At 42.7% G+C, this 144,179-nt stretch overlaps 1 protein-coding gene and 1 non-coding gene across 3 annotated transcripts; both read left to right on the top strand.

The window, feature by feature from the left end:
• Positions 1 to 60,369: 60,369 nt before the first annotated feature.
• Positions 60,370 to 116,668, top strand: LOC126266815 (uncharacterized). 2 transcript variants are annotated; one of them, XM_049971371.1, is made up of 3 exons: positions 60,370 to 60,485; positions 102,425 to 102,594; positions 116,461 to 116,617. In XM_049971371.1, the coding sequence occupies exons 1-3, from the start codon at positions 60,396 to 60,398 to the stop codon at positions 116,573 to 116,575; spliced, it is 375 nt and encodes a 124-aa protein (XP_049827328.1). In that variant the 5' UTR covers positions 60,370 to 60,395; the 3' UTR covers positions 116,576 to 116,617. The 2 variants fall into 2 exon arrangements, with proteins under 2 accessions (XP_049827328.1, XP_049827327.1); XM_049971370.1 differs by having other exon boundaries at positions 60,371 to 60,485; positions 116,458 to 116,668.
• On the top strand, positions 69,456 to 69,530 carry Trnas-cga (transfer RNA serine (anticodon CGA)). The gene has a single exon. It is a non-coding gene; the product is annotated as a tRNA-Ser (tRNA).
• Positions 116,669 to 144,179: the final 27,511 nt, after the last annotated feature.

Below are 144,179 nucleotides of genomic sequence, written 5' to 3'. Positions count from 1 at the left end.
GCAGAGTATTCCTGAAGTTGCGTCTCTCAGGAGCCGCATCACCACTGTTACTATACGAGCAGCCAAAACCATGTGTTGGAGGACCGATTTCAGAACTGTATGGTCGAATGCCTGACTGAACTATACGAGCCGGAAAAGCGATGTGTTGGAGGACCGATTTCAGAAAGGTATGGCCGACACGGTCAAATGCCTGACTGAAGTCAAGCGGTGCTAACGCTCCAGGTAAATGTTGAGATCGCTATCATGTCCCTGTAACGGCAAAGGGCCTTATGGATGTTGTTGTCACCGCTCAGCGAAGTCTGATCAATGGAGGTGACGTATCTTGCTGTCTTCTTGAGTCGTGAGGCCAACAAACGGGTAAAAATTTTCGTCACTGTTGAGTAGAGTGATGGGAACTTGTTTGCTGCTCCCACCTAGGACTCCATTGGGGGTCCTTTGTCCTGAAATTCTTGAGCCACATCCTCTGGTACGGCGTTGACAGCTAGTGCTGCTGTCTCCTCAATTAAGGTCGGCAGGATGTGGGACGGTAGCGTGCAGCAGGCGGAAATGAGAATAGAAAGCGTGACCACTAGCGTATTGTGTAGTGTATCGTCGTCCTTCCCCATCGGTGAGGTCGTGGATGAGAACTCGACGACGATGTCGGCGTTCTGTGAGGAGGTGGCACGTCGATAGCGTTTCGTGAGGCATATGGTCACGTGTGCAGGATCTGACAAGGGTCACTTCCAAGTGTCACCGCATGAGTGAAGTGATATGCTCTTCAGCACGATGCACTATCGTCTGACGGACAGGAGAGAATACCATCGATGTGCAGTCACGAAGCACCGCATAATAGAAGTCCATGATGCTCACTTGTGAAGCTTTGAAGTCTTTGCCAAATCCCATCAGTGCCAAGCCTAGAGCTAGTTTCGTGCAGGGTAGCCACCAGGATACGGTAGATATGTTTGTGGGGCTACGTCGACGACACAGGGCCCATACTTCCCCAAAGATCCGTCGGCAATCAGGGACAGTCAAGTGGGAAACGTTCAATTTCCACGGGCTGCAACTGTGCCACACCTGTCGGTGTAGAGGACAACATCGCAGATGTAGCCGTCGTGGTCAGAGAAATCCAGAGCCCATACTTCGGCGAGTGTCGACAGCAAGGGAATGTGTGAGGTATTTATGGTCGAGGCGACTTGAGGAATCCGCCGAATAGTATGTGAAACCTGCGTGGGTGCATGAACCTTTGTTCAAAATGGTTCAGATCGCTCTGAGCATTATGGGACTTAACTTCCAAGGTCAACAGTCCCCTAGAACATAGAACTACTTAAACCTAAAAAACCTAAGGACATCACACACATCCATACCCGAGGCAGGATTCGAACCTGCAACCGTAGCAGCAGCGCGGTTCCAGACTGTAGCGCCTAGAACGGCTCGGCCACCCCGGCCGGCTATGAACCTTTGTCCATGTGTCAACAAGCTGAAGTCTGTCGATGATGACGGAGAGAGCCGCAGACGGGTAATGACGTGGAAGTCGGCCATAAGGGACTTGTGTGGAGTTGATATCACCGCCGATGATCATTTCATCCAGGGAACCCTTAAAAAGCGGCGTTACCTAGTCAACAAAGAAGGTGTTTCGGTCACGAAGACTGTGGCGGGAGGTGCATATACACTCCTGGAAATGGAAAAAAGAACACATTGACACCGGTGTGTCAGACCCACCGTACTTGCTCCGGACACTGCGAGAGGGCTGTACAAGCAATGATCACACGCACGGCACAGCGGACACACCAGGAACCGCGGTGTTGGCCGTCGAATGGCGCTAGCTGCGCAGCATTTGTGCACCGCCGCCGTTAGTGTCAGCCAGTTTGCCGTGGCATACGGAGCTCCATCGCAGTCTTTAACACTGGTAGCATGCCGCGACAGCGTGGACGTGAACCGTATGTGCAGTTGACGGACTGAGCGAGGGCGTATAGTGGAGGCCGGGTGGACGTACCGTCGAATTGCTCAACACGTGGGGCGTCAGGTCTCCACAGTACATCGATGTTGTCGCCAGTGGTCAGCGGAAGGTGCACGTGCCCGTCGATCTGGGACCGGACCGCAGCGACGCACGGATGCACGACAAGACCGTAGGATCCTACGCAGTGCCGTAGGGGACCGCACCGCCACTTCCCAGCAAATTAGGGACACTGTTGCTCCTGGGGTATCGGCGAGGACCATTCGCAACCGTCTCCATGAAGCTGGGCTACGGTCCCGCACACCTTTAGGCCGTCTTCCGCTCACGCCCCAACATCGTGCAGCCCGCCTCCAGTGGTGTCGCGACAGGCGTGAATGGAGGGACGAATGGAGACGTGTCGTCTTCAGCTATGAGGGTCGCTTCTGCCTTGGTGCCAATGATGGTCGTATGCGTGTTTGGCGCCGTGCAGGTGAGCGCCACAATCAGGACTGCATACGACCGAGGCACACACGGCCAACACCCGGCATAATGGTGTGGGGAGCGATCTCCCACACTGGCCGTACACCTCTGGTGATCGTCGAGGGGACACTGAATAGTGCACGGTACATCCAAACCGTCATCGAACCCATCGTTCTACCATGCCTAGACCGGCAAGGGAACTTGCTGTTCCAACAGGACAATGAACGTCCGCATGTATCCCGTGCCACCCAACGTGCTCTAGAAGGTGTAAGTCAACTACCCTGGCCAGCAAGATCTCTGGATCGGTCCCCCATTGAGCATGTTTGGGACTGGATGAAGCGTCGTCTCACGCGGTCTGCACGTCCAGCACGAACGCTGGTCCAACTGAGGCGCCAGGTGGAAATGGCATGGCAAGCCGTTCCACAGGACTACATCCAGCATCTCTACGATCGTCTCCATGGGAGAATAGCAGCCTTCATTGCTGCGAAAGGTCGATATACACTGTACTAGTGCCGACATTGTGCACGCTCTGTTGCCTGTGTCTATGTGCCTGTGGTTCTGTCAGTGTGATCATGTGATGTATCTGACCCCAGGAATGTGTCAATAAAGTTTCCCCTTCCTGGGACAATGTATTTACGGTGTTCTTATTTCAGTTTCCAGGAGTGTACATTGAGGATGCGGCCGCTGAACACCGTAAGAGCCACACCTTTAGCATGAGGAAGGAACACCACACCTTCAGTAGGGAGTCCAGAGCGGAGGAGGATGGCGACTCCACTACCGTTGTCAGAAGCAAGGGAGATGTGTGCCGTGTAGCTAATGGGGGGCATAGAAGTCAGCGATCATCACTTCTGGGAGGAGGGAAATGTCGACATCAGCAGTATAAATGGTCTCTCGGAACATTGCCAGTTTGTGTGAAGCCAGATTCATCGTCGCGATACGGTAGTGTTGTGGGCGTGCTCCCACCATTGCCACCAATGTTCTGGCGGAGGTGTCCGGCTGTCGTGTAACATGCGGCGCCGTCACTGTAGCCGCAGAAACTTGGTGTAAGGTGAGCCAGGCATCTACGAGGGGCAATGCCTGACGGTAGAGCCACCATCTCGATCTGCTCCATCGTCGACATCATCAGCCCAGAACACTGAAACAGGTGGCAAGCGACTGTCGCACTCATCGAGAGAGAGGTGTGGTGACGATGCTGTAGCAGGATGAAATCCCTGGGACAGAGCGAATGAGGTTATATTTGTTTAAATAGGCCATAATAAGTTACTGTCTCTTTCAGTCAACATATAAACTTTATTTCTTTAAACACAAAATCACACAAGCAGGAATCAAAAACTCTCAAGATTTTAACGAAAGACCTTTGATTTAATTTAGATCGGCTGAAGGCCACATCGAAAATCCAAGGGACAAGGCCTAAGCAAGGAATTGAGGTACAGGAGTTCTTCTGGAGGTTTCACTTCCTTAGAAATTTTTTTTATCTTCAATATAAACAGGCTGAAAGCCTTAGCTAAAATTTTTGCCCATAGAACTCGGCCAAAGGCCACACATTAATCAAGAACGGTGTTGTTGCTTAACGTCGAGACAAAGATTTTCAATGGTTAATCTAAATAGGCTGAAAATTCGGCTGAAGGCCGCATATCAACAAAACAATTTAACGGCTTAAGGTCTAGGAAGAAGAGCTTACAATTTGAAAAGGCTGAAGGCGTTATCTTAAAATATTTCGTGTAAAACTGGGCTGAAGGTGTCATACTAAAGAATAACAATCTTATGACTTAAGGGCAAGACACGGATTTTTAATTTTTAATTTCAGAGAGATTAAAATTCGGCTGAAGGCCACACAACATGCAGAGAACAATTTTATGGCTTAAGGCCTAAAGGGAAGAGCTTCTAAATTTCAACTAAAATAAGCTAAAGGCTTTATCCTAAATGCTTAACATAATACTCGGCTGAAGGCTACATACGAAACCCAAATAATCTCATGGCTTAAAGCCAAAGCAAAGATTTCCAATTTTTAATTTAAACTGGAAAACTCGGCTGAAGGCCACATACAAACAAGAAAATATTTCTTACAGCTTAAGGCCTAGACAAAATTTTTCAACTTTTGATTTGAAAGGCTGAAAACTGGGTTGAAGACCACATACCAAATTGAAACAAATTTACTGTTCAAGGCCTAGACACAAGGAATTTTCAAACTTAATTTTGAAAGGCTGAAACTTGGCTGAAGGCCACATACCAAACAAGAAACAATTTTTTCTTTATACGGCTTTAAGGCCTAAGAAGAAAGTCTTGGAATTTTAATAAGCTAAACCCAGCTGAAGGCCACACATAAGACTAAAAAGGAAATCACTATGTAAAACCCAAGGAGTGACACTCAGAAAGTTCCTAGGATCACTCTGAGAAGGTACCCTAACACACGTTTGAGACAGGCAGCCAGACCGACAACCTCTTAATCGGACGGCAACACAACCGAAGGCCAGCCGATGAACCAACCAACAAGATCAGTCCTGCTCCACCTTACCAGCAAAATAACAACAAGATGTCAATAGCACAACGTTCTGGATACTGATGCCCAATCCAGCCAAGTCAGAATAAATGCCCAAAACTACCAATAACACCTGAGCTATCGAACTACACGCCATGCTGGACAGCATCAACACGACAAGGAAAATACATTGCCAAGAACCGCGTCAACGACCAGGGCAGGTAACCGGAACGTCAACGGCCACAAGGCAGAAGATACCGCTGGAACACTTCATTAATGAAGGAATGAATTAAATAAAATTAAACACCACACAGGAAGACGGTTGCAATTCTAGCCGACTTCAATGCAGACACGTTGTTGCTCGCTGGAATCTCCCAGAAAGCAACAACCAGGATCAAACAAAGAGATGTGATAGCAGTTGATGCTTGGTAGTAGGTTAAGTGAGCACTCAACTTAAGTGTCCAGGATCGGTGGGCGACGAACTTCGTAACCCTTGCAAGAAGCGGTTCACAACTCCCAACGCGAGTGTTCGACGCCAGTGGCTCCGGCCTGACAATGCGCCATGGAGACTTCCTCGCTGCTCTGCCCCAACCGACCGACTGCCTAGGCCCGGATCGGTCAAAGGACCAAATACACGTCGGCCGGTGAGACGACCGACCGAACGACAAACCAAAGGTCGTTCCCTCTCCAGTCTCCTTCTGTCGGACAATTCAAGTGTGTTGCCAGTGGTCGGCGAGTACTGGCTGTCCGCGCCTCACTGTCGCTCCGTCCCCGACTTCACTGCCACTGCGTCCCAACTGAACCCCAGACACACGACCACCCATAAATACTGTTGGTCGCTCCAGAGACGGTACGACAGTGCATTTATCGATAAATGCTGCTGCTGCCACTCATGGCAGGTAAGGCAGGACGTTAGTGGCACCAGTAAATGGAATAAGAAAAAGAGGCGGCAGTATCGCACAAGAATATGACCAACAATAAACGGCAGGAACACGAGCACTGCACGGCTCAAGGGATTCAGGGAATCTCTCTCCATGGGATCCATCGTTGTCAGGTGGGATCGTTCCTCAGATGGGACTTCGGTAGCGGCACTCCTGCCGTCAGGGCGCTCGAAGAGACGTCACTGTCTTCTATCCGCTCCACTGCCTGTGATGCCACATGAAGAAGTGTGTCGTCGGATGGCGTTTGACTTCTGTTCTTCCGTTTCCGGGGCTGTCGCTGCTTTCGGACGATCAGAGTGTAGAAGTTCAATGTCCGAGGTCGCACCAGTCTGAAGAAAAGCAGAGGTAGACACCGCACTCGCATCAATGTCCATCGCAGCGGGCGGGCTGGTCATCGAGCTGTAGAGAGTTGGTCGTCTCGTAGTCGTCGCAGGAGATGGTGCCTGTGAGGATGCGGCCGCAGCGTCATTTCCAGTGGGGAGTCCAGGGGGAAGAACAGGCGCTTCCTGAGGTGACACATCGGGGCTGTGACGGCTGTGGCGTAGCTGTCTGGTAAAGAAGTGACAGTCGCTTTGGGAACTGAGTCACAGGTCGGGACCTGGAGCAAAAGTCTGAGGAGACAGTCTGACCGAACATGGCCCTCCTGTCCGCTACCGGCACACGTCCGCGGCTGGCCATCATACATATCGATGGGTCGCAGGCCACCTATCACCAGATATTCTTTTTTTTTTTTTTTGGTCATCAGCCTATGGACTGGTTTGATGCGGCCCCCCACGAATTCCTTTCCTGTGCTAACCTCTTCATCTCAGAGTAGCTCTTGCAACCTACGTCCTCAATTATTTGCTTGACGTATTCCAATCTCTGTCTTCCTCTACAGTTTTTGCCCTCTACAGCTCCCTCTAATACCATGGAAGTCATGCCCTCATGTCTTAGCAGATGTCCTATCATCCTGTCCCTTCTCCTTATCAGTGTTTTCTACATATTCCTTTCCTCTCCGATTCTGCGTAGAACCTCCTCATTTCTTATCTTATCAGTCCACTTAATTTTCAACATTCGTCTATAGCACCACATCTGAAATGCTCCTATTCTCTTCTGTTCCGGTTTTCCCACAGTCCTTGTTTCACTACCATACAATGCTGTACTCCAGACGTACATCCTCAAAAATTTCTTTCTCAAATTAAGGCCGGTATTTGATATTAGTAGACTTCTCTCGGCCAGAAATGCCTTTTTTGCCATAGCGAGTCTGCTTTTGATGTCCTCCTTGCTCCGTCCGTCATTGGTTATTTTACTGCCTAGGTAGCAGAATTCCTTAACTTCATTGACTTCGTGACCATCAATCGTGATGTTAAGTTTCTCGCTGTTCTCATTTCTACTACTTCTCATTACCTTCGTCTTTCTCCGATTTACTCTCAAACCATACTGTGTACTCATTAGACTGTTCATTCCGTTCAGCAGATCATTTAATTCTTCTTCACTTTCACTCAGGATAGCAATGTCATTAGCGAATCGTATCATTGATATCCTTTCACCTTGTATTTTAATTCCACTCATGAACCTTTCTTTTATTTCCATCATTGCTTTCTCGATGTACAGATTGAAGAGTAGGGGCGAAAGGCTACAGCCTTGTCTTACACCCTTCTTAATACGAGCACTTCGTTCTTGATCGTCCACTCTTATTATTCCCTCTTGGTTGTGGTACATATTGCATATGACCCGTCTCTCCCTATAGCTTACCCCTACTTTTCTCAGAATCTCGAACAGCTTGGACCAATTTATATTGTCGAACGCTTTTTCCAGGTCGACAAATCCTATGAACGTGTCTCGATTTTTCTTTAGCCTTGCTTCTATTATTAGCCGTAACGTCAGAATTGCCTCTCTCGTGCCTTTACTTTTCCTAAAGCCAAACTGATCGTCACCTAGCGCATTCTCAATTTTTTTTCCATTCTTCTGTATATTATTCTTGTAAGCAGCTTCGATGCATGAGCTAAAGCTGATTGTGCGATAATTTTCGCACTTGTCAGCTCTTGCCGTCTTCGGAATTGTGTGGATGATGCTTTTCCGAAAGTCAGATGGTATGTCGCCAGACTCATATATTCTACACACCAACGTGAATAGTCGTTTTGTTGCCACTCCCCCCAATGATTTTAGAAATTCTGATGGAATGTTATCTATCCCTTCTGCCTTATTAGACCGTAAGTCCTCCAAAGCTCTTTTAAATTCCGATTCTAATACTGGATCCCCTATCTCATCTACATCGACTCCTGTTTCTTCTTCTATCACGTCAGACAAATCTTCACCCTCATAGAGGCTTTCAATGTATTCTTTCCACCTATATGCTCTCTCCTCTGCATTTAACAGTGGAATCCCCGTTGCACTCTTAATGTTACCACCGTTGCTTTTAATGCCACCAAAGGTTGTGTTGACTTTCCTGTATACTGAGTCTGTCCTTCCGACAATCATATCTTTTTCGATGCCTTCACATTTTTCCTGCAGCCATTTCGTCTTAGCTTCCCTGCACTTCCTATTTATTTCATTCCTCAGCGACTTGTATTTCTGTACTCCTGAGTTTCCCGGAACATGTTTGTACTTCCTTATTTCATCAATGAACTGAAGTATTTCTTCTGTTACCCATGGTTTCTTCGCAGCTACCTTCTTTGTACCTACGTTTTCCTTCCCAACTTCTGTGATAACCCTTTTTAGAGATGTCCATTCCACTTCAACTGTAATGCCTACTGCGCTCTTCCTTATTGCTGTATCTGTAGCGGTAGATAACTTCAAACGTATCTCGTCATTCCTTAGTACTTCCGTATCCCACTTCTTTGCGTATTGATTCTTCCTGACTAATGTCTTGAACTTCAGTCTACTCTTCATCACTACTATATTGTGATCTGAGTCTATATCTGCTCCTGGGTACGCCTTACAATCCAGTATCTCATTTCGGAATCTCTGTCTGACCATGATGTAATCTAATTGAAATCTTCCCGTATCTCCCGGCCTTTTCCAAGTATACCTCCTCCTCTGGTGAATCTTGAACAGGGTATTCGCTATTACTAGCTGAAACTTGTTACAGAACTCAATTAGTCTTTCTCCTCTTTCATTCCTTGTCCCAAGCCCTTATTCTCCTGTAACCTTTTCTTCTACTTCTTCCCCTACAACTGCATTCCAGTCGCCCATGACTATTAGATTTTCGTCCCCCTTTACATACTGCATTACCCTTTCAATATCCTCATACACTTTCTCTATCTGTTTATCTTCAGCTTGCGACGTTGGCATGTATACCTGAACTATCGTTGTCGGTGTTGGTCTGCTGTCGATTCTGATTAGAACAACCCGGTCACTGAACTGTTCACAGTAACACACTCTCTGCCCTACCTTCCTGTTCGTAACGAATCCGACACCTGTTATACCATTTTCTGCTGCTGTTGATATTACCCGATACTCATCTGACCAGAAATCCTTGTCTTCCTTCCACTTCACTTCACTGACCCCTACTATATCTAGATTGAGCCTTTGCATTTCCCTTTTCAGATTTTCTAGTTTCCTTACCACGTTCAAGCTTCTGACATTCCACGCCCCGACTCGTAGAACGTTAGCCTTTCGTTGATTATTCAATCTTTTTCTTAGGGTAACCTCCCCCTTGGCAGTACCCTCCCGGAGATCCGAATGGGGGACTATTCCGGAATCTTTTGCCAATGGAGAGATCATCATGACACTTCTTCAATTACAGGCCACATGGCCTGTGGATACACGTTAGAGATAGGATGGTACATGTTTGGAGAGTTAGATTTGGATTTGGAGGACACCATTCAACACGTGGTATGTTGTGAACGTCAGAAGTTTTCCGCGATGTGGCCCACTACATTGCCGAAGGGTCGGAAAGCTTCGACGACCATGTCTTGCGGCACTTCGAAACGGATCTCAAAGACGCGAATTGTCCGAAGACCGAAACCATCGTGATCTACCGTTACTTTTCCAATATGCCCGTCAGAATGCTTAAATTTGACTCCCTGTCCGTGTTGTCGAATTACCTCAGCACATACTACCTACGTCGTCATTTTAATATAGACGGTACTGCCAGTGATAGAGAAGTGAATACGTATCACTTCCTGGAGGTCCAGACGTAGTGTAAGTAGGCTGTTTAGGTTTTTATGTTGGTAACGTCACGTAGCGTTCTGTATGAAAATCACTGACTGTGCTGTGTGCAGTCTGTGGCTGGTTTGTATTATTGGAATATTCGCTTTTGTAGTGCTGGACAGTTGGATGTGAACAGCGTTGCGCAGCAGTGTTGGATGTGGGGAGAGAGATGGCGCAGTTTTGAGAGCGGATGATCTGGACGTGTGTCCGTCAGAAAGAGTAAATTTGTAAGAATTGATGTCATGAACTGATATAAGGTAAATACATTGTTTGTTCTCTATCAAAATCTTTGATTTTCTAAGTATGCGTATCAGTAGTTAGTGCCTTCAGTAGTTTGAATCTTTTATTTAGCTGGCAGTATTGGCACTCGCTGTATTGCGGTAGTTCGAGTAACGAAGATTTTTGTGAGGTAAGTGATTCATGAAAGGTATAGGTTATTGTTAATCAGGGCCATTCTTTCGTAGGGAGTATTGAAACTCAATTTGCGTTGCGCTAAAAATATTGTGTGTCGGTTTAGTGAATGTCTGAGTACGTTCAGTTTTGCTCAGCTGTTTGAAAATCAACTAACGCAGAGGTTTTCCAGCACTGTCATTTATAAAAATTTTCTAAGGGGATGTTCCATGTGTCGACCCTTAGCCGAGGATACCTCAGTGGAATCTTCTGATTTTTTCTTGTAGTTTGTGTAATTAGTGTAGCTTTTATTTATTGCTAGACCGTAATTGTAGGGAGAATTTCTTTTGTAGTTGTAGTTTTTCATTGTTGTACAGTGAAACAGTTGTGGCATGCATGTAAATTTGCACCAAGTATTTCGAAGCTGCGCTTGCAATTAATCAGATGTTATTTTCACAGCTATGCTAATGTGTTTACTTATTTTTGCACTTCAAATTGTGCATTTCTTGTTACCGTGTGAAATACGTGATAATTATGGCGTGTGAAAAACGTAACACTAGGCTCCACAGTAAGTTGAGAAATGATAGTGACGACGATTGTAGCTTATCAGCACCACCGTGTAATGAATTAACAGACATTCAACGTAGTAATTTGGCAATTGTGCTTAGGGAAATGGAGCTGGCGGCAAATAATGGTGTAGGCAGTGAAACAATTAGTGTACAGGGAAATATTATCGATCGATCGGTCGGAAACAGTTCTCCTCAGGAATCCCAAGTGGCAGGACACCATCTTACAAGTCCTGTAGATTCAGGTTTTGGGTCCTCACCGTTTTCTCAGATAAGTCAAGACACATTTTCTGTTTGTCAAAATGTGAATGTTGCAGGTGCAAATCCACTGCCGAAAAGTATAGAGCAACAGATTCCAGACACAAATACATTATTCTTGCAATTAATGCAACAAATGAAACAAAATCAGAGACAAACACAGCAACAGTTAGACACAATGGAACAAAATCTTGAAAAGTTAGACACAATGGAACAAAATCTACAAAAGTTAGACACAATGGAACAACACCAGAGACAAACACAGCAACAGCTTCAAATGTTAGACACCACGCTTGAACAAACACGTGAAGATTTAACTACTGAGTTACATAACGTTGAATCGGAATGTCAAAAAGTCTTTAATGATGTAAAAACATCACATATCACATTTTCACCTATATTTTCGCGTCATGAAAATGCATTACAGAATCACGAAGCAGCCATAAAAGAACTGCAAACTATTGTTCATGAAAATTACGACACCTTGCAAGCTAAAATTGACTCAATTACATCTACCGATTCGGTTACGCAACTTGCAAAAACTCTAGGAAACTTAAAGGACATAGTAGATACGTTTTGAGCATAAATGGACACTCTGAAACTTAGTTCAGAAAAACACACTGAGGAAATCATTTCACTATCGGAGAAAGTAGCCGAACTTTCGGATCAGTTCACTAACATATCTACAAAGGTAGATGATGATCTGAATGACGCAAGACCCGTAGCCTTCACTGACACAGAAGAGTATGTACAAATCACAAAAATCAAACAAAATCAGAATCAAATCAATACCCAGTACAAAAGAGAAATCAGGGAAGTACAAGATCAGTTGACACTGGTAATACAAGAATTACATATTTCAGAGGGGACTCGCGCTTCAACACGGGAAGAGGGAGTGAGAAATACGCAAAAGCCACAAAATAATAACGCAGGGCATTTCGGAAATTATGAAAGAAATTGGCAAGGTGCACCGAATTTTGAGATGGAGCCGCAGACGCGACATAACAATGACCGATATGCGACTCGCCGACACGATGATTTTGACTATAAGCTGTTCATTACTACACGTAAATTCAAAACATTTAAGAATTCTGGCAACGACATTCATCCACAAGCGTGGTTTCATCAATTCTCTCATTGTTTTCCTCCAAACTGGGAATTAGAGCACAGATTAGAATTTATGTGTGGCTATTTAGAGAGTGAACCAACTGTAAGAATGCGATCGGTCATTCACGATTGTCACAGTGAAGTAGAATTTTATCATGCCTTCCTCTCAGCATATTGGTCTCAAGCTACACAAGACTGAGTAAAACATAGCAGCATAATGATGAAACATTTCGAAAAATCTGAATTTTCCAGTCTTCTGAAATATTTTGAAGACATGTTGCATAAGAATCAGTATCTGTCAAACCCATACAGCCCCTCAGAACTCATCCGCATTTGCTTAACCAAATTTCCTGAACATTTAAGACATTATTTTGGCAGGACGTTGCAAAAACGACATTGAAGCTTTTCAGGGACTTTTACAAAAATTAGAAATTGACACAGGCAGTTGGGGGGACGCGAAAACAGGAAAACAACCATTACAGGTCACATCCGTCACAATTCCGAGACGACGGAAACAATAATTGGACACGACAAGGCTATTCTTACAACGCTAATCATGACCAAAACAGAAACCACCCATATGACAACCACTGGCAGAGCAATAATAATCACAGGAAAAGATCACCTCTCCGTGATAATGACTATGAGAGAGACAATCAGAGAAACAGACAGTATGGGAACCAAAATAATTATTATCAAGGGAGACAGAATAACTTCAGACGCAACGGTCCACCGCACAGTTACGATTCCGGGAGAAATTCTCTACCACATGACCGACAAAAGAGAAACTATGGAAACTACAGACATAACGACAGACCTGAATGTCATCAGAACTGGCGGGATTCAAACAGGGCAGGGCCTTCTCGACAAGGTGAATTTGTAGAAGTTAGGTCTCCAAATCCCAAAAACGGTGCGCGCCAACAAAGAGACAATAGGCAAGGACTCACACCGCTGGCAGCCACAAAAAGGTATATACGAAGGTGACCACGTAGCTGCTGTGGCTAGTAATTAAGTAAAAATGAAAGACATTAGGGACATCTTACTCCAGGAACACGACGTAAAACATAACAACATTGCATATCCTGTAATTCACATTACAGTAAATGACGTAAAATTTCCGGCAGTATTTGACTCTGGCAATCCCATTTCAGTAATCATTGGTACAGCCTTTAGCAAATGCCACAAATCGAACGATTGTCCCACACTTCCGTTACGTAAGATTAAATTACAAGGTGCAATCGTTGGAAAAAGTGTAGGTGCACGCCAGCCGGTGTGGCGTAGCGGTTCTAGGCGCTACAGTCTGGAACCGCGCGACCGCTACGGTCGCAGGTTCGAATCCTGCCTTGGGCATGGATGTGTGTGATGTCCTTAGGTTAGTTAGTTCTAAGATCTAGGGGACTGATGACCTCAGCAGTTAAGTCCTATTGTGCTCAGAGTCATTTGAACCATTTGTAGATGTACGCCAACAAACCAACTTAGTTTCAGTGAATACAAAGTAATCTTAAACTTTCACAATGCTGAAATAAGTTTAGGCAAAGAAGGTAAGTCATTAGCTTTAAAAGTTGAAGATTGGGTCTCAAACCATGACGAGGAAATTAATCGGCTTTACCTCCTGTTAGACAACAGTTCAGAACTTTCGACGGAACTTGACACTAACAATCACTCTGCAAGTATTGAGAGAGATGATATCGACGGCGTATTTGATTGTAATGAGTTAATTCAGAATAAAATTCAAACAATTGAGAACTGTAATGATACTGATAGGCAGGATCTTGTTGAGATTTGACAAGCACATTCCACAGTTTTTAGTCACAAAACAGGAACAATCAAGGGATTTCAATACCAATTTTGTGTTCGTGTGCATACTACATTTTGTGTTAGACCATACGTAATTTCGGCACATTGTAGGGACCGTGTTAGAGCAGAAATACAATCTATGCTTGACGAGGGTATTATTGAGCCTGCAGTAAGCTCGTACAACAATCCATTACATGTTGTTGAGACGAAAAATGGATCGGTCAGGCTTGTCTTAGATTCGAGACAAATCAATACTATCATCATTCCTGAAACAGAGAGGCCGCAAACGTTGCAAGAACTTCTTCAAAATTTTAATGGTGTAAAAGTGTTGTCTTCCATTGATCTCAGATCCAGATTTTATCAGATCAAACTTCATCCAGAATTTAGAAAATACACAGCTTTCCTTTGTTTCGGCGTTTGTTATCAATTTCGGAAATTTCCTTTTGGTTTGAACATTTCTTCGGCAGCACTCATTCGTGGGCTAAATTCCATATTACCTGAGTTCTTAAAAAGTCACATCACCTTATATGTGGTCAATATTCTGATAGCAGAAGCCTCATGAGAACAACATAATCGCATCCTCAACAGTGTGTTACATATTTTTGCAGAATCTGGAATTACAGTTAACTTGGAAAAGTCTGAATTCGGTAGCAAAAAGGTGAAGTTTTTGGGACATATTATTTCTTCTGAAGGTATTCAGCCGGATCCTGAAAAGTTAGAAGCAATCAGAGCCATTCCAGTTCTATCCACAAAAAAAAAAAAGTCCGCAGTTTTCTAGGTCTCGTAAATTTTTACCGTCGTTTTCTGAATATGCAAATTCTAGTTACACCAAAACTTTGTTCTGTCACAGTTGGAATTCAATTCTTTGAAAGAATCGCTACTTAACGCGCCAATATTAGCTCATCCAGATCTGTCACAAGATTTCTGCCTTAGCACGGATTCTTCTGAAGTCGGTCTTGGTGCCCATTTATTTCAAGAAGCCATAGAGAATGACACTACTGTTCAGAAAACCATTGCTTTTGCTAGCCGAGTGCTAACAAAATCTGAAAAAAATTATTCTGTTACTGAATTAGAACCTTTAGCTATCGTTTGAGCATTTAACAAATTCCGTTTCTTTCTTTCTGGTAAGCATGTAAAAGTATACAGTGATCATCGTGCATTACAATTTCTTTTGTCTTCAAAATTAAATCATGATAGGTTAAAACGGGCATTGTTTCTGCAAGAATTCCACTTCACAATAGTCTACATTCCCAGCAAGGAGAATATTGTTGCGGACGCATTGTCACGCGCACCGGCTGGGCTTGAGAAAAGTAACACAGAAGGCAACCTCGAGAAAAATTTCAGTATTCTTTACATTCGGAAAGTTGCCTTTGAAAACTTCATCACAGCATTCTTAAAGGACATTGCTCATGAACAAGATAAAGATCCGATTTGGAAATACATCAAAAGTAAATGGCATGAAAAGACACACACACAGATTCGGCATTATTATCTGGTTAGAAACAACATACTCTTCAAATGCTGCTCTGTTGATGACAAGCTATGGATATTTTGCATTCCTGGCGATTTTGTTAATAAGCTCATTTGGTACATTCATTTGAGCTATGTACATTTTGGTCCACGAAAATGTTATCATATTCTTCAGACGACTTGTTATTTTAACAATATGGAAAAGAGAATTCGAAGAGTCTTGTCTGTTTGTAAACTTTGTCAAAAGGCTAAACCATCTACTATCTCACATCGTGCTCCGTTGTTTCCTATCATTCCTTCTAAATTAAAAGAATTTGTTGCTGTTGATCTCTTGGGACCCCTTGTCAGAACATTGAATGGATTTTCGTATGTTCTAGTAGCTGTTGGACTTACTCCAAAATTTGTTTCTTTCACTCCGTTACGTAAAGCCACTGGGCGGTCTGTATCCAACGCCTTTGTTAAAAATTTCTTACGTGAAGTTGGCCACGCTGCTAAAGCCATTTCAGGTAACGGACCGCAATTCATATCTGCTGTTTGGTCACACGCGCTGCGGAATCGTAAATTAAACCTGTTTTTATTTAATTGTACCCACCACATTGTAACCCGTCTGAACGGATTATGAAAGAAATCAATAAGCTTTGCAGCCTTTATTGTCACAGAAAGCATCAGTATTGGGGCAGATATTTACACTTTTTTCAAAACGTGCTAAATGAAATGCCTCATGACTCCACTGCTTTACCACATATTCTTGTGCTGAAGAATAAAGAACCACGGAACAGTGTAAGAGAGCTTGTACCTTTTCCGAATACACGTAAACTTCGAGACAAAGTCATAATTGATTTGGCTATTAAAAATATAAATTCTGCAGCAGACAAAAGGAGAAAACTACACGGTAAAGCAAATGCAAAGAAATTATATATTGGTCGGAAAGTTCTCAATAAAGCTCATTCATTGTCACATAAGACGAGACACTTCAGTCACAAATTCTTTCTGATTTACAGAATACGACGTATACCACATGACAATTGCTTTGAAGTTGAAACTCTGTGTACTAGGAAGAGTAAAGGATTGCACCACATTTCACATGTGAAACCCTTTATTGAGAGATAATCTGCTTTTTGACTTAGTCTCTGTCATAAAGTTTTTCACTTCATGTTACTAGTACGCTTTGTCACACTTAGAAACTGTCAACATGCAACAATGTTTTGAAGTTAACTATCCAGTATAGAACCTAGGGAACATATTTAGACAGTAATTACGAATGCATTGTTATAGTGAACAGACGACACAGTGTTATTGTGTGTGTACGTTCTTGCTTGTTAGTTGCACAATTACGTAATGACTATAAGGTTCACATACTTAGAACACATTCCGGTACAGCTAATGAGATTTTAATGCAACATTTTGGTTTACTTGAAAATACATTCTGCATTTAAAGTACTTTCTGAGAGATACCAGATGACACAGTGGTTAGTTTATTTGAGTGCTAGACGATTATATCACGACACTACTAATGAGTGACACAGTATATATTATTGCTTTTGGGCTGGATCTGTTTTATATCTGCACAGTTTTTCTGAATTCTTCTGGAAATTAAAACATGTTTTAGTAACAACTTTTGTGGTATAGCTACAATGAGACAGCCACTTTCGTAGCACAACAATACGTTACAGTATAGTACTTTCTAGTCGACTCGAGAAAAAGCCATTAGGTGGAGAAAAAAGAGGCCATTAACCTCGCTTCTGACATTTCTTTGTAGAAAGCATTTCAAATAAGACACGCTCATACTTGAAACATATGATTACAGTTTGGAGCTTGTACTTTGTGATATTTACTGAAATGACTAATTAAATGATGAGAAACATTTCACGTCTATTGTCTTGCCAATTGAGAGATTTTTTACTACATTATGAAATGTCATATGGCTAGTGAATGACGTTTCACGCCTTGCTTTATGTATATATTTACTCATTTTGTTTAATATCTAGTTTCTAGTTGCACTGCAGCATTGGTTAAAATAAAATTTAATAGATGTACTAATATCACTATTTTCTGTCTACAGACCCAGTAAAGAATAATTTTATTATATACTTTCTTAGAAAAGAGAGCACAAATAGACGTTTCTCTTCACAGGAATTGCATACAGAAATTTTTCAACAATTTGGTAACTTATTTGCAGAGTAACTTTTTGTGATACATCACTCTAGTGTTAAGATCTGACATAGGTATTAGACATTTCCTATCCCTAATGTAATATTTTTTCTGCTTGAGCTTTGTCATGTTTAAGTATAAGTTATAGCATTTGCTGCTGCTGTTTGCCAGGCATACTGCTACTGAATTTCACTTTGTATTACTCTGTTAAGCCAGTTTTACTACTGATTTATTTTTCTTATTGCTGCACATGGGCTCATACTAGTTGTAATGTTGCATTTGCTTTGCTAATTTAGATTTACTGCTGCTAGCTTTGCCAAATTGCATTTTTTGTCATTGCTGTTTGTGTTCACTGTTTTGTGCTGCTGCATTGCCTCGACCCTTAGTTTATGCATCTGAGCTCAGTAGATTTAAGTTAGCTTAAGAGGGGGTAGGCTATATAAGAAAATGAGTTGCGATGAATTGGAAGAATGCATTGAGACATTCTAAAAAAAAAGTTTGTAAAAGAAAAGGTACTGTACAAAGAAGAATAATTATTTTGAAAGAGAGTATAAATAGAACACAGAAAGCAGGTATAGATAGGACTTTTTGTGAATAATGATGAACGAAGGGAGATCTCCAAGAAATAAAGAAAGTTTTGTTTGCAAAAAACTTCAGTAAAACAAACCGTGTCCTTTCCTTTTGTGTTATTCCACTATGTGTTTGTGTACCCTTGTGAAATGGTGTTCTTCCTGCCTCTATGTGTTTATCTGATAAGAGTTATGTTGTAGAATTTTTCTAATACTATGTTATGCTCTGTGATGACCTACCTACCAATATTCTTCAAATCTTCGAGTGACTCTGCTGTGGGTTTGCTCTGTTGTGGCCCATTCCCTGTCTGCATGTCAAGAGTCAGCATTGTCTTTCCGTTGGAAGGACAACACTATTTCATCAAGACTGCATGGAAATTCACTACTTCCTTGTGTATTTCCTTTACTGCTCAGACTTTGAGAAGAAAAAAAACACTGCAATTTTACTGTGATGTATGATCAGAACTGTCTTTATGGACTGTGAGAAAATTTTAGCTTTTGACCAACATTGTATCAATATGTGCGTGCATTTGATTTCTTTGTTATTGTAATTATGAATTTTTTTTCAAATCTGTATTGGTGACTGCCCAAAACAATTTGTAAAATATTTTGATGGGGCATGGGGGCTATGTAAGAAGGCTGGTTAGGTTTCTATGTTGGTACATCTACATCTACATGACTACTCTGCAATTCACATTTAAGTGCTTGGCAGAGGGTTCATCGAACCACAATCATACTATCTCTCTACTATTCCACTCCCGAACAGCGAGCGGGAAAAACGAAAACCTAAACGTTTCTGTTCGAGCTCTGATTTCTCTTATTTTATTTTGATGATCATTCCTACCTATGTAGGTTGGGCTCAACAAAATATTTTCGCATTCGGAAGAGAATGTTGGTGACTGAAATTTCGTAAAAAGCTCTCGCCGCGACGAAAAACGTCTATGCTGTAATGACTTCCATCCCAACTCGTGTATCATATCTGCCACACTCTCTCCCCTATAACGCGATAATACAAAACGAGCTGCCCTTCTTTGCACCCTCTCGATGTCCTCCGTCAATCCCACCTGGTAAGGATCCCACACCGCGCAGCAATATTCTAACAGAGGACGAACGAGTGTAGTGTAAGCTGTCTCTTTAGTGGACTTGTTGCATCTTCTAAGTGTCCTGCCAATGAAACGCAACCTTTGGCTCGCCTTCCCGACAATATTATCTATGTGGTCCTTCCAACTGAAGTTGTTCGTAATTTTAACACCCAGGTACTTAGTTGAATTGACAGCCTTGAGAATTGTACTCTTTATCGAGTAATCGAATTCCAACGGATTTCTTTTGGAACTCATGTGGATCATCTCACACTTTTCGTTATTTAGCGTCAACTGCCACCTGACACACCATACAGCAATCTTTTCTAAATCGCTTTGCAGCTGATACTGGTCTTCGGATGACCTTACTAGACGGTAAATTACAGCATCATCTGCGAACAACCTAAGAGAACTGCTCAGATTGTCACCCAGGTCATTTATATAGATCAGGAACAGTAGAGGTCCCAGGACGCTTCCCTGGGGAACACCTGATATCACTTCAGTTTTACTCGATGATTTGCCGTCTATTACTACGAACTGCGACCTTCCTGACAGGAAATCACGAATCCAGTCGCACAACTGAGACGATACCCCATAGCTCCGCAGCTTGATTAGAAGTCGCTTGTGAGGAACGGTGTCAAAAGCTTTCCGGAAATCTAGAAATACGGAATCAACTTAAGATCCCCTGTCGATAGCGGCCATTACTTCGTGCGAATAAAGAGCTAGCTGCGTTGCACAAGAGCGATGTTTTCTGAAGCCATGCTGATTACGTGTCAATAGATCGTTCCCTTCGAGGTGATTCATAATGTTTGAATACAGTATATGCTCCAAAACCCTACTGCAAACCGACGTCAATGATATAGGTCTGTAGTTAAATGGATTACTCCGACTACCCTTCTTGAACACTGGTGCGACCTGCGCAATTTTCCAATCTGTAGGTACAGATCTATCGGTGAGCGAGCGGTTGTATATGAGTGCTAAGTAGGGAGCTATAGTATCAGCGTAATCTGAAAGGAACCTAATCGGTATACAATCTGGACCTGAAGACTTGCCCGTATCAAGCGATTTGAGTTGCTTCGCAACCCCTAAGGTATCTACTTCTAAGAAACTCATGCTAGCAGATGTTCGTGTTTCAAATTCTGGAATATTCCATTCGTCTTCCCTAGTGAAGGAATTTCGGAAAACTGCGTTCAATAACTCCGCTTTAGCGGCACAGTCGTCGATAACAGTACCATCGGCACTGCGCAGCGAAGGTATTGACTGCGTCTTGCCGCTTGTGTACTTTACATACGACTAGAATTTCTTCGGATTTTCTACCAAATTTCGAGACAATGTTTCGTTGTGGAACCTATTAAAGGCATCTCGCATCGAAGTACGTGCCAAATTTCGCGCGTCTGTAAATTTTAGCCCATTTTCGGGATTTCGCGTTCTTCTGAACTTCGCATGCTTTTTCCGTTGCCTCTGCAACAGCGTTCGGACCTTTTTTGTGTACCACGGGGGATCCGTTCCATCTCTTACCAATTTATGAGGTATGAATATCTCAATTGCTGTTGCTACTATATCTTTGAATTTGAGCCACATCTCGTCTACATTCGCATAGTCAGTTCGGAAGGAATGGAAATTGTCTTTTAGGAAGGCTTCTAGTGGCACTTTATCCGCTTTTTTAAATAAAATTATTTTGCGTTTGTTTCTGATGGATTTGGAAGAAATGGTATTGAGCCTAGCTACAATGACCTTGTGATCACTAATCCCTGTATCAGTCATGATGCTCTCTATCAGCTCTGGATTGTTTGTGGCCAAGAGGTCAAGTGTGTTTTCGCAACCATTTACAATTCGCGTGGGTTCGTGGACTAACTGCTCTAAATAATTTTCGGAGAATGCATTTAGGACAATCTCGGAAGACGTTTTCTGCCTACCACCGGTTTTGAACAAGTATTTTTGCCAACATACCGAGGGTAGGTTGAAGTCCCCACCAACTATAACCGTATGAGTGGGGTATTTATTTGTTACGAGACTCAAACTTTCTCTGAACTGTTCCGCAACTGTATCATCGGAGTCTGGGGGTCGGTAGAAGGAGCCAATTATTACCTTAATTCGGCTGTTAAGTATAACCTCCACCCACACCAATTCGCACGGAGTATCTACTTCGACTTCACTACAAGATAAACCACTACTGACAGACACCAACACTCCACCACCAATTCTGCCTAATCTATCTTTCCCGAACACGGTCTGAGACTTCGTAAAAATTTCTGCAGAACTTATTTCAGGCTTTAGCCAGCTTTCTGTACCTATAACGATATCAGCTTCTGTGCTTTCTATTAGCGCTTGAAGCTCAGGGACTTTTCCAGCGCAACTACAACAGTTCCTTGATCCAAGCACGTCCTGTAATTGCCAAGCACCCTTTGACATTGAAGCCCATCCCGCACTTTCCCGAGGCCTTCTAACCTAAAAAACCGCCCAGTCCATGCCACACAGCCTCCGCTACCCGTGTAGCCGCCAGATGAGTGTAGTGAACTCCTGACCTATTCAGCGGAACCCGAAACCCCACCACCCTATGGCGCAAGTCAAGGAATCTGCAGCCAATACGGTCGCAAAACCGTCTGAGCCTCTCATTCAGACCCTCCACCCGGCTCTGCACCAAAGGTCCGCAGTCGGTTCTGTCAACGATGCTGCAGATGGTGAGCTCTGCCTTCATCTCGTAAGCAAGACCGGCAGCCTTCACCAAATCAGATAGCCGCTGGAATCCAGAGAGAATTTCCTCAGATCCAAAGCGACACACGTCATTAGTGCCGACATGTGCCACCACCTGCAGCTGGCTGCACCCTGTGCTCTTCATGGCATCCGGAAGGACCCTTTCCACATCAGGAATGACTCCTCCCGGAATGCACACGGAGTGCACACTGGATTTCTTCCCCTCCTTAGCCGCCATATCCCTAAGGGGCCCCATTACGCGCCTAACATTGGAGCTCCCAACGTCATGTAGCGCTCTGTATGAAAATTACTGACTTTGCTGTGTGCAGTCTGTGGCTGGTTTGTATTGTTGGAATATTTGCTATTGTAGTGTTGGGCAGCTGGATGTGAACAGCGCTGCAGAGTTGGAGGTGAGCCGCCAGCAGTGTTGGGTGTTGGGAGAGAGATGGCGGAGTTTTGAGAGCGGATGATCTGGACGTGTGTCCGTCAGCAAGAGTACATTTGTAATATATATATTAACACTATTAAGGTAAATACATTGTTTATTATCTATCAAAATCTTTCATTTGCTAAGTATGCCTATCAGTAGTTAGTGCCTTGAGTAGTAAGAATGTTTTATTTAGCTGGCAGTGTTGGCGCTCGCTGTAATGCACTAGTTCGTGTAACGAAGATTTTTGTGAGGTAAGTGATTCATGAAAGGTATAGGTTATTGTTAATCAGGGCCATTCTTTTGTAGGGATTATTGAAAGACAGATTTCGTTGCGCTAAAAATATTGTGTGTCAGTTTAGTGAATGTCTGAGTACGTTCAGTTTTGCTCAGCTGTTTGAAAATCAAATAACGTAGAGGTTTTCCAGCACTGTCATTTATAAAAATTTTCGAAGGGAATGTTTCAGTAGCTCTTCGCGAATGAATTGATCAGTATCATAGCCACGTAGTCGTGTATGTTCGGTTTGGAATGTTACTTTATGTATCGCTTGGCGGTAAAATAGTGCCATGAGGTACAGCAGTAATGGACGCTACACAACACGTAGTACCGATTAGGTGCGCATGCCGTAACTGACGGTAAAAAATTTCAGTAGATCTGTGAACAGGAACACTCCTGTCATTTCAGGCAGCTGCGAATCAAAAATGCTTCGACGTGTACTGTTCGTGATCAGTAATTGACCCACCTTAAAGCTGTAGTCTAGCGTTCGTGAAGATCGTGGCGCTCTTAAGAAAACAGCAGTTTAATTCCTGTTGTTGCATTTACTTTAAAAAATAAGGATGTGTAAATATACAAAATTATGCTCCGAAGTGCTGAACAGGCTTCATTTCCTTGGTCGAAATACACTCCTGGAAATTGAAATAAGAACACCGTGAATTCATTGTCCCAGGAAGGGGAAACTTTATTGACACATTCCTGGGGTCAGATACATCACATGATCACACTGACAGAACCACAGGCACATAGACACAGGCAACAGAGCATGCACAATGTCGGCACTAGTACAGTGTATATCCACCTTTCGCAGCAATGCAGGCTGCTATTCTCCCATGGAGACGATCATAGAGATGCTGTATGTAGTCCTGTGGAACGGCTTGCCATGCCATTTTGACCTGGGGCCTCAGTTGGACCAGCGTTCGTGCTGGACGTGCAGACCGCGTGAGACGACGCTTCATCCAGTCCCAAACATGCTAAATGGGGAACAGATCCGGAGATCTTGCTGGCCAGGGTAGTTGACTTACACCTTCTAGAGCACGTTGGGTGGCACGGGATACATGTGGACGTGCATTGTCCTGTTGGAACAGCAAGTTCCCTTGCCGGTCTAGGAATGGTAGAACGATGGGTTCGATGACGGTTTGGATGTACCGTGCACTATTCAGTGTCCCCTCGACGATCACCAGAGGTGTACGGCCAGTGTAGGAGATCGCTTCCCACAACATGATGCAGGGTGTTGGCCCTGTGTGCCTCGGTCGTATGCAGTCCTGATTGTGGCGCTCACCTGCACGGCGCCAAACAAGCATACGACCATCATTGGCAACAAGGCAGAAGCGACTCTAATCGCTGAAGACGACACGTCTCCATTCGTCCCTCCATTCACGCCTGTCGCGACACCACTGGAGGCGGGCTGCACGATGTTGGGGCGTGAGCGGAAGACGGCCTAACGGTGTGCGGGACCGTAGCCCAGCTTCATGGAGACGGTTGCGAATGGTCCTCGCCGATACCCCAGGAGCAACAGTGTCCCTAATTTGCTGGGAAGTGGCGGTGCGGTCCCCTACGGCACTGCGTAGGATCCTACGGTCTTGGCGTGCATCCGTGCGTCGCTGCGGTCCGGTCCCAGGTCGACGGGCACGTGCACCTTCCACTGACCACTGGCGACAATATCGATGTACTGTGGAGACCTCACGCCCCACGTGTTGAGCAATTCGGCGGTACGTCCACCCGGCCTCCTCCACTATACGCCCTCGCTCAAAGTCCGTCAGCTGCACATACGGTTCACGTCCACGCTGTCGCGGCATGCTACCAGTGTTAAAGACTGCGATGGAGCTCCGTATGCCACGGCAAACTGGCTGACACTGACGGCGGCGGTGCACAAATGCTGCGCAGCTAGCGCCATTCGACGGCCAACACCGCGGTTCCTGGTGTGTCCGCTGTGCCGTGCGTGTGATCGTTGCTTGTACAGCCCTCTCGCAGTGTCCGGAGCAAGTATGGTGGGTCTGACACACCGATGTCAATGTGTTCTTTTTTCCATTTCCAGGAGTGTACTATAATATCAACATATTTATCTCATACTGATGTAACAGTCATAAACAAGGAAATTCAGATAACGTCTTTTCTCTGTAACTTATAAAACAGTAAGAGAGAGGAATATTTATTTAGATGTCTAACCGTAAGAAACGGTACTGTTTCTGCAGACTTATGAGTATAGTTTATTCTTTTTTGCCAGAGGGTTACAGTAACAAGAAATAATTATTTAAATAGAACATTGTTTTCTCCTATTATGTAGCCGTTCTATTTAAGCCGACTTGTACAACCGAATTTAAATCAAATTTCTATTAATTGTAGATAGGGGAATTCGAAAGTTCAAAATTTCAGGGGTGAATGCCACGTGCTGTACAAAATTGCTCTTTTCAGATGGATGTTCTGGCGGTGGAATGTTGATTTAAGCGAGATGTTGAAATGAGTGCTCATTTTTGTGAATACGCAACTTTTTGAGCCTTCTAAACGACATACAGACGAGATGTAAAGTCATGGAGAGTCAAGCTTCTCAAAGAATACATTGAATTCAGTGATAAAACAGTATTCATTCCATATCCCCGCAAAAAGAAATCACTGGTTTTAAATTGGGAGACCGTGAGGGCCACGGCGTTCCATCCATCTTCCAGGAAATCTGTTGCTCAAATTGTACAAATGGCTCTAAGCACTATAGGACTTAACATCTGAGGTCATCAGTCACCTACACTTACTACAATTACTTAAACGTAACTAACCTAAGGACATCGCACACATCCATGCCCGAGGCAGGATTCGAACGTGCGACTGTAGCAGCAGCGCGATTCCGGACTGAGGTGCCTAAAACCGTTCGACCACAGCAGCCGGCTTCCGTTGTTCAGTGCTTGCACGTCACACGCAGAATAGGCTTCGTAGCCATCGTGCTGCATAACCATCGTGCTGCATAACCATTGTGCTGCATAACCATCGTGCTGCATCCTCTTACAGCCTCTTTAGACTGACATTTTAAAGGAAAGAATCTAAATTGTCGATGAAAAAATGGAAACGTTTCGAATATCAGTGTATCTGCGAAATAGTGTAGACCGATAATATCTTCTCCAACGATTCGGCATCATGCGTTAATGGACCACAACCTCTGACGATCGATATGACATATCCATCGAGGATTTTCTAAGGTCAATGATGCTTATTTTAATGACTCAGTGTACCAGAATTTGTGAACATGAATTCATCAGACAGCATTGCAATTTGTGAGGCATCCAGAGTTGAATAATGCACGGTCCGTTATTGAGAAATAACTGCGCAATTGAAATCATTTCCATGCAGTTATTGTGCCAGTCACTGGTGGTGCAGGTGAAACTTGTAACAGTGTCACACCGATATATGGCTAATACAAGTGACTGCAGCTGCTTCTAGTATGTTATCGTGAGGACTGTGGTATGTTGCAGCTGTCACTTCCTCTCTTCATCCTCTCAATGTAAAGGGTTCTAGACACTTTCAGGTGTTTGTAAAGCATATTCTCATTGACGTAAGACGTTATATGGTTAAATGTATGGAAACAGCAACTCAAAAGTTTTGTGTCATGTTCACAAATGTTCCATGTATCAATCATTAGCCATACATGTCCAGGCTATAGTCCAATTCCGCCCACATTCGCCCCAAAGTGTCCGCATGGGTTCCTTGTCCCTAGTAAGTCAGCGATGTTTAAGGGGAAGTGCAGATCAGAATAAATGACTTTGATGTAACCCCACAGATCTCCGGTGACGTGAAGACCATGCCAACAACTCCAGATCTTCAGTTGGTGCACAACCGATCCGTCGTCGTGATTGCTCATGATTATCCGAGGATTGCCGAACATTGTTGTGGAAGTGGGTAGGACCGCAATTTCCAGTTGATGCACGATCGATTTCTCGTCGTGGTGGCTCAGTATCCCAGAACTCCCCGACCATCGTTGAGAAAGTGTAGAGGATCACAATTTCCAGCTGATGCAGACCTGATCCATCGTCGTGGTAGCTCAGTAAGCGAGAACTCCAGAGTACGGTTCTAGAAGTGTTGTGGAGCACGATTTCCAGCTGATGCGCATCAATGCTTCGTCGTGGTAGATCAGTATCCGAGAACTCTCTAACATCTTTGTGTGGTGGAGCATTATTCCTGCTAATGAACGGTCGATCCATCGCCGTGGTAGCTTAATATCTGAGAACACCAGAATATCGTTGCGGTGGTATAGAGGAGCACCAACCTGTTGAAAAATAAAACTATCATGCTCCTCTTGCAATTGCGTCTTGAGCCACAGCTGAAGAATGGCCAGGTAAAATGTCTATTGATCGTAGCCTCTACTAAGAAGACGCGTCCAAACTGTACACTTTTGGCCTTTACAAAGCACGAAACGCAGTTGCCTTTGCGGAATCACAGACATGCAGAGAATGTCTGCGCCCCTGGCTCGCTCGTTGTCATGTTCAACAGCGCTGTCCCGATGAAAGTTAATTTTATTGATGACGGTCAGTTGCGGATGAATTAGTCCTCTTTCATGTCAATGCAAAATTGTCGCCGCTAACATTTTTCACTGCAGTGGCTGGAGCAACTGAATCAGATACAATTTCGTTTGCAGATCTTTTCTCAGCTTTCTCCAAAACGTTGGTTGTGAAATCCCTAGCTCTCGACTGGCACGAGATATTGGTTTTCTTGGTCTTCTGAGGAATGTCTCCCTGATCCGTTCAAACTTTTCCTCAGATGCTGATGGCCGCCCACAGGTTTTTCTTTTACAAAGATATCCTGCTTTCCGGAATATCTGTACTCACTTGTAAAAGGATTGTCTGGTAGGTGGAGTCTTCTGAAATTGCGACCTGAATTTCCGACGCACTACGGTTGTGAGCTCTCTCTTGCAGAAATCCAGCTCGCAAAATGCCTTCTCCATTGGCCTGTCACCTGTTTCTGGAGATCCTAATTTTTCTTAATGCGGACTACCAGAAGCGCACATTTGTTGAAGAACATTTTGAAGTGCTCCAACTTGGCTGTTCTTGAGATGTTCAGTTTATTACATCTTGCTCTATTGGCCAATTTCCGCCTTAAAGGCAGTTTTCAAGAGCACCATGTGTCGATGTGTTCTACAATGATCCTGTTATTAGGCTGAAGCGATAAAAGTCACCGGATTCCTCCCAACATCGCGTCGGACCTTCTTTTCTCATCGTAGTGCAGTATCTTGACTTGGCATGGACTCAACAGGCCGTTGGAAGTCCACTACAGAAATGATGACCCATGCTACTTCTATAGATGGGAAAGTGTTACGGATGCAGAGCCTTGTGAGTAAACTTAACCCTCGACCGTGTCCCATAAATGTTTGCTGGGTGGCCAAATCATTCGCTCCAAATAGCCGAGCATAACCATTTCCAGTTAATGATCGGTTCAGTTGGATCAGAGGACCGAGTCCATTCCATGTATAAACAGCCCACACCATTACGAACCTACCACCAGCTTGTACAGTGTGTTGTTGACAGCTTGGGGCCATTGCTTCGCGGGGTCTGCGATACTCACGAACCCTACCATCATCTCTTACCAACAGAGATTGCAACTCGTCTGACCAGGTAACGGTTATCCAGGGTCCAACAGATACGGTCACGAGCCCAGGAGACGAGCTGCATGCGATGTCGTGCTGTTTGTTAGCAAAGGCACTTGCGTCGGTCGTCTGCCACCCTACCCCATTAATTCCAAATTTCGCCCTGTCCTAACGGATACGTTCGTCGCACTTCACACGTTAATTTCCGTGGTTATTTCAGCCAGTGTTGCTTGCCTGTTAGCACTGAGAACTCTACGCAAACTCCACTGCTCTCGGTCGTTAAGTGAATGCCGTCGGCAATTTCGTTACCCTCGGTGAGAGATAATGCCTGAAATTTGGTATCCTCGGCGCACTATTGACACTGTAGATCTCAAAATATTAAATACCGTATCGACTTTCGAAAGGAAAAGTCCCTTGCGCCTAGTTACAATTACCATCCCGCGGTAAAAGCCCGTTAATTTCCGCCATGTGGCAGTAATCAAGTCGGGAACCTTTCACATCAATCACCTGAGTAGAAATGACAGTTCTCCCAAAGCACTGCCTTCTTAAGCCTTTTGTACTCGACACTGCAGCCTTCTTTATATGTGCATATCTCTGTCCTATGACTTTTGTCACCTCAGTTTAGTGGATCTGAAAGATAGCACGTAAGGTGCAAACGCCAGAATTAAAACCAGAGAACTTACTACGTGCAGTAGTAGCCACCAGTGTGAATAACGCCTCTTTATAGGACACTATATGTGCTCACTTTCGTTATTGAACATCCAACTTGTTTTGGGCGATCATGTCAGATGGTCATTGAAGACGTCTGTAATGAAAAACACGAGAACGGCGGCTGCAAACTGACTGACACACTCGCGAATTCTCTTAGTATCAAAATACGAAGGAAGCACCGTCAGCTGGTAATTAGTTGGCGAGATGAATTCCAGACCCACGCATCAGTGCTGTAAATGCCTGCAATAGGAAAACATGGCTTCGGCACATAAAACATGGGCTATGGAGCAATGTAACAGTGTCGTTTTGTCGGATGAGCCTTGTTTCACATTGTTTACAGCTTCTGGCCGAGTTTACGTCTGGCGTTGATTTGGGTCCCATAGTTACCCTGCGAGATTGCATTAGAGCCAAGGAATCTATGACCATTCTTTACGATCAGGTCCATCCCGCTGTACAATATTTGTTCCCAAATGCTGATGCAGTGTTCTAAGACGTCAGAGGCCCTGTAAATACAGTTCGCGTCTTCAAGGAGTCCAGAACTGGGTTTGTGAGCACGAGGACCAGTTGTCGCTTCTTCCCTGGCCACAACTATCAACGGATCTCAATATTGTTGAGCCTTTGTGGTTTATTTTGGAGAGGAGAGTGCGTTGTCACTTCCCTTCTTCATTATCGTTACCTGAACTTGCCAATGTTTTGCAGGAAGAATGGAATAGGATCTAAACATTCATGGTGGTGTCTGTTTGTTCTATATCGTGTCTCCCTACCACTTTCGCGCAACGTTAGGGAATTGACTAGTTTGAACCTGGGACCTGTTGCTGGTAAGGAGACGCCAGACCACACATGACATGTAGAATTCAGAAGAGTTCAGTGAGACTAGCGATGATATAACCAAATACTTAATGATCTCAGCGTCAGCTCCACTGCACTCCCTGTAAAAGAATCGTAATACTAACTAAATTCAGTGGAAGGGGTTCAAGACTTTCCTATTTTTAGTTAGCTGGTAAAATAACGTCGAAAAAGCAGTTAAGTTTACCATTGGAAATTTTATTCTACTCACAAAACATTGTTTATAAATTGCACTATAGATAAAAGGAAGTGTTTTAATACAGGATGGTAAAAACCATCTGCGTTCAACAAAAATGTGAATGAATATTCCCTGAGTTGGTTTCCAAGTTCTACCATGGATCGAAGGATGACCTATGCCATATCACATATATAATCTAGGTTTAAATTAAGTTTCACAAAAGAGAAAACTATCAAAATGGTCTACAGTGACCCTCAATTATTTTTAATTACTTATTTAACTTGTCGTAAATTACAGTGGCTGATGTGGCTTCTCAATAACTATATAAAAGAAAAATCATCGCGTTTCAGATCTTTTCTTCAAGTGGCAAATGTGAACACCATGAGTTTTAATTAACGATCGACACTAGTATTACGCAAAAAGGGGGTGTAGCAGATGAGACTTCTGCAGTTCTGAGTGAAGCTTTATGCGCTGTTATGCGGCATTGCGTGGGTTCATTACCTTATCCGTGTTCGTTAGGGGCGGCGGGAAGCACAGCTCCGCTCACCTTGCCGTCTCGGAAGCAACTCTCTCCTAACTTCTCCTTACTACAATTTACCGAAGTTGGTTTAAAAAAAACTATCTAGCTGTGTTTTCATCTGACCAATCAGGGTCTCAATGTTAACCTTAAGCTCCGTCTACAAAAATTCTGTCTATCCAATGAGAAACATTATACTTTTAGTGATGGGGCAATGTTTTTAAAGTTTGCAACGTAACAGAGACGCGAAAAAGTCTCACGCTAAAACTGCAGCTGGTGTGGTCCTTTTAGCGTTATCGTAAGATTTTCTGGAGGGCTCTATCTTTTAACGTGGGCTGAGGGTGGTCCTAATGTAACAGACACGCGAAAAAGTCTCACGCTAAAACTTGCGGGTGGTAGTGGCCCTTTTTGTGTTATCGTAAGATGTACACTGTTTTTCTGGGGGGCTCTAGCTTTTAACATAGGCTGGGGGTGGTCACTGACGTAACAGAGACGCGAAACAGTCTCACGCTAAAGCGTGCGGGTGGTAAACTTAGAGGCAGGCTGGCGACGTGGGTGTCCAGTCCGTCCCTTATCGTGGAGCCTTCTAGCTTAACACGGTTCTGCTCTCGGCTTCTGTTCTCGTTTCTCCACTCGGAAGTGCGTCGGTCTCACGGTGGGAAGGTACGACATGCATTTAGGCATTCTTGTGTTAGTCTGTGGTATTCCATTTGCTCATTCGTTACTCGTATTACTTTGGTTAATTTAATGTCACGATTTATTCTGAGCTATGTGACATACTACTGGATTTGCTTAACATGTCAAGGTTTTCATGCAAGGTGTTGGATTTGCCTGACACCTTACATATCACCAACCTTCGAACTTAATTTTTGCACTGAATTTAGGCAATGATTGAATCGTTGTCTAAGTCAGTGAAAAATTTTCTAATTTATCTCAATTTTGTTGTGTACTGTTCAGCTACGTTATTCTGTTCTATGCTAGTTTGTATTACTAATTAAATTTTTATATTCTTCCACATTATAATTAAAAATGACAAGATAAGAATATTTTTATACTTTTATTAATTTTTAATTATTTTCTTTCTTTATTTAAGTGTAAAATTTGTTTTTTTAAGAAGTTTGTTATCCAATGTGAGGAGTCTTTCACATCGATTTTCTTAGAAATATTGTTTTTATAAATGTAGTAAATAAGTAAAATCTATTCCTAACACATTTTCTTAATATCATGTGCAAATAAAATGTTTTTGTTTCTAGACACTCATTTCAACATTGTTACACTAACAAATAAGAATTATTTCCAAGAATTGCTTTGACAAAGAAATATACATACACAAGGATTGAGATATTATCCTAACAAATGGTGCAAATATTTTAAAAAAGGGAAACTTCCAACAAGATAATTTCTGTTCTTTATATACTGTCCATTTCAGAACTAATGACTTATTTTTATCGACAGTCTATTTTTTACTTAAGTCCATAGTCAATGACTGTTATTTTGTAGTTTATTAGCTGTCTGGTGTGCTTAACTTATTTAGTTTTTCACACGTTTCTTTTGCACCATTCCTACATCGCATAATTTGATTTCACACGTTCACACAATCCTATGAATATTTAAGCATGGGGTTGGCGAATGTTTTTGCACGAAGGTGATGGACTTGAGCGAGATGGATGTGGGCAAGTATTTGATGTACAGCTTCGTTCGTCGTTCCTTGTTGGCTTTACAAGTGTGTGTCGCTGTTGTGGAGGTCCTATAATGGAATGGAGCTGTGAGTGCAGAATCTCGTGGTTTACTGGCTTTGTATGTGTGAGAGTCATCATTATGTGTCGCTGACAGCGGTCGTTTTTCGTTTTAATACTTTGCAGACGACTAGTTTACAATAGGATAGGGATTTGGGAAGGTATGTCGTCTATTCTTCACCCATCTTCTTTCTTGGTCTCAATCTTGCAAATCTTCAGCATCTGTTCTTCCTGCTTTTTCTCTGCTTCTTACTTGCTTCTTGGTTCTTCTCTGGCCAGGATACGGAAATATTTATTGATAACTAGTCGCTTTGAAGTTCTCCTCCTAGTAACAGTTTGATAAATTGTTTGGGCGTGTCAATTCCACTTTGTGGAAGTTTTCTTCAGTTTCGTGCATCAGCGTGCTGTTTAATAGCAGTGCGCTCTTCTCGTCGGGCCGTTTTTTGCTCGCTCCGCTGAGTCGGGGGTGCCCCGGGGTTTATGAATGGCGAAAGTCGGGTGTCTGCTTGTCTGTCCGTGCACCCTTGTGACGTTCGGCGTCCCGTCGTTCGGCGTCCCGTCGCTACAGGGCTCAGGCACTCTATGGTTCCGCTTGGCAGATATACAGCAGCCCATTTCAGCTACAAGGGCCTTCTGTTGGTCTCGCTGTCCTCGTGTCTTGCTAATTACGTCCTTTTCTTTCTTGATACTTCTCGCGTTGCAACTTGTGGGTCATTGCATCTGGTCTTTGTTGGAACTTTTACAATGGTTCTTACAAAAAGTTTTACTTATAATCATCTAACATATGTTTAGTAGGTACATTGTTTTGCGCCTGCTTAAAAAGCTTTACAAATTTCGGCGCCCTTTCCATGTTACAATTCTAAGATATTTGGAGTCTTAACATCTACTCAAGAATCCTCAAATTCGTTTTTTATTTTTGTGTAGTGTCGTGGTGTATAGCATTTTAGTATTTCATGCTGTTACACTATCTACACTTTATCCCTTCACCTTAATCTATGGTACTATTGGTGTTATTATTGAAACTACTTTCTTTTTCCCACCTTCCTCTCTCTTCTTTCTTCTTTCTCCTGACGATCTTATCTGCAACATAATCTTGAAATGTTGTGCTGATTATTTACCAGTAATAAAATTAATCTTCAAACTTTTTGATATGGCTCACATGGTGAAGTCCTAAGGTTTTGCCTGTTTTTGGGTTCATTAGTTCCACAGCATTATCATGAGCAATTCAGCTAATTATGACAGGTCCTTTGTATGCAGCGTAAAACTGATGTATTTAGTGTTTCTGTTTGCTGGAGTGATGGTGTGTTTTTACAAATACTTTCTGGCCTACTGAGAATGTTATTTTAATTGCTCTTCTATCTCCTCTTTCTTTTCTTTTAATGGCTGCCTTTCTGATGTTGGAGAGTGCTGTTGCTATGATTTGTTTGTGCTGTCTACGTGGTACAATAGGAAATCTAACATTTTCTCTGGTTATGTTTGGGGGTTCAATATTTTTAAATACAGTAACTGGAGGTAGTAGTGTAGTGCTAAGTGGCATTTCATTTATTACTTCTTGAAAATCTTAAGGGTATATATCCCAAGTGTTGTGTCTTTTGCCTGCATACAATCGGCATAAAGTGCCTATGTCCTTCATAGATCGTTCTGCTGGATTTACGCTAGGTTTGTACTTAGATATGTAGATGGGTTTTATTTTGTGTTGTTTTAACGTGTTCTGCCATTGCACTAATTTGTATTGTGGGCCATTATCAGAAATTATTCGTTCCACTCGACCTACTTGTCTGAGAAAGTCTTGTCTAAACGCTTTACTTATAGAAGTCCTGTTGCTCGTTTTAATGGTGTCAAGGTAACATATTTAGAAGTAAGTTCCAAAACGACAAACATGAAAATGTATCCATTTTTTGTGCGTGGGAGGGGCCCATCAAATCTGTTGCAGCTATTTGTTTTAATCTTTTAGGGATTATTGGAAACATAGGTGGTTTGGTTTGGAAAGTGATGTGTTTAGCCCTCATACATTTTTTGCATTTGACTAATGCTGTTCTGATTCGTCTTTCCATATTAGGAAAATGGCTTGTTTGTTTTATTTTTAAAAAGCATTTTTTGGTCCAAAGTGGCCATTACTTAAATGTGTATACCACATGTACTTATTAATTAGTTCATCTGGGATATAAATTAACCATTCATTCTTTGCAACATTTCATCTAAAAAATAAAACATTGTTTTTTACGAGATAGTGCCGTCAAATGTCTGGAAAATCCTTACTTCTCCACTTGTGTTTGATTCCTAGTATTTCGGGATCATTGTCCTGTTCTTTGCCTATGTTTTTCAATGCTGTCGTAATGTAGTTTTCGAAAGGTACTTGTTTCATATAGTACATTGTAAACTGGTCTTCTGCTGCTTCCAAACCTATGTTATCGGATGCACCCTGTGGACATCGTGATAAAGCATCTGCTAATACATTCGCTGGTCCTGGTATGTGTGTAATAGTGAAGTCAAATTCTTGTAGTATTAACATCCATCTGGCTAACCTCCCATGAGTTAGTTTGGCGGATAACAGAAATTCTAATGCTTTGTGGTCAGTATACACTTTTGTTTTTCTTCCGAATAGGAAGTATCGAAAACGTTGGAAGCCCCATACAATGGCCAATGCTTCCAGCTCCGTGACTGAATAGTTTTTCTCGCTTTTGATGAGTACTCGACTGGCAAAGGCAATTGTTCTATATGATCTTAGCCCTGCCTGTTCGTATTCTTGGAATAACACAACTCCTAAACCTGTTTTCGCGCTATCAGTGGCCATACAAAAATTTTGTGTTAGATCAGGATGTGCTAAAATCGGTGCTATTGTTAGTGCGTTTTTCACTTTTAAAAATTCTTCATTGGCTTGTTGATCCCATACCCATGGCGTTTTTTTCCCAGTCAGTGCACATAGGCGTGGTTTTGCGAGAGAGTCGATCCAAATAATTTTTTTATAGAATCCGGTGAGACCTAGAAATCCTCTGAGAGTTTTCTTATTATATGGAGTACAGAATTCTTTGATTGCCGTTGGTTTTTCTGGGTCGGGCATTACCCCTTTCTCGGAAATTATGTGTCCTAGAAATTTGACCTCTCGCCTTCCAGATTTGGATTTTGTTATATTTACTGTGACCCCTTGCTCTTTCATTATCTGTAAAAACTGATTTAATGTGTCGTTGTGATGTTCCCAAGAGGGTTCTGATATAATCACATCATCAACATAACATGTAATTTTTTGTAAAATTTCAGGACTGAGCATAGTATTAAATCCCCTAATAAACGCCGCTGATGATATGTTTAAACCAAATGGCAATCGTTTGAACTGGTAACATCTACCGAATACGATAAATGCTGTAAATTTTCTACATTCTGGGGCCAATTCTATCTGCCAGAAACTACTCCGTAAATCAATTGATGAAAATATCTTAGCACCATGGAAGTTTTGTATCAATTAATCTAATTTTTCTGGGCGATCTGTCTCAGTGATTATGATTGTGTTGATCTGTCTGGAATCAAGCACTAACCTGAAGCTCCCATCTCGTTTTTGTACAATATGGAGCGGGCTGTTGTATGTGGAGGTAGCTGGTTCAATAATATCGTCATCTAACATTTTTGATATCTCCTGGAATACTTTATTCCTGTAGCTTAATGGGATTGTATAGTGTGGCACTCTAAATGGTTTGTGCTGTTTTACTTCAATCTTGTACTGAAAGTGTTTTATACTGCCAGTTTTAGGTAAAAATACCTCTGCTTTATCTCGTAAAATAGCCTCTAATTCTCTTTTACTGTGTTCCGAAATACCTTGAACTTCTTGCAATTTTTCGTCGATTTCTTTATGGACTTCTAACATGAGTTGAGGCGATTCCCTCTTTTGTGCATACCATTCTAATTCTTCATCCTCTTTATCTCGCGTCATTCTTAATTGTTTGTTTATAACTGGTATTTCCTCTAATTTTAGCTTTTGCTCAAAGAGAAGTGTGACATTCCCGAATGTTACGCTACCTTTCCTCATATCTATTATCGCTCGTATCTCATTTAAAAAATCTCCACCTATAATCAAATATACAGTTAGTTTAGGTATAATCACGAAGTTCGCTTCGATCTTTTGACCTTGGCACGAAAGAGTTAACCTTGTTTGTCTCGTAACTTCCGCAGCATTGTTTCTAATAGGACCTCTTACTTTAATTTTACGTGTTTTCAGAACTGGCAATTCCTCATTGGCATTACACTGCATGAATAAATTTTCTGAGATCGCAGTCAGTTCACTTCCGCTATCAATTACAATATTGACTGGGATATGCTTTACCATGGCCTTCACAACTGGTTGAATTTGAAAGGGTTGGTTCTGTTCTTCTTCTTCTTGCGTCAACGAATCCTCCACTGAATCATACATGAGTCTTTTTAGGAATTTCCCTTGTGAATTCGAACTTTCTGTAGGATAAGCTTCGACTGCTAGTTCTCTTTCTTTTATTTCCTCTTCTCTATTTCTTCCTTCATTTACGCTTTCTTCTACATCCTCTACTTTTTCCTCATACTCGCTATCTTCTCCTTCTTCGTCACTCCTTCCACATAATCGCATGTAAATGCTCTAATTATCGCTTCATAGCTTCCTTCATTATATACGTTGGGTTGTGTGCCCACTCGTAACTTATTTTCAACTTCTGTCGACTGCGCATTATCCTCATTGAATTCGCTTTCCCTGGTTTCCATCTCAAATAGCTCTGCAATACTCATTACTTCGTCCTTTCCTCCTACATTCGTTGTGCATGCCTCTGGTAATTCATCTTCCTCGTCAGTATTCTCCCAATTGATTTCGTCCCAATACGAATTCTTATTTTCTTGTCTTGGTTTTCATCTGGTCCCTGCGGATTTGTTTCTTCCTTCTTCTCTTCTGGTGATAAGATTTTTACTTCTCTGTTCAAGGTGCTGCAATTGTCCTGGGTCGGTGCGTCATTCTCTTCGGCATGGGCGCTTAGCTGTCAATTCGAACGTTTATCGGGCTTTGGTGATCTTACCTCCACCTCTTCTATCTGTATTGGCTTTTCTTGTTCAGCTTGTTGATAGTGGTTTCTTTGTTGATAATTTGTCGGTCTATTGGTTCTCCAGTACCCGTTCCGGTTGTCGTTATTCCCTCTGTAATAGTTGTTGCCGTTCCTGGGTGAATTATAGTTATTGCCATATTCTCTTCTAAATCCATAACTGGTTCTTTGTTGAAATCTATTCCGGTTTCTTGGTGCGAAGTTATCACGTGGTTCGTAATTGTTTCTTCGTACTGTGTCTTGTGGATTCCACTGCTTTTTGCTTTCGTTTTCACGTGCGCTTCGTCTTTTTCTTGCGTCATCTTCCGAAAATATGAACTCTAGTTCCCTTAGAATACCTTTAAATGCTTCGACGTCATTGCCTCCGCGACCTACTAATGATTGCTGGTATTTCAATGATAGCTTCATCGCGCATAATTTAATCAACTCTCCGTCACTGTATGGTACATCTAAGCATTGATTTTTGTTTGCCATTACTTCGTAAAATTTCACGGGACTCTTCTCTCCTGAATTTTCAAAATATGGGTTCTGTAATAATTCGTACTTCACTCTGTTCTGTGCTTCGATGGACCAATATCGTGAGAGAAACTTCTCTCTGAAATCTTCGTACAATCGGCATGTCGCTGCAACATTCTGCATGGTTTCTGCGACTGTTCCTGACATGTGTGCACATATGAAGTCTAATTTGTGTGCTAGCGTCCAGTGTTCTGGTAATCGGAATTGATCAATAAAAGTTCGTGGATGTAATGAGTTTCCTTCTCGAAAGTGTTGAAATTTTCTGACTGTGAGGAAATGATCGTTGTCGTACTTCGTCATAGTTCCATATGAAATTCGCGATTCTTCGCCACTTTTGTTTCTGATCATTTCTCCCGTCGTTCTTTCCGGTTGTGGTAGATCCAAGGGATATTGTCCACTGTAACTTTCGCCTACCCTTGCGTAGTATCGTTGGAGTGGTACGCAATAATTTTCTTCTATTGGTTGTGAACGTGTACCTGAATGCATTGCACTGTACTCTTCGCGACCTGGCTTTCCATTGTCACGTATTGTTGGGTATCTTGTCTGGCTAACCTTGCCGCTTCATTGCACTATCCAAATTTCTTGAAACATACATTTGTGGTTCCGCATGTGTTTGTGATGACGTTTGTTCATCAAGAATTTCGAAACGTGTTTGTTGCTCTGCAGGCTGTCTGATTTCACGCATGTTACTTTCCGCCTGTGATTGGAATCGCAAATGCATAATATCTTCGTTAATTGCTTGTTTTTCCGGTGCTGTTACAGATACGGATGTGGTTGCAGACTCTGTGCTTGTTTGATCCTGTTCACTACGCTCTTCAATGGTTTGCAACGACTCTGTTCGCAATTTCTGAAATTGTCGCTTCGTTTGACTATGCGGTTATCATATCTTTTCAGCGCTGCTTTTGTGATACGTTTGTGTAACACTGTTTTCAACCATTTCATGCGCTCTACCTGCTGCTCGTCTAGTAATTTATCTAATTTCTTGACTTCTCCCTAGGTGTTGTTACGTAATGTTTTGATCTCGTCCTGAGTGTCATTACACAATGTTTGTACGTCCACTTGTACCTTGTCAATGTCTGTTCTCAATTGATTGTAACCTGTTATTAAGTTTCCTATCACTTCTCGAGATTCTTTTGCCTCGTCTTCAATATGACTTAGGTGTAACTGAATTTCTTTGTTTTGTTCTTTAATCGCACGCATTTGTCTCGTGGTTTCTGCATTTTGTTTCGTCATTTCTGCATTCTGAATTTTAATTTGCTTCGCAATTTCTTTATTTTGCCTTGTCATGGTTTCCGTAATTAATTGTAATAATTCTGCCAGATTGGTGGGTCCTATTGCGTTTTCTTCCAACGTCCTACGCTTTGTGTTTTCGCCCAAGTGTTGGTTCGCAACCGATTGCGTTGAACTTTGCTGTGACACGTTTCTGCTCGCATTCCTTGTACTCTGTGGTGAGGGAGCTCTGATTACTTGTACTATGGGTTCTACGTATTCAAGAAGCAAGTTAGAATCCTCATCGACTGTCTCACTACTTTCCTGCTCTTCTGTGGTATGCTGACCTAGGTTTTCTGTTCCTTGGCGTACATTATCCTCGTTATGGTGCGTTATCTGTCCTATTTCTCGCGATACTGCATCGTTTGTTGTACTGTCCTCTATTCTCTGTCCATTTTCATGCTTGGTCTCTACCTCAATTCTGTCAAGGTCTCGATCTGCCATTGCTAATCTTTCCGAATCCCTTATTTTCTGTCTTAAAAGCAATTCACACGCCTACTTCACGTCAACATGCGCTCATACGATCCCACGCGTTTCATAAACTTTTTGCACACAAGACTTGACAATCAATTCACTTACCTGTTGGATCAAAATCAACTTGTCAACGATGTATCCGCCACCTGCGCGCTTGCATTGGAGAGAAAACTTAATTCTAACAATTTTCCAAATTCATAACTTAATTATACTATTTTCTCTGCTAGAATGTCTCTATTTATTGAATACTTTCTTACTATCTATCGCTGCAGCTACTGTTTTCGACAATGTATAACTTCAAGAAAAAAATTTTTACTACGAAAATCTTTCAGCAGGTATTTTCCTGACCTAGTTAGGCATGTGGTCGACCTTCAATCATTTTATTTTACCATCCTGGCAGGGTCGCCATTTTCTAAACATTCATGGTGGTGTCTGTTTGTTCTATATCATCTCTCCCTACCACTTTCGCGCAACGACGCTCTGAGCGTTATCGTAAGATTTTCTGGAGGGCTCTATCTTTTAACATGGGCTGGAGGGTGGTCCTAATGTAACAGACACACGAAAAAGTCTCACACTAAAACGTGCGGGTGGTAGTGGCCCTTTTGTGTTATCGTAAGATCTATACTGTTTTTCTGGGGGGCTCTAGCGTTTAACATGGGCTGGGGGTGGTCCTTGACGTAATAGAGACGCGAAACAGTCTCACGCTAAAATATGCAGGTGGTAGTCTTAGAGGCAGGCTGGCGACGTGGGTGTCCAGTCCGTCCCTTATCGTAGGCACTTCTAGCTTAACACGGTTCTGCTCTCGGCTTCTGTTCTCGTTTCTCCACTCGGAAGTGCGTCGGTCTCACGGTGGGAAGGTAGGACATGCATTTAGGCATTCTTGTGTTAGTCTAGGGTATTCCATTTGCTCACTCGTTACTCGTATTACTTTGGTTAATTTAATGTCACGATTTATTCAGGGCTATGTGACATACTACTGGATTTGCTTATCATGTCAGGGTTTTCATGGAAGGTGTTGGATTTGCCTGACACCTTACAAGGATTCCCTTGAAAACCACACAGGACCTTCCTTTCTTCATTCTGAGATGACCGAAAGCTGTTTTCAATGCCAACGGTTTTCCTATACTGTATTAAGCTTGGCAGTGTGTTGTGTATTTGTTGTTCCCCACTTTTGTCTACCCTCTGACCCGGTAGGGCGGCCGAGAGCGCTAATGCACTGCTTCCTGTACTCGGGTAGGTATGCCTGGATAGAATCTGCCCGGCGGATTACCGACGAGGGCTGGTATGCCGGCCACCCTGGATGTGGTTTTTAGGCGGTTTTCCGCATCCCGCTAAGGTAAGTATCGGGCTGGTCCCCACGTTCCGCCTCAGTTACACGACTCGCAGACATTTGAAAACGTTTGCACCATTACATGGCTTACACTAGACAGCTGTGGTACATTAATTCCATCCCGGGAGATTCAGGGTGGCGGCAGAAAGGGCATTCGGCCACCCTCTGCAACTAACACTGCCAAATCAGTAGTAGCAAGGCCGACCCCGCGTAACGGAGGGACAAAGGCCCCGAGAAAGAAGAAAGAAGACTTTTGTCCACCCTCTGTGCATTCTACAATCTAGCCGAACATGACTTCAAATTGTGTCGAGCAGGTGGTTGTGTACGGGTATGGAGACAACCTCATGAATCCATTGAGACTGGATGTCAGCAAGGGACTGTTCAAGCTGGTGGCGGCTCTGTAATGGTGTGGGGTGCGTGCAGTTGGAGTGATATGGGACCCCTGATATGTCTAGATACGACCGTGGTGGTGACAGGCACATAAGCATCCTGTCTGATCACCTGCATCCATAAATGTCTATTGTGCATTCCGACGGAGTTGGGCAATTCCAGCAGGACAATGCGACATAACACACGTCCAGAAATGCTACATGAACACTCTTCTGAGTTTGAACACATCCGCTGGCTACCAAACTCCCCAGACATGAACATTATTCAACATATCTGAGACGCCTTACAACCTGCTGTTCAGAAGAAATCTGCAGCCCATCGTACTCTTACGGATAAGTGGACAGCCAAGCAGGATTCATGGTGTCAACTCCCTCCAGCAATACTTCAGACATTAGTCGATTCCATGCCAAGTCGTGCTGCGGTACTTCCACATGCTCGCGGGGGCCCTAAACGATATTAGGCAGGTGTACCAGTTTCTAGCCTCTTTAGAGTATTTTAAAAGTTTCAGAGAATACCCACACGTCTAAAACATCCTAAGTCGACTGCAACGGCTATAAATGAAGACTTTTTATGTATGTTAGAGTTTCAGTGAGTGGAAGCGGACGTGACATATTTATTACAATATTAAAAGCCAACAGAAAATTGGATAAGATATATTTAAAATCCCCACTAACAGCTTCTGTGTTAGAATTTTAAAATCTCAGTCTTACCTGCACGTTTTTTGTTACGATCCCTCACACAATAAAATTAATAGTGATAATAAAAACAATGAATTTGAAAGTATTTCAGATAATTTCTACGCACAATAATGTCAATAACAAAACTGAGTTTTAGAATGCTTAATTACAAATTATTTCTCACATAATTATAACACTTACTTCCAACCCAAACAGACCCTGATTTAATTTTATGATTTAAGTTTGCAGGCTAGCATACAACGTTAATGATCTTGAGAATGCACACATTTTACAAGAAAAAAGTTTTAACTGAACAGTACATAGACATAATACTCATTGTATGAAGAACATGCCTGAATAGCGATTACGCAAGGCACTCTGTCTAATTTACCAAATGAGAGAACATCAGAACTCAGCACCATTCACAGTTATGAAAATCTGTTCTTCCACAGTAGCTTCTAGCATCTACAACCTAGTCAATATTAATTGATTCATGATAACAGTTCCCCTTTAAGTGCCATAGCCAGCACAGCTGCCGCACAGACACATCAGTCACGTTGGTTAACGGCTCCTAACAAATTTAAACCTCAGCAACAAGCTTTCTTGACCACAGGCGCTAACTAGTAGACTAATGACAAGTGTGATGGTGACAGCCACTGTCACAGGTTCCGACCAAGTCGACGAGCTGCGTCGGCGTAGCGAACGGCGAGCTGCAGGGAAAGTGAGTCTAAATTGAACTATCCGCATTACAGGCTCCATCGAGACAGCAGGTACCGCGATGTGTCCGGTAAGCCATAGCTGCAACTATGCGGCGCCACAGTAGGTGCTGCTCGCGGCGATTTCAGGAGAGGCGGGCACGGGAGTCTGCAACTTGTGACGACTACAGCCGGTGACCTTAATGTGTACACATATCAGCGTGTTGGTTGTTTTTTCTCTGCATCGAACAGTCTTCCGACAAACACGTCACAAACTTTACAACCTGATGTCTACACACTTGTAACTGCAGCACTAAGTGGACTACGCCTGTCAGTATAGCATCCACGGATCCACATATCAATACCCGACCTTTGGTCTAGAAGAAATGAGCATTAATGGTTTACTTTGCCACTTGTACAGAAAGTAAGGTCCGACGCCATGCGAAATGGAAACCACAGTGAAAATCCAGTAAAGCTTTGCACAGATGTGTTGGGCAGCGTCTTCAGTGTGGCCTTAGATCGCGTCACGTCGCTCTTTTCAGTTCTGAGCGCACAGTGAGCACATAAAGATGCCTAGAAGAATACTGTCTACCGCCAGGTATAAGGGCCTAGTGAGACATTTCACCTGAAGCTATGCAGCCCCCATAACACAAGTGTCGTTCCTTCTTCATGGCAACACTCTGACGCACTCTGCAGGGGCAATGAAGATGCTCCTGCAGCGTTTTCGATGGAAAGTGTTTGAGCGCCCACAGTATAGCCCGTAACTGGATGACCCTGAGTTTCATCTCTGCTCACATGATCCGCAGGCTTTGAAGACTACTTTTTGGCACAAGCGTAGAGAATTGGCCGAAAGCACAGGCGGCTACCTTCTGTGGCGAAGGTACTGGAGACGTGTTACAACGCTAGGACAAATGTGTAAATCGTAACAGCGAATATGCAGAGAAGTAGCTGAAAGGTGTAGGCAACTGGATCAAATAAAGCATTTTTGATTCCAACAGTGGTTTCCATTTCGCAACCGATCAGAACTTACTTTCGGAACAGACCTCATACTTGGAAGTACTAACCAACTTAAAGACATACAACTTGTAATGGCCATAATTGTTAGTCTGCAAATGACGTAAATACTGATGTAATTTTGACAGTACACTGTCCTCAGTCACCAATTGAATATCTACACTTATACCCGTTACACCCTATTTATTACGATGATTCTCAAATTGCTAGCCTTTGTAAATCTACGTATTCCGCTATCTCAGGCAGTAATCATGACCCAACTTCATATCGCAGTATGCAATACTACATTCATAAGTGAACGTTTCCATGAACAACCTTCGGTAAAAACCTAATGCCTTCCCCTAGAATACAGCAGAAACTTTGATGGAGAATTCTGCTGAATAAGCAGTTGTCGAGTAAAGGTAACATTAGCTGGACTCTCTCTAGACATGATGTAAACGAAAACTTGTTACCTCATTAACATCGCCGAATATGTGTTGCAGAAGACTCTAACCAGCGATGAGTGCTGTAGTAAGAAACGTTGGCAGCTCTCATTTATGTGGCATATTTGTATCTTGTGCTGATGGTACCCACGACTCCAGAGAGTATCGCACCACAATCGATAACACGAGCTCGAAAGAGTCCTAGCGCAGCTGCTGTGTGGGTTGGGAGCACGAACTGTACAGTGGTCCGCCAGGGGTCTCAGCTGCCAGCCCATGGGCGTCATGGGTGTAGATAGCGATTGGCCGATGCCTCCGATATCAGAGCACTGGGCTAAGGCGGACCGTTCTCTTCAGTGCGCCAGGTCGTGTACAGTCTCCAGTTACAGCCGAGTCTACAAGCCGCAGCGTTCGTCCCTCGTCTCCGAAACTTAAGCCGTTGGCACACGGACCGTGTTGTCGAACGTCAACGTTGAGCGTGCGAAGTTCAACGTGCTGCTGATCGCCCAGGAACGATGCGACTTGTGCATACGATACGTGGGCCCCAACGTGGTATACGCGATCGCAGCGCACTCCATCGGCAGTTGAGGGATGTTTCTATTCGTAAATCACTGTTTACTCAACGGGCTCGCGTAAAATTCCCACGGTAGCCCTATTAAAAAGCACGTTTCACCCATTTTCCATATCCTAGTCACGTTGTTCTATATGCAATATGCACGAAAACTTCAAAATCGATGTACATGTTTTAAGACAAAAAGGAAAGTACCATGTCCAATGAACAAGGACACAGGCCTATACAAGCTCCATAACAAACAGTGCGACACAATTTTGCAATAGTTCTCCACATAAGATAAACGTTATTCTATCTTTCCCACATGTTGGTAAAACCCTAAGGTCATTCTTACTTGATCACTGTTCCTACCCAGTAGCACAATCTTTAAAAGACGTGAATAACGAAACTCAAAGGAAAAGGACCAAAATGTCTTCATACAAGTAGCGCAAGTTGGTCTGTAGATTAAGCCAATCGAACAAACTCACTTGTCAAAAAAAGGTGAACTTATATTTACTTAACATCAGATATGTAGTATATACTTACATTAATCTAATAATAAAGCAACAGAATCTACTAAATAAGTGAATGTTAGGAAAAAAAAATATTTAAGCTTCGCGAGACCCGAACCATCGTTTTACCACCCATCTGGTTGTGGATCATTGACGCTACTCACTACGCTTTTTTTCATTTTTTAAAATTTTGGCTAAGTGAATTTGATCCAATAAAGATTTCCCATGTGGTTATTTAGTTTCATATTATGCTAAAGTTACAACAATATAACTGTGGCCAATTCCAACATGTTACCACATGCTAAATGCTTTGATTGTAGCTATGTTACTACTTGAAATTTAATTATAAGAAGTTGTACCAAGAACAATGGATTTTTGGTGGATCCTCAGTGTGTCGCTACCTTCAAATGACATACTCTCATAATACGCAAGTTACAACAATTTTTTTGCCATGGATATGACGTTTCTCATTATTTTATTACAACGAATTACACAGTTAATCAAAGGGTTTTCAAGTGATTCTCAGTTTGCTGGTGCTCATAAAAAGTATATATATATATATATATATATATATACGCTTGAACTGATTGCTAATATGGCAGCTCTTTGCCGAAGGGAGTTGGCGTGCGTGTGACGTAAGTGGCGTTGTGTCATCTGATTGGTCAACCCTCAGACGCACGCTGAGAATATCTGACATGCCAGATATTGCTGTGCACGTTCGGAAAGACGTGCTTTTCCACGCTATGACGTCAGAAACTCGGCACGATCAACGCTCAACGTTCGGATGCACGGTCCGTGCGCCGACGGCTTTAGGCTCTGCAGGCATCGTAAGCCAGGTCTGTACTCTAAGTAGGCATCATTCAGAGGTACAGTGACAGGACATTAATATTTTAGAGGACTTGTAATAATTTCAAACATCTAATTGTGCAGGACATTCCACAAAGAAACATAGTTTAAGTTGGATATTCCTTCATATTTACTAAACACCATTTCATTACTAATTGTTGGGAATCTTTCTGATGAAGATAACCTACGCCGTCCTTCTGCATTCCCAACGTGTCTTATACTCAAAGAGAGCCAATGCGCTCACAGAAGTCATATAATTTTCAGACGTTGTCTTCCGCGTCTTTTCACGGCAACGTTTGTACGAAAACGTGTCAGGTGTCCACATGTATTTTAAATCCTTCGTCAGAATGAGAAACAGGCTAAGATCAATCTTGACTGTCTGGAAGTTTATAGGAGCTATTTGAGAGCTGTACTAGAAACCTCTGTTTCACGCCTATTACGTTAACACGAAGCATAAATTGTTACAGCGTAAAAGGTCCTACATTTAAGTAAAACCTCAGGTAAACCCTTTTTTACTTTCTTTTTATTCGGTTTCAAAGCTCTATTTTCCGTTCCGAGAAGACGAGCAGTAAATACAGACCCGTAATTGCAAGTCCTGAGGTTTCTGAGGAATCTAACCGACAGAAACAGGAAGAACAACGGAGAAACCCACCGCAATGCGGAAAATTTCACGTCACACAGCTGCTGAGATTATCTGGTAACAAAACAAAGTTGTACACCTGTCACTCTACGCTCATTAGATTCTGAGATGTCTCGAGCAGAATTTTCCGTGTTTCCAAGCTTCTGGACGCTAGCACAACAATGTCGTTCACTAAGTTTAGGAAAAACTGGAAATCCATACGTATTATAAAAATGGCTTTGTGTATGTGTTGGTTCATGTGTGTTCCACATCTCTTCCTAAATCACTGGAGCGATTTCATCTTGGTATACATATTTGTTATTGTTGCCTGACAGTAACAACCTACCTATCACAGTTCACAAGATACGACGTTTCGTACAAGGAGATGTGTGGAGAATTGACGCATCATGCATGAAGGGTTAATTTATTACTTCTGTGCCACTAACTAAAATGGGAATAAATTTCTCGGACTATATTCACATCTATCACAATATTACAATGAAATTGAACAAATTACCTCATTCATCATCTTGTTATAGCAACGTTGAACAACCTGCTCCTTCTCTCGTCATGTTAGAGTATAACTGTAATACCATATATTGCTCTAAATACCTACACTCTTACAGGAAATTGTAACAGATTGTCTGTATTGTAGAAATCATAAACAAATTGCCCTAATTACTGACATGTTTCAGCAAAATTTTAACGGTCTGTTCCAGGGCATCGCTAGTGGTTGTCAGCTACTGGATCTCAGACAGTTTTATAACACCAGAAGCTAACACTGTGTGCGTAGAATAGTCTGAGAGTGGGCGTCATCTAGTGGATCTGACACAGTCTTGCAAGCATCAAATAACACTGTAAAATAACGTTCCAAACATCAATACTGTTACATAAAATGGTAACAAAACAGCTCCCTACATCACCATTGTTGTACGAATTTATAATGAATTGTGTTGTACACCACTATTGTTACATGAAATTTTAACAACAAAGAAACGTCGTTTCGTGGATAGCTGGCCATACTGGAACATTTACATATGACGTAATTGTTTTATATTGTCGAGTTTGTGAGCAAAACGTTTCGTGAAAAAAAAAGGTTTCAAATAGACCAGAATGTCAAGACAAGTCTTCATATCGCAGGAATGCAGAAGAAAGGACAACAGCAAGTTGCAGTAGTAGCGATTTGTCCAATAGTAACCAGAAAAGTTGGTTTAACATGGATCAACAGGACGCATTCATTGCAACCACTATTCCTGTTTAGAAACTTACAAACCCCATCATCAAAGGTTTCCTGTACTAATATTGATTAAATCAAATATACCAGATGAATCAACATTAGGTAAAAATTACATGCCGACATTTTACGCAAATGTTCCGGGAGAACACGCAATGAATTCAAGGAGAGCATTATCTGGATTTCAGTTGACGAAACTACAGACGCTTGTGGCCGTTACATTGCAAATTTAATAGTTGGTACTTTAAAAAAATATGGCTCTGAGCACTATGGGACTCAACTGCTTAGGTCATCAGTCCCCTAGAACTTAGAACTACTTAAACCTAACTAACCTAAGGACATCACACACATCCATGCCAGAGGCAGGGTTCGAACCTGCGACCGTAGCAGTCGCACGGTTCCGGATGCGCGCCTAGAACCGCGAGACCACTGCGGCCGGCTGGTACTTTAAAAGAAGAGCCTTCTTCTTCCTATTCAGTGAACTGCAAAGAACATTAAAAGCCGGCCGCGGTGGCTGAGCGGTTCTAGGCGCTTCAGTCCGGAACCGCGCGACTGCTATGGTCGCAGTTTCGAATCCTGCCTCGGGCATGGATGCGTGTGATATCCTTAGGTTAGTTAGGTTTAAGTAGTTCTAAGTTCTAGGGGACTGATGACCTTAGAAGTTAAGTCCCATAGTGCTCAGAGCCATTTGAATTTGAACTTTAAAAAGTAAACTTTTATACCATCTCCAGACTTGTGAATGAGGGTGTTAGAAATGTATTTCCAGAATCTTCGGTAGATGAAAGTGTACTTGTGTTTATTTCAGATGCTGCTCCGTATATAATCAAAGCAGGAAAATCCCTCCGACTATTTTATCCCAATTTGAATCATGTGACGTGCTTTGCTCATGGAGTACATCGCCTTGCTGAAGAAGTACCTTCCATGTTTGTGAATGTAAATAAACTGATTTCATCCACAAAGAAAGGGTTTCGAAAACTTCCTGCTCGCATCAAGACCTACAGAGAAAAGCTACCAAATGTGACTGTACCTCCCGAACCCGTGGTAACTCATTGGCGTACGTGGGTCGAAGCTGTGTTGTTTTAGAAAGAACATTTTGAGGCTATTAGAGAGGTAGTAAACGACTTCGATAGTGCAGGGGCTTTGAAAGTTTGCCAGTACAAGGAAAGTTTACTGATTCCGGTATTAAAAACGACACTACTGTGATTAGCACACATTTTTCCCATATACCTGCAAGTATTAAAAAGCTTGAAGCTCAAGGTTATAAAAAATTATTGAGCAATTGTAGACACAATCTTACTACCGAACATTTGGAACAGTAGTCGGTTGTTTGTGTTTAAAATTGAAGTAAAATGGAAAATAAATCGTGAAGAATGCTGTGGTTCGATAATTCAAAAAAATTTATGATTGTATGTTGTTTTTTTCCATAAAACATTACAGAGCTTTTGAGCGGGTCCCTGTGTGTACGATATATCTAGAAGTTGGTACTGCACATATCGACTGTTTCGCTGTGACTCACTTGCATCGCATCCGCTTGATACCGACAACAATAGCAAAGGAGGAACAATTCTTGAAACACGGTATGTGTCCCCATTTTGCAAATTTTTAGACAATAAGGCCCCTTTTGTAACCTCCACCAGAAAGCATTCAGAAAAAGATATCAGCGTTCTATATGTACCGATTTTTCACGTGGCCGGTGCTCCATCCTGTAATTGATATGCACAGATACGACTTTGAGATATAATGCACGCAGTAACTACCATATTTTTTAATTATTTGATCTTGTATATTTCGACACTTTTCATGTATTTTTAAGCATTTTATGCACATTTACATGCATATTTTAAGGTTTTTATTATGCATATAATCCGGTTTCTAGTAATAAAAATAATTAGTGGCCAGACAGTAGCATGGATTATATTTTTCTACTGAAGAACATCCAATACATTCTTCTTTCCTTAAATGGTCTTGGTGATGTGAATTGTTACTGGGAAACTTCGAGAAACGTCAGGTGAAGAAAGTTCAGTCTTCATGCTACCCGTAACAAAGCCTCAAGTAAACCTAAGATTGATTGGTCAGTATCTTTACGTATTTTGACAAATATTACACTTGTGATATGACAATAGCACTGTGGCTCTTAATTTGTAAATCTAATTTACATGTTAATTGCATTCTTCCAGCAGCTGACAGTTATATAACAGTAATTCAAATTGCCTATTTGTCTCAACTTTTACTGCTTGCCTGCTCACCATAGTATTTTACTCAGCATTTGTTTTGTATAGTTATAGAACTGGTCATGTTCATTTTGTTACACAGTTTCGTTCAAGCCTAAAATGAGGAGTCAGCTGCCGGCATATGCATTTTTTATGCATGAAAATATATTGGGACACTTAATTTGAGAGCCACAGGCATATTTTAGGCATTAATTTTGAGAGATAATGTTTTCACGTGGGTATAAAGTACAGACAATTTACATAAGCATTTCACATGCATGTGTGTGTGTGTGTGTGTGTGTGTGTGTGTGTGTTTGTGTGTGTGTGTGTGTGTGTGAAGAGAGAGAGGGGGGGGGGGGTGCGGGGAGAGGGGAAGAGGGAGAGGGCTTACATATTATTTAAGATATCAAAATGTGGAAATAATAATGTGGTACTTGACAAATATTATGTGTCTTATAGAACAATAAAACAGAAAATTTGAATTACACATATTTAATTTGAGGTTCCATTGTGCCTTACGCGACTTATGGTACAATAAGCTAGCTGCATTCATTGGAATAAGCAGCCTAATCTGTAAGGTCAATAGTCAGTAACGTCCGACGTATTTTGATTAATAACAGACCAATTTTTGATGTGGACATACTTAATTTTAACATTCCATTGTGCCTTGCACAACTATGTTCATTGAAAACTACAGCTTAACTTGTAAGTTAGATTACTAGTGCCTAGTCACATCAGTAGTGTCCATACATTTACATATTTTCCATAATTTATTTAAGTTGTTCAGATACTTTTGAACGTGGCACCGTAATGGTAGCTAGAACTAGTGAACTAGCCATCTCAGATATTTTTGAAATTCTCTTCCCAGCAGGTGGGTTATTTCCACCATTTTGCTTTCTACCATTTCCTACTAATGCCATGTCGGATTTTGGCAACTGTCAAGCTACTGTACTGCCATCTTTAAATTTTTGATTTCTTGCCGCCTCCATCTTGGATATTTTCCATTTACAATACCAACAAATGATGGCCACTTGTGCTATGTGTAAACGCAGCATAGGCATTCACACACCAGTAATTGCAGTCCATAGATATAAGAGAGGAATTGTAAGTTAAAATAGAGATAAGTCTAACTAGCAAAGAGGAGTTAAATGTAAGCGGATACTGAAAGTAGGTAACTTAAGTAGATTTCCAGCGAGTGGTTGGCGCTTCTTGACAAGTCTTTTAAATCGTATTCTGTGCCATCTTCTCACGTTTCTTTCCCACTTCTGCTGCAGAGTTGGTTGCATTCCCTTCTCACGTACGTTTGGTGGAATGCAGATAATACGAACATATGGAATGGTATGCTATCTTCGTAATTGATATCATCGTTGAAACTTGTTGCTGGCCACAAAGATTACAACACATAAGCATTGGTACTATTGATGCAATAAATATAAATGTACCTAATCACACATTTCATTGTAGAAGTCACACTCCTGGCGACTTGGTCCTGATAGATGAATATTAGTGAAAATCAGGTATTTTCAGCCACATTCTTCTTGTTGCGCGCAGGGGCCAAGGATGTACACTCAGGCAGCAGGGTTTTCTCTCCATTGCCAAAGATATTTATAAGTTCTCGTCTGCTTTACTACGCGACTATACCAGAACACAGGTTGTCTGTCTAATGGGTTCCAGGGAAAACAAAAACTTCATTTTTAATATTTGACTGAATTATTGGCTGAATTTAAAAGCATACTCTTTAAGAGGTATGATATGACGTTCAAAATTTAACACAATAAGACAAGTATTACAGTTAGAGACTGTGTTTATATCTTGAGGCAGCGTAATTGTCGGCGCGGCCGGCCGGTGTGGCCGTGCGGTTCTAGGCGCTTCAGTCTGGAACCGAGTGACCGCTACGGTCGCAGGTTCGAATTCTGCCTCGGGCATGGATGTGTGTGATGTCCTTAGGTTAGTTAGGTTTAAGTAGTTCTAAGTTCTAGGGGACTGATGACCACAGATGTTAAGTCCCATAGTACTCAGAGCCATTTGAGCCATTTTGTCGGCGCGCAAACAAGTAAACACCCATACTTCATTCGTCCAATATTCGAGAATAATAGTACTTTAGGACTTCAAACTTCACTCATATTTCACACTGTTAAGAAGCTTTTCTCGGTAACATCCCCCTCTCCTCCCGCCCCCACAAAATGATGAACGGCAAAAACGTGTCACTTATTACATATTCGACGTTCATGGAGCAAAACTTTAGCATCAGCTAGGACGTTATAATGTATTGCAGCTTTACTCCTAACTATTCGTAACACACTTTTCAGACATAATCCATGTGTATCAATGAATATACCTGCAAAATTATATCACTGTACAACATATAGTTCAGGAGTTACGAGTTATAAACATAGAGAAGTGTGAAAAACTTGCTTTTGCTTAAAATGGAGGACAGAATATTTTCATCCAGAGTTTCATAATGAGAGCTCTTATCGACTTCCAAAAAACTGAAAAAATAATTTCAAACCTTTTCTAAATTTTTTCTCGGTTACGTGCTTAACGACTAACATTTAACACGTTAACTAATTTCTAAAGTAATCAGACGCTTGAAAGTGATTCACGTGCGATAGGTCGATTCTCATTGAATCAGGGGTTTATTGGAAATCACTAATTTATTGGCCACCATAGGTGAACGTCTTAATGAGTTAGAGTGGTCTGAAGATGCAATTAGAAGACCATAGTGAAGAAACTAGCATTAGAAGTAGTTTAGGGCTAGCCCTCATTTAAGTCCATCAACAAAATCACTGAAGAGTCACACGTAATGTTACGCGTAAAGCTGAGCAGTATTTTGTATTCAATGGATTTTCAAAAGCTGTATTTTCGCTTATTTTTCGTATTCACATATCTTAATACTAACTGTAAGTTTTTCACATTTTAAAATTGCACTTAAAATGGAGTTAAAAGATATCACTAATCCCCGAAAATTTTACAAATTCTCCTGACACATTCAGTGTGAGTTATGCATTAGTGTTTATCTTCTGTATCTCTCTTCCCCTGAAGTACCAATATCTTCATAACGAGCGCGTCCATTCTCCTCGAAGAATTCTGGCGTTCATGTGCAATATTATTATTCGTTACACCAGCATTTCGTCTTTAAATCACTCTAATATTTTCTTAGCAAGACGGAGACTGAATTTTTATTTTATTTTAATACTTATTTTGCTGGGCTAAGAAGTCGTGAGAGCCAGATTAAACAAAACAGACAACTAAGTACAGTTTTATTTACTACCTGAAACTCCGGTCTTTAGGCTTGCTTCCAAGGCGACTTACTGCGTCTCGATGGCGCTTCTGTCACACATGAAACAATGTGACTCAGCTGCGTTCGCGCAGCAAGATTAAATGCTAGAGCTTGACATTAAAGTACTACTTTTATTAACAGCACGATGCGAGCGTTGCGTGTAAAAAACCTTCTCGCCGCTTCCGTGGAAAGTTTCAAAGTTCCGTAATAACACTGAATTAGGAGGTGAGTCGCTCAAACTTGTGGCTGATGTGGTAGTTTCAAACGACGAAGGCCTCGTACAGGTCAGTTCAGCTTATTATTTTAAACGATGGGGATGTTGCCATGAAAGTCTTAAATAGGCCACAAGTTTTGCTATTTATCATTCATATTTTCTTCACTTTGCTTTGTACTGCTCTTAAAATTAAGTTATTTTTCTAATAAAACGATAACTATTAAACTCAAAGAAGAGAACTACAAATGCGTTGTATATTCCTCGTGTAAGTTGTGTAAGCAGTCACCAGTTGCATTAACACCGCCCTATTGACCACAGAATACCGACAGGATGAGAATGTGGGAAGCATCTTTATGTAGATGCCACAATTATAAATAGCCTGTACGAATTAGTTTCAGATAAAGCAATTTTATTTTGCTGAAGAAAATTGATGTACCGCTGATGCTCAGTTCATGATTCCTATACTGCAATCATGTGGTGATTTCTCGCGTGTAGCTTTGCCAAAATGACATGTAAGTTTAATACTTTATAGGTCGCAATAAGAGCAATAACTGAAGGGCAAAATGAGAAAGAAGCACTTGGACTAAAAGGAGTGTAAGGAGTACCATCTTCCATTCCTACCGCTCAGTCTGACCGTCGAAGAAGCTATAATGGGAATCAGAGAAAAGACCAGGTATAAGATTACAATTCAGGATGAAAAAGAATCGGTTATTACATTCGCTGATGACAAGACAATCCTCACTGCAAGTAAGAAAGAATTGTAGGACTTATTGTGCGGAATGAAGTCCAACAACAACTGAATATGGACTGAAAGCAAACTGAACAAGAAATTTTTGAGTAGTAACAGCAAAATTGGGGAAGAGGAAGAGCAAAAAGTGAAGGAAGTCTGCTATCTTGCATGGAAAATAACACATGACAGACGAACAAAGAAGGTTATAAAAGGGATCGTAGCACAGGAAAAGAAAGCACTCGCCTCCAAAAGGAATCTGTTAGAAGGGATACTCAAAACGATTCAGATAAAAAAAAGTAAGTAACCTATTTATTATTTCGTAGGTAATCGCCTTACCTGTAAATACATTTAGTCCTCTATGAGGCCAAATGGTCAATGCCCCCATGGCATGGACAAATGTTTGCGGTTGTCTAAGGAACACGAAGCAAGTCAACGGCTCCGAATGTCTTTTTTTCACGGCTCCAAAAATATGGAAAGATGGGAAAATATTGTCAAGGTTGATCGAAGAGTTCACGGGTGTGCTGTCGGTTCATAGTGTCCAACGGGGACAGGTGAACTCTTCGATGAACAAATACGCCGGGAGAAACTGAAGAATCACATTGTCAAGGTTGTTTCGACTACGCTGCAAAAGTTTCACCGGGAAGGCTTTACGTATCCTCTGTACAATGCCGACCTCTTCCTGTGTTATTTCCATATTTTCTGAGCCCTGAAGAAAGGGATTCGAAGCCGTCGATTTGATTCAGACGAAGAGGTGCACTCCTAGGTACAATAATGGTTCCGGAGGCAACTGCCAACATTTTTTCCGTGAAGGCAGTGATCGTTTTGTCTCACAGTAGGATAAATGTATTAATAGTTATGGGGATTATTTTTGAATGATAAACAGTTTTCTTACATTTTCCGTCTGTCTCGTTTTCATTTGATTGCCCCTTATACTCTCAAACATTGCCCCTAATTTGAGGTATAAATTTCAGTGAATGTACGTTTGGAGCACAGTTTTGTATGGTAGTGAATCATGGACTGTGGGGAAAATCGGAAAGCAAGAGAGTCGAATCAGATGAGACGTTGTGACATAAAAGAATGTTGAAAATTAGGTGGTCTGATAAAATAAGGAATAAGCTTCTTTGCAGAATCGGCGAGAAAAGAACATGTTGGAAACACTGACAAGGACTGGATCAGAGGACACGTTTCAAGGCATCGGGGAATAACTTCCGGGTTAGTAGAGGTACTAAATAGGGTAAAAAATATAGGGGAACACGGAGAGTGAAATATATTGAACAAATATACACGCGGCAAAGGTTGGATGTACGGATACTTTAAGATGACCTCGTGGCGGTTCGTGACAAGCCATTCAGAAGACTGACGAATAAAAATAAATGATGAAATTAAGAAAACTTTGTGAATAAAATAAGTGGCATGCCTTCTGACTTATCGAATATGTCCTTAATATTCAGCTTAATTCTAAAGAACCTAGTCACATACAGGATGTAACAAAAACGTATTCCTAAACTTTCAAGCGAAATTCCTCATGAAGACAGAAAGAAAATTCGTTATATGGACATGGGTCCGGAAAAGCTCCCTTTACGTGTTACGAGTCCAGTTTCTACTGCTCTTGAATGCTTTAATCATCTACTATGAAAAGAAGTCTCACCTATGAACAGCACATTTGCACCAATGGGAGGATTGCCACGTTGTTGAATGTACAATTCGCGTACGTGTACCGAGCTGGGAAATCAGTCGCACCGCTACGGTCGCAGGATCGAATCCTACCTCGGGCATGGATGTGTGTGGTGTCCTTATGTTAGTTAGATTTAATTAGTTCTACGTGACTGATGAACTCAGAAGTTAAGTCACATAGAGCTCAGAGCCATTTGAACCATTTTTGAAATCAGCCGCTGATACTCCCTGCACGCGGTGTGTATGGTACGGATACAACAGGTTCTCATGTAGCACTCTCCACACTGTCATGTAGTCAAAATTATTTGCTGCAGCAAATTTGTTTATGCTGGCAATGAGATTGTCAACTGTGCGAAGAGCTTCAGCCTCCAACTGAGGTGTCCTCGTCCTTCTAAGCCTCCCCCAGTGGCAAGTAGTAGCCTTAAAACGTCCCGAGCTCCCTAAGACGACGATCACTTGCTTCGTATGTCTAAAGTCAACCTCCTTTCGGAGCACAGTCGTTCCCGAAATTTCTGCCAATACAAACGTTGAGCGGCAAGACCATTTCTTCTGCTAACCCGTACAGTAAATTGGAACCTGCCAACTCAGCATTTGCGTACATTTCTCTTACACTGTTCTTGATAAGCAACGAAATGAAATGATCCTATGGCATTGATGGGCGGGACGCCTAATCCGCGGTAGTTAGGCCGCCGGTTTGTAAATCTGATTTCAGGAGACGCTGCCTTGGGCGACTTGCTTGTCGGTGATGTGACGAAGGCAGCACAATACTCAGTCTTCGAGGGGGAGAAAAATCTCCAACCCGGCCGGGAATCGAACCCAGGTTCGCTGGATCGTAGGCAAAGACGTTACCACATTTTTTAAAATCTCATTTTGTTTGACACAGTTCCTTGCATTTGTTCGGGGCGGATGTCCTATGACGCCCGTTCAAGTTCACCGATGATCCAATCACTCAGTTTTTTTATCCCAAAGGGCAGCTAATCCTCTGATCTAACATGCTGAGCTACGGTGCCCGCTACTCAGCTAAGCAGGAGGACTGCTTGATGAACATTAAACAACGGAGTCTACAAACTTGATTGTAGTAGGATAATGATGTGAGTTTCATGTCAGTATTAAATTCGTTTAACTGTAACAACAAGCACTGGTGGTGAACCAGAATATAACTTACTGTACGTTCTAACCAAACGTAACCAAGAGGATGTTTTGAATATTATGTAAGAAAATGTTTCAAGTAATGTTGGTACGTTTTGTGTCTCCGTGTTTCCCGTGATTAACGTGATTATGAAGAGAAGTAGAAATTTGGAAATTTGTGGCAAGGTCTTATGGGACCAAACTGCTGAGGTCATCGGTCCCTAAGCCTACACACTACTTAATCTAACTTAAAACTAATTTACGCTATGGACAATACACACACACACGCTCCTGCCCGAGGAAGGACTCGAACCTCCGACGGTGGGTGCCGCACGGACCGCACAAAGCGCCTTAGACAGCGCGGCTACCCCACGCGGCGAAGAGAAGTAGAAAATGAGCTCTAACATGGAAATAAAGTATCCCCAGAGCCATGTCCGTGTCACACATTTTATTAATCTATGTCTGAAGAATCTTTCCTGCAAGTTTGACCATACATTTGTGTCAGATTAGATTAGACTAGATTAATACTTGTTCCATAGATCATGAATACGACACTTCGTAATGATGTGGAACGTGTCAGGTTAATAAAAGATGTCTGTACAAGATATTACATTACACAAAATATTGCATGACACTAATGTTTAAGTTAGTTTTTTCCCCTCCCTTAATTTATATCTAAAAATTCAGTCAATGAATAGAAGGAGTTGTCATCTAGAAATTCTTGTAATTTGTTTTTAAATGTTGGTTCACTATCTGTCAGGCTTTTGATGCTGTTTGGTAGGTGACCAAAGACTTTTGTGGCAGCAGAATTTACCTCTTTCTGTGACAAAGTCAGATTTAACCCTGCATAATGAAGATCATCCTTTCTCCTGGTGTTATAGCTATGCACACTGCTATTATTTTGAACTGGGTTGGATTATTAAAAACAAATTTCATAAGTGAATATATATACCGTGAGGTTACTGCGAGGATCCCTGGATCCGTAAATAGATGTCTGCAGTATGACCGGGTGCGGGCTCCAGCAATTATTCTGATTACGCGTTTTTGAGCAATGAATACTTTTCTACTCAACCATGAATTACCCCAGAATATGATGCCATACGAAAGCAGTGAATGAAAGTAGGCACAGTAAGCTAATTTACTGAGATTCGTATCACCAAAATTTGCAATAACCCTAATAGAATACGTAGCTGAACTCAGACATTTCAGCAGACCATCAATGTGTTGCTTCCAGTTTAACCTCTCATCAATGGACACACCTAAAAATTTTGAAAATTCTACCTTAGCTATATTTATTACCGGAGTTGTGCCATTTACTGTACAGAACTGTATATACTGTGTTTTATCAAAATTTAAAGAGAGTCATTTTGCTGAGAACCACTTAATAATTTTGTGAAAAACATCATTTACAATTACATCACTTAGTTCTTGGTTTTTGGATGTTATTACCATACTTGTATCATCAGCAAAAAGAACTAACTTTGCATGTTCATCAATGTGGAATGGTAAGTCATTAATGTATATCAAGAACAGTAAAGGACCCAAGACCGAACCCTGTGGGACCCTGTACTTGACAGCCCCCCAGTTTGAGGAATCATCTGTTGTTTTAACACTACATGAGCCACTTATTTCAACTTTCTGCATTCTTCCAGTTAAGTATGAATTAAACCATTTGTGCACAGACCCCCTCAAACCATAATGATTTAGCTTATCTAAAAGAATTTCATGATTTACACAATCAAAGGCCTTTGACAGATCACAAAAAATACCAATGGGTATTGTCCGGTTATTCAGAGCATTTAATATTTGATAAGTGAAAGCGTATATAGCATTTTCTGTTGAAAAGCCTTTCTGAAAACCAAACTGACATTTTGTTAGTACTTTATTTTTACAAATATGGGAGGCTACTCTTAAATACATTACTTTCTCAAAAAATTTCGATAGAGATGTCAGAAGAGAGATTGGGCGATAGTTGTTGACATCCGACGTATCCCCCTTTTTATGCAGTGGTTTTACAATGGCATATTTCAGTCTATCGGGAAAAACACCCTGCTCCAAACAGCTATTACATAATTGGCTGAGAATCCTACTTATCTGTGGGGAACAAGCTTTAAGTATCTTGCTGGAAATGCCATCAATTCCGTAAGAGCTTTTACTTTTGAGCGAGTGTATTATTCTTTTACTGATTTCAGAGGGAGAGGTTGGTGTAAATACAGTTGTTTCAAACTGCACAGGTATGGCCTCTTCTATTAGAAGCCTTGCCTCTTCTAGTGAAGATCTAGATCCTATTTTCTCCACAACATTTAAAAAATGATTATTGGAAATATTTTCAATTTCTGATTGTTTGTTAGTACACTTGTCATTCAGTTTTATGGCACTAAAGTCTTCCTGTGCTCTTGGTTGCCCTGTACTCGAATAGTAGTATCAAAAATGTCTCAAATGGCTCTGAGCACTATGGGATTTAACATCTGAGGTCATCAGTCCCCTAGAACTTAGAAACCTAAGGACATCGCACACATCCATGCCTGAGGCAGGATTCGAACCTGCGACCGTAGCGATCGCGCGGTTCCAGCCTGAAGCGCTTAGAACCGCTCGGCCACTGCGGCCGGCCAGTATATTAGTATCCATGTGATTATCATTATTTATGGCTATAAGTATGGAAGTGTGGTAAGCCGTTTAAACTTTTGTCAGTGTCACCGAAGAGCACCTCTGTAGTGACGTTTCTTCAAAAACAAAAAGAAAAGGACAGTGATGTTATCTCTGAAATCCAGAGAAAACTATGAATGGAATATAGTGGTAAAGTAATAAAGGCAGAAGTGGAAGCCGTAGAATGTTTTCTTAAATGGAAGTTTTGTTTCTTACTGGAGCTGAGGTGGTTGTGTAAATACAGGAATATTTTGTTCTTGTTTTAAAGCACGAAACAGCGGTGTATAAAGTAACGTAATTAGCGTTTAGTCGTAATGCCTGTCCATGAAAATGTGCTGGCTTTGTCGCATTAGTACGTGACAAAACTTCCATTCGCATGCGAAAACTCCACGCCAGCATTGCTGGGTGGCGCTAAATTGCTGTCATTTTGTGTGCGTCTCGTCCACTGACGGTCCTCGCGTCCCTGACTGAGAGCTGGTGGTCACGCCGTGGTGGCTTCCAGGGCGGCCCTTTGTCGTCACTTGTAAGCGATTCTGCGATAACGGAGAACAAAGCTTTCGGGAGCGCTCCAGGGACGACGTGGAGGGGCTGGGGGGAATTTCCCATGGTTTTATCCCCAGCCCAGACCGCATGCATATATGGATGAGGCAGTGTCCGTCAAAGTTATTCACGCTACAGAAGATCTGACGAGACGCACCTCCGCAACCTGCGATATGAGAGCCTTAGTGGTGAGTAGACATGCGCTTCTGTGCTCAACACTAATCGCTCATCCGCTGCTGAACGCCTTAGACACATCTGTGAACCTCGAGTGTACTGCTGCTACCTATTTCAGGCCCGAATACCTAGAGTTCTTCCAGAACTGTCTGTGTGTGTTCGTCTGACTATTTTCTGTTATTTATCAGCATACATGAAGTATCAGTGTTATAACAGGCATATCTCATTACAAATATAGGAGGGCGGACTGAAAAGTTATGCGTCCGAATTTTTTACGTGAACATTCTTAAAGCTTTTTAAATAAAGCAAAAGGTAATAACATTCTACAACTTTATTTTTCATGTCTACGTATTTACAGCCCTCTACCGCTGGTGCGCTCCGAATTTTAGAGGGTAACATGGCGGTGTGTAACGTAACTATGTCGGTGCTTGAGTAACAGCGTGCTGGAATCGAGTTTCGAATTCGAGGAGTCCGTCCACACATGGAATACCCCCTCCATCAGCATCACATTGCCAGACCATTTGCAACAATCCGAAGCCTTGTGTTCGTCGTCTTCGATCATCATCCATCATACGTTCTCGACTTTGCCCTATTCGATTTTGATCTGTTTCCAAAACTTAATGAACACCTTCGAGGACTTTGCTTTGGTAGTGATGAAGTGGTGCAAATAGGGATGCGCCTGTGGCTCCGTCAACAAACGTTCTACAGTGACGTTACCAACAAACAGGTCTCTCGCTGAGACAATTCTCTTAGTCTTCAGGGAGACTATGTTGAGAATTAAGTATGTAGACACGAAGAACAAAGATATGGAATATTAACAACGTACATTTTATTTTAAAATCTTTAATAATTTTCACTTGAAAATTTCGCAGGCATCATTTTTCACCGTGTCCCCGTATTTGGCTCTCGTAAGGCTGATCTCGCCTTCGTTTGAGTTAAAAAAGAACTTAAACTTGACCGAATAGAAAACTTAAAATTCTTTATGGTATGCACCCAGAGGAGGAATTGACATTTATGTTGCAAGATGCAAGATAAATGGAACACAGTGAATTAATTGTCTTGATCTATACTTGACACTAAATGGCTCTCAGAGTTTTTGATAAAGATACAAACTTTTGAAGCAATATTCCCTGTTTAGACCACACAGCACAAATCTAAGTGTGGACAGACTGCGATGAGGACAAGTCATTTTTATTGCATTCTTTTACCAGTCGAAGAGAACGGGGCTTCAGTTATGATGTCAATTGTAACACATTTTTCCAGATAGTTTTATGTTAAAACCGAATAGGTAAAATCTGTAATTCCGAAGCGTTTTCTACTCCACGAACGACGATATTTGTCTGGATCAGTATGCCATATACATCAGAATATAATATGCTTCTAACACTGTGCTCTGCAACTTATTGCTCAATGGTGTAGAATAGATAATTTTTTTGCTACCGATTTCAGTTTGTAAGAACTTCGATTGCGGCGGAGGGCCCACGAAGCCACAGAGCCGGGTTGTCAAGAAAGGCATTGTGCAAAAGTTATTGGATAACGATATGCACAGACACAGATGGAGGTAGTATCGCGTACACAAAGTATAAAAGGGCAGTGTACTAGCGGAGCTGTCATTTGTACTTATGAGATTTATGCGGAAAGGTTTTCTGCGTGATTATAGCCGCACTGCGGAAATTAACATACTTTGAACGCGGATGACAGTTGGAGGTAGATGTATAGGACATTCCATTTCGGAAATTGTTAGGGAACTCAGTATTCCGAGATCCACAGTCCCGAGAAAGTGACCACAAGCAACAATGCGTCACGTAACCGCAGAAATCACTGTGTGACGTACGAGAAATGATCCGTTAGGACAACGCTACGAAATTTGCCGTTCATATGCTATGAAAGTAGACGGCCGACGCTAGAGCCTTTGTTTCAGAGCATATCTTGTGCAGCGCCTTTCCTGAGCTTGCGACCATATCAGTTTGATGCAGCTCTTGGTCTAGTGGCTAGTGTTGCTGCCGCTGGATCACGGGGTCCCGGGTTCGATTCCCGGCCGGGTTGAGGATTTTCTCTGCGTTGGGACTGGGTGTTTGTGTTGTCATCATCATCATTCGTGAAAGTGGCTAGATTGGACTGTTTTGAAAGTGAGACTTTGTACGGCCGCAGATGACCCCACAAACCGAACATCCTATCGGTTTGACCCTAGACGACTCGAAAACTGTCGCCGATTTCAGTTTGTGAGAACTTATGGTAAGATTCGATTGTGGAGGAAACCCCATGAAGCTATAGAGCCGGGTTGTCAACACGGTACTGTGCAAGCTAGTAGTAGCCTCCTAATAGAGGGGGGCTGCGTTTACATGGAATGGACTGGGTCCTCTGGTCCAACTGAACCAATCACTGACTGGAAAAGGTGATGTTTGGCTACTTGGAGCCAAATTTATGGATGACAATGCTCCACATCACCGGGCCACAGTTATTCGCGACTGGTTTGAAGAACATTCTAGACAACCGAGCGAATGATTTGGCCACCCAGGTGGCCCGACATGAATCCCATGGAACATTTATGGAACATAATCGAGAGGTCATAATCGGCAATACTTTCACAGTTATAGTCGGCTATAGAGGCGGCATGACTCAGTGTTTCTGTAGTGGACTTCTAACGCCTTATTGAGTTCATTCCACTTCGGGTTGCTGTACAACGCCCGGCAAAAGAAGGTCCGACAGATATTAGGGGATATCCCATGACGTTTGTCAACTCAGTTTATTTCCTCCCTCAGTTCACTGACTGCACTTAGAAGGAACGACCTGTTATACGGCCTTGTGTGAGCTCTCAGTAATTTGTTTTCTTCACGGCCGCTTTGCGTCGAGTATAAGAGATACACAGAACTAATCGTAGATTTTCTCCGGAGACTGAGTCTCATAATTTTCTACGTAATTATTCGAGAGATGCCGCACACTTTTTTTGTGGGTCTGGCAGTTTATACTTTTATTTCCGTCATATTCAAACGTCAGTGAAGCAAGTTGGCGAGGATTGGAGTTGCTTTCCATTCAAATGGCTCGATATTCTCACTGCACGCTGATTATCCGGGGTGGCATTGTTACTTATTTATCCCAGTCTTTAGTTGAACAGTAGACGGAAACAAATCCACGTATAGTTTAATTCTGCATCTTTTTTAAAAGTATATTTTACAATGTACAAGTAAAATATTGTAGAAATACACTGTGGGCCTATTACTGATTTAGCACAAGACTTGATAAAATACCAAATTTCTTTCTTTATTACCAGAAACAAGAATAAATAACAGTAACGTTTATTGCGACCAAATGGTCACTTAAAATTTTCAGTGACTGTGTGCGTTCCGAGTTACAATCCATTTTTAATAGCCGAAAGATAGTTCATAGCCTGGTGCTCCGTCAGAATACTAGATGTTACAAATACGACAGGGAACCACAAATGCACCTCCGACCAAAAAGTTGCGAGCCTGATTTTATTCCTTAAGCGACGTCAGCGCAGTAGCTGCGGCGGAGCTTGAACTAACAAGTGTAAACAACACACGTGCATTCAACCAGTCGGCTGTGAGCAGGCAGGGTTAAGTAGTGGATGTGAGGCCATAGTGTCCAATGGGTTGTTTCACAAATCGCAACAGAGCAACGAAATATCCCTAAACCAAGTGTTCGGGACATTCTCCAGAATGTTTTGGAAAAGAGAAAAGTTTGTGCAAAGTTTGTCCTGCACACGTCGACTCCTGAACAAAAAGAACGACGCGTTGAAGCTTGTCGTCTTTTGACTGAAACGCAAAACGCGAACGATTCTTTCCTGGAAATGATCATCACAGCTGAGGTGACTTCCTGTTATCAATACGTCCTACCAAAAACGAGAAAGTGCTCAAATTTACCCATCGCAACACAGCTGGTCGCAGTTCCAGGGAGTCAGTGAAATTATATCTGCTCAAAGGTTTGGTCATAGCCCCGAATAAGTATTAACCGGAAGAATCAAGCCAGGAGAATACAGCGAGTGTGGCAGTACATGAATGCCCATTTCAGCGACGGCAGTCGTAGTATTCCGTCTCCCATGGATATGAACGTTGTCGTGTTGGAAGGGCATTTCTTGTGGCAGCGTACTCTCTCCGCACAAAGCCGCCAACAGCCTGCGAAAGTCCGCAGTGTTCACACCCTCCTTCTACGAAACCACATTGTCCAGCTCTGTCCTTGGTTGTCACACTCCATGATGTCCGCTCACTTAAAGCTAGCAATTGGGAAAATTTTATTTATGTTATCTTCCGTTTATTCTGAATCTTAGGTGAGCGTTTGCATACTTTCTTAAGAATAACAACTATAATGTAGGCACACAGTATGTTTTAAAATGTCCTTTTCGGCATGGGTTTTGTAACTTTTCTAGCATTAGCAGAGCCATTAAAGCCTAGTCTCCACCATACTGTCTCAGTGGATAATATCGACAGACGAATATGGCTCAATGTCGACAGGGTTTCGATATTTCCGATGCTATAAAACTTTAAAAAAAGGTGTTTCTTCTTAAATAAGGTGTAATACCTAATTTCAGATGGCGAGGACAGGAAAAAGAAAACGACATAATGCTAAATGTAATGCATTTACTTTGCTGAAGTGAGGGCGAATAGTGTATAGAGTATCAAAGTAGTTGAACATACTAACAATATTCCAGTTTATGGTCTACTAAAATCAAATTCAGAGAAAAATCCCTAGAGAAAAGATTTGATTTTGCTCCTGAACTGCAGCAAGAATTACTCAACTGGGTAACAACGTTGGCACAACTGTTCTATGACATTTACTGGTTGAATTTCAGTGAATTTCTTATGACCTTGCGGAAAAACTGATCCGTAATCACAATTTCAATAAAATTACCAAAGTGACTGGGAAAGACTCTGTTTCTGATTTTGAAGAGGGGAATCCTAAAATAAGGTTAAGAAACCGTCAGCAACAAGTATCAACAGAGTTCTTCTTTCAGTTAGTATTTTTTTTAATTTGATCACCATACTGATTTGACCACCGTACTGATTTGATATATATTAAGATAAAATATGTTACTTTCTTAGAATAGGAATTTTATTATGTCTGTATTTCATACTGCTGGTATCACACTGTAAGCCCATCGATATTACCCAGGTACTTGGCTAAATACCAGTAGTTTGCAGACTTGAGACAATGTTCATATAGCTTTGAAAATATTAAACATTTTTCGATTTTTCTGGTACAGCTATAAGTCTAACATTCCTAGGTCACTGAGGGTGCCATGAATTTTTCCATAGGAGAGACAGATTCCAAAACAAAAAGTTTAATCTCTTAAGGTCTCACCTGTTGGATGCAATCAGTAATATTTGGTTTGGTTCGAAAGTTTGCCTCCTTGCTTGAAGCTGATACATGTGTGTTCTTCTGTTGCAGCCATCAGAAAACTTGCTCGTGAAGCTGTTGATTAACGTTGTATAAGGCAGAAAAAAGGGTGGGTGTGATTTTCGTTTATGACGGACGACACCAAACTGTTGGAGTAGAGGTGCGTTTCTGTGCTGAAATGTTTCCTGATCGTGCCAAGACCTCACCATCCGCATGTGTAAACACTATACAAAAAAAATAAATTTCAAGAGTGTTATTGTGAAAAATCCAATTCGCCAATGATGAATAACATGTACTGATCGGCAAGAAGTATAACTAACGCCGGCCGTGGTGGTCTCGCGGTTCTAGGCGCGCAGTCCGGAACCGTGCGACTGCTACGGTCGCAGGTTCGAATCTTGCCTCGGGCATGGATGTGTGTGATGTCCTTAGGTTAGTTAGGTTTAAGTAGTTCTAAGTTCTAGGGGACTGATGACCACAGCAGTTGAGTCCCCTTAGTGCTCAGAGCCATTTTTTTTTTTTTTTATAAATAACATTTTGTCAGCACTAGCGTACATCCAATATGTCGCTAAAGTCGGTTTCGCTACGCGAGTAGAAAAATTCAAAGGAATGACCTGTGAGCACTACATTCAAACTATTCGCTCCGACAACAGCTTGATGGCAATGACTTTCAAACTCCAAAACCATGAACAAATCAGTCTTCGCAGTATACTCGTGTAGTCAGTTGGTGATGCACACTGCCTGAGAGAAATTTGTTACCTTTTCAAAAATCCCATCATTGGTCTCGGATTTACTGATGGGAGCTGCAGGTAATCTACCTACGGTTCCGAATATATTTGCTGCCATAGTTATCCCATGGGAAAAGAGGCGGCCCATATGGCACCAACATGAAGGATATTCCACCCACCCTACACAGATGATTACATTATTAAAATAATTCATCGAGATCATTCGATCGGTTATCTGGGGTACCCAGAAAGACATAAATGTCGTACTCGTACATTTGGACTTCTATCTATTGAGAAAATTAAGAGAATAGACATAAGAGAGAAACCTGGCAATTCTCTTACTCATTCTGGTTGTACACTGGTGTGCAAAACTTAAGGACAAAAGTAACTTCTCAAGTTGTGTCACTGGCAAGCAACAAAGCTCGATGAAGACACATAAAAAGAACTGCTACAATATGGTACAAAATGTGACTGAAAGAAATACACAATGAGACGAACAGAACTGACGGTTTTGGTAAAGATAATTACACTGAAGTCGTCGCGATTCGTGATGGTACCCTCAACCCCTCAAAATGTGACACACGGTTTTTAACAGGTGTGTGATCACAACGGACGGCAGTGCATGTTCTAGAACCTTCTCCCGTGATGACCACAAAGTTGGTAACGCGTGTTTGTGGTAGAGTTTCTATTCCTCCAGCAGCGCTGTTGACAATTGCTGGATGGCCGTTAGTGCATGTGGGCATACTGCAACACTTCTCCCGAACACATCCCACAAGTGGTGGATGAAATTTCAGTCGGGGGATGAGCAGGCCAGTCCTATCATCGAATATCCTCTCCTTCTGAGAGCTCCTTCACCTCCACTGTTCGATGCGGTAGCCCATTGTCACCATAAAAACGAAATCAAGGCCGAATGCACCCCTGAAAACGCGCATGTGGGGAAAGAATACAGCTTCACAACAAATATTTACGGGCGAGTGTATCGTGTTGAAAGATTTGGAAGTCAGTAAACCCGCATAACATTACGCCTCGCCACACTATAACACCTGGACCACCAAAGCGACAATGATCGACAATGTTGCACTATCCTTATAAGTGGGGAGGGGACAACACGTAATGCATCCAGTGACATCTACATCTACATCTACCTACATGACTACTCTGAAATTCACATTTAAGTGCTTGGCAGAGGGTTCATCGAACCACAATCATACTACCTCTCTACCATTCCACTCCCGAACAGCGCGCGGGAAAAACGAACACCTAAACCTTTCTGTTCGAGCTCTGATTTCTCTTATTTTATTTTGATGATCATTCCTATCTATGTAGGTTGGGCTCAACAAAATATTTTCGCATTCAGAAGAGAAAGTAGGTGACCGAAATTTCGTAAATAGATCTCGCCGCGCAGAAAAAAAGTCTTTGCTTTAATGACTTCCATCCCAATTCGCGTATCATATCTGCCACACTCTCTCCCCTATTACGTGATAATACAAAACGAGCTGCTCTTTTTTGCACCCTCTCGATGTCCTCCGTCAGTCCCACCTGGTAAGGATCCCACACCGCGCAGCAATATTCTAACAGAGGACGAACGAGTGTAGTGTAACCTGTCTCTTTAGTGGACTTGTTGCATCTTCTAAGTCTCCTGCCAATGAAACGCAACCTTTGGCTCTCCTTCCCCACAATATTATCTATGTGATCTTTTCAAATGAAGTTGTTCGTAATTTTAACACTCAGGTACTTAGTTGAATTGACAGCCTTGAGAATTGTACTATTTATCGAGTATTCGAATTCCAAACGATTTCTTTTGGAACTCCTCAAACTTTTCGTTATTTAGCGTCAACTGCCACCTGCTACACCATACAGCAATCTTTTCTAAATCGCTTTGCAACTGATACTGGTCTTCGGATGACGTTACTAGACGGTAAATTACAGCATCATCTGCGAACAACCTAAGAGAACTGCTCAGATTGTCACCCAGGTCATTTATATAGACCAGGAACAGCAGAGGTCCCAGGACGCTTCCCTGGGGAACACCTGATATCACTTCAGTTTTATTTGATGATTTGCCGTCTATTACTACGAACTGCAATCTTCCTGACAGGAAATCACGAATCCAGTCGCACAATTGAGACGATACCCCATAGGCTCGCGGCTGGATTAGAAGTCGCTTGTGAGGAACGGTGTCAAAAGCATTCTGGAAATCTAGAAATACGGAATCAACTTGAGATCCCCTGTCGATAGCGGCCATTACTTCGTTCGAAGTGCACAAGAACGATGTTTTCTGAAACCATGCTGATTACGTATCAATAGATCGTTCCCTTCGAGGTGATTCATAATGTTTGAATACAGTATGTGCTCCAAAACTCTACTGCAGACCGACGTCAATGATACAGGTCTGTTGTTCGATGGATTACTCCTACTGCTCTTCTTAAACACTGGTGCGACCTGCGCAATTTTCCAATCTGTAGGTACAGATCTATCGGTGAGCGAGCGGTTGTATATGATTGCTAAGTAGGGAGATATTGTATCAGCGTAATCTGAAATGAACCTGAAACTTCCTGGCAGATTAAAACTGTGTTTCCGACCGAGACTCGAAATCGGGACCTTTGCCTTTCGCGGGCAAGTGCTCTACCAACTGAGCTACCGAAGCACGACTCACGCCCGGTACTCACAGCTTTACTTCTGCCAGTATCCGTCTCCTACCTTCCAAACTTTACAGAAGCTCTTCTGCGAAACATGCAGAACTAGCACTCCTGAAAGAAAGGATACTGTGGAGACATGGCTTAGCCACAGCCTGGGGGATGTTTCCAGAATGAGATTTTCACTCTGCAGCGGAGTGTGCGCTGATATGAAACTTCCTGGCAGATTAAAACTGTGTGCCCGACCGAGTCGAGTACCGGGCGTGAGTCGTGCTTCGGTAGCTCAGTTGGTAGAGCACTTGCCCGCGAAAGGCAAAGGTCCCGAGTTCGAGTCTCGGTCGGGCACACAGTTTTAATCTGCCAGGAAGTTTCATATCAGCGCACACTCCGCTGCAGAGTGAAAATCTCATTCTGGAAACATCCCCCAGGCTGTGGCTAAGCCATGTCTCCACAGTATCCTTTCTTTCAGGAGTGCTAGTTCTGCATGTTTCGCAGAAGAGCTTCTGTAAAGTTTGGAAGGTAGGAGACGGATACTGGCAGAAGTAAAGCTGTGAGTACCGGGCGTGAGTCGTGCTTCGGTAGCTCAGTTGGTAGAGCACTTGCCTGCGAAAGGCAAAGGTCCCGAGTTCGAGTCTCGGTCGGGCACACAGTTTTAATCTGCCAGGAAGTTTCATATCAGCGCACACTCCGCTGCAGAGTGAAAATCTCATTCTGGAAACATCCCCCAGGCTGTGGCTAAGCCATGTCTCCACAGTATCCTTTCTTTCAGGAGTGCTAGTTCTGCATGTTTCGCAGAAGAGCTTCTGTAAAGTTTGGAAGGTAGGAGACGGATACTGGCAGAAGTAAAGCTGTGAGTACCGGGCGTGAGTCGTGCTTCGGTAGCTCAGTTGGTAGAGCACTTGCCTGCGAAAGGCAAAGGTCCCGAGTTCGAGTCTCGGTCGGGCACACAGTTTTAATCTGCCAGGAAGTTTCATATCAGCGCACACTCCGCTGCAGAGTGAAAATCTCATTCTGAAATGAACTTAATCGGTATACAATCTGGTCCTGAAGACTTGCCCGTATCAAGCGATTTGAGTTGCTTCGCAACCCCTAAGGTATCTACTTCTAAGAAACTCATGCTAGCAACTGTTTGTGTTTCGAATTCTGGAATATTCCATTCGTCTTCCCTGGTGAAGGAATTTCGGAAAATTGCTTTCAATAACTCCGCTTTAGCGGCACAGTCATCGGTAACAGTACCATCGGCACTGCGCAGTGAAGGAATTGACTGCGTCTTGCCGCTTGTGTACTTTACATACGACCAGAATTTCTTCGGAGTTTCTACCAAATTTCGAGACAATGTTTCGCTGTGGAACCTATTAAAGGCATCTCGCGTTGAAGTCCGTGCCATATTTAGCGCGTCTGTAAATTTTAGCCAATCATTGGGATTTCGCGTTCTTTTGAACTTCGCATGCTTTTTCCGTTGCCTCTGCAAGAGAGTTCGGACCTGTTTTGTGTACCACGGGGGATCAGTTCCATCTCTTACCAATTTATGAGGTATGAATCTGTCAATTGCTGTTGCTACTATATCTTTGAATTTGAGCCACTTCTCGTCTACATTCGCATAGTCAGTTCGGAAGGAATGGAGACTGGCTCTTAGGAAGGCTTCTAGTGACACTTTATCCGCTTTTTTAAATAAAATTATTTTGCGTTTGTTTCTGGTGGATTTGGAGGTAACGGTATTGAGCCTAGCTACAACGACCTTGTGATCATTAACCCCTGTATCAGTCATGATGCTCTCTATCAGCTCTGGATTGTTTGTGGCTAAGAGGTCAAGTGTGTTTTCGCAACCATTTACAATTCGCGTGGGTTCGTGGACTAACTGCTCGAAATTCGGAGAAAGCATTTAGGACAATCTCGGAAGATGTTTTCTGCCTACCACCGGTTTTGACAAGTATTTTTGCCAACATATTGAGGGAATGTTGAAGTCCCCACCAACTATAACCTATGAGTGGAGTATTTATTTGTTACGAGATTCAAATTTCTCTGAACTGTTCAGCAAACATATCATCGGAGTCTGGGGGTCGGTAGAAGGAGCCAATTATTAACTTAGTGCGGTTGTTAAGTATAGCCTCCACCCATACCAATTCGCACGGAGTATCTACTTCGACTTCACTACAAGATAAACCACTACTGACAGACACAAACACTCCACCACCAATTCTGCCTAATCTATCTTTCCTGAACACCGTCTGAGACTTCGTAAAAATTTCCACAGAACTTATTTCAGGCTTTAGCCAGCTTTCTGTACCTATAACGATTTCAGCTTCTGTGCTTTCTATTATCGCTTGAAGCTCAGGGGCTTTCCCAGCACAACTATAACAATTTACAACTACAATTCCGACTGTTCCTTGATCCAAGCACGTCCTGTATTTGCCATGCACTCTTTGAGATTGCAGCCCAGCCCGTACTTTCCCGAGGCCTTCTAACCTAAAAAACCGCCCAGTCCACGCCACGCCACACATAGTCGAACATGATCGTTTAGCTGGTACATGTGTCAAGGTGTGAGGAGGAATAATACAGCATGGGCGTATTTACCCCCAAACATTTCCCCACAGTACTGTCTCCGTTCAACGTTATCACAGGTGGCTGTACATATCTATTTCTTGTTTTCAAAACAGTGTCACGAAAATAGTTTCCGAAAATAGATAAAAAATAATAAAAAAGTTAGACAAATGAAAGCAAGTTCATCATGGTGTGTTATTCCAAATTTTTGTAGCAGTTTATTTTTAGATATTTAATTTAGAGTCACTCTTTTTCATGTTGTTATTTTTGCTAACTCGATGAGGCTACATGAGTACTTTTCAAGTAACTCAGATGTACATTGAAGCTTATTAGCACATACAGCAACATTTGTGCTGTCGGATTTGATATCTGTGAGCGGCTTAAAAAATGAATGCCGTTCTTGCAATGCTGCAGTGTTCTCGCCAAGAAGCAGGGGAGCGAGACTGTAAGCGGTGACACACTTCTTGTGAGTGTCCCAAACACATTCTGGTTGGGCCACACAGGTGGACACTCCACTCCTCACCGTTAACTCTTCCCCAATGGAGATATTAGCACAGTGTATTGGGATGTAAATGCCGTACCGCACTGTTGCCGGAATATCAGAAGCGACCAAGTATAATCTCTTGGCCGAAAGTATGATGTCCCGTCGGGATTGTGCTCGTGTTCTGAGGCATAAATCAAAAAAATGACAGAATACAAGTTCTGAGAGAAAAATTGTGTTATACTCAACAATGACAAAGAGTGCCCTTGTCGCACTCCATACACAAGTCCTTGGCAAAGCCGGGCTAAGGTAAAAACCTTAACTGTTCACAATACAGAAATATACATATATACTGAAGGCACTTCTGATGTACGACTTTCGTAGAGAAAGTTGCGACTACAGTATGACCATTCTCTACCGCTGTTAATTGGAGCTACTAAACAACTGAGGATGAACTCTCAAGAACTGGCTAGAGCTGCACTCGGGCAGTCTCTGTATACCCCACGGATGGATTCAGCCTTATAGTGAAATTGCCTGCTTATGGTGTATCGTCTAAGTTATGCCACTGGATTCGTGATTTCCTATCAGATAGATCACAGTTCGTAGTAACTGACTGAAAATCATAGAGTAAAACAGGAGTGATTTCTGGCGATTCCCGAGGTAGTGTTATAGGCCCTGCAGTTCTTTATCTATATAAATGATTTAGGAGACAATCTGAGCAGCTGTAGTAGATGGTTTGCAGATTGTGCTACCGTTTATCGTCTAGTGAATTTATCGGAAGATCGAAACAAAGTGCAAAACTATTTAGAAAAGATATCTGCATGGTGCGAAAATTGGAAATTGACCCTAAATAACGACAAGTGTAAGGTCATCCGCATAAGAGTTCGTTAAACTTTGATTACACGATAAATTAGTCAGATCTAAAGGCACAAGTTGTGTCACAAACCCAAACAATGGAAGTATGAATCATTTCTGTGGTAGGATACATCGTGATTCGAGGGCACATATTCATAATTAAATGTGACACAATATCGCTTGTCACTGCCAACAGAGGACTAAATATTGGTGAAGTTAATAACAAATCCAAAGCTTTACACGTGTGAACTAATTTAGGTAATGGAAATATATTAACTAATTTTACGGCACAGTTCTTCCAATAAATGCTGAGGGTGTACCTAATGAATACTTCCATCTGAAAGACTCCCTAACTGAGAGCACATACATTGAGCTCAAAATGCCAGAAACAAAACGACCAACATCACTGAATCCAGTGACACTGCCTCGTTCAATAGAAGTTATTTCGTGAACAAATGAAGAGTGACTGGTTCCATAGTTTTGTCGAATACGGATAACTCTGCTGTAACACGACATATCAAAATTGTATTCCACATGCAGTACGCTTTACATGTTGGTGCTGTGCCCTCTATAGTTTATTCCTACTGTGAGAGGCATTTGCATGTCAGCCCCTTGAAACTGCTCTGTGTATTTTTAAAATGTGCAACAGAAAAATATCCTGAGAAGAAAGCTAGATAAAAGGTGTTCGGTTCATAAACGTTTTATTTCCTAATAGGATACATCTATCATACCTTCGTTCAAAATTTAATAGCTATCATGCACTTCACACACACACACACACACACACATATACACACATGCATATTGTAGTTCCTCAGTATTAATTTACTTATGAATCGTTCACACGTGCTTCTGAGCGCGCCTTCGTGATAACACAAACAACTGCATTCTGACAAATCACTACAATCAGCAACATGGACAATCGTAGTTTTGGTTAAAATATAGTGTAACAAAACATGACGAAACAGAAATACGTGTACACTAATTCTTACTTCGACCGATAATGACTGTAATCCAAACGACACCAATCTTATGGAATTTAGACACAACCGTTCATTCACAGAAAATTTTAAGATCAGTTACGCTTTGTAACCCACATAACTTCTTCGTGCATACAGCCCAATCTCAAAGTTATTTTTATGCACAACCGACCTAATACGAAGAGAACCAGCTTACAGTGCTCCTTCACTCGAAGTCTAAACATATAATTTTTACTTGAACCCAGCGAACTAAGGAAGACACACCTGTTTGCGTGCAACATTCTACCCAACTCTTCACATTCAGCTCCCACATCTATGTAATGTGAGTTTTATCTGATAATTTCAGTCAACCCCTTTGCAATTTTTCTATCGCAGTCCCACTATGATATCTAATTCACACCTCACTCATACATTCGAGACTAGCACTCCACAGAATGATTGATTCGCCATATCAACTTTATTTACACAGTCCACAAGACCAATGAGATCACACACCAAACCACATTTAAAATGGCACAACTTTCTGTCAAATATAGTGTAGCCTGATAACAATTCAAAAAGCTAGAGCAAGAATTGCCTGAGCAGTTAACAGTGGAATAATTAGAAAATATGCTTTAAGCAAATATGGTTGACATAGAAAATCCAGCTGCATTTGCCGTTTGACTTCCACACACTTATCTATAACCGCACCTTTGTGGAAGTATTGGCCATGCTCTGCACTGCAGCTTTTGTACGTATCTTCTCTGATGTATAATTGAATAATGAGACTACCTAAATTTACATGGATTATGGGACAGTTAATGGCTTTTGTTTGCTCTTTTTCCTCATGCAATATCTCCCTGAGATCATCATATTCTATGTCCAACAATCATGACTTTTCCATTTTCTCCATATTTTCACACTTATGACTTGTTAACCTTTCTGTTTAGTCACTGTAGTGATTCACAACCTCTTCTCTGTTACTACCATTGTTGTGAGGATCAGCTAATCGGATTTCCCCGATATGTGGAGGAGCCATTTTTTTGATCGCTGGCGCATTTTTATTAAAATGCCACCAGTAATAGTGATGTGGGCTCCCAGGCCCACATTCACAAATCCCATTCTCTCTCTTATTTCTGTCTTGTGAATAATACGGCAGCCAGTTTCTTCATTCAAGTTCTAATTACTTTGAGGATTAGCTCAGATTCATCTGAATCTCAGTCATATACCTACTCATGCAGTAAGTTCCAAAAATAACTTACATCTTCCTTATTCCTTCCTGTGATTACAAAGTTCCATCGCAATTGATGGGGTAATTTCTTTAGGCAAATTCTGATCAAGTCTGGCAGATCATATGGTGTCTCTCTGTATTAATTTACCATCTCCTTAAAATATGCGATGGACGTTGAGTCTCTCTCAGTAATTCTCCATAATGTGGAAGCTCAGTTTTATCCATTCTTGTACAATTTTTCGACCAAAACTCATTGACAAAATCTCTTCAACAGCTACCAGATAGGTATGAGATCCACCTTCACTTATGAAAGACATCTGCTCGGCAGTGACTGCAAGTACATTTAGTTTTCCATTACTTTGTTGACTTCACTTTCTTGTAAGAAGTTTTGCTATGTGCTTTGTAATGACAGACATTCTCGAGAATCTTCTATTGTTTGGCATGAATTTCAGATACTGTTTCTTTGAGCTGGTCACTATCAGTGATTCTCTCATAGACCGCAGCATGAAGTCATACTAGACTGTAGCCACACGGCTTTCAGGTCGCTCTGTTAATACCTGTTCAACTTCCTGCACTTCACTAATCCGTCATGCAACTTCATCTTCCCAGTGGTTTATTCCACTGATCTCCTATCTTATTTCAGCCAGTTCTTGTAGGATAGATTCCATAGTCATTCGTCTTTTTGCAACCGCCAAATCTAAACTGGTTCTCATTCCATCAGATCTTTTATTTTGGACATCTAACTTTTGATTTTGTTCATCAAACTTTCTTTTCAGTTTCTGTTGTCCCTTCTTTTGCCTGTCAAACCTTTTTATCTTTATCACTAAATCTTTTCGCAAGGTTATCTCTCTGTTCCTTCAGACTCTGCAAAATAAACGCGAATGTATCAGTCGGCTACTCGAGTTCCCTTCAATTCTTCCTCTCTAGTCAGCCTAATGCCTTCTATGCCTGAGGCCTGTCCCACTGGGCTAGTAAATATGCACACTTTCTTCAAACACAAAGTCCTGTGAACTATCCGTCACGACTTTACTTTACTTTACTCTTCAACAGGTAGTGACTGATTCCTCCTACCTATTCGTCATGATTCTAGTTTCTTAAGCACATCCTCTCTCATGCAAAACAACAAAATATAAAAAAAATATTCGATACTGCTACACAAAAACCTAGAAAATCCTTGAAAAACAAACAAATTTTCCCAAGCCTACAACTGAAATACACTGCTAACAGCTTGGTAACAATTCAGTCGGTCAAAGCTGAATCAACAGTTACGTGAACTCCGGAAAAAATAATGATTAATACACATCCTACAACCTGCTTGTTTCTCAGAAAAGTCTCACGCATGCGAAGATCCATAGTAAGGCTATACAGATACATGTCTTTGTTTAGTATGTCTTACCTCTAGCATGGTTATGAAAAGATCCTGCATAGGACCATCAGATAAAAGGTGTTTTTTTAAATAAAGTTACATCTATTGCACCTTCATTCTTCAATTAATGCCTATCATGCACCTCTGCCTAGATATGTTGATTGCTTATCATGCTTGTATTAAAAATGATATTACATATTTAGATACAACACAAAAAAACAAGATAATGATTTTGCACAACAGATAACATGGATTTAAGAAGGATGTGGTAGAAGGTAGTATAGCGGAGGTTGAATTAGATTTATTTCGCGGCACATCTCTTTACCAGAATTTGTCTTTCAAGACAAATCTAAATTCCATCTCCATTAATCTTTCACAGTAGGCATTTGTGAGAGGATGGAGACAAGAATTCGTGATATGAAATTATCTAAAGACAATAAAAGGTTCATCGCCCATGAATGATGACAATTTAATCAAACGTGCAGTTGTCACCAGCATACATTCAGTACCACATTCAAAATACATAATATTACAAACACAAACAGGATCACGCAATTTAGCATTCGTTTCCATTTTGTAACTGTTCATTAAATAAGGAGTTCTTTAACACACTTGAAAATGGAGTGTGTTGGGGACATTGATTCGGTCATACGTGGGATCAGCCTCACGTTCAAGACATTGAAGCTAGAAAACGGATGGAACAAGGACCATTTAAGCAAAAGCATTCACACAATGAGAAAATCAACGGTGTTTAGTTCTGTAATCTACTCCCATTAAAGCTAGCAGTGAATGGATATATGGGACAGTGAACACTACTATGTTTAGTTCTGCATTTTACTCCCATTAAGACAAGAAATGAATCGACATAGGGGGCAGTGAGCAGTATTTTATCGGAAACGTGTGGTCGCTAAATTTTTATTGAGAATAGAAAAAGTAGTTACAATCAGAAAATTTTCTGCGTATACAGCCGTTAATTGGGTGCGTAAGTTCGTGCTCCACAACGTATACAGTGACACTAACTGGAAATTATGAAATCAAGAACACGTGGGGACCTGATGGAGTAAAGTAGCAACATTGGACACAAATGTGCATCAGTTATAATAATAACGAATTTAATATGATATTCTCCACGGGGTTCCTAAGGTAACACATAATCAAATTAGCAACAGGCGAGCTCATTATGATTCGTTCTTCGGACAAAGCTCGCAAGTGGTGTTACTTCAAAAGAAACAAAAGACACACCACCAAGTTACTCTAAAGATGCAAAATTAAGTTACCCTAACATAAGGAAGCTGCAACAAATGAATTAAGCACTTCTATAAGCTAGAATATAACAGCAAGTACGTGGATCCCCACTCAGTCAGGACTGTTCAAAAAAGCATGTTCGGCCACTTACAAAACGGCGCAACAGTAGCGAAAAAATTTGCATGGGCGAAACGGTTCCTCTCTTGAACAGGTGGAAGGGAGAAATCCCGTTACATGTGCCTCATATTCCAGTGACATAAGGACGTAGCATATTGACACCGCTCATTTCTTTCCGTTCTCTGCTCTGCCTTTCCACCATGTTAAGTTTGCAACGCATATTCACTACTAGTACTAACTCTGGTTGCCCGCAGAAAGAATCGAATGTACTCAGATTCACTGGTTTCCCGCATAAACATTTCAAATGTGTTCATGTTCACATTCCCTCATTTATTGTCATTTACAGGATAAATGAGTAACGGAAGGTGCTTATACAAGTGAAATAAGAGGGCTGATTGACGTCCATTTTCTCGAGATAGCGGTTATAAGCTTTACAGTGTAATGTGCGATGCTAACTCAGCAGTGTAAGCACGCATAGATGTGCCAAATGTAGAGGTTTATGAAAAGAACCTAACTCACTCGTTTTACCTTCACATATTCTAACTGTTTTTGAAATGTATTCTACAGACTGGTCGATGATATCACCCTTCCGGAAACAAACTAACGTATGCCCGTTCTGTTGTCGACTGAACATTTTTGTTCATGAACCTCTGGTTGGAAATGGCTTGTACCGTGTTTTAACAACAGAAAGACCACACCTCACCATCTCTGATAACTTATCTCCCATCTGCAAAAGGCCCATAGTTGCATTTTGTGGATTAACGATGCTTAGACGCCATGCGACCGAGCTCTCTCGCTGTCATAGCGAGAACAGCAGATACGTTGGCACCAACTTGTTTGCTACATACATACGATGCCACTGGCTACCCATATGATCATTTTGTGGAGCAGAAGCAACGCACCAACATACCGCAACATTTACTTTCGGTTTTTCAAAGTTGAAATTCCCTGGCAGATTAAAATTGTGAGTCGATCTGCGACTCGAGCCTGGAACGTTTGCCTTTAGCGGGCAAGTGCTCTACCTGCCGAGCTCCCAGAGCACCCGCCCATAGAGCTTTACTTGCGCCAGTACCTTATCTCTTACCTTCCAAACTTCAAAAAAGTTCTCCTGCATACCTTGTGGGGCTAGCAACCCCGGAAGAGAGAATTTTATGGATACATGACTCAGTGACAGCCTAGGGGACTATTTGAAGAACAAATTTTCAGTGGAATGTGTGCTGATTCTAAACATCGTGGCAGATGAAAGCCGTGTGCCAAAGTTTTAATCTGCCAGCAGGTTTCTAATCAGCACACGCTCTGCTGCGGAGTAAAGTTTGATTCTGGATTTAGAGTTGTATTTTGGTGATATTCCCCCTCTCCTCTACTTTTAGCAAGGCAGTATACTTTCTCAATCCTTGGCCAAACAGGTGCTCTGATCGTTAGTAACAGCTAATGTACGGATTTCTTTAATCTCACCCTAACATGTCGTTTATCTACAATTTGTTTTATATGGTCATTCCACTTAAGGCCGCTTCAGATGGTTATTCTTATGTACTTTTCTGCAGTTGCTGTTTCCATTGGTTTGTCGCGGCCGTTGTGTAATCGAACAGTAGCGGATTTTTTACCTTATTTTGCGCAGTAAATTACATTTATTTACGTTCAGGGTCATCCACCACGCACTGCACAAGTCATCGATCCTCTGCAGGTCTTCCTGTAATTCACTACAGCCTTCTGGCTTGTTATGTTCTTTTTGACACTGCATCGTCCCAGAATGTCGTCATGGCGTCTCCGACGTTATCCACTACATTATTTATAAAGTGCTTGAAAATCAACGGACTTATCACACTTCATTGCGGCACCCCTGAAACTGGTTCTAGGCGCTTCAGTCTGGAACTCCAAGGCTGCTACAGTCGCAGGTTCGAATCCTGCCTCGGGCATGGATGTGTGTGATGTCCTTAGGTTAGTTAGAACTACTTAAGTAGTTCTAAGTCTAGGAGACTGATAATGTTAGATGTTAAGTCCCATAGTGCTTAGAGCCATGTGAACCACTCTTGAAACTACCTGAAGAGTTACAACTTTACATCTGTTGTAGGCTACATCCCATGTAAAAGACAGAAGAGATCAACAGCACGCGGCAGCTTCCGGTGACAAAACACGACGACAGGTATATACAATGAAGCGCCAAAGAAAGTGGTACAGGCATGCGTATTCAAATAAAGACATATGTAAACAGGCAGAATACCACGCTGCGCTCGGCAACGCCTATGTAAGGTAACCAGTATTTGACGCAGTTGTTATGTCGGTCCCTGCTACAAAAATTGCAGGTTATCAGGATTTAAGTGAGCTTAAACGTGTTGTTATTAGTCGGCGGCCGAGCGATGGGACACAGTATTTCCGAGGTAGCAATGAAGTAGGGATTTTCCCGTACGACCAAAATGGTTCAAATGGCTCTGAGCACTATGGGACTTAACAGCTGTGGTCATCAGTTCCCTAGAACTTAGAACTACGTAAACCTAACTAACCTAAGGACATCACACACATCCATGCCCGAGGCAGGATTCGAATCTGCGACCGTAGCGGTCACGCTGTTCCAGACTAAAGCGCCTGGAACCGCACGGCCACAGCGGCTGGCCCGTAAGACCACTTCATGAGAGTACCGTGAATATTAGGAATACGAAAAATAGCAAAACACATCAAAGGATCCTGCAAGAACCGGACCAGTGACGACTGAAGAGAATCGTTCAATGTGGCAGAAGTGGAACCCTTCGCCAATCGCTGCAGATTTCATTGCTGAGCCATCAACAAGTGTAAGCGTACGAACCATTCAACGAAACATCATCGATATGGGCTTTCGGAGCCGAAGATCCACTCGTGTACCCTTGATGACTGCATGACGGTAAGCTTTACCGGGTTCGATTCCCGGCAGGATTGGGGATTTTCTCTGCCCGTGGACTGGGTGTTTGTGTTGTCCTCATCATTTCATCATCTTCCTCATTATTCGTGACAGTGGCTAGAGTGGACTGTGAAAAAAATTGAACTGTGAAAAAATTGAGACTTTGTATGGGCGTTGATGACCGCGAATTTGAGAGCCTCTCAAACCAAACATCATCATCATCATCATCATCATCACGAAGTGTTACGGGTCGCCTGCTCCCGTCAGCACCAGCTTTGGACTGTTGATGACTGGAAACATGTTGTCTGGGCGGACGAGTCTCGTTTGAAATTGTGTCGCGCGGATGTACGTATACGGGTATAAAGACAACATCATGAAGCCATGTATCCTGGATGTCAGCAGGGGACTCTTCAAGCTGGTGGAGGCTGTATGATGGTGTGGGGCGTGTGCAGTTGGTGTGATGTGGGAACACTGATACGTCTAGATACGACTCCGAGAGGCGACACATGCCTGGGCATCCTGTCTGATCACCTGCATGCATTCAAGTTCATTGTGCACTGCCAAGGGCTTGGGCAATTTCAGCAGGACAATGCGACATCCGTCCAGAATTGCTACAGATTGGCTCCAGGTACACAATTCTGAGTTTAAACACTTTCGCTGGGCAGAAAACTTCCCAGACGTGAACATTATTCAGCATATCTGGGATGCCTTCCAATGTACTGTTCGGAAGAGACCGCCACCCCGTAGTACTTTCATAGATTTATAGACAGCCCTGCAGGACTCATGGTGTCAGTTCCTTCCAGCACTACGTCAGACATTAGTCGGGTCCATGCCAAGTCGTGTTATGGCACTTGTGCGTGCTCGTAGGAGTCCTACACAATATTACGCAGGCGTATCAGTTTCTTTGGGTCTTCAGTGTGCTTCCATTAAGACCAGCATGTTGAGTTATCTCTAGCATTGAGGTCCTGAAGCAAATCACAAATTTGGTCCGATAGTTGGTAAGCTCTTACTATGTTCACCAAAGGATAGTGTGGAATTGTGCCGTTGTCTACAGTGCTGTGGGTTTCACGGACGAGAAGAATGAGCTGCGTTCAGGAATAGCTCGGTTTCCACAAATCATGTTCGTTCAAATAGAAGGTTTTTGTTTCTGAAAAACCGTAAAAATACGTGAGCATAAAACATGATCCATAATTCTACAACAGTTTGACGTCAGCGATACAGACCTACAATTACGTGCATCGAATTTTTCTTGAAATCTGGAATGATTTATGCTCTTTTCCAATCGTTATATATCGTTCTTTGTTGCAGAGACGTACGACAACTTACTGCTAGAAGTGGAGCAAGTTCTTTCTCTTGATGTCTTTAGAATCTCACAGGTATCTCATCTGGTCCAGATGCCTATTTCTGTTGTCCTATCACTTATTTTAATATATCTAGAACTCATCTTCACTGGTCGCGAAGAGGAGAGATTCTTCTTAACACTGTGCCATTAGTAACGCCATGTCCATCGGAAATTTGGCAGATCTACCCAGCCCTCGCTTCGACTAACGCGTAAATCCTGATGGAGTAACTGCTTTATGCTAATATCGCCGCCCATTCTCCACGATATGCGTATGGATCGGAAAACGGTCATCTTCTGTGGTCAATAGGAGTGCGGTGAGTCACGTACCTGGCCTATTGTGTTGACCTTGAAGCGTCCTCTAGACATCGTCACGCTGCTTCGCCTCACGCATGACTGCATGTTGGCATCGCATGACCATTACTTGCACGCAACTGCAGTGCGAGTAGAACATTGCGACAGAGCTAGTCTTCTCAGCAGTGCTGCTCATGTACTGTACTGCCGAGGACAACAGTAGAGCAGAGAATGCTCACTTGAACAGCGGTTTTAATTGAGGTCATCTGCTTTCCAAAATTAGTATCTCTGTAATTACAGTTGGAGGCAACGGGTAATATGCCTTGATTTATGGAAGTAAATGCAACAGATGTAACAGTTACAAAAACAAAAAAGAAACATGTAAATAAGACCTAGGTAAAAACAATGTTAAAAAGTGACTGAAATGAAATATTTATGTCCGTCATATGCAGGGTAATTTTGCTACATGAGAGCAAACTGCAAGAGAAGTTTCCTGACAGGATACGCAGAAAAAAAAAAAACAGCACGTGGACGTACGGCCGGAAAAGGGTTCGAAGTGAGGTACACGCATTTAAGGGTGGGGTATCAGCGATTGAAAGCGAACAAATCAGTCAGGTATGAGACGTTCCGTCTGTACGAGAGCTTCAGCTCCACTCCCAGGATAGAAGTGAGATGGCGCAGCGCCATGTACGAGCAACAGTTACCCTTCGCACTATCAAAGTCTTGTCTTTCAGCTGGGAAGACAGACCCGCCCGGCAGAAATGCAGATATGCCTCGCCTGTGGTGTGATGTGGAAGCATGACTGCTCCCCTGAGCTGCTTACCAGTACTCGCCACCCACACTCTGAGGCTGAATCGTTGCTGATGATTCACTGCCATCGTACTATGGGGTTTCTTCGCAGCCCACAGCTCAAAACCATCCATCGTAAAGCTAGCGTCATCGGTGAACAGGATGGCTGACAGAAAGCTATGCAACACGGTGGCCTGCGCGACGAACGTGCGACAAATCAGCCACCGTAAAGGCAAGGTCCTACGTAATAAAGCCTGCACGTGTTCTAAGATATACGGATAGAATGTCCCACACGGTGCCGGCCACGGTGGTCTCGCGGTTCTAGGCGCTCAGTCCGGAACCGCGTGACTGCTACGGTCGCAGGTTCGAATCCTGCCTCGGGCATGGATGTGTGTGATGTCCTTAGGTTTGTTAGGTTTAAGTAGTTCTAAGTTCTAGGGGACTAATGACCTCAGAAGTTGAGTCCCATAGTGCTCAGAGCCATTTGAACCATTTTTTGTTCCACACGGTCGTTTGGTGGAGATAACAACACCGAACATAGAGCAACATGTGAAGTCATTTATGTCACTAACAATGACTAATTATTGTTTCGTGACATTTTGTAGTTCACGGAATTTTTGCAGGCCTAAAAATGGTTCAAATGGCTCTGAGCACTGTGGGACTTAACTGCTGAGATCAGCAGTCCCCTAGAACGTAGAACTACTTAACCCTAACTAACCTAAGGACAGCACACACATCCATGCCCGAGGCAAGATTCGAACCAGCGACCGTAGCGGTCGCGCGGTTCCAGGCTGTTTTGCAGGCCCATGTTGTGCATTTATGGACTTAAATACAAAGCTATAACATAATATAATATTATAAGAATACTGTTTCAAAGATACATCTATGCAAATAACTTGCAGCAATACAACTGGATGATGTTACTGCCAACCGCCCACATTCCGACAGATGTACACCATTTCATGTTCATGGCACAAATGCGAAGAGAAAGTGATGTGCAAGGATACTTAAAATCGTGGTATACAGAGCACGTTTGGAATGATTACTTGTAAAAATAATAATAATAATAAAGGCACTGAAACTGCCTCTTAAAATGTTTATGTCCAAAAGCTAAGTGCAGTAGCTCGGAGCACGAGCACTATTGCGCAGATTATCTAGTGAATCACTGTTCCGGTTAGTAGCACTCTACCAAGGGCCACAGTGTATGGTCGAACCTTTTTATATAATTTGGCTGCGTTTAAGTCTAGCGGCCAGCTAATCACTCATCGCATTCACCCCAAAATCATCAATTAAGAAAAAGGAACTTCCAGTTAAATGCAGACAGGCATCTGTTTAAAGAGAATTCACTACACTCACTTAAAGTACATAAAGTCAATTTATTTCCTGTTCTTCTCACAGTAGCAAGGTTATGAACTGTCAATCGTGAGTGTTAATAGGCCAATGCGACAACTTAAATGAATATTAAGGCAATATTTCGTGCACTCCAAAATATCGCAACAATAATCTGAACACAACTTCCTGAAATTCCTAGTTACAGTTGTTAAGTTGTGAAACGGCAAAAATTACGATACAAAAAAGAACTCGCTAATGTCGGCGGTGAAATTTCAAAGCTCTAAATCGTTTCCTGACGAAAAATCGCGTTTTCTAGAAACGCACATGTAAGTCTACGTTTAGACACTTAGAAAATTTCAACACTTTCGCGAAGGGACTATCTTACTGCGAGCACAAGGTTCGCCACAATGACTGCCTTCGAATACTGCCACAATCGGACTACTCATCTAATAGCGCCGCCATAATCAGACAGTCTGCGACAAGATGGCTGCCGGGTATTTATGTCCTCGCATTGTAACATGAGTCAAAACATATACTTTCTTTCTTCCAGAACATTTAAAAACTATAAATATATCGTCACACATGCATTTGCAAGCAAATTTTCTCAGATTTTCATTGCTGCCTTCAATTGCTCATTACATTCACTAGTTTTTTTTCTAAATTCTAGTTCTAGCATGAAAACGTTATTTTTGTTATATATCGTTAACAGATATAAACAGTTAACATTAAACATACTCATACTTCCATAACTATGTTTCTTTTACAACACTGCTGCTACTTTCAACAGATTATCTCAAAATTGGTTGTTGTGGTTGGCAGGAGAGGCAACAACGTGTTACTAGAGGAGGCCGAAAGGGCAGGCTGGCGTGAGGTCTGGAACAGGACAAGGAAATTAGAATTTAGAAAAACGGACGTAGCTAGTGGAATACTTAACTTTAATCCATTAATTACGAACGTCGGTTTTGACGGTACATAGTTCACAATATCAATAGTAACTGATAATGGCGCCTTGCTAGGTCGTAGCAAATAACGTAGCTGAAGGCTATGCTAACTATCGTCTCGGCAAATGGGAGCGTATTTAGTCAGTGAATCATCGCTAGCAAAGTCGGCTGTACAACTGGGGCGAGTGCTAGGAAGTCTCTCTAGACCTGCCGTGTGGCGGCGCTCGGTCTCCAATCACCAATCACTGATAGTGGCGACACGCGGGTCCGACGTATACTACCGAACCGCGGCCGATTTAAAGGCTACCACCTAGCAAGTGTGGTGTCTGGCGGTGACACCACATTGGTAATGTTTATAACAGTTGTGTTTTGATTCATTGATAGATCTCTGAAAGCCCTATTCACAAACACTTCGTTTCTCAAAATCGATAAAGGTGTCGTCAAGCTATTAATTTGTGAAGATTATACCGTTCACAAAATACTTAACATACAATAATTTAGAAACTATACATCTTACTAAGGATGCGTCTAAATCCTTGCAGTTGTCATAATTTTCTCCTCTTATTTGTGGTTCTGGCTCTCCAAAATCTTAATGGGTTAAATTTTTATTGAGATACCCTGTATTCAGCATTGTAGCTGGTTCTTCTAGCCTTTCACGCCAGCCTTTTCCTCTATACGCTGCAGCTCCCAACGGCCAGCGAGCACGTCAAATTCTGACCACGTGTTTTCAGAGCGTCCTAAACGTCTCCTAGTCACCACGATTTTCGCACTTCCAGAATTACCCAATAGCAGAGGCTCAAATAGCGCCGACATGTAAGGGTGGAGCTTCAAAGCTGGTGGCGGTGTGGGCAGCTGAGCGCGGCTCCCCCGTGGCCCCTTTCAGGATGGCTAAGTCTGAAACTTCCTGGCAGATCAAAACTGTGTGCAGGGCCGAGACTCGAACTCGGGACCTTTGCCTTTCGTGAAAAAGTGCTCTACCAACTGAGCTACCCAAGCACGACTCACGCCTCGTCCTGACTGCTTTACTTCTGCCAGTACCTCGTCTCCTACCTTCCAAACTTTACAGAAGCTCTCCTGCGAACCTTGCAGAACTAGCACTCCTGAAAGAAAGGATATTGCGGAGACATGGCTTAGCCACAGCCTGGGGGATGTTTCCAAAATGAGATTTTCACTCAACAGCGGAGTGTGCGCTGATATGAAACTTCCTGGCAGATTAAAACTGTGTGCCGGACCGAGACTCGAACTTGGGAGCTTTTCCTTTCTTTCAGGAGTGCTAGTTCTGCAAGGTTTGCATGAGAGCTTCTGTAAAGGTAGGTAGCAGACGAGGTACTGGCAGAAGTAAAGCTGTGAGGACGGGGCGTGTGGTTGGGTAGCTCATTTGGTAGAGCACTTGCCCGCGAAGGGCAAAGATCCCGAGTTTGAGTCTCAGTCCGGCACACAGTTTTAATCTGTCGGGAAGTTTCAAATGGTTCAAATGGCTCTGAGCACTATGGGACTTAACATCTATGGTTATAAGTCCCCTAGAACTTAGAACTACTTAAACCTAACTAACCTAAGGACATCACATACATCCATGCCCGAGGCAGGATTCGAACCTGCGACCGTAGCAGTCGCGCGGCTCCGGACTGAGCGCCTAGATCCGCTAGACCACCGCGGCCGGCCGGGAAGTTTCATATCAGCGCACACTCCGCTGCAGAGTGAAAAATCTCATTCCGGCTAAGTCTGTCATTCAACGCACAAAGAACCAAGTGGGCACAACCGTGTCCATTCTCAAAGTCTGTGGACCCCGTTTTTGACGGCTGTATCGTCACAACATGCACACACAAAACTAAAGACGAACGACGCCATAAGTTACCAATATAAAATATTGATAACCAATGGATGAGTAGCATTAACGTAGTCACTCTTTTGCCTTATCAGAGAGAGTAGAATTCCACGCAGAATTTAAGTAAAAAGCTTCGTCTTACTTTATAACCTCATCCATTCTTACAAATGTACTGTTTCTGGTGGACACACGTCCAGATCATCCGCTCTCAAAAATACGCCATCTCACTTCCCTACATCCACCACTGCTGGCGGCTCACCTCCAACTGCGCAACTCTACGGACTGTTCACATCCAACTGCCCAACACTACAATAGTCAACAACAATGCAAACCAGCCACTGACTGCACACAGCACAGTCAGTGATTTTCATACAGAGCGCTACATGGCGTTACCAATAACAAAACCTAAACAGCCTACTTACAACATCGCTGAGGAATGAAATAAGCAGGAAGTTCAGCGAAGCCAAGAGGAAATGGCTGCATGAAAAATGTGAAGGAATCCAGAAAGAACTGACTCTGAATATAGAAAGCCAAAATAACCTTCGGTGAAATTAAAACCAAGGATGGTAACATTAGGAGCGCAACGGTAATTCCACTGTTAAAACCAGAGGAAAGAGCAGATAGGTAAAAAGAGAACACTGAAGGCCTCCATGGGAGGGAAGATTTGTCTGATGTGATAGAAGAAGTAACATGAGTATGATAAGAAATAGGGGATCCAGTATTAGAATCAGAATTTAGGAGACCTTTGCAGTAAGACAGGGATGTACTGTTTCCCCCCTACTGGATGTACGTCGAAGAAGTAAATGATGGAAATAAAAGAAAGGTTCAGGAGTGGAATTTAAATTCAAGGTGAAAGGCTATCAATGATAAGATTCGCTGACGACATTGCTACCCTCAGTGAAAGTGAAGAAGAATTACATGGCAGAATGAACAGTCTAATGAATACAGAATATGGTTTGAGTGTAAATAGAAGAGAGACGAAAGTAATGAGAAGAATCAGAAATGAGTTTAGCGATAAACTTATAACCAGGATTGATGGGCACAAAGCAGATGAAGTTAAAGAATTCTGGTACCCAGGTAGCAAAATAATCGATGAGCAAGGAGGACATCAAAAGCAGACTATCACTGGCAATAAGAACATTCCTGGCCAAGACATAGGCAGGTGTACCAGTTTCTTTGGCTCTTCAGTGTATGACATAGCACAAATGCATGTTATACGATGGACACCTATTTTGCGCAAACCAAGATCATCTTTTACTGTTCCTAAAAGGACCCTAATCTTAGATGGTGGTAGAAAAACACATCATATTCCCGTATAATATGAAGAAATGCTTCCTGTTTAAGACAAAAAAGTCTTTCGACTAAGGTGCTATCTCGTTATTATTATGAGTCACCTGATTCGCGGCTGGTCGATAACACGAGTGTTTTATTTGTGTTTCGGTAATATAACCATTCTGACGAAGGGGGACTTCGAGGTAGGCCTATTCAGCTGAAAAAGGTTCTGGTTCTGAAGTGGCCGATATACCCCTTCGATATACACTTTCACGCTGAGCAGGTTGGTGACAGTTATTTCCTGCAGATACAAATCAGTCAGAGTTGATTTCCCGTAAACGGCATGTCCCAGCGGACCATCAGCCTTTCTCCTAACCAACACGGAATGGAAGGCACCAATCCTTTTCCAACTCCGTTCTGAAACCAGTATTGGGGTAGATTGAATTGCCATTTAAATTTTCACTTCTATGAGGCAAAAAATGTCATGCATGAAAAAACACGCAGGTTTCAATGCCTCAGATTCGAATGCCCGTTCCTCGAAAATTTCCATAAACAATTTGGCTTAATAGATGACAATGGTCTCCTCATCGCAACTACATCTGCCTGTTGATTGTCCTGTGTATTGAATGATAAGGAAGTGGGAGTCAACAATTTCAATAAGAAATTAAGTGACTGGAAGAAGAAATACGCCGGGAAAATTTCAGAAGTCACATTATATGTCTCTACGCGGGAGGAGATGGTGCAGGACATCTACAGACTCGATAAATTAGTGATAAAAGAGCCAGGTTACTGTGCTCACTTAATTTGGTATTGAAATGTAGAGACAATAACTTGATTCCCATGTTTGCTAGAGTTGTTCACCTTATCAGTAGTGTTGCTGCAAGCGAGATCAAACGCAGGTGAAGTATGCCCTTGGTCAGAGAACGAATCTGTTTTGCACGTCGGGAGTTAGAGGTGATTTGCAAGGATTTATTTAATTTACATTTGAAGATTGCGGCAACATGCTCCTCCCTTACTTGTGATTGGATTGATGGTATAACTTGGGCCAAGGCGGACTGGGCACACAGAGATAGTACAAATAGATAAAGAAAAAAGTTCAATCATCTCGCAACACGTAAACCGCAAGAAGCCCCTTCTGGACGATCCGTTGTCAATCTCACGGAGAAAACGTTAGGCGATGCGACGATGTCAGCGCTTGCGAAAGGTTTAAACTTTGCTCCTACACCTTCTTCACCTCCTTTAATGGATTTCGCCAGTTCTATTGAGGAGGCTATTAGACCTCTTTCTGCGGATTCTGCAGACGAAGTTCGCCGGGAATCGTGCGCCGCAATGGAGTAACATCTCTACAGCCGAAAGAGCTGCTCTTCGTCACCTCCGTGAAGATATTGGTACTCCCTGCTGATAAGGGTAATGCTACGGTTCTTTTGACAAGGGAAGCCTACAACGAGAAGATATGTGGTCAACTAAGTGATTCTATGTAACGCATAATCGATAAGGATCCAACGAGCCGTATATCCATAAAAACTGCTACTCTCTTGAACTATAGTTCTTTACCTGCACAAGTTATCAAGAAGCTGAGATCACACAGTACTGCTCCCCGAAGACTGTATGGGCTGCCCAAGATTCATAAGGATGACGTTCCACTACGATCGATAGTGAGTAACATGAGTAATATTGTTGTCTCTACTTATTCGTCTGCAAAACATCTGGCCTCCTTACTCAAGCCATATGTGGTTAGTACTGCCACCATATACGCAATTCCAACTATTTTAACAATCGTTTGAAGACTGTTAAGCTGAGCTGCTCGTATTTACTAGTGAGCTTCTATGTGGTCTCACTTTCTCCCAAAGTGCCTTTATTCAACTCACTACATCTTACTGGTAACGTTTTCAGTGATGATTTGACGCCTTTGTTTGAACATACTCTCTCCTCAACATATTTTTTATTTAATAAGGAATTTTTTGAAAAAAGCTGACAGTGTCGCCATGGGGACTCCCTTTTACACTGTGGTGGCCAATCCTTTTATGGAAGACTTTGAGAAGAAAGCTTTTTAGTCTGCCGTCTTAAAACCTACTGTTTTCTGGCAGTACGTAGATGATACTTTCGTTGTATCGCCTCATGGCAGACAAGATCTGGAAAAATTCCTTTGTCATTTAAACTCTTTACAAGAGAACATCAAGGTTACTATGGAGATTGAGAGAGATAGGACTTTATCCTTTCTATACGTGTTAGTACACCGTAACAATGATGGGACTTTGGGGAATTCGGTGTACAGAAAACCCACACATACAGATCTGTATCTTCAGGCTCCCATCACCCGGCACAAACCGCCGGCGTTCTCAGTACTTTAATTCATCGGTCGCATGTAAAATCGGATGCTGATAGCCTTCACGAAGAATTAGTGCACCTGGAGAAGGTATTTAAAGAGAATGGCTGTACTTCGTGTCAAATGCGGAAGGCCATGCACAATTACAGTAACAAGAAGCAACGCTCTGAGGAGACTGATAACTACTACAAATCAGCTACGTTCCTTACATATGGCGGGAACGTGTCTTCTGAAGTAGGCAGATTGCTTAGGAACAATAATATTAATGTCATCTTCCGTCCACCAACAAAGCGGAAGTCCTTACTCGGATCCTTAAACACGATTTACTGTTGAGGAAGGCGGGTGTTTATAAGATTTCGCTGTGAGAGTGGCTCTGCATACATAGGTCAGACGGCACGAACGGTCCAACAACGCTGTGTCGAACACGAAAGACACACCCGTGTGCGCCAATCTTTAAAATCAGCAGTGGCAGAAAGTTTCATTTCCATGGGACATTCAGTGGTATACAATAATACCAAAATTTTAGCACCGGTTTCCAGCTTATGGGACTCTGTAATTAAAGATTCCGTAGAAATGCGTCTAGCTGATAATTTACTGAATCGTGATAACGTCTTTAGCTGGATAAAAATTGTAATCCAATTATTAAAATTATGCGGTCGCAACGTTGTCGACATGCTCAGTCGATATTCAGCGATTAGTTTGTTCTTACTTAACCACTGAGGGCAGCACACACAACTTGGCTGCCTCGCGCATGTCACCACGTAACGCATGCGCCGTGAACCGCCAATACGATTCGCATGCGCGGAATTTGCTAAAATACCACGATTGCCCCTTCTACCTGACTGTCCTTGCCACTATCTATTACGTCATCCTCTCTACCGGCTTCTACCCCGACATTTGGAAGACTTCCCGCGTTCTCTTATTCCTCAAACCCAACAAACCCGCTTCCATCGCCTCTTCCTATCGTCCCATCTGCCTCACCTCCGTCTTCAGTAAGATCTTCGAATCCATCCTCTCCTGGAGGACGACGGTTCAATACCACGTCTGGCTATCCTGATTTAGGTTTTCCGTGATTTCCCTAAATCGCTCCAAGCAAATGCCGGCATGGTTCCTTTGAAAGGGCACGGCCCACTTCTTTCCCCGTCCTTCCCTAATCCAATGAGATCAATGACCTCGCTGTCTGGTCTCCTTCCCCAAACAACCCACTCCATCCTCTCCCATCGTATACATCAGCACCTTAATCAACATCACCTCCTCCCCCTTACCCATCGTGGCTTCCAACCCTCCTCCTCCACCAAAGACCAACTCCTTAACCTCGTCCGCCTTCTCGCCCTCTAGATTAACTCCCATCGCTCCGCCATTTCTGTTTCCCTCGACATCCAAAATTCCTACCACCACGTATGGCATCCCAGTCTCCTGTTTAAAATCCAAACTTACGCCCTTCCTATCAATTTAGTCCGTTTTGTCACTACCTACCTCTCATGCAATTCTTCCTATGTCACCCTCCACAACTTCCATATCTTTTATTCCACTGCTAGAGTCCCCTTAGGGCTCCGTCCTCTCCCCTCTTCTCTATCTCCTGTACACTGCCAATACGCTCAAATCACCACCATCGGTCCACCTCCTCCAATATGCAGATGACACCGCCTTCCTGGCTCTCTATCCCACCCTTCAATGGTCCCAACGCACCCTCCAAACCCACCTTGTTCAGTTCACTACTTGGTGTAAGCAGTAGTTCCTTCGTCTCAACCCCTTCAAAACCCAGGCCGCCCCACCTGCTCCTTCTATCTCCACGATTTCTACCACACCATTTACTGTCGTCCCATCCAGCTCACTCCCACCCTGAGATAACTCCTGACTATCCAGCCCATTCCCACCTCCGTCTCCTGAAACTCCTGTCTGGTCCGACATGGGGGTTGCATCCTTCCACCTTTCCCCACACCCACAAATCCCTCATCCGTACTATCCTCTGATCCTCTGTTATGCCAGTGTTGCCTGGATCTCTTCCCCCCTCCCCCGCTTTTACAAGGCCCTCCAAATCCTCGAATGCCACGTAATCTTTCTTGCCTTCCGTATTCGCCTTCCTTCCGCAACCTCCTCCTTTTCTTCCAACATCTCCGCATCCTTTATACTGCCCCACCACCTCCTGGTTTCCTCCTTCCTCTCCACCTCCTGCCTGTTGTCGCGCTTCTGTCGCTGTATCCCTCCCTCTCTCCGCATCCACACCCTCCATCTCTTCATCAGGACAATTTCCAGCACCTCCCCCTCCTGGGTGTTGAACTTCGCCATGACATCTACCCTTCCTTTCAACTGGAACCTTGCCTTGTTCTCCCCCTTCCCAGGGCCCCGTTTTTCCTCTCCCCTCCAGAGCGGATTTTCCTCCTTCCCTCCCTGAGTCCCTAAACCCCCTCCTCTGCTGCCTTTCTCTCCTGTCCCTTCCTTCCCCAGCCCTCCTTTGGCGCGCCCCCCACCTCATCCCCCTTTCTCTCCCCTCCTGCTCGCCTCCTTTTCCCTTTTTCCCCTTTCCCTTGTGCCCTCCCCCTGGCACATCCTCTCAGGTTTATATTCGTTATCAGTGTGCTGCATTAGTATTGTGTTTCAGCGCCGTTATACAGTGTCATCTAGTGATGTGGTTTTATTTGTGTGCTCGACCTGTTTCTCGTCCATGACTGTTCCGTGCTACACTGTCACGTGGCTATTTTCATCGTTCTACGACTTTTTATGCTCTGGCTGTACTTTGCCTGGTGCCTTTTAATCTAGTGTGTGTTTCTTTCTGTAGCATAAATTTTTAGATTTGTATCTCCGGTTTACAGTCACCGCGTTGTATGCTTCTTTTCTTATGATCCACCTTTTTTGTTTCTATATTCCACGATGTTTTCTTTTTTATATTGTTTTAAATACTTCCTGTCTATTTATGTCTCTCGGATGAAGAGCAGCGCTTATGTTGCTGCCAGCCTTTCCCTAATGGCGAATGGAAATTGCTAAAAGGGAAGAAACAGGTGTCTTCAGTACTTCGTCTAATCACCTAAAGATGGCCGGAAGTTTCTGGACCGAAATATCGTGGTAGAATGTTGATGGGATCCGGCTGAAAACTCGGAAATTACTGGAAGAAGAAATACGCCGGGAAAATTTCAGAATGTACATACACTGGTGGAATTTCGTGACAACATAGATAATGACGAGCGCCTTTTTTCAAGTTGATTTTTGTTACACTGCATTTTGTTGAGTTTGAGCAATAGGCTTATCAGAAAAATCAATCTTATGGGAGAGATGTATCCACAGCTAACACAATAAGATTACACTACTGGCCATTAAAATTTCTGCACCACCAAGATGACGTGCTACAAACGCAAAATTTAACCGACACGAAGAAGACGCTGTGATATTGAAAATATTAGCTTCTCAGAGCATTCAAACAAGGTTGGCGCCGGTGGCGATACTTACAGCGTTCTGACATGAGAAAAGTTTAGAACTGGTTTCTCATACACACCAGCAGTTGACCGGCGTTGCCTGGTCTCGTGTAAGGAGGTGAAATGCGTACCATCAAGTTTCCGACATTGATAAAGGTCGGATTGTAGCCTTTCACGATTGCTGTATATCGTAAGGCGACACTGCTGCTCGCGTTGGTCGATATCCAATGACTGTTAGCAGAATATGGAATCGGTGGGTTCAGGAGGGTAATACGGAACGCCGTGCTCGGTCCCAATGGCCTAGTATAACTAGCAGTCTAGATGACAGGCATCTTACCCGCATGGCTCTAACGGATCGTGCAGCCACGTCTCGTTCCCTGAATCAACAACCATCTGCATAACCAGTTCGACGACGTTTGCAGCAGCATAGACTATCAGCTCGGAGACCGTGGCTGCGGTTACCCTTGACGCTGCATCACAGACAGGAGCGCCTGCGATGGTGTACTCAACGACAAACCTGGGTGCACGAATGGCGATACGTCATTTTTTCGGACGAATCTAGGTTCTGTTTACAGAATCATGATGGTCGCATTTGTGTTTGGCGACATCGCGCTAAACGCACATTCGAAGCGTGTATTAGTCATCGCCATACTGGCGTTTCACCCGGCGTGATGGTATGGTGTGCCATTGGTTACACGTCTCGATCACCTCTTGTTCTCACTGACGGCACTTTCAACAGTAGACGTTACATTTCAGATGTGTTACGACCCGTGGCTCTACCCTTCTTTCTAGCCCTGCGAAACCCTACATTTCAGCAATATAATGCACGACCGCATGTTGCAGGTCCTGTACGGGCCTTTCTGGATACAGAAAATGTTAGACTGCTGCCCTGGCCAGCACATTCTCCATATCTCTCACCAATTGAAAACGTCTGGTCAATGGTGGCCGAGCAAGTGGCTCGTCAAAAGACGCCAGTCACTACTCTTGATGAACTGTGGTATCGTGTTGAAACTGCATGGGCAGCTGTACCTGTACACGCCATCCAAGCTCTGTTTGACTCAATGCCCAGGTGTATCAAGGCCAGAGGTGGTTGTTCTGGGTACTGATTTTCAGTATCTATGCACCAAATTGCGTGAAAATGTAATCACATGTCAGTTCTAGTATAATATATTTATCCAATGATTACCTGTTTATCATCTGCATTTCTTCTTGGTGTAGCAGTTTTAATGGGCAGTAGTGCAGTTGGGTCAAAGTGAATCAAACATCTATGACTGCGTAATGCCTCTTTCAACTGCTGAAATTGGTCCTGACATTCTCTGGACCACACAAAAGGTACATTTTTCAGGCGCAGCGGTTAAGCAAAGCAGTAGTTTGTACAGCGTTAGGAATAAATTTTATAAAATAGTTGAGCTTCCCCTGATTGGAGCTCCTTAATGTTACGGGGTCCAGAAGGTCTCTAATCGCAACCAAGTGAGATGTAGTTGGATTTATACTCTGTGCATTTATTGCACGACCTAAATAGTTCAATTATTTCTGAAGAAGGATAACTTGCCCTTGTTGCACGCTATAACCAGCAGCAGTTACAATTTGAAATATGCAGTGTAATTTTGCTAAATGTCCAGCAGACATACAACCCAAGACACCAATATCGTCGAGATAGTACAAGAAGTGACTTTGGTTGTTAACTGTTCCATAAAATTGCACACCCTGAAGTACTTTCAAATTTTAGTACTTTAAATTGGAACAAACCTAAGTGAGTGTTTATCACAAAACGTTGTTTGGACTGTTTGTCCAGCGGTAACAGTACATATGCCTCTTGAAAATCTATCTTTGAAAGTAATTGCCTGTCCCAATCTGTCCAACAATTCCTCCGCATGTGGAACAGGAAAGCAATCCATTACTTTTATGGTTTTACTGTTGCCTTAAAGACCGCACACAAAGGTAAACGACACAAAGGCTCTTATAGGATGACGAATGATGATGCTCATTGGCTTGCAGAAACGAGATGGGTAACCCCATTGTCGTGCCATCTTTGCAATTCCTGAGCAATTGCTCACGTAATGCATGGAGGACAGGTCGGAAGTGGAGAAACTGAGCCTGTGCGACGTCTTGCACTGAGATGTGTGCTTCAAAGTCTTCAGCCCTTTCTCCCTCTCCCCCCCCCCCCCCCCCCCCGGGTTTATATAGCTGAACTTCACAAGACTGAAAATTTGTTTGAGACTGAGAATCACTAATTTGTAACACATTGTTCTGAATGCACAAACTGAGTAAATCAAACAAATCTGATGCAAAATGTCTGCAGTGTTCTTAGAATTTAGTGCATGAAAAGTAACATACTTTGTCACCGCCAGAAAAGTTGCTGGCAAACTACACATGACAAGAACTAGAATTTCTCGGCAGACAAAACAGAAGCAGGCTGCCGTAGAGGTGGGCTACTAATTCTAGCGTAAGTGTCTTCATTTATCAGGGAAACAAAGCACAACTGTCCAACTGTAACGTGATTGTCTTATGTTCTGTTTTAAATGAACAAAAAATTTGTTCGCATGCTTCTCCATATCGCTAGGTTGAGCTCTTGCTTCAGTGAGTGCACGGTCTGTACTACGTATGCCTGTTAAGAGTGCTGTCGGGGCTGCTGTGCGCCAACACGACCGCGGCTATCGGCTTTGCCTTGCCTGCCGCATAAACACACAGTCTGAATATGACCTTAACGTCCACATTGAGAGCAACTAGCATTATGGCACGGACAATTTTTCCAACCACGCCTCGAAAAACACTGAGGAAACGATTTTCTCCCAGTTTTTAACACACCCCGCGTGCTACGAGATTGAAAGCTTTTAGTTCTACTGTTCTTACTGCTCTTACTCTTTGTCGGAGCACTGTTCTTAATTACTTGAACACTGTTCTGTACATGAGAAGGTCAGGTGCGCTAAGAACAAAATAAATATACGAAGCCTCAAAATAAAATTCTGTGGAGTCCACAATCGTTTGAAATTCCACTACAGACAGAACTTTTCTAAATAATGGTCTGATAGTTTTAGAAATGCGCCGGTCCCTGTGGCCGAGCGGTTCTAGGCTGCTACGGTCGCAGGTTCGAATCCTACCTCGGGCATGAATGTGTGTGATGTCCTTTGCTTTGTTAGGTTTAAGTAGTTCTAAGTCTAGGGGACTTAACGACCTCAGATGTTAAGTCCCATAGTGCTTAGAGCCATTTGAACCTCTTTTGAATTCTTAGAATAGCAGCGTGAATGCGGGAGTCAGATTCGTTCTGTGTAATAGCACCACGTAACATTATGTCACTATACTTAATACCACATGAACACTTAAACTTGCAATGCCCGGTGAGACCTCCGCGTTCCGTCATCCATTGTCTGACTGTGTGAACAGGCTGCTGCTTCAGTAGAAAATATTTAAACCGTGCAGTAGTTACAGGGATCTGACTGTCAAAGCAGCCATCTAAGAATTTCACAAGTTCGTAGTATGCAACTTTTTTGGGAACTGTTTCTCCATAGACTTTAATATAGAGGCGATACACTTCAGTACTAACGGTTGACAAAAAGTAAGCATCACTCGCTTTTGGAAATTTGTGGTGAGTTCCTATGGGAGGAAACTGCTAAGGTCATTGGTCCGTAGGCTTACACACTACTTGATCTAACTTAAACTAACTTACGCAAACGACAGCATACACACACACACACACACACACACACACACACACACACACACGCACACGCATCCATGTCCGAGGGAGGACTCGAACCTCCGACGGGGGTTATCACGCTCTATACCTGTTATTTTGTAAGCGACGAAGTGTGCCTCTAATGGCGCTCTGTAGTTCGACCATTCATCGCCTTGGCTGTGGTCTGGGCTAATTTGGGAGCAGTTATCGTCAGCGGTGCTGCTTGGTTCTTCAGTAAAGACGTCAATAGCCTGACAGTGAGCAACAAGCATTCTATCCGCTGTGTCTGAAACTGTGCAAGTTCGGTTAGAGACATTTCCCGTGGCAGCTCAGACGTGTTGAAACAGAATGTTACACACTAATACAACTAACTAGAAGCAGAGCAAAAAAATATTAAAAAAAAAAGACGTGTTCCACGGGCAGGGAGCTGGTGTGGGATACGAGCCGGTTAAACGCCGATCGTCGTCGCCATTTGTTGTAACCAGGAGACGCTACTTTCGGCCGGCAATAACTGTCGGTTCTTTAATTCCTCTGGCAGAGGATTCGCAGCTCGTGGTCTAGTGGCTAGCGTTGCTGCCTCTGGATCATGGGGTCCTGGGTTCGATTGCCGGCCGGGATGTTTGTGTTGTCCTCATCATTTCATCGTCATCATTTGTGACAGTGGCTAGACTGGACTGCGAACAAAACATTGGACTGTGTAAAAACTGTGAATTCGTACGGGCTCTGATGAGCACGCAGATGAGCGACTCACAAACCAAACGTCAGGCAGAGGGCCCATCGAACTGGAACACATGAAACATTCGTTCACTTTGTTACACAAATAAATAAAGGATTTACTTAATTCTGACACATTCCTTTGGCACAGGAGTATTCGGTAATTTAAAACTGCCATAGACTAGCAAAGCATCACCTGATGCACTAATTAACAAATTGTTCTCTTGATGTACAATCTTCAATATTAAAAACTCTACAAGTTTATCGGAAACTTTGACTTCGTGTTGGCTGCTGTAGCTGAGGTCTCCAACTGGGCAGAGCTACTGCTAGCTCCACACTATATTGACCTCAGTGTGAGGACGCTGCCATGCTGAAAGAGGAGGCGTGGTTCGCAAGAGCGCCTCCCTAGCGTCGTTGGGGACTGCAGCGAGTCCTCGCTAATGTCTGCGGCATCGATTCGTGTTGTTAACTTTTGTGCCGTAACTGGGATTCTGTACGATACAATAATTGGCTAAGAAAATTCGAATAAAAACCCATTGTATAATTTATGGGGAGCCTTGTTTTCGCTCCGCCCAATCGATTTGACGAAAACGTTTTTCAAAAATCCTCCTTTCGGTATCTCGAACCGCTCATGAAACATGACAATTTTTAGGCCACATGTTCCCCGATCTGCAGGGAAGGAATTGGGTGCATCCACGCGACGAATCGGTGGATATAAAAAGTAGCATCTCCAGAATGAAAAGAGGTGTCAGTCTGTTCTCAACTTTAAATAAAACTTCGACATGTTGGCTACATCTCATATCTAATGAAGTATGGCCTAAAATGAATTATACGCGAAGTCTACGTAGTGCGTTTTTACCTCTGCAAAAATTTGAAAAATCCCTGCAGCCATTTACTTAGTTTCGTGCAGCGCAATAGCCACAACGAATAACGAAAAAAAAATCTGCCCTTTATCGAGCAAATATATCAAGTTATAAGATACAGAAGAGTCAAATTTCTTCTCCGAAAACTTTTCTAAAAATCAAATTATACTTATTTCAGAGCACCGGGTAAGTCCACTCCATCGCGATGTCGAGAAGACTAGTAGCTGTTATTGGCCAACGTCATTTGAGCCACAGCAACAAGATTCAAACTTGTTTGATTTCAAACGTCACCAGGTTAGCAGAGTAGGACACCTCTATAGCTATAGTTGTGGACGTGTTTTGTCACCTGAAGCTATCGCGTGCTGTTGGTCTCTTCTGTCCCTTACAGAAGATGTAGCTGAAACAGTTCTGCCACGAAACGTGCCATTTTTCGTTGGATCTTTTCTATTTCTTCTATCGGTCTATTCTAGTATATGTCCAAGACTGATGAACGATACTGATTATGTTTACTTAAACTTATGGTTTGCCGTCTGCAAAAGATTCGTATACATCTCATTTTGTCTATTAGTACTCTTCTGTTACAATTTCATGTACGGACTCATTCCATGAGCAAGGAGAATTCCTCCTCAACTTAATCCTACGGGACATGACATATTAAATCTAAAAAATATGCGCAATCCTCATCAAGGCGCCGCTCCTTCAGCTCTGGTAGATGACACATAAATGTTATGACACGTTGTTTACGTGTCATCTGTTGTTGTAGTGCTCGTCAGTCTTGAGGCTGGTTTGATGCAGCTCTCCATGCTACTCTATCCTGTGCAAGCTTCTTCATCTCCCAGTGCTTACTGCAACATACATCCTTCTGATTCTGCTTAGTGCATTCATCTCTTGGTCTCTCTCTACGATTTTTACCCTCCACGCTGCCCTCCAATTCTAAATTTGTGGTCCCCTAATGTCTCAGAACATATCTTACCAACCGGTCACTTCTTCTAGACAAGTTGTGCCACAAACTCCTCTTCTCCCCAATTCTAATCAATACCTTCTCATTAGTTATGTGATTTACCCATGTAATCTTCAGCAGTCTTCTGTTGCACCACATTTCGAAAGCTTCTGTTCTCTTCTTGTCCAAAATATATATCGTCCATGTTTCACTTCCATACATGGCTACACTCGATACAAATGCTTTCAGAAACGACTTCCTGACAGTTAAATCTATACTCGATGTTAACAAATTTCTCTTCTTCAGAAAAGCTTTCCTTGCTATTGACAGTCTACATTTGATATCCTCTCCCCTTCGACCATCATCAGTTATTTTGCTCCCCAAAAGCAAAACTCCTTTAAGTGTCTCATTTCGTTTCTTCCTACCAGGTTATTAACATTCTACATCCTTATTCTTCATATCTGTGTACACGACTGGCCATTAAAATTGCCACACCAAGAAGAAATCCAAATCATAAACTGGTATTCATTTGACACATATATATTATACTGGAACTGACATATGATTACATTTTCACCCAATTTTGGTGCATAGATCCTGAGAAATCAGTACCCAGAACACCCACCTCTGGCCGTAATAACTGCCTTGATACGCATGGGCATTGAGTCAAACAGAGCTTGAATGGCGAGTACAGGTACAGCTGCCCATGCAGCTTCAACACGTTACCACAGTTCATCAAGAGTAGTGACTTGTGTATTGTGACGAGACAGTTGCTCGGCCACCATTGACCATACTTTTTCAACTGGTGAGAGATATGGAGAATGTGCTGGCCAGGACAGCAGTCGAACATTTTCTGTATCCAGAAAGGCCCGTACAGGACCTGCAACATGCGGTCGTGCATTATCCTGCTGAAAAGTAGGGTTTGGCAGGGATCGAATGAAGGGTAGAGCCACGGGTCGTAACACATCTGAAATGTAACGTCCACTGTTCAAAGTGGGGTCAATGCGAACAAGAGGTGACCTGCAGGGTGATACGCCATTATGGCAATGACGAGTACAGGCTTCCAATGTGCGTTCACCGCAATGTCGCCAAACATGGGTGCGACCATCATGATGCTGTAAACAGAAGCTGGATTCATCCGAAAAATCATGTTTTACCATTCTTGCACCCAGGTTCGTCGTCGAATACACCATCGAAGACGCTCCTGCCTGTGATGCAGCGTCATGGGTAACTGCAGCCACGGTCTCCGAGCTGATAGTCCATGCTTCTGCAAACGTCGTCAAACTGTTCGTGCAGATGCTTGCTGTCTTGCAAAAGTCCGCATCTGTTGAGTCAGGGATCGAGACGTGGCTGCACGATCCGTTACAGCCATGCAGATAAGATGCCTGTCATCTCGACTGATAGTGATATGAGGCCGTTGGGATCCATCACAGCGTTCCGTATTACCCTCCTGAGCACAGCGATTGGATGTTCTGCTAACTGTCATTGGATCTAGACCAACACGAGCAGCAATGTCGCGATACGATAAACCGCAATCGGGATAGGCTACAATCCGACCTTTATCAAAGTCGGAAACGCGATGGTACGCATTTCTCCTCCTTACACGCGGCATCACAACAACGTTTCACCAGGCAACGCCGGTCAATTGCTGTTTGTGTATGAGAAAGCGGCTGGAAACTTTCCTCATATCAGCTTTTGTAGGTGTCTCCACCGGCGCCAACGTTGTGTGAATGCTCTGGAAAGCTAACTTTCGCGCCTGTAGCACGTCATCTTCGTGGTGCAGGAATTTCAGTGGCCAGCAGTGTACTTGTTGACACGAGCAGACTCGTGAGGCGTGTGTGTTGTGTGGCAGGTGGTGATGGTGGTGGCGCTGGTGGCGGCGCCGCTGCTGGCCGAGGCGCAGCGCGTGCTGGGCTACGACAGGAGGGACTACGAACGCGGCTACGAGTACGAGATGGGCCGGCGCGACGGCTACGAGGACGCCCGCGACCGCAACTACGACACGTACCGCAGGGGCCGCGGGTACGGCGTGGCGCGCGGCTGACCCAGCACGCAGCCGCTGTGCCACAAGTCCCACGACACTCAAACTCTACACTGCGCTAACAACTTATTAACAAAATGTTTACCCGAGTTTTGTATTTTAAAGCTCCTCAAATAAAACGAGTGTGGCTGTATGAAACATGGCCTCTCTTGTATTACATTTGTTACTTACATGTTTTTCTAAGAGACAATCTCCATTTGCCCGCACCTCGTGGTCGTGCGGTAGCGTTCTCGCTTCCCACGCCCGGGTTCCCGGGTTCGATTCCCGGCGGGGTCAGGGATTTTCTCTGCCTCGTGATGGCTGGGTGCTGTGTGCTGTCATTAGGTTAGTTAGGTTTAAGTAGTTCTAAGTTCTAGGGGACTGATGACCATAGATGTTAAGTCCAATAGTGCTCAGAGCCATTTGAACCAATCCCCATTTCTAACATTCAGCGTGGTGTCTGTTTGTTCTACACTCCTGGAAATTGAAATGAGAACACCGTGAATTCATTGTCCCAGGAAGGGGAAACTTTATTGACACATTCCTGGGGTCAGATACATCACATCATTACACTGACAGAACCACAGGCACATAGACACAGGCAACAGAGCATGCACAATGTCGGCACTAGTACAGTGTATATCCACCTTAGCAGCAATGCAGGCTGCTATTCTCCCATGGAGACGATCGTAGAGATGCTGGATGTAGTCCTGTGGAACGGCTTGCCATGCCATTTCCACCTGGCGCCTCAGTTGGACCAGCGTTCGTGTTGGACGTGCAGACCGCGTGAAACGACGCTTCATCCAGTCCCAAACATGCTCAATGGGGGACAGATCCGGAGATCTTGCTGGCCAGGGTAGTTGACTTACACCTTCTAGAGCACGTTGGGTGGCAAGGGATACATGCGGACGTGCATTGTCCTGTTGGAACAGCAAGTTCCCTTGCCGGTCTAGGAATGGTAGAACGATGGGTTCGATGACGGTTTGGATGTACCGTGCACTATTCAGTGTCCCCTCGACGATCACCAGAGGTGTACGGCCAGTGTAGGAGATCGCTCCCCACACCATGATGCCGGGTGTTCGCCGTGTGTGCCTCGGTCGTATGCAGTCCTGATTGTGACGCTCACCTGCACGGCGCCAAACACGCATACTAACATCATTGGCACCAAGGCAGAAGCGACTCTCATCGCTGAAGACGACACGTCTCCATTCGTCCCTCCATTCACGCTTGTCGCGACACCACTGGAGGATGGCTGCACGATGTTGGGGCGTGAGCGGAAGACGGCCTAACGGTGTGCGGGACCGTAGCCCAGCTTCATGGAGACGGTTGCGAATGGTCCTCGCCGATACCCCAGGAGCAACAGTGTCCCTAATTTGCTGGGAAGTGGCGGTGCGGTCCCCTACGGCACTGCGTAGGATCCTACGGTCTTGGCGTGCATCCGTGCGTCGCTGCGGTCCGGTCCCAGGTCGACGGGCACGTGCACCTTCCGCCGACGACTGGCGACAACATCGATGTACTGTGGAGACCTCACGCCCCACGTGTTGAGCAATTCGGCGGTACGTCCACCCGGCCTCCCGCATGCCCACTACACGCCCTCGCTCAAAGTCCGTCAACTGCACATACGGTTCACGTCCACGCTGTCGCAGCATGCTACCAGTGTTAAAGACTGCGATGGAGCTCCGTATGCCACGGCAAACTGGCTGACACTGACGGCGGCGGTGCACAAATGCTGCGCAGCTAGCGCCATTCAAAGATATAGTAGCAATAGCAATTGAGAGATTCATACTTCATAAATTGGTAAGAGATGGAACTGATCCCCCATGGTGCACAAAACAGGTCCGAACGTTGTTGCAGAGGCAACGGAAAAAGCATTCGAAGTTCAGAGGAACGCGAAATCCCGAAGATTGGCTAAAATTTACAGACGCGCGAAATTTGGCACGGACTTCGATGCGAGATGCCTTCAGTGGGTTCCACAACGAAACATTGTCTCGAAATTTGGTAGAAAATCCGAAGAAATTCTGGTCGTATGTAAAGTACACAAGCGGCAAGACGCAGTCAATACCTTCGCTGCGCAGTGCCGATGGTACTGTTACCGACGACTGTGCCGCTAAAGCGGAGTTATTGAATGCAGTTTTCCGAAATTCCTTCACCAGGGAAGACGAACGGAATATTCCAGAATTTGAAACACGAACATCTGCTAGCATGGGTTTCTTAGAAGTAGATACCTTAGGGGTTGCGAAGCAACTCAAATCGCTTGATACTGGCAAGTTTTCAGGTCCAGATTGTATACCGATTAGGTTCCATTCAGATTACGCTGATACAATAGCTCCCTACTTAGCAATCATATACAACCGCTCGCTCACCGATAGATCTGTACCTACAGATTGGAAAATTGCGCAGGTCGCACAAGTGTTTAAGAAGGGTAGTAGGAGTAATCTATTTAACTATAGACCTATATCATTGACGTCAGTTTGCAGTAGGGTTTTGGAGCATATACTGTATTCAAACATTATGAATCACCTCGAAGGGAACGATCTATTGACACTTAATCAGCATGGCTTCAGAAAACACTGCTCTTGTGCAACGCAGCTAGCTATTTATTCGCACGAAGTAATGGCCGCTATCGACAGGGGATCTCAAGTTGATTCCGTATTTCTAGATTTCCGGAAAGCTTTTGACACCGTTCCTCACAAGCGACTTCTAATCAAGCTGCGGACCTATGGGGTATCGTCCCAGTTGTGCGACTGGATTCATGATTTCCTGTCAGAAAGGTCACAGTGCGTAGTAATAAACGGCAAATCATTGAGTAAAACTGAAGTGATATCAGGTGTTCCCCAGGGAAGCGTCCTGGGACCTCTGCTGTTCCTGATCTATATAAATGACCTGGGTGACAATCTGAGCAGTTCTCTTAGATTGTTCGCAGATGATGCTGTAATTTACCATCAAGTAAGGTCATCCGAAGACCAGTATCAGTTGCAAAGCGATTTAGAAAAGATTGCTGTATGTGTCAGGTGGCAGTTGACGCTAAATAACGAAAAGTGTGAGATTATCCACATGAGTTCCAAACGAAATCCGTTGGAATTCGATTACTCGATAAATAGTACAATTCTCAAGGCTGTCAATTCAACTAAGTACCTGAGTGTTAAAATTACGAACAACTTCAGTTGGAAGGACCACATAGATAATATTGTGGGAAAGGCGAGTCAAAGGTTGCGTTTCATTGGCAGGACACTTAGAAGATGCAACAAGTCCACTAAAGAGACAGCTTACACTACACTCGTTCGCCCTCTGTTAGAATATTGCTGCGCGGTGTGGGATAGTTACCAGGTGGGATTGACGGAGGACATCGAGAGGGTGCAAAAAAGAGCAGCTCGTTTTGTATTATCACGTAATAGGGGAGAGAGTGTGGCAGATATGATACACGAGTTGGGATGGAAGTCATTACAGCAAAGACGTTTTTCGTCGCGGCGAGACCTTTTTATGAAATTTCAGTCACCAACTTTCTCTTCCGAATGCGAAAATATTTTGTTGATCCCAACCTACATAGGTAGGAATGATCATCAAAATAAAATAAGAGAAATCAGAGCTCGAACAGAAAGGTTTAGTTGTTCATTTTTCCCGCGCACTGTTCGGGAGTGGAATTGTAGAGAGATAGTATGATTGTGGTTCGATGAACCCTCTGCCAAGCACTTAAATGTGAATTACAGAGTAATCATGTAGATGTAGATGTAGATGAGTAAATCAATCACAGATTTCCTGACTTTGCCATCCTCCGTCAAACTGAAGAAATATTACAAAATCTGCTGAATGGAATGAACAGTCTGATGAGAACAAAACACGGATTGAGAGCGAATCGAAGTGAATCGAAAGTAGTGAGAAATAGCAGAAATGAGAACAGCGACAAAAATTACATCGGGATTGGTGACTTTTGTATCACGCCTGGAAGGCGGCGCCTTGGTCTGCTCCGCAAACTGAAGGTTAGGCCGAATGTTGGAAGTGAGTAGGAGCAGAAAAAGGTTAAAATCGCTCGGCATTGCTCTCTGAAAATTGTTTAACTATATCACAATAACAGAAACCAGATGGCAGTTATAAGAGTCGAGGGACATGAAAGGGAAGCAATGGTTGGGAAGGGAGTGACCCAGGGCTGTAGCCTATCCCCAATATTATTCAGTCTGTATATTGAGCAAGCAGCAAAGGAAACAAAAGAAAAATTCAGAGTAGGTATTAAAAATCCATGGAGAAGAAATAAAAACTTTAAAGTTCGCCGATGACATTGTAATTCTGTCAGAGACAGCAAAGGAATTGGAAGAACAGTTGAACGGAATGGGCAGATTAACATCAACAAAAGCAGGAAGCTGTAGAGGTGAAAGCTGTAGAGCAAGACAGAGGGTGGAATACATCCAGAAAATAATTTAGGATTCAGGTTGCAAGTACTGTTCTGAGATGAAGAGACTGATACAGGAGAGGAATTCGTAGCGGGCCACATCAGACCAGTCAGAAGACAGATGACAAAAAAAATGCTGTTATTCAAAGGCTACGAAAGAAACTAATTCAATATCTACAGCCTACATATCATTTCCAGGATATGGTAAAGGACGAATAAAAGCAGTAACTAACAAAAAGCTGTAGAACCCTATATTCTTGACATTTTAATTAGGAATGACTTAATAGTAGAAGTAAGGAAAGGTAAGGCTCTCATCAACCCGAAGGCTGGTTTCAACATCTCGGTGCTTCCATATCTATCATGCCAGCCATAGTCGGACCTCAAAATTTAAGTACTCAAACATTTTTGTATACTGGCAACCTCGTTTCACAGGATCACTGAAAAAACAAGAATGCATCCTTTAAAAGACTCTTTAGTGGTATCTAACACAGGATCTTTCAGGACGTATACTAAATATAAGGGTAGATGGTAGTATATATTAAGTCCAATGAAACATTCAGTACGACGTGGGTCGAATTTTTATTGGCAACAGGAATACAACTGTTGAAATTTAATCCAAAAATTACTTACGGAAGGTATTAAGTAAAGGCAAATGATTAGTTTCCAACTTTCATAACTCCCACGCCCAACTTCAGTGCACTTTTGCGTTGTTCTTCTGAGGCCATCTTGGCGCCCTTTTCAGAGGCTAGCACTATTCGTAATACGATCAGTTTGCCTCATCCTCATAAGTAAAAATCTGATGGGTTAAAGTCGGGGGATCTTGGCGCCCAAGGGAAGGCCACCATTTCTGCCAGCCCATGTTCCGGGTCTTGTTACATTTAGATTAAGTGTCACTTGATGATTAGAATATTCAGGGACCCGTCATTCTGGAAAACGATATCCATACCTGTACTCAAAGAAACCTCTTCAAATAACGCTGGAAGCTCTTTTTCAGGGAAGTCCAGATAGCTGGGTCATATAACACGATACGATAGCACAAAGGGCCCGATCAGGTGACGGTCTATCACACCACATGACACATTTACATTCGTTCTTGAAAATGTGTCTCTACAAAGCATTTATATTTTCGTTGACAATCTGTCTACACTGAAGTTACAAAACTCATGGGATAGCGGCGTGCACATACGAGGGTTGGAACTTAAATAGTGGCAACTAATTAGTCACAACCGATACAAAACAGTTACATGTTTGCACCTGTTGTGTGTGATAGAGACTCGAATGTGACGCGCTTATTTTTCCTTCACCTCATAAAATATGTACTATTCATCCTAAAACGCCGCGTAGTTATACTGAACTAATCAAAATGTTTTTGAAAAGTATGTAACACATAAATGGACGGAAGTTAATAGTGAACATGTAGGAAAAGATACGGAAAGCATATAAAAATTAGTATAGACAAAGATTATCAAAACTCAAAGAGTTCGAAACGAAGAGGTGCTAGAAAGAGTAAAGGAGAGAATAATTCTATTCAGAGCTATCTCCAGTTGAAGAGTCTTATTATTGGCATGTGTGCTAAGGTATAGGTAAATTGTCATTGGAAGGACGAACGTGAGTGTCCTGTGTAGTAAGTACTCAGAGATGAAAAGATAGCAATAAATAAGAAATGATGGACCACTGCGCCAAGCCACCAAAAATTAAAATGACCTGTCGGTTGACTTTTCGTTACATCATCATTAGTTATTATGCCACCAGTTTTGTCGAGGAGTGGGCTGAACACTACAAAATTAGTATTGCAATCGTCCGCTCAAACTTTTAAAACTATGCAGTAGTGAATGATATCCGTCCGGGCTGCGTGTGGAAAGCTTCCTCGCCCTCTTTGGCCAGACCGCTGTCAAAATTAGTGACTCCTTACACCCGAAGTCTTCGGCCGCCATTTCTGATGATTTTTATTCAAATGTTGAGCAGTAGCTGGGATACGTGTTGATGCAAGGCTGTAAGGATCATTCCTAGTGATCCTATCAAATGAAAATTATGGATGCTTCGGCTTCCACATACGGGCAGAGCTAACTCAATCCGTGCTAATTTTGAAATGTATTTGTGATCCTGTAACATAGGATTAACTATTATAAGTTTTCTTAAATTACTTCTTTTTTCTATTTTTATTTGCTGGAGGCAGGTTGGGGAAGTAGTCAGTTCCCACTGTTCCATAGGATATTACTTATGGGTAAATCCTCTCTCTCCAGGTTGCATTATTGAAGCCACCCATAATTAAATAATTCTCTTCCTTCTTCGTTCCCGATAGAAGCGACGTATCTGTTTCATGGAAATTTGTTAAAAGGTTCTTCGGTCGGTTAAAGGGATTGTATGGAACTAGAAGGCAAAATGGACGTCATTTTAGCACTTTCATTTGAGAATGATTGTTTTTCAGATATAATTCTTATGAACAGAAAAGCGCCAGGAATTTTCCTTTCATCTGTTACTGATTGTGACAGAAGTGTATTGCAGAGGAACCCGAAGACCTTCCACTTTAGTGACTGAGACACTCCCTGGCAGATTAAAATCATGTGCGGGACAGAGACTCGAATGTGAGACATTTTTCACGGGTGAGTGAACTATCGTCTGAACTATTCAAAAGATCTTCCTTCAAGATACTTAAATTTTGAAAACTCACGTTTCCACTCAGCTGTATTACTCCAGAATTTATCACACACCTGGTTTCAATTGTTAACAGACTAGTTTTTGGTATCCGCATACGATAAAAACCAAAAAAAGGCACATGTATCATCACAAAGACGATCTTAAATATAGTAAAGAGATTACACAACTTACTGAGGACTTACACTTTGAAATCGTAACCAATTTTGATACAACTCAAAATCAGTATAAACTATCAAACTCAAATACAAAAGTAGGTACAGCGTCTCTTAATTTCGTGACGAAGCACCAGACACTACTGAATTAACAAGTGATCTTCAATACAGAACAGATCGTAAAAGACGTTGCCCAGTAGGAAGAGATCTTACAACACACTGAAGAGCATCTATCTATTGCCAAAGTTCAGAAAACACTCTATATTTGGCCTTGTAATATTAGTGACGAACTGTTAATATACAAAGTGGATCACATGGAGGTTAACTGCTGTGGAAACGACTCAGGTTACAGCAGATTACAACATTATAAATAAAGTAGAATTTTATTTTGTGCCACCATCCATAAACAAACGAAAGAATAAGTGGAAATATGTGCACAGAATTGTCTTAAGATATCATAAAATTTCTCTCTTGTCAAAATATTAACAAAATTTTACTTACGGCCGTGTGTCATGGAGAAGTACAAATTGTTGATGGAACACATATCTTCGCAAACTAACATAGGACTTTTTGTAAAACAATTTTTCTTGACATGCAGAAGGGACCGGTTGGTAGGACATGTTCTTAGGCATCAAGGGATCACAAATTTAGCATTGGAGGGCAGCGTGGAGGGTAAAAATCATAGAGGGAGACCAAAATATGAATACACTAAGCAGATTCAGAAGGCTGTACGTTGCAGTAAGTACTGGGAGATGAAGAAGATTGCACAGGATAGAGTAGCATGGAGAGCTGCATCAAACCAGCCCAGGACTGAAGACCACAACAACAACCACAATATGTTATCTTAACATAACGCTATCATCATATTTATGTACACAAAACTTTGAATGAATTTCACATTGCTAATAAGCAATCTCACAAAAAATCAGAATACCATAACGGAGCACAAATGCTCTCCTGCTTTGAAAACGAATTTATCCTATAGAACTGCATGTGTTCTGCTCGAATTCGTATATAATGATACGAATAGGTGGGCCACAGAGTGGTGCGGCATCTGTTGGCATAGGAAAGTTGTACAGGAACAGAAATATTCAGCGAAAAAGTTAACACTACAAACAGAAGATTTATTTAACTTTTATTTGTCCAGGTGTACGAAGACACTGCAAATAATACTGCAAGAGAATGAGTCCAGCTGTTACACTGTCAAGTAGGATGAGACTATCTGAGCAAAAGCGCGCACTATAGTCTTGGAGCGTAATGGTTCCGAGCGCGAGTGGGCTGAGCTGGTGCCACCCGCCGTCTCATATCGCGGAGGCAGAGGACGGTCGAAGTCCTGAGTTGCAGGAGATGTGGACCAGCAGGCTCGCGCTATTGCGTCCGCCAGATCCCGATGGAACCGCTATCGATGTCACACGGAAATTTACCGTTCCGTTGCTATGAAGCTCGAGGGGTGGTATCAATACATGATGTTGTTGTTGTTGTTGTGGTTTTCAGTCCTGAGACTGGTTTGATGCAGCTCTCCATGCTACTCTGTCCTGTGCAACTTTCTTCATCTCCCAGTACCTACTGCAACCTACATCTTTCTGAATCTGCTTTCTGTATTCATCTCTTGGTCTGCCACTACGATTTTTACCCTCCACACTGCCCTCCAGTGCTAAATTGTTGATCCTTTGATGCCTCAGAATATGTCCTACCAACCGATCCCTTCCTCTGGTCAAGTTGTGCCACAAACTTCTCCTCAATCCTATTCAGTACTTCCTCATTAGTTATGAGATCTACCCACCTAATCTTCAGCATTCTTCTGCAGCACCACATTTCGAAAGCTTCTATTCTCTTCTTGTCCAAATTATTTATCGTCCATGTTTCACTTCCATACATGGCTACACTCCATACAAATACTTTCAGAAATGACTTCCTGACACTTAAATCTATATTCGATGTTAACAAATTTTTCTTCTTCAGAAACGCTTTCCTTGCCATTGCCAATCTACATTTAATATCCTCTCTACTTCGACCATCATCAGTTATTTTGCTTCCCAAATAGTAAAACTCCTTTCCTACTTTAAGTGTCTCATTTCCTAATGTAATTCCCTCAGCATCACCCGACTTAATTCGACTACGTTCCATTATCCTCGTTTTGCTTTTGTAGGTGTTCATCTTATATCCTCCTTTCAAGACACTGTCCATTCCATTCGACTGCTCTTCCAAGTCCTTTGCTGTCTCTGGCAGAATTACAATGTCATCGGTGAACCTCAACGTTATTATTTCTTCTTCATGGGTTTCAATATCTACTCCGAATTTTTCTTTTGTTTTTACTGCTTGCTCAATATACAGATTGAATAACATCGTGGAGAGACTACAACGCTGTCTCACTCCCTTCCCAACCACTGCTTCCCTTTCATGTCCCTCGACTCTTATAACTGCCATTTGGTTTCTGTACAAATTGTACATAGCCTTTCACTCCCTGTATTTTACCCCTGCTACCTTCAGAATTTGAAAAAGAGTATTCCAGTCAACATTGTCAAAAGCTTTCTCTAAGTCTACAAATGCTAGAAATGAAGTTTTGCCTTTCCATAATCTATTTTCTAAGATAAGTTGTAGGGTCCATATTGCCTCACGTGTTTCAACATTTTGGTGGAATCCAAACTGATCTTCCCTGAGGTCGGCTTCTACCAGTTTTTCCATTCGTCTGTAAAGAATTCGCGTTAGTATTTTGCAGCTGTGACTTATTAAACTGATAATTCGGTAATTTTCACATCTGTCAACACCTGATTTCTTTGGGAAAGGAATTATTATATTCTTCTTGAAGTCTGAGGGTATTTCGCCTGTTTCATACATCTTGTTCACCAGATGGTAGAGTTTTGTCAGGACTGACTCTCCCAAGGCCGTCAGTAGTTCCAATGGAAAGTTGTCTACTCTGGGGGCCTTGTTTCGACTCAGGTCTTTCAGTGCTCTGTCAAACTCTTCACGAAGTATCTCCCATTTCATCTTCATCCACATCCTCTTCGATTTCCATAATATTGTCCTCAAGTACATCGCCCTTGTATAGACCCTCTATATACTCCTTCCACCTTTCTGCTTTCCCTTCTTTGCTTACAACTGGGTTTCCATACGAACTCTTTATGTTCATACAAGTGGTTCTCTTATCTCCAAAGGTGTTTTTTATTTTCCTGTAGGCAGCATCTATCTTACCCCTAGTGAGATAAACCTCTACATCCTTACATTTGTCCTCTAGCCATCCCTGATTAACCATTTTGCACTTCCTATCGATCTTGTTTTTGAGACGTTTGTAGTCCTTTTTGCCTGCTTCATTTACTGCATTTATATATTTTCTCCTTTCATCAATTAAATTCAACATTTCTTCCTTTACCCAAGGATTTCTACTAGCCCTCCTCTTTTTACCTACTTGATCGTCTGCTGCCTTCACTACTTCATCCCTCAGAGCTACCCATACTTCTTCTACAGCATGTCTTTCCCCCATTCCTATCAATTGTCCCCTTATGCTCTCCCTGAAACTCTGTACGACCTCTGATTCTTTCAGTTTATCCAGGTCCCATCTCAAATTCCCTCCTTTCTGCAGTTTCTTCAGTTTTAATCTACAGATCATAGCCAATATATTGTGGTCAGAGTCCACATGTACCCCTGGAAATGTCTTACAATTTAAAACCTGGTTCCTAAATCTCGGTCTTACCATTATATAATCTATCTGAAACCTGTCAGTATCTCCAGGCTTCGTCCATGTATACAGCCTTCTTTTATGATTCTTGAACCAAGTGTTAGCTATGATTAAGTTGTGCTCTGTGCAAAATTCCTACCAGGAGGCTTCCTCTTTCATTTCTTAGCCCTAATCCGTATTCACCTACTACGTTTCCTTCTATCCCTTTTCCTACTACCGAATTCCAGTCACCCTTAAATTTTCGTCACCCTTCACTATCTGAATGATTTCTTTTATTTCATCATACATTTCTTCAATTTCTTCGTCATCTGCAGAGCTAGTTGGCATATAAACATGTACTACTGTAGTAGACATGGGCTTCGTATCTACCTTGGCCACAATAATGCGTTCACTATGCTGTTGGTAGTAGCTTAACAGCACTCCTATTTTCCTATTCATTATTAAACCTACACCTGCATTACCCCAATTCAATTTTGTATTTATAACCCTGTATTCACCTGACCAAAAGTCTTGTTCCTCCTGCCACCGAACTTCACTAATTCCCACTATATCTAACTTCAACCTATCCATTTCCCTTTTTAAATTTTCTAACCTACCAGCCCGATTAAGGGATGTGACATTCCACGCTCCGATCCGTAGAACGCCAGTTTTCTTCCTCCGATACGTAATACCACAACATATTGTGATTGATTAACTGGTTTTTTAATTAGATCTAATACACTGGTTTCTGTTGTTGTCTGCATCTCATTCTGGTGTTCATTACTGATTCGTCTGCCGCTTAGAAGCAATTTCACACTCCAAGGCAAAAGGGTGTCCCAAACAAGTCAGCGCTGCCTTCCTCTTCGACAAGGCCGTTGGCAGAATGAGGGTGACTCCTCATACTGGAAGTCTTCTGGCGCCATTTCTGATGCTTTTTATTTAGATTTTGAGCAGTAGCTGGGATAGAACCATCGACCTAGGAGGTTTTCATTATTAGAGACATAATTCTCAGTCAAACCTACAAAAACAAAGGGTGTTCGATTGGTGGCCTTGCCAGCAAGATCTCCTGCTCTCTCACCCATTGAAAACATCTGGTCATGGGCTACGGAGATAATGGCATGCCACAACTCTCCAGCCGTTATGAGTTATGATCTGAGACATGAGTCGGAGCACCATGGAATGAAGTAGCCGTGTCTGCCACCTCAGTCCAATTTGATTCTCATCCAGACTAGAGCCATTTCAGTCTCTATGGGTGACAATCCTGTGTACTAAATTTCGCACCCATCACATAACGACGTCATGCATAAATTTAATCATCTATTCTTCCAGTTATACTGGAAACGCACAATAAATTAAATTTTGTTATTTTCTATTATTCTTGATATTGCATTGTTCATGGCCAGAAGTGTATTTCCAGCCATTGCGTATTTGTGCCATATACTTCCATATCTGTTATGCTTCGTGGTAGAGCTACATGTTCACTACAACTCCAATGCACAGTGTAAGCGATCTCAGATTTGACGTCAAAGTAGTCAACACACTAATTTTGAAGTGAAAGACCAGGGTTAATGAATATACGACTGGCGTCCTGTAACTAGCGAAACACATTTATTTCTGAAAGCAAACTGGTTTAATTCAAGATCCCAAAAAGCAATGTTTTTATCCTCTGTTTTGGCTACAAAGCCTTATTTTTCAACATAACCTCCATGCTATGCGATGGCCTATGAAGTTTTGAGAGCTGCTCTCGAATAAGCATACTTCTGTGACGCTTTGCGTTATCATAGAGAAATTTGTTCGTATTTTTGTGGCGACGAATACATTGAACTCGTTTCTTCAGTTCCCTAAGGGTAGCACAACACACTTCAGAGCACCACATCGGAGGACATCAAACTGAATAACCCCTCCTGAGGCCCAGAAGCCCGTCGGCAAGGCTTTACCGGCTAACGCTGCGGCTTTGAACTTTTTCTTCGGAGGAGAGGTGGTGTGGCGCCACTTCACGGACAGTCGTTCAGTTTCCGATTCGCCTGGGACGATGTTCGGCAAAAAATAGTCACGATTAGCCACGTAAGGCTCAGGCAACTCCGCAGACATGACCCATCGTTGCTCTATATGGTCTTCTGTTAGGCAGCGAGGAACCCAGCAGCCACCACCTTTGAGTACCCCAACTGGTGGATGAGTGTGTCAGCAGTACCAACACATACGGAGAGTTATGCAGCGAGTTAGCCGGCCGGTGTGGCCGAGCGGTTCTAGGCGCTTCAGTCTGAAACCGCGCGACCGCTTCGGTCGCAGGTTTGAATCCTGCCTCGGGCGTGGATACGTGTGATGTCCTTACGTTAGTTAGGTTTAAGTAGTTCTAAGTTCTAGGGGACTGATGACCTTAGAAGTTAAGTCCCATAGTGCTCAGAGGCATTTGAACCATTTTTTATGTAGCGAGATATTTGATTGTGATCCGCGATCACCTCGAATGAGAATGTCCGCACGTTCCAACATTGCACGTGTCACAGCTGTGTGCGATCGTTCAGCACGAGAGAGATCGGACAGGTTTGCGCGATCATGTTTGGATGATGACAGACGCTTCCCCCAAAGACTCAACGTGCTGTTGCTCACTGATAGGTCTCCGTAGGGATTCTGCGGACGCCTATGAATATAAGCTATGGTCTAGTTTTCCGACACAACAAACTAAGTGACAGCTCTCTACTTGGAGCGCATCTCCATTACAGACGCCATTTTGAAGGCTACGTATTGCGACGCCACCTATCAGAACTTCGTGAAACCACACGGGCTGAAGCGGGAATATTCCACGAAGTCTGACTACAAAGTCCGTATCATTTCAACCGAAATGGCCTAGAAAAAAGTGTATTGTACTAGTTGTTTAATGCAACTCGTAGTAAACCAACTGGTAAAGTGGTTCCCTAATTTTACCGCATAATATCTGTCAAAGAAGCAACACTCTGCATCGTCTACGCCAACAGCTCGCAAACTTGAATGTTCTAATGGCGACCTCTCTCTCTCGCAGCAGCAGCTACGACATGGGCTACGAATACGGCAGGGGCCAGCGTGACGGCTACGAAGAAGGCCGCGACCGCTTCAACACGTACCGCTGGGACCGTGGCAACGGCGTCGGAAGGGGATGAAGTAGCAACTACGAACGCCTGCTGAAAAGTAATGCCTCCGAATTTTTTATGTGAAAACTCTTAAAGCTTTTTAAATAAAACAAAGGTTATTAACATTCTACATCCTTAGTCTTCATATCTGTGTACACTAATGGCCATTAAAATTGCTACGCCAAGAAGAAATTCGGATCATAAACAGGTATTCATTGGACAAATATATTAGACTAGAACTGATATGTGATTACATTTTCAGGCAATTTGGGTACAGATATCCTGACAAAACAGTACCCAAAACAACCACATCTGGCTGTTATAACGGCCTTGATACACCTGGGCAGTGAGTCAAACAGAGCTTGGATGGGGTGCAGGTACAGCTGCCCATGCAGCTTCAACACAGTACCACGGTTCCTCAAGAATAGTGACTGGCGTGTTGTGCCGAGCTAGTTGCTCCGCCACCATTGACCAGACGTTTTCAATTGGTGAGAGATCTGGAGAATGTGCTGGCCAGGGTAGCAGTCGAACATTTTCTGTATCCGGAAAGGACCGTACAGGACATGCAACATGCGGTCGTGCATTATCCTGCTGAAATGTAGGGTTTCGCAAGGATCGAATGAAGGGTAGAGCCACGGGTCGTAACACATCTGAAGTGTAACGTCCACTGTTCAAAGTGCCGTCAATGCGAACAAGAGGTGACAGAGACGTGTAACCAACGGCACCCCATACCATCACGCCGGGTGATACGCCAGTATGACGATGACGAATACACACTTCCAATGTGCGTTCACCGCGATGTCGCCAAATACGGACGCGAACATCATGATGCTGATAACAGAACTTGGATTCATCAGAAAAAATGACGTTTTGTTATTCGAGCACCCAGGTTCGTCGTTGAGTACACCATGGCAGGCGCTCCTGTCTGTGATGCAGCGTCAAGCGTAGCCGCAGCCATGGTCTCCGAGCTGATAATCCATGCTGCTGCAAACGTCGTCGAACTGTTCATGTAGTCTTGTAAATGTAACCATCTCTTGACTCAGGGATCTAGACGTGGCTGCACGATCCGTTACAGCCATGCGGATAAGATGTCTGTCATCTCGACCGTTGGTGATACGAGGCCGTTGCAATCCAGCACGGCGTTCTGTATTACCCTCCTGCACCCACCGATTCCATATTCTGCTAGCAGTCATTGGATCTCGACCAAAGCGAGCAGCAATGTCGCGATAGGAAAAAGCGTAATCGCGATAGGCTACAATCCGACCTTTATCAACCTCGGAAACGTGATGGTACGCGTGTATCCTTCTTACACGAGGCATCACAACAACATTTCACCAGCCAACACCGATCAACTGCTGTTTGTGTATGAGAAATCGGTAGGAAGCTTTCCTCATGTCAGCACGTTGTAGGTGTTGCCACCGGCGCCAGCCTTGTGTGAATGCTCTGAAAAGCTAATCATTTGCATATCACAGCATCTTCTTCTTGTCGGTTAAATTTCGCGTTGTAGCACGTCATGTCCGTGGTGTAGCAATTTTAATGGCCAGCAGTGTATTTTTTGCTCAACATCGTTACCCTGTCGACGAACACATTTCTTCCAACGAGAATCCAGTTTATTGATACCATAACTGCACAATGTTTGTCATTGTTGACGGAGCCACAACCTCACCATTGCTTGCACCGTTTCATCACTATCAAAGTGAAGTTGTCGAAGGTGTTCTGTACGTTTTGGCAACAGATAAAAATAGAAAGGATACAAGTTGTGAGTGTATCGAGGATAATTGATGGCAGTGGCAGTGAACCTATGGGGTCGAACTGCAGATGTCACAGTGTTGTGTGCTACTGCCATTGTGAAGCAGAGGGTGCTCCCTGTGTGTACGAACTCTTCGAATTCCAAAATCGATTGCAGCACGCTGTTTCTCACGCACCGACATAGTTACGGTACACACCGCGACTTGAGACACTACATTTCGGAGCCCTCTAGCGGCGGAGGGTGCAAATATGTAGACGTGAACAATAAATATGTAGAATATAATAACGTTTGTTTTATTTAGAAAGCTTTAAGAATTTCCATGCAAAAAGTTAAGAGGCATTACTTTTCAGTACGCCATCGTACCTGCTGTGGCAGCAACATGTAACAAGGACTGCCTCTACCTCTCCTGACCTTCACTAAAGAAAGTCTCCAGTTTAAAAACAGACATTACTAATAATTTCTTGTATTGGCTATATTTTTCACTACATATTTCGTCCCAAGTTTCCATTATAAAGTGATATTAATACATTATGTGACGTCTGAAACGTACCCTTAGAAAAATTTATGAATGACTGCTGAAAACCGCTTTCATTATTTGATTTTCAAACAGCTGAGCAGAACTGAACATACTGAGACATTTAGCTCTTTGCCTATTCTGATCAACACTAAACTGACACACAATATTTTTAGCGCAACGCAGTCTGACTTTCAAAAATCCCTACAACAGAATGGACCTGACTAACAATAACCTATACCTTTCATGACTCACTTACCTCACAAAAATCTTCGTTACTCGAACTCCTGCAATACTGCGAGCGCCACTACTGCCAGCTAAATAAAAGATTCAAACTGCTGAAGGCACTAACTACTGATAGGCATAGTTAGCAAATGAAAGATTTTGATAGAGAACAAACAATGTATTTAACTTAATAGTGTTCAAAGTCATAATATATAATATATTAGTTCATGACATCCAGTCTTACAAATTTACTGTCTCTGATGGACACACGTCCAGACCATCCGCTCTCAAAACTCCGCCATCTCTCTCCCCACATCCACCACTGCTGGCGGCTCACTTCGAACTGCGCAACGCTACGCACTGTTAACAGCCAACTGCCCAACACTACAATAGAGAATATTTCAACAATGCCAACCAGCCACAGACTGCACACAGCACAGTCAGTGATTTTCATACAGAGCGCTAGGTGACGTTACCAAAATAAAAACCTAAACAGCCTACTTACACGTCTTTCACCTACATAGGTGAAAAGTGTGACATTAACTACTTTTGCACTAACATATGTGAATATTGCAACGCCTGGAAACAATGGCTCAAATCAATACAAATGAGGAGGATCTATAAAAAATTATACCACCAATAAGTTATTAAGATGGCAGAGGAATGATGTACACGTTGGCCTAACAACGTCCTCTCTCGTATGGACGAGAAAGTCAGTCTTATGCCGAGCTCGGCCAGTGAACAGATCTCGAACGAAGTGTAAACGTAGAAATAAACCGATTTTGCCTCAGTTATGTCGGAAAGAGGCTCCCCGAGCACTATGGAACTTAACATCTGACGTCATCAGTCCCCTAAAACTTAGTACTACTTAAAGCTAACTAACCTAAGGACATCACACACATCCATTCCCGAAGCAGGATTCGAACCTGCGACCGTAGCGGTCACGCGGTTCCAGACTGTAGCGCCTAGAACCGCTCGGCCACCCCGGAGGCTATGTGGGAAAGAGCACAATATTCTCACGTGAGTGAATTCGTACAGGACAGTATCCCTTCCGGAAAATTAACCTATTATACAGAGCTATTCAAAGAAAATATAGTACAAGTGGCTACAACAATTGTTTGACATCGATAACAATTACTTAATGTGAAAATAGTTCAAAAAATTTACATGTTTTATAGGTGTGCTATACGACTCCGTTCCAGACGTATGGAAAAATAGCACTGCCTTTGTGCATATTTGATAAATAATGTATTTCAAGTCAAGTCAAGTAGGAAGTGAATTTGTTTGGTTATTGTAAGTAATTTTTTTATTTATGACAAGTTCACAGACTTGTAAGATGTCAGGTAATGCGCAAATCTTATGTCAGTCGTGACGGCGTTACTATTTACAGTTCATGTAGGTAATTTAGTTGTTTTTACCATTCTAATATTTACTGCCTCAGATTTGTGAGTTCACCGTCACTGATGACCATTTGTTCGCGGGAGGGAGAGGATTCTGTCATTTTGTGTTTGTTGAGAAACTATATGGCGGTATGGTAGCAAGATCTATTTGGCAGGTACAGCTCACAAAGCATAACAGAATTGCGACAGACTGGTTTTGTGCATCCTATTGCAAGTAATTTTCTCTTGCGCATACGTAGTGTCAGAACGAAAGTAAAAAGTTACGTTCGCCACAGCACTGTCAATTCTGATCGTAGCATTTGTTTCGTTGTGCAACTGTTGTAACGAATGTACATCTACGAAGCTTGAGGACACTGGGTCTCTACAATACATTAAGTTTCTGCCAGAATTGACTGTGCTCTGTTTATGGGCGTATCAACATCCCAAGTGTATTATTTTCGTAACATACTCGTTCTCAGAGTTTATATGCTAGTGTGTACCGTGCTAATGGCTGTCCTGCAGATGGGATATGGGTAAGTTTGACAGGTGGAGAATGTGCAATTGGACTTTGAAGACTTAGAACCAAAAAGGTATGTCTGCTATTCAGCAGATCCACACAGCGCTGTTAAACTACCGTTTCCTGATGCGGGCATTTTACGTGTGTGACGTTGTTGGTTAATATTTGGACCGCCGTTATTTTCTCTCGTAGCAAGCTTCTGAGTTGTGGCTAAAAGATGGTACAGTGATCGTCGTCATTTATACAAAGTCTGATTTTCTGGAGCAGCGATATGTGAAAATTGTAATTGAAAATTGAGAAGATATTGTTGGAAAAGTTTGAGCTTTTAAAGCAGCTTTAGAGTGATGATTTTCTAGGTCGAACACGATTTTATAAATTGTATTTCCAATTAAAAAGCGGTCACCAGTCACTGTTAATGACCTTCGACCAGGACAACAGCAGATTTCGCTCAGACTCGCAAGCTGCTTTGTGTACAACGACGGAACAGGTGTCCCTGTATTCTAGAAGAGCTAAACTATATTTTAATATTAGATTTATACACGGCAACAAATTTATAAGACGATATACGAGACGTTTACGATAATGCGCTTCTTGTTGACTTTCCAAATTTCCCACATGTGGGAAACCTTTTTCTTATTGAATTTAGGTGAACATATTTTGCTAACGAAATCTTAAGGATACGTCATATTTTTACCTGCTCCACACCGGGGGCTCTGTCAGAGATATCCTGCACAAGATACTTAGAGTTACATGTAAAGCATAATTCTCCGCTCACTCGCGCATCAAGAGCTAAGCGATAGCCCATTGGGTTTCATTGCGAGAAAAAGATCGCTGGTTTATAATTGACCTGTTATACCTTTTCTTAACAGACATTGCATCTATTACTAACATAATAAAAAAATTTATGCCAGTTAATTGGCATGAGGAAATATCGATTTAGAAGGAAAAAGAAAAGCGAAACAAAATACGTCACTTCGAAGGTCCACTGCCACCTGCTTCCATGCTGCTCTCGAGACCACGGCATTCGGGGTCTGGTTTCCATGGAGACCCTCAACCAATTCAAAGCCTCCGCTGACGACAGTAGCCGCCACTTCGTCCGGCAAAGCCGATAACAAAGACGCCGCTACTCTCCTCGCCGTGGCGTTGAGCTCTGGCATGTCGGATGGCATGAGCAGTGATGGAGCAAACTGCTTGGCGGACAGGAATTCGAGGGTAGAACAAGTGCACAATGTAAAACAATCTCCAATTTTTTCCCAGTAACACACATTGATTTGAAAGAGACAACTGATGTCCTGGTGACCCCATTACGCGAGTGCGGCCATTTCATACACATGTATCTAGACAACCACAATAGTTACCAATGCAGAATCTCTACAGTGCAAATGTGGGAACGAAGGAAAGCACAAGACCCAAACACAATGTTGGTGAAAAAATATATTTAAAGTCGGTGGTAAGTATAAAATATTATCCAAAATCGTACTAAATGCTTGCACTGAAAATAATGTTGAACAGTTCAGGAGAACACCAGAAGTGTAAATGGTCTCGAAAACGTATCTGAGCTCTTAGCAACAAATAATCCTGAGGAATTAGGGAGCAATATGATATATATAGGAATTATTGACCAAAAGGTCGTTGTATCTCGACTAAATACCGTAACACCTAACGAAAATAAATGCAAAAAAATTTAAAAAGAAGATAAAAGTTCACTTTACGCCCTCTATGACATAGTCTCCACTCTGCCCCCCCCCCCCCCCCCCCCCCGCCCTCTCGCCGACCATGTTACATAAAACTTGCCAGGACTCTCTTGCAGAAGCAACGAAAAAGCCATGCCAGGTTTAAAAGTACCCAAAATCGCCAAGACTAGCGATGTTTTACTCAAGTTCGAAACTTGGTGCATACTTTATGCGAGATGCTTATAGTACTTTCCACCATGGAACTGTCTCGAAATCCGGCGGCAAATCCACAGAGATTCTGGTCATATGTAAAGTACACCAGTGGCAAGAAACCTTTCACTGTGCTATAGCAAAGGTGATGTTACCGATGACAGAGCCATTAAAGCGGAGTTGCTAAACACCGATTTTCGAAATCATCGAAGAAGAAGAAGAATTAAATATTCCGGAATTCTAATCGAGACCACGCGCCAACATGAGGAGGGAGGAAGGAAAGAGAGGGTTTAACGTCATCATCCTCTTGTATGAGATGAAATGTTATCACAATTAATCAAACTGCATTCCGTATTCAAGGTAGCAGCTAACAACAGTGCCGCTAATTACAATTTCACTGTGATACTACGCAATTCTCAATCATAAGTAGTCCGTCCACTGTACATGTATGTTCCGCTTTATGTCCATAGCCGGCCGCGGTGGTCTCGCGGTCCTAGGCGCACAGTACGGAACCGTGCGACTGCTACGGTCGCACGTTCGAATCCTGCCTCGGGCACGGATGTGTGTAGTTCTAAGTTCTAGGGGACTGATGACCACAGCAGTTGAGTCCCATAGTGCTCAGAGCCATTTGAACCATTTTTATGTCCATAGAGTTTTTGTATCACGAGTCAGAGATAATCTCTCGCTGTCCTGAAGAGTTCACGACCCATAAAACTCTCTTGGTCGGTTATTCACTAACGTATTCATCTGCAAATGACCCAAATTTAGTAACTTCACCAAATTTATACAAAATGTCTCGGAAGACAACCATGGAAAACTAAGGAATATAGACCCGCCACGTTGACCTGTTTGCGTTATGCAGATAAAATTTAGTAACTTAACCAATTTTGCACAAAAATTCGCAGAGAGAAACCATGGAAAGCGAAGGAATGTAGACCCGCAACCTTGACCTGTTGGTTATGTACACTAAAGGCCATCAAAATTGCTACACCAAGAAGAAATGCAGATGATAAACGGGTATTCATTGGACAAATATTTCTACTAGAAATGATATGTGATTACATTTTCACGTAATTTAGGTGCATAGATACTGAGAAGTCAGCTCCCAGAACAACCACCTCTAGCCGTAATAGCGGCCTTGATACGCCTGGGCATTGAGTCAAACAGAGCTTGGATGGCGTGTACAGGTACAGCTGCCCATTCAGCTTCATCACGATACCACAGTTCATCAAGAGTAGTGGCTGGCGCATTGTGACGAGCCAGTTGCTCGGCCACCATTAACCAGACGTTTTCAATTGGTGAGAGACCTGGAGAATGTGCCGGCCAGGGCAGCAGTCGAACACTTCCTGTATCCAGAAAGGCCCGTACAAGACCTTCAACATGCGGTCGCGCATTGTCCTGCTGAAATGTAGGGTTTCGCAGGGATCGAGTGATGGGTAGAGCCACGGGTCGTAACACATCTGAAATGTAACGTCCACTGTTCAAAGTGCCGTCAATGCGAACAAGAGCTGACCGACATGTGTAACCAATGGCACCCCATACCATCACGCCGGATGATACGCCAGTATGGCGATGACGAATACACACTTCCAATGTGCGTTCACCGCGTTGTCGCCAAACACGGCTGCGAACATTATGATGTTGTAAACATCACCTGGATTCATCCGATAAAATGACGTTTTGTCATTCGTGCACTCAGGTTCGTCGTTGAGTACACCATCGCAGGCACTCCTGTGATGCAGCGTCAAGGGTAACCGCAGCCATGGTCTCGGAGCTGATAGTCCATGCTGCTGCAAACGTCGTCAAACTGTTCGTGCATACGATTGTTGTCTTGCGAACGTCCCCATCTGCCGACGCAGGGATCGAGCTGTGGCTGCACGATCTGTTACAGCCATGCGGATAAGATGCCTGTCATCTCGACTGCTAGTGATATGAGGCCGTTGGGATCCAGCACAGCTTTCCGTATTACCCTCCTGAACCCACCGATTCCATATTCTGCTAACAGTCTTTGGATCTCGACCAACGCGAGCAGTAACGTCGCGATACGATAAACCGCAATCGCGATAGGCTAAAATCCGACCTTTATCACGTTACACGAGGCATCACAACAGCGTTTCACCAGGCAACGCCGGTCAACTGCTGTTTGTGTATGAGAAATCGGCTGGAACCTTTCCTCATGTCAGCACGTTGTAAGTGTTGCCACCGGCGCCAGCCTTGTGTGAATGCTCTGAAAAGCTAATCTTTTGCATATCACAGCATCTTCTTGCTATCGGTTAAATTTCGCGTCTGTAGAACGTCATATTCGTGGTGCAGCAATTTTAATGGCCAGTAGTGCACATAAATTGGATATTAAAATTTTGAAAATTACACACAGAAAATAGAAAGCTAAATAGCATGTACAAATCGCCTTGAATGTATCGTTCGTATACTGGTTGCATGTTGAGATTACTAACAGGGAGTAAACTACAACGTGCGCATTTAAAACCGTTCAGTGAACAACAGCAACAATCACTTGACTTGAATAAACGGATTCAACGGAGGTTGATGAGGCTGATTGAATTTGTCGGCAGATGGAGGCTGACTGGAACTGTTGGAGGTTGATGTAGGACGAATCTTGCGGGAATCTGGAATCAGGTTGTAGAAAAGTGGGATTATCTCGAACCTCAAGGCACCACATCGGACTAATAGGACATGAAACAATTTCAAACACTGGTTTAGTCAGAAATCGTTATTTTACACATTGCATAAGAATGGGTTAGTAGCACACTCCCCCATCGGATCTTTCATGAATTCAGTAGATTCGGAAGAGGTATGAACCACTGCAGTGTCCACTGTCATAGTAGTCGATTTTATCTATTTTAAATAAATCTTTCCAGTCTGTGTGGCCGAGCGGTTCTAGGCGCTTCAGTCTGGAGACGCTCGAGCGCTACGGTCGCAGGTTCGAATCCTGCCTCGGGCATGGATGTATGTGATGTCCTTAGGTTAGTTAGGTTTAAGCAGCTCAAAGTTACATGGGACTGATGACCTCAGTGTTAAGTTCCATAGTGGTCAGAGCCATTTGAACCAAACAAGTCTTTACAAAGTAAATTACTGCTAATGAACAGTTCATTACGTTCAGGTTTTTGGATTATATGAAGTCAGTAGATCATCCATTATTTTTTGTAACTTATACCATATCAATCTACATATACGAATTGTTCGTATCAACCGATATTCAAGAAAGACCATCCTTCATTTTAGGAGTCCTTTTCTCTGTGCTTCGATATCATATTATCATCCTTCGTCGTAAGACAAGATATTTTTTTTGTACATCGAAAATGAATATTCCATGAGGAAAATGCTCCCGACGAAGACTATAAATAACCTTGCCTTCGCACCACTTCAATGCTTTCATCATACATTTCTCTATTAATCCCCTATGGCTTCTCAGATTCTTTTAGACCACGTCCGAATCTGAATTCACTTTAGAGTAGGTAGATAAATTAATACCTCTTACATTCATGATCATTTGAAATCAAATAAATCACACCAACGTATATAAAGTATTTTACTTTCTTGGTCAGGAACCATCAAACCAATTCCAATCTACACCTTATCTAAGAACCAAATTGCTACTACAGTAAGTGGCAAGAACGTAGCAAAATTTAACTTTTCATTATCGATGATTCTGCAAGCCCCTAAAATGTCACCATCATTATAAATCTGAATACCTCCTTGTAATTCTGCCAGAGACAGCAAAGGACTTGGAAGAGCAGTCGAACGGAATGTACAGTGTCTTGAAAGGAGGATATAAGATGAACACCTACAAAAGCAAAACGAGGATAATGGAACGTAGTCGAATTAAGTCGGGTGATGCTGACGGAATTACATTAGGAAATGTGACACTTAAAGTAGTAAAGGAGTTTTACTATTTGGAGAGCAAAATAACCCATGATGGTCGAAGTATAGAGGATATAAAATGAAGACTGGCAATGGCAAGGAAAGCGTTTCTGAAGAAGAGAAATTTGTTAATATCGAGTACAGATTTAAGTGTCAGGAAGTCGTTTCTGAAAGTATTTGTATGGAGTGTAGCCATTTATGGAAGTGAAACATGGTCAATAAATTGTTTGGACAAGAAGAGAATAGAAGCTTTCGAAATGTGGTGCTACAGAAGAATGCTGAAGTTTAAATGGGTAGATCATATATCTAATGAGGAAGTATTGAATAGAAGTGGGGAGAAGAGGAGATTGTGGCACAACTTGACAAGAAGAAGGGACCGATTGGTAGGACATGTTCTGAGGCATCAAGGGATCACCAATTTAGCATTGGAGGGCAGCGTGGAGGGTAAAAATCGTAGAGGGAGACCAAGATATGAATACACTAAGCAGATTCAGAAGGATGTAGGTTGCAGTAGGTACTGGGAGATGAAGAAGCTTGCACAGGACAGAGTATCATGGAGATCTGCATCAAACCAGTCTCAGAACTGAAGACAATAACAACAACAACAACAACAGCAACAACAACATTGCTTGGATTTGCTTTACCCATTCGGTTGGTTCTCTGTTCATTACTACCGTTTCCCAGACTTCTGGTCTTCGTGGATCAGGTCGATCGAATCTAACACAAACAAAAAATCCTACTAATTTTCGTCTGACACATTAACTAGCTGATTTCTCACGCTAGCCGATAATCTATCTTTTAATATTCACAATATTCCTGTGGTCGTGAAGGATCATCCCACTAACGATGCCGAGCGACGCAGTGGTTAGCACACTGGACTCGGATTGGGGAGGACAACGGTTCAATCCCTTCTCCAGCCATCCTGCTTAAGGTTTTCCGTGGTTTCCATAAATTGTTTCAGGCAAATACCGGGATGGTTCCTTTGAAAGGGCACGGCCGATTTCCTTCCCAATCCTTCCCTAACCCGAGCTTGCGCTCCGTCTCTAATGACCTCGTTGTCGACGGGACGTTAAACACTAACCACCACCACCACTAACGATATTTATTAAGATTTTTTCTAATTACTTTCTTAACGTCCCTTGCTTGAATGAGAACTGCTCAGTGTAAAATAATTCTTTGTTGAATTCGACGCTACCAGTATGTTGCTAAGAACGCCTTTTAAAATTTATCGTAAGCCCGGCAAAGATTCGCATTCGTCGGTTGCCCTTAGTGAACCTTCTCCTTGAATATAACCTGACTCACAAAGCTTATCTTATATGCATCAGTCCAGTTCCATGGCAAAGTTCTCCTGAAGCTTCGCACGAAAACTACCGGATTTACCGTTCTCTTATCGGGATTATATGTCTGAAACTGACGATACTTTAGCATTTTCTCTTCGATATTAGGTGTAGAAAACATGTACTTACCCGTAGCGGCTTCTTGTGGGCTATATAGGGGATTACAATATGGCGAATATACGTTTGGATTTCCGTAACTAGTTGCGTCGCCCAAAGTTTCTGGTCGTGGAGCTTGATATACCTCGCTACCACTCGAAACTCTTCTAGGTTTCCTTTGGTTATGTTAATAGATTCCTCGACTTGCTCCTTCCACTTCACAAAATCAGAACCTAGCGGAGTCTTAACCTCTTCTAATCCTTTCTTAAAGAAATTCCCTTCTGGCAGTTCATCCATGGATAAGGATGAAATAGCAGATTTTACACAATATGGTATCGCCTGATTCAGCTGCTGTTCCTTCGCCTTTGCCCAGTTATCGATCTCCTCCGAAAAGTAACTCTTATGTACCTCACGATTTTCATTGATTTTATTTTCCTGTCCTGAGGAAATATCTTGCAGTTTTTTGCTGAGGCTAGCAACCGTTCCTTCTACCTGATTCTGTCGATTCATAATTTCATTGACAGTAGCACCTATCTTTTTGATCTCTATTGGAAATTTGTCCTGTGCCTGTCGCAACTCTTGTAACTCATTCGACAAGGCCTCTTGCTTCCTGATAAGATCAATTATCGTCTCTTGCATTTCGTTTTGATTTTGAACGTTCAGTGGAATTACGTCAACCGGTCTTTGCATTTCAGACTGCGCTTGTGTTATGTGATCGACTTGAATTTTCATATCTTTCTGCTCTTGTGCCAAGATTGACTGCTCTTGTGTCATGATTGACTGCGCTCGCACTATACGAGACTTTGAAACGTCCCCTTAGAAAAATTATACAAGACTGTGCTTAAACTGACACACAATATTTTGTTCAGCGCAACGCAATCTGACTTTCAGTAATCCCTACAAGAGAATGGCCCTGACTAACATTAATCTATACCTTCCACAAGTCATTTACCTCACAAAAATCTTCGTTACTCAAGCTACTGCAATACAGCGACTGCCACTACTGCCAGCTAAATAAAAGATTCAAACTACTGAATGCACTAACTACTGATACGCATAGTTAGCAAATGAAAGATTTTGATAGAGAACAAACAATGTATTTACCTCAGTAGTGTTCAAAAGTGATAATATATATAGCAGTTCATGACATCCAGTCTTACAAATTTCAAAACTCCGCCATTTCTCTCCTCACATCCACCACTGCTGGCGGCTCACCTCCAACTGCGCAACGCTACGCGCTATTAACATCCAGCCGCCCAACACTACAATGGCGAGTATTACAACAATGCCAACCAGCCACTGACTGCACACAGCACAGCCAGTGATTTTTCATACAGAGCGCTATGTGGCGTTACCAATAAAAAAACCTAAACAGCCTACTTGCAACTTATTGACAACAAACTAAGCTACTGCATAATTACGGTGAGGGGATCAACCACGGATGCTGACGATCTAGCTAGATCCAGTGCCGCAGCTGTGGGATCGTCTATAGCGCTCGTTTCATCGGCTGATTGCATTTCACTTTTGTTTTCCGCTTGTATTTTAAACTCTGCGCGAGTTAAAACCATGAAATCAACAAATCGAAAATTCTACTTTATCAGTTACCACACACAATAATTTCAGTCACTATTTCACATGCAATTGCCGGCCGCTGTGGTCGAGCGGTTCTGGAACCGAGCGACCACTACGGTCGCAGGTTCGAATCCTGCCTCGGGCATGGATGTGTGTGATGTCCTTAGGTTGGTTAGGTTTAAGTAGTTCTAAGTTCTAGGGGACTGATGACCTCAGATGTTAAATCTCATATGTCTCAGAGCCATTTTTTTCAAATGCAATTAAAATCTCGATGTACTTCACAAACTAACGCTACAGAAGTTTGTCTACATAATGATAGCGAAAATAGAAAAGTATCCTTTACAGAGAACAGCAACAGAGTCCTTGTCACTTCTAGAAGAAGTGGCAAGAAAGACAATTGTTTAGAGGTCCTGCCTTTATATTTCGTCTTCCTTCAAGTTTCTGGTCTGAAATTCGCATGTGACGGACCTTCGTAGTCTACACCAAATGACGTAGCAGCAGTACTCGTTCCATTGTGGCATGAAACAGATACACACAAATATTATGCATAGAGTCCTGGCCTAAGCGAACGCCAATTTAATTTCCCTCCCCCTCTGAAATTGAAGTTAAATAATTATGACTGAATAACATGTATTTACCTTAATGGAAGCTTTGGGACGAGAGAAGCCGCTTCCCCAATATTCTTACGCAGTTACCTTCCACACTTCCAGGTATAAAATTAATTATTCGTTGACTTCTCAAACGCATAAAACAAAATGAATAGAAGTTACGGTACATAATCATACTCTGTCTGACGCACGTCGTCGAAGTTAGTACCTGGAACAAAATCTCTGTGGCTCTGCAGAATTCCGGTGATCGTCGACTCTGAAAATTCTTAAAATAATCAGAGACAACATGATAATCAATGTCCAAGGTGTGCATAAATTTCGATAGCGTCCAGAACTCAATCTCTTAAGATAGAGCATGAAAGATCGTCACGCAGGCTCTACTAATTTCTCAGAACACAAAGTTTCCTACGAGTTAGGACACACAAAATAATTTTCAGAGATACGACAAGGGAGAAGTTAAAATAAACAGAGAATTGAATAATTTCCCGTTCATGAAATTATATTTTTCCATAAACGATTTTCCTATCTACATTCGCCGGCCGCGGTGGTCTCGCGGTTCTAGGCGCGCAGTCCGGAACCGCGTGAGTGCTACGGTCGCAGGTTCGCATCCTGCCTCGGGCATGGATGTGTGTGATGTCCTTAGGTTAGTTAGGTTTAAGTAGTTCTAAGTTCTAGGGGACTGATGGCCACAGCTGTTAAGTCCGATAGTGCTCAGGACCATTTGAACCATTTTTTGAACCTAGCTACATTCCAGTACACATCATCATCTTGTATGAGAAGAAATGTTATCACAATTAATGGAATTGTATTCCATTTCAAGATGACAGCTTACAATAATGATGCTAATTACAATTTCACTGCGAACCTACTCTCCGCAATTCTCAATCATTGTAAACGTAATGTTCCACGTTATGTCAACAGTGTTTTTCTATCATGAGTCCGAGATAATCTGTCTCTCACACCCGTAAGGAGTGTTTGTGCCAAAAAATCACTTGCTCGATTCTGCATAAACAATTGTGCTACGTAAACCTAAGACAATATTAGTGAGACTAAAATTGGTAAGTAACGAGCGATGAGTATGTGCAAAGCCCGCCCACCAGTTTTAATTTACCATAATTTATCGTCGAGATTTGACCTCTGTGCCCAACATAATACAGCCCCAGTGAGAACAATAAACTTGTACGGACAACAGGTTTCATTTGTTGTTACGGTCATTTAACCATGGAAAAAGATCTTGAATTGTAAGTCAATTCTGGTACTAACACACATTCATTTGCTCTAATGACCGACTTAAATCACAAGATATTTAAAAGAGAACAATGTATTCTTAAACTTATCAAATGACTAAAGCAGTGGGGAGGTACCAAAAAGCGTGGAACACTGTAAGGAGAAGGCTCAACAAGATCTTCTCATTTTGGACGCTCGCATAGCCGAAGTAAACGGTACAACAGGAAGCCTCAAACTATAACCACATTAAGCAACACAGGTTGTGTGACAAAGTAAGCAAAACCGAGCTGCTCAGAATATTGACCACGCTAACATAATAATGACACATTTGCCCAACAACAGCTAGTGTACGCAAATCAACACTAGATGGCGTTCCACAGCACAGCATTCCGGAGCAGAATGGCCCAAAATAGTAGTTCACTGCCTTCGACTGCCGAAACTTTCCAAAACAACATTGGATACTACGTCTTATTGTTATCTCCTCTGTGATAGACGAGAATATTAAGAACTAAATAAAAAAACACGGAACTTCGCAAGAAGCAATGCGGTGGGATGACCCGGTTCGTTTGGATACCCAAAATCCTGGAGTAAAACAACTGCCTTTCTCATTCTGATGGGCAACATCATGGCATGCCGACGCTTGATGCTCATGCAGAAAAGGCAAAAATGTCAAACTCAATTATTCTCTGTGCCTCTAGCCAGGCGCTCGCTCTGCCCACAAAAGCACGAAGCATTCCGCAGCCTGACTTCTGAGAAAACTACCCACCTGCCGGAAGAGGCTCACCTCTCTCCATGGTATTTGCTGGCTGCTTTCTGCCAATGAAAGGACCCTGAAAAGGTACCAGGAATGCAAGTGAAAAACACAAAGTCTTCCTTCCAAGATCATATGTCCAGTACTCTCAATAAAATAACCACGAAATAACAGCAGAAAACGAAAGAATATGGCATGCGACAGTAATGTCACAATGAATTGTATTTGATTTGCAGATAGTAGAGCAGTCTTAGCAGATTCGGAAATGCTTGATCTTCCAAACTCCATGGCCATTACTGAATGGTGAATAAACAACGTAACTGAAAACGTTAGCCTTCTGAAGAGGGGCATGCATGCCTGAAACTGGTTATGGTTCTAAAATTACAGCCTTTTAAAAGCATCTAAAGCTGGTTGCATTATCACCAATAGACGTGAACTACATTTTAAATTTTTTTCTGATTACTTGCACGATCACAAACTGAAAATAAACACTAACAACACTAAAATAATCGTGATATTATTAACCGAACAGGAAAATAAGGGCAAACATTTACAATAAAAATACAATACAAATTCAAATAAATGAGTTTTTCTACTTGGGAAGTAGAATAACAGATAGCAACAGAAGGATAATGAATATTGAAAGAAAAACAGTCATGATCAAACAAGTCTTTGAGGAGAAAGACGAATTCATTAACACAAAAAAACACCTTAATGCAAGAGAAAGAAAGAAATTCCTGAAGGTGTTTATTTGGAGCATTTTGAGCTTTGGATGTGGAGGATGGACCCTAGGAACAGAAAAACAAGAAGTAGAAATGTGAATATCGAGAAGAGTTACAGAAGCAACCTGACTCCAACATAAAGTAATGGGAAAATAAGTTACCGAGAAAAGTGAACGGCGTCAAGTCAAGCGCCGGCAGGCCAGTCGGGAACGATGGAAAACAGAGGGCTGTGAGAAGACATCAGACAATCGCACGCTGACCGACCCCTCTCCAGGACGACAACGCGACAACAGCGGCGCCTATGCGAAGAGGAATGAAGTCCCGCGGCCGACTGGTCGGGGCCCAGTTCTACAGCAGCTTCAAGACTAGCAGCTCGGATAGAATAGTCAACTCTTATCACCTGCTTGTGCCGCCTACATTACACTGACTTAGGGATTATCACACTGAAGAGATTCCTTATTTTGTCTGTCGCCCTTCCCTTAGGACACATCTGTGTAACACAAAGTTAAGGACTGTATTTCTTTTTTTTTTCATTTTGCAATAAAACTCATTAATACGATTTATTAGAATGTAATCTAGCGATCCGAGAAAGTAGGTTTACTAGACACCCCATATTTGACGACTAGGCTGAATATAACAAAAAGGTCATTGATTAACGTGATACAGAGAAGAAAATTAGTTGGACATCTAATTCGATGTAACGGCTACGCAGGAAACATCTCTGAAGAAGAAACTCAAAAGGCATTCCCAGAAGAAGCACATTACAAACGGTTATTATCGGAAAGAACTGCAGCCACTAGAACCAATTGGTAAGGATGGCGAAAGAAAGAGAAGAATGATAACAAAAAGGGTGAGCAGCAGTCTGCGACTGTCTGCTGAGGGTGCTGTACGAGGGGCGTTTAAAGAGTCCGTGCAAAGTCCGAGACATGGCACCACATCTACATTGATACTCTGCAAATCCCATTCAAGTGCCTGGCACAGGGTTCATCGAACCCCCTTCACAATTCTCTATTATTCCAATCCCGTATAGTGCGTGGAAAGGATGTACACCTTTATCTTTCTGTACGAGCTCTGATTTCCCTTATTTTATCGTGGTGATCGTTTCTCCCTATGTAGGTCGGTATCAACAAAATATTTTCGCAGTCGGAGGAGAAGGTTGCAGATTGGAATTTCGCGAGAAGATTCCGTCGCAAGGAAAAGCGCCTTTCTTTTAATGATTTCCAGCCCAAATCCTGTATCACTTCTGTGACACTCTATCCAATACTTCGCAATAATACAAAACGTGCTGCCTTTCTTTGAACTTTTTCTATGTACTCCGTCAGTCCTACCTGGTAAGGATCCCACACCGCGCAGCAGTATTCTAGAAGAGGACGGACAAGCGTGGTGTAGGCGGTCTCCTTAGTAGGTCTGTTACATTTTCTAAGTGTCCTGCCACCGGCGCGTATCGACGTCACGTTTAGTTAGTAACATCTTCGGAAAGAACGCACACGAAGTTTCAGCCACATTGATCTATTTCTTTGTGTTTGGCATTCGTGTGAATCAAGGAAGTCGAGTGATTGTCAAAAAATGGATGAAAAAGAATTTCGTGTATTGTTTAAACATTACTTCATGAAAGGCAAAACGCCTCAGAAGACTAAATAGAAGCTTGATAAACATTACGGTGACTCTGCATCTTCCATTAGAACAGATTAAAGAGGTTTCAAAATTTTCGGAGTGCTGAACGTTCTGGACGCGCTGTGGGGGTTACGACTCCAGAAATCATTGATAAAATCCATGATATGGTGATGGACGACAGAAGAGTTAAGCTACATGAGATTGCTAGTGCTGTGGGCATCTCGAATGAACGGGTACATAATATTTTGCACAAACATTTGGACATGAGAAAGCTATCCGCAAGATGGGTTTCGCGATTGCTTACGCTTGACCAAAAACGGAATCGTGTGAAGTGTTGCAAGGATATTTTGCAACTGTTTATGAAGAATTCGCAGGAATTTAAGCGTCGTTTCGTCACTGTGGATGAAACATGGATACATTACAACACTCCTGAGACCAAAGAACAATCTAAATAATGGGTTACCAAGGGAGAATATGCACTAAAAAAGGCGAAGACCATTCCTTCGCTCGGAAAGGTTTTGGCGACTGTCTTTTGGGATTCGCAAGGGATAATGGTCATCGACTAACTGGAAAAGGGTAAAACTACTACAGGTACATATTAATTCATCGTTATTGGACCTTTTTAAAAACTGAGCTGCAAGAAAAACGCCGGCGATTGGACCGCAAAAATGTCCTTGTCCATCACGACAATGCACCAGCACACACCTCAGCAATTGTGGCGGTAAAATTAATGAGAATAGGATTCCAACTCGTTTCACATTCCCACTATTCTCCTGAATTTGCTCCTTCTGACTTCTGTTTGTTCCTCAATTTGAAGAAATGGCTGGCTGGGCAATAATTTTATTAAAATGAGGAGTGATTGCAGCAAATAATAGCTATTTTCCAGACTTGTAAAATTCTTATTATTCGGAAGGGATCAATAAATTAGAAAAGCGTTCGAAGAAGTGTTTAAGTCTAAAAGGAGACTATGTCGAAAAATAAAAAAGGTTTACCCCAAACACGTAAATAGTTTTTATTTTTGCACGAACTTTTCAAACGCCCCTCGTAGTGTACGGCAAAGTGTCGTAGTTGAGTGACTGTGAAAGGGTACAAGTTTGCTTACACAGAATATGACAGTTTCCTTTATATTAAGTAAAACTAAGTTCATGTGAATGAGTAGGGAGAACACTCCTGAAATTTGCGAATATAATATTAGTGATGTGCTGCGCGACAGTCACGTTGATTAAATATTTTAGAATAAACGTTGAGTCAGTAACGACGGCCGCGGACTTAAAGAAAAAGAAGTTCCCCTCGTTCGTCAACTGTCTTTTCAAGGAGGGCAGAGGAGCGGACAGAGTTTCATTGTATTCTCTTGATCTTGGTGAGAAACTGCCCCTAAAGACGGAAGAATCAGCAATGATCAACGGCATGATGATGCAGAAGGCAATCGAAACCAGTCCATTAAAGACACATAATGTGTATCCTGTAACTGAAACCGTGTCACAAAAGTCTCCTCACTCGCAGACGATTCCGGATTCGTAACCCATTCGATTCTGTAACCGGAGACTGGCAAGGTGGAAGTGCCCATGAGAAAATGGTTGCATGACGAACGAAGAGGTATCATTCTAGCATGGAATATCTGAAGTTTGAACACTGCCGGAAAGCTATAAAATTTGAAAAGGGAAATGCAAATGCTCAATCTAGACATAGTGGAAGTCACCGAATTCAAAAGGGAAATAAGATAAGGGTTTCTAGTCAGACGAGTTTAGGGTATTATCAACAGCAACAGAAAATGGTATAAGTGGAGCAGGTTTTGTTATGAAAGTAGGGCTGAAAATGTGCTACTGTGAACAGTTTTGTTCTCATCATAGTCTATAGCGAACCAGTAATCAGATGTTGGATTTTAAGTTGTACTCAGTAGCAAATACAAAGACAGATAACATTCAGTAACGATGGAGAGTCGACTGAAGTTAAAGATAATCGTGGAGAAAAATTACCAATGAGACATGTTGAGATGTTTTTGAAGTTCGTTAGGGACGTGGATATTGCGAAAAAGAATGACAGAGAAGGCAGTTCAGGTGAAGAGAGATGCCACTATAAAAATGGCAATAAACGATATTGGAGAGACGAACATAGATACAAGGAAGTTGACTACGAGAAAATATTGGGTAACAGAAGAAATACGACGGTTCTTCAAATAATTCCAGAACATTAGTAATTTCGCGCCAGGGCGTTGGAGCGAAATGCTGTTGGCATCCCTGCTCACACCTGTGTTTAATTTGTTACTGCCAGAAGTTTCATTGTTGTATGTCTGTTACTGTGCACTGCTGTATTGAGTAGGACATTGTGTCCTACAGTTTGGGAACTTCGAGATGGCAAAGCTAGAGAAGCAACGCGTCTGCATTACATTTTACGTGAAACTTAAGGAAACCTTTACAAAGACACGCCAAACAATACAAAAAGCCTATGGTGACGTACTTGAGCCTTACTGATGTTATGAATGATTCACACGGCTTAAAAATGGCTGGACAGAAGCCAAAAATTACCATCGATCATGATGTCCTTCGACGTCTACCGACGTTGCTCATATCAGGACCGTCAACAAAATTGTGCATGCCAATGGAAGATTGACTGTCCGAGAGATTGCAGAAGAATATATAGCATTTAGCATCTTGGAATGCATCGTGTTGCCGCCAAGTTGGTCCAGCGGCTCTCGAGTCAAGGGTAAAAAGACCTTTGCCTCGCAGTCTGCGAACAGCTTTCGGTTCGCGCAAATGAGAATGAGATGTCACTTAAGAGAACTTGAGACGTATGTCTACATGTATGATGTTGAGACCAAGGTTCAGTCTTCAAACCGCGTCGGGAACGGTTCTGCAAGATAAAAAGAAGCTCATCGGGTCGGGTCAAATGGCAAAGACATGCTGGCGGTTTTGTTTGACTTTGGGATATTCATCATGAAATCCTGCCTCAGGAAGAAACTGTTAACCGATGGCGCTATCGGGACGTGTAGCGATGCCGGCGAGAAGATGTGAGAAGGAAGAAGCTTGAAATGTGGTGAGTATTCATGGCTCTTGCATCACAATAGCTCACCCGCACATTCATTCTTGTTGATGCGTGACTATTGCAAAGAAAACCAAATCAATGTGCTGGTTCATCCTCCATTCTCTCCAGATCTGGCCCCTGTGAACTTTTCTTTTTATTTTCAGCCCTTAAAACCTCGTTGAAAGTACGAAGATTTCCAACGATGGATGAGATAAAAGAAAATACGCAGACGGCGCTTCGTGCGATCCAGCAAGAGGCGTATAAGGAAAGCTTCCGGAAGTGAAAATTGCGTTGGAAGCGATGTATCAATTGTGGAGGAGAGTATTTCGAAGGAGACCATGCACAATGAGAGTTAACGTTAAGCGTACAAAAATTTTATAGACCAACTTTCGAGAGTTTTTTAACAGACCTCGTAGTTCAGTTACTTGGCGAAAGAAGGAAGTAGAAACATGTTCAGAACAATACGGGAATATAATTAACTAATTAGTGAAATAAGTAGGAAGCCCAATGAATCCAAGGCGAAAATGCTACAGGAAAAGTGTGAAAGAAATAGAGAAAGAATGATCGTCGGAAGGACTGACTTTGTATATACACTCCTGGAAATGGAAAAAAAAACACATTGACACCTGTGTGTCAGACCCACCATACTTGCTCCGGACACTGCGAGAGGGCTGTACAAGCAATGATCACACGCACGGCACAGCGGACACACCAGGAACCACGGTGTTGGCCGTCGAATGGCGCTAGCTGTGCAGCATTTGTGCACCGCCGCCGTCAGTGTCAGCCAGTTTGCCATGGCATACGGAGCTCCATCGCAGTCTTTAACACTGGTAGCATGCCGCGACAGCGTGGACGTGAACCGTATGTGCAGTTGACGGACTTTGAGCGAGGGCGTATAGTGGGCATGCGGGAGGCCGGGTGGACGTACCACCGAATTGCTCAACACTGTTGTCGCCAGTGGTCGGCGGAAGGTGCACGTGCCCGTCGACCTGGGACCGGACCGCAGCGACGCACGGATGCACGTCAAGACCGTAGGATCCTACGCAGTGCCGTAGGGGACCGCACCGCCACTTCCCAGCAAATTAGGGACACTGTTGCTCCTGGGGTATCGGCGAGGAACATTCGCAACCGTCTCCATGAAGCTGGGCTATGGTCCCGCACACCGTTAGGCCGTCTTCCGCTCACGCCCCAACATCGTGCAGCCCGCCTCCAGTGGTGTCGCGACAGGCGTGAATGGACGGACGAATGGAGACGTGTCGTCTTCAGCGATGAGAGTCGCTTCTGCCTTGGTGCAAATGATGGTCGTATGCGTGTTTGGCGCCGTGCAGGTGAGCACCACAATCAGGACTGCATACGACCGAGGCACACAGGGCCAACACCCGGCATCATGGTGTGGGGAGCGATCTCCTACACTGGCCGTACACCTCTGGTGATCGTCGAAGGGACACTGAATAGTGCACGGTACATCCAGACCGTCATCGAACCCATCGTTCTACCATTCCTAGACCGGCAAGGGAACTTGCTGTTCCAACAGGACAATGCACGTCCGCATGTATCCCGTGCCACCCAACGTGCTCTAGAAGGTGTAAGTCAACTACCCTGGCCAGCAAGATCTCCGGATCTGTCCCCCATTGAGAATGTTTGGGATTGGATGAAGCGTCGTCTCACGCGGTCTGCACGTCCAGCACGAACGCTGGTCCAACTGAGGCCCCAGGTGGAAATGGCATGGAAAGCCGTTCCACAGGACTACATCCAGTATCTCTACGATCGTCTCCATGGGAGAATAGCAGCCTGCATTGCTGCGAAAGGTGGATATACACTGTACTAGTGCCGACATTGTGCATGCTCTGTTGCCTGTGTCTATGTGCCTGTGGTTCTGTCAGTGTGATCATGTGATGTATCTGACCCCAGGAATGTGTCAATAAAGTTTCCCATTCCTGGGACAATGAATTCACGGTGTTCTTATTTCAATTTCCAGGAGTGTAGAAATGGCAAAACGACTTTCGGTGAAATTACAAGGAAGGATGGTAACATTAAGAGTGCAAAGGCAATTCCACTAGTAGACACAAAGGAGAATGCGAATTGGTTGGAAGAGGACATTGAAGGCCTCTAAGAGGATTGAGGATTTAACTAATGGCTTGATAGAAGAAGAATCAGTCGATATGGAAGATATAGGGAATCCAGGATTAGAATTTAAATGAGGTCTGGAAGACTTGAGGTCAAATAAGCCAGAAGGGGTAGGCAAAATTCCATCTCAGATTCTAAAATCATTGCAGGAAGTGGCAACCAACGCCTGATCAAGTTGTTGTTCAGAATGAATGAGACTGGCGATATACCATCAGACTTTCGGAAAAATATCATCCAGACAATTCCGAAGACAACAAGAGCACATAAGTTGTAGACCTACCGCACAGTTAGCTTAACAGCTTATACATCCAATCTGCTAATGAGAAAAATATAGAGGAGAATGGGAAGAAAAACAATGTTCTGTTAGATGACGATCAGTTTGGCTTTACGAAAAGTAAAGGTATCAGATAGGCACTTCTGATATTGCAGCTAATAATGGAAGCAGGGCTGAAAAAAAGGACAAGATCGCAGGATTTCTCAACCTAGAAAAAGTGTTCTAAAAAGTTCAAGATGTTCGAAATTCTGAGAAAAATAGGAGTAAGCTACCGGGAAAGATACAATATACAATATACAATACATACTAGAACGAAGAGAGAAGAGTAAGACTGGAAGACCAAGAGTGAAGTGCCCGGATGAGAAACGGTGTAAGGCAGAGATGCCATCTTTCGCTCCTGCTGTTCAGTCTATATATCGAAGAAGTAATGATGGAAATAAAATAGACGTTCAAGACTGGGTGAGAGGGTATCAATGACGAGTTCGCTGATGATATTGCTGTTATCAGTAAAACTAAAGAAGAATAACAAGATCTGTTGAGTGGAATGGTCTAATGACTACAAAATATGGATTGAGAGTAAACCAAAAAAAAAAAAAAAAATAATGAGAAGTAGCAGAAATGAGAATTGGTCATAATTGGTGACCACGAAGTAGACGAAGTTAAGGAATTTAGCTACCTGGGAGACAAAGTAACAAATAACGAACGAAGCAAGGATGGTATAAAAAATAGAATAGCACTGGCTAAGGTGGAAATGAGACACTTAAAGTAGTAAAGGAGTTTTGCTATTTGGGGAGCAAAATAACTGATGATGGTCGAAGTAGAGAGGATATGAAATGTAGACTGGCAATGGCAAGGAAAGCGTTTCTGAAGAAGAGACATTTGTTAGCATCGAGTATAGATTTAAGTGTCAGGAAGTCGTTTCTGAAAGTATTTGTATGGAGTGTAGCCATGTTTGGAAGTGAAATATGGACGATAAATAGTTTGGACAAGAAGATAATAGAAGCTTTCGAAATGTGGTGCTACCGAAGAATGCTGAAGATTAGATGTGTAGATCTCATAACTAATGAGGAAGTATTGAATAGGATTGAGGAGAAGAGAAGTTTGTAGCAACTTGACCAGAAGAAGGGATCGGTTGGTAGGACATGTTCTGAGGCATCAAGGGATCACTAATTTAGTATTGGAGGGCAGCGTAGAGGGTAAAAAACGTAGAGGGAGACCAAGAGATGACTACACTAAGCAGATTCAGAAGGATGTGTGTTGCAGTGTGTTCTGGGAGATGAAGAAGCTTGCACAGGATAGAGTAGCATGGAGAGCTGCATCAAACCAGTCTGAGGACTGAAGGCCACAACAACAACAAGGTGGTATTCCCGGCCAAGAGAAGACTACTGATGCCAAATGTAGGCCTTAATTTGAGGAAGAAATTTCTGAGAAGGTATGTCTGCAGCATAGCATTGTATGGTAGTGAAACATGGACTGTGGTAAAACCGGAGCAGCAGAGAAGCGAAGCATTTGAGATGCGGTGCAACAGGAAACTGTTGAAAATTAGGTGGACTGATAGGTAAGGAATGAGGAGAGTCTCCACAGTATCAGCGAGGAAGGGAACATAGGGAAAACACCGAAGAGAAGTAAGGACAGGGTGACAGAATATGTTTTAGGACATCAGGGAATAACCTCCATAGCGGTAACTGTATAGGGTAAAAACTGTAGAGGAAGACAGAAAGTGGAACACATCCAGTAAAAACTTAGGACGTAGCCTACAAATGCTACTCTGGTATGACGTGAGATGGGACTAGCACATTGAGGTCGGTTGTAGTGAAGGCGTATATTCGACCCCGGCTCATCGGAAGAATTCCAGGGAAGAGAGACTGCTCGTAGAACGCTAGTGCGTCCCATTCTTGAATGATGTTTGACTGTTTGGGATCATCACCAGATCGAATTAAAGAAAAACATCGAAGCAATTGATAGGCGTGCTGTTCGATTCGTTATCATTAGTTTCGATCAACACGTGAGTTAAACGTGGATGCTCCGGAAACTCTAGCGGAAATTATTTTGGTAAAATATTTGGAAAACCCTGGAGAGAAGAAGATGTTCCTTTCGGGAAATACTGTTAAAAAAGTTTAGAGAACTGGTGTTTGTGGCTGACTGAGTTACGTTTCTTTTGCTGCCAACGTTCATTTCACGTAAAGATCACAAAGATAACATAAATTAGGATTCGTATAGAGGCATATAGATAGTCGTTTTTGCTTCGCTCCATTTGCGAGTGTAACAGGAAAGGGAATGACTTGTGGTACTAGGTACTCGCCGCCGAGTGCGGTCTGGTAGCTTGCAGATTATTTATATATGTATGTAGAAAGACTGCAGCAGGATTTATGAACATATATTGTGTTCGAACATTATGAATTACGTCGAAGAGAATGATCTACTGACACTCAGCCAATACAGATTTAGAATACATCGTTCTTGTGAAACACAAATACCTCTTTACTTACACGATGTGTTGAGTGCTTTCGACAGGGTATTTAAAACAGATTCCATTTTGTCTACATTTCCAGAAGGCTTTCGACATCGTACCTCACTTGCGGCTTGTAGTCAAGTTAGGTGCTTATGGAATATCGTCTCGATTATGATACTGGGTTCGTGATTTCCTGCCAGAGAAGTCACAGTTAGTAGTAACTGAAGGAAAGTCATCTAGTAAAACAGAAGTGATTTCTGTAGTTCCCCAAGGTAGATTTACAGGCCCTCTGCTGTTCCTTATCTATATAAATGATTTAAGAGACAATGCGAGTAGCAGTCTTATGCAGTTTGCAGAAGACGGTGTCGTTTACCACCTAGTAAAGTCATCAAAAGATGAAAACAAATTCCAAAACGATTTTGAAAAGATATCCGAATCGTGCAAAAATTGGCAATTCACCCTAAATACTGTAAAGTGTGAGGTCATCCACACGAGTCTAAAAGGAATCCAATGAACTTCGATTACACGATAAATCAGCCAAATTAGAAGGCCGTAAATTCAATTAAATACCTAGGAATTACGATTATGAACACGTTAAATTGGAAAGAACACACAGAAAATGTTGTGGGGAAAGCAAAACAAATACTGTGTTTTGTTGTCAGAACACTCAGAAGATGCAACAGGTCTACTAAAGAGACTGCCTGCACTAAGCTTGTTCGTCCTCTTTTGGAGTCCTGCTGCGCGGTTGTGATCGTTACCAGATATGATTAACGGAGTACGTTGAGAAAGTTCAAAGAAGAGCAACATGTTTTGAATTATCGAGAAATAGGGGAGAGAGTGTAACTGACGTGATACGGGATTTGGGGTGGACATAATTAAAACAAAGGCGTTTCTCGTTGCGGCAAGGTCTTCTCACCAAACTTCAGTCATAAACTTTCTCCTTTGAATGCGAAAATATTTTGTAGGTACCGACCCACGAGGGGGGAAATTATCATCATAAAAAAGATAGGGAAATCAGAGCTGGCACGGAAAGAAACAAGAATTCGTTTTCTTCGCGCTCTGTTCCAGAGTGGAATAACGAGAATTATTGTGAAGATGGTTCAATGAACCCTCTGCCAGGCACTGAAGTGTGATTTGCAAAGTATCCATGTAGATGCAGATGTAGTTTAACAAGACGTTAGTATGTGATGATGATCACAGAACCTCGAAACGGACGAACGATAATAAAAGATCCCTGTATAACGTTCGTTCTGAATAGCAAGAGCTCATTCATTTCATCTCCATCTCCGACGCGCCAAGTCGACGAATGTGGCGTCGAATGCAATTTTTTTTTTGCCCTGTGATATAATAGAGTTGGTGATGTAAACAAAGAATTAGGCTCATAGTGCAGTAAGTAATCGTTTATGAAGTAATCTGTCGAAATGAGTTGCATTATAGTGAGCGTTCGAACAAATTGTATCTCTGAAGGACTTGCACCATAGAGATATTTCATGAAGAAACACAATGCAAGGAGAAAACTTGCAACAGCCTAGTTCAGAATCACCGTAACAACATGTGATTATTACTCTTTAAGAGACTATGAATGTGGTTGTCTTGCACCGACATGCTGCAGGCGCGGATCAAAGACATCCAAGGAAAATTGCGTTAAAAGCGTTTATATTGTTACACACTCGTATAATGATTTTC

Source organism: Schistocerca gregaria, chromosome 4 (genome assembly GCF_023897955.1).
Source record: "Schistocerca gregaria isolate iqSchGreg1 chromosome 4, iqSchGreg1.2, whole genome shotgun sequence".
Taxonomy (NCBI): domain Eukaryota; kingdom Metazoa; phylum Arthropoda; class Insecta; order Orthoptera; family Acrididae; genus Schistocerca; species Schistocerca gregaria.
This window is presented reverse-complemented; position numbering and strand designations above follow the sequence as displayed.

Excerpts from the sequence above, each read along its gene's own strand:
- LOC126266815 (XM_049971370.1), top strand. The coding sequence starts at position 60,396 with ATGGATGAGGCAGTGTCCGTCAAAGTTATTCACGCTACAGAAGATCTG. Across the intron at positions 60,486-102,424 it reads GCGATATGAGAGCCTTAGTG|GTGGTGATGGTGGTGGCGCT; the intron begins GTGAGTAGACAT and ends GTTGTGTGGCAG. Across the intron at positions 102,595-116,457 it reads ACGTACCGCAGGGGCCGCGG|CAGCAGCTACGACATGGGCT; the intron begins GTACGGCGTGGC and ends TCTCTCTCGCAG.